Consider the following 106,452-nt stretch of genomic DNA (forward strand, 5'->3'; position numbering starts at 1 on the left):
CAGGGATCCGCCCAGATAGGTGGGGTCAGGGGCGGGGTGAGTTGTGAGAGGTGGCCCAGAGAAATGGCGGCAACCACCACCACAGCCGGTCCTGCTTCCACAGATCTCTCCCCTTTGCTGGAACTAGTTGGGCTGTGAATTTGTGTCTGCGGTCCACAGTTCTCAAAACAGCAAATTTTCTGTTGTTTTGATCTGACACTGCTACTGTTTCGCTTCTAGCACCGGGCAGGTGGGGGCAGGGCGAGCTCTGGGAGGGGAGGAAGTGGGCGGCTTGTCTCAGTGCCTAAGGCTTCATTCTCTGCTCGGCAGTGAGGGCTTAAACCACCGTTTTCAGCCTTTTTCCCTCAGTCTTTTCTCCGAGGTCTCTGCCGTGAGCGTTGGGTTCAGCCATGTTATATGCTGTCCCCTCAGCCCTGTGGAGCCCTGGCGGAGCCCTAGCAGTCCGAGTTCTTCCCTCTCCCGCAGCTGCGGTAGCTCCGGGAAGCAGCGAGCTCGGCGCACTGAGCTAGGTCTGCGTTCTGCGCCCGCGCGGCTCCATCTCTGCACTTCTCCCTTTCCTCCTCCCTCCACTCGCGTGAATCTCCCACCTGTAGGTGATTTCAGTCGGTAGTGGGCCTCTTCGTCTTGCCTGTCTGCTGTGCAGGGAGTCCTTTGTGGAGTTTTTGTTGTTCGATTCTTTGTAAATTCCAGGGGAGCTTTATAGAGGCTCACCTCACGCCGCCATTTTTCCGGAAGTCTCGACATATGGTTTCTTAATTTGACCCCTTTGGCAATCTGATGGTGGATTCTCGCTCTGGAAAAATGCACATCTCTATTTTGCATAAAGTTCTGAGGGTCCACAGAGCATTTAGAGCCATCATAACTATCTCCCAGGTTATGGACACTACATTCAATTATTTAGCGTGTACTCTGATCTAGTTGGTAAGGAAAAAAGGGTGAAAATGTAGAGTTCTACCCTTGAGAGGACGAAACAACTTAGTAAGACTACAGAGCACTAAACAGCCAGTTACGGCACAGGTTGTAATTGATGCGTGTTTAGAGAAGGGTAATAGAGTACTGTGGTAATGCAGAATTGAAGAACTTAATCCATATTGGGAATTACAGAGATTCTTGGAAGAAGTGACATCTGCACTGAGAGTTCTCACAAGCAGGAGAAAGCAAGGTCGCGTAGAAGGATGGGGAAAAACATTTGACACGGAGGGAAAGTACGCCCAGAAGGGAAAGAGCTTGGTGAGTTCACAGAACACAAAAGTGTTCAGAGCAGCTCCGCTAATCGTCTGTCTGTCTGGTGGCTCTCCGCTCCATTCCTGCTGTGCTTCAGAGACTGAGTCAGTGAATCACACGTTCTAGTGCCCTCTGCCAACTGGCTTCTGGAGACATTCTGCCAGTGGAAAGCATCTGTGGACGACTGGAGGCAGGAGGGAGGGAGAAGCATGTGCCCCTGCCATTGGTAGCATCTCCAGTATTGGCAGCAAGAGCAGCCTGGACTCTGGCACAGTGGTGGCAGTGGTCACCTCAGCATGTCACTGGCTCTGGCAGTGGCATTAATGGCGGTGGGTCGGCCTGAGCAGCACAGCAGTCATGAGCGTTATGTGGCACCATTTCCCCTCGTGCTCCAGCCTAGAGTTTCATGCAGTCCCTGACCTCTGTGTAACCTATCTTTTTTGCCCCTCCAGCCCTTTCAAGTTTTGAAACCAATTCCCTGTATTGTCTCTGTTTATACCTAGAGTGGTTTCTGTGTTTGTGACTGGACACTGACTAATACAGCAGTGAATCAGAAAATGTGAAGGGTGCAGCAGGGTTGTGGTGAGAGACTTGGTTAACCAGGTAGTTAAAGGTCAGGTTTTCAAGCTCATCGTAGGAAATGATCAGGTGTTTCGACTTTATTCTAAGAGCAGTGGAGACCCAGGAAAGATTTTGAAGGAATGGTCAACTTGGTCACTTTTGATTTTTATGAAGATCACTTGGGTTATAATATAGAGAACAGGTTGGAGACACAAACTGAAGGCCAGGTGTCCAATTAGGAAGCTTCTGCAATTATCTAGGAGAGAATTTTATGATGGTCTATACTAGGGTAGTGGCAGTGAAGTTGAAGAGAAGAGATTGGAAGGATTTTTATGGGGTAAATGGCCAGAATGTAATGGGATATTATGGCAGCTTAAAGATGGCGAAAGCTGCATTGACTTTCTTCTGGTTGAATGTGGGATCTGCAGCTCCTCCTTTTAAATGTGGGTGTGCTCTGTATCTGCTTTGACAAACAGAATATGACAGGAGGGACATTGTGCCACTTTCTGGGCCCTAAGAGACCAGCAGCTTCCATTTTTCTTGGAATTTGTACTCTTGGAATACGACTACCAGACTTTGAGAAGTGCAAGCCAAATGGAGGTCACACATACATACCTGCTCTGATTGACAGCCTGTGGGGGCAGAGCCCCAGAAAGTAGTTTCCAGGCTCTCGGCCTCACGTGGAGGAGTGCTGGCTCGGGTAGTAGATGGCCGTCAGCTGTGGCTGATTGGCCGTCAGCTGTAGCCAGTTAGCCAATTAGCCGCTAATATAACTGCCGCGGCTACGGAGGAGAGGGAGGAGGGAGAGAGAGAAAGAATGGGGGCTAGCAAGAAGATGGTGGCTGGGCTGGCAAGTGTGGATGGCGGTTTGCGGACAGTGTGGATCCAGCCTCCAGTGAGAGTATAGTGCCGCCAGAGAGAATATAGTGGTATGACTCCCCTACCTATGGCTCCGTGGGTGTTCCTTTTTGGCCTCACCATATCCTGCGTTCTTGTATGGGGAGCGGGAGCAGAGACCCCGCAGGCCTCCCTGCACGACAAATGGCGCAGCGAGCAGGGTCTCCCGCATGACAAATGGCGCAGCGAGCAGGGTATGGTGCCGGCCAAAGCTCTCCAAAGGACGGTGGAGCAGTTTGTGTGTATGAACACTCAGTCTCTGGAAGACCAGGAGGAGCAGCTGCCGGAGAGCTGGACCCCCGTGGAGGGGTGGGAGGATGTGGACGGTTCTCCCACCAGCACAGGAAAAGCCATGCAGCTGCTGGAGAGATGGAGCCCCGTGGAGAGGTGGAAAGATGTGGACGGTTCCCCAACCAGCACAGGCCGAAGAAAGCAAAGGTCGTTGCGGCCCTATGGGCTGGGAAGTTCCTGCTCAGGCAGCCCGGATGCAGGACTTATAGTCCCAGGAGGTAACGCTTGCTGAGTCCTCCGTGGGAGATAAGGGTGAGGTCAAGGTCGTCCCTCACCCCCAGGACAGCCCTGGCGAATGACTATGGACTATGGGGAATTGCCTTCCATCCCTAATTTAATGGACAGCTTGACTGTTTGGGAACTTACCACCTTGTAGTGGAACTGGGGGATATTTGCTTTTGTGTCTTGACTGGCCGCCATTGAGAATATGTAAGCACCTTGATTGTGAGTCGCTATTGTTCCAGCAGGGTACCCCGAGAGGCCCAGGAAGTGTGGCTGTGCCCACAGAGAGTGGCAGTGCCCTGAGAGCCCTAGCTGTGTCCAGGAAGTGTGGCTGTGCCCACAGAGAGTGGCAGTGCCCTGAGAAATCCTAGCTGTGCCCGGGGAAACTAGTGGTACCCTAAGAAGTCCAGGAAGTCTGGCCGTGCCCAGAAGCACTGGTGGTGCCCTGAGAAACCCTGGCTGTGTCCGGGAAGACAGGTGGTACCCTAAGAAGTCCAGGAAGTCTGGCTGTGCCCAGAAGCACTGGTGGTGCCCTGAGAAACCCTGGCTGTGCCCAGAGAGCCTGGCTGTGTCCAGGATATTGCATTCACCCCCAGGCTCCTCGCATAGGGCCCCTCGCGGAAGACGCTTGTCGCGTAGATTGTGAGGCGAGAGCCTGTAGGGGTGGAGTGTGGGGGCGGAGCCCCAGAAAGTAGTTTCCAGGCTCTCGGCCTCACGTGGAGGAGTGCTGGCTCGGGTAGTGGATGGCCGTCAGCTGTGGCTGGTTGGCCGTCAGCTGTAGCCAGTTAGCCAATTAGCCGCTAATATAACTGCTGCGGCTACGGAGGAGAGGGAGGAGGGAGAGAGAGAAAGAATGGGGGCTAGCAAGAAGATGGCGGCTGGGCTGGCAAGTGTGGATGGCGGTTTGCGGACAGTGTGGATCCAGCCTCCAGTGAGAGTATAGTGCCGCCAGAGAGAATATAGTGGTATGACTCCCCTACCTATGGCTCCGTGGGTGTTCCTTTTTGGCCTCACCATATCCTGCGTTCTTGTATGGGGAGCGGGAGCAGAGACCCCGCAGGCCGCCCCGCACCACAAATGGCGCAGCGAGCAGGGTCTCCCGCACGACACAGCCCCAGCTAATCTCCCAGCTGAAAGCCAGCATCAACTGTCAGCCATGTGAGTACGCCATCTTGGATGTCCCCTCTAGTAGAGCCTTCAGGTGACCCCACCCCAGCCACTGACTCCAACTGCGTCATTAACCCAAGCAAGTCCCACTCATCCCAGCCCATTCAGAGAACCATAAGAGATAATAATGCATCTTTGTTTTAAGCCACTAATTTTTTTTTTTTTAAGCCACAAAGATTTAGGGTGGTTTGTTGCACAGCAAAAGAAAGCATAGACATGGAAGGAGAAAAAGAAGGCAGAATCCAGGATGATCTGTGAAATGCTGGTTTGGGTCCAGGGTGGAGCCAGTAGCTGCTGAGTTGGGGATGAGGAGCAGAAAAACTGGTCGTGGGGGTGGGGTGGGTAGATAAATGATCTGTCATGAACTAGGAAATATGTATTTTTGGGACTTCATTAAAATTTGTTTCTAGATGTCCTATTATGTTTTATCTTTAGCATTAGCTATCCAAGTTTTTAACAGATTTATATTTTATAAATCCCTATTGTTCAGACCCTCTATAATATTAATCTTAGTATCTTCTGCTATAAGAACAGCTGCCATTCTCAAAAGTATCAGGAGGAACTGGTATCTATTTCATCACATTTAGTCCTTGTTGATCAAGGCATCAATTTCTAGGTCTCTCATTCATTCATCAGATATTTATTTACTCATCATTTGCCTGGTACTCAGCATTGTTCTGGGTGTTAGGGGCACAATTGTGCACAAGATACATAATATCCCTGCCTCTGTGGAATTTCCATTCTGATTGGCAGCGGACCAAAACCAAGTAAAGAAAATAATTACCAATATGATAAAAAGTAATGAAAGAAATAAGCAGACGCTGAAAGAGAATAAAAGTTGAGGGGAACCTACTTTTGACAAGATGGTCAGGGATTTTTTTAAGCTGAAACTTAAGGAAGTGGTAAGAACTAACCGTGAGAAGAGGTGCAGGACGGGAAGTGAGGGTCAGTAGCCATGGGACCAACATGAGTGCAAAGGCCCTTGAATGGTTAAAATCTTGACCAGATTGTAGGAACTGAAAGACTACTGTGTTTGGAGTGTAGTGAGCAAGACTAACAAGATAAAGTTGGCGAGAGATACAGAGGCTAGATTAAATAGTACCTTTTAGGCTATATTAAAGGATTTGCATCTTATTCTAAATGCAAAAGAATGAAGTATGAACACAATGAGATTCACATTTTCAGAAGACAATGGTTAGAACAGACAGGGACAAGTGAGCAATTGTTTCAGTGGTTCAGGACAGAGAGATGGTCTGAACTAAGGTTCTTTTTCCTGGACTCAGCGTAAAGTGTAGGTGGAAGCTTAGTAGAAATGAATCAACAAGCAATTATCCCCAAGTGCCCAAGGAGAAATAAGACTCCCACTGGACTCTTGCTTTGTATAACGATTTTAAATATGTTCAAGATTGATGATGTGTTCCACTCCTCCACCAGCTGCCTCCTTCCCCCACACCCGAGGTTTCACTCTGTCAGACACTGTCATCTGTGGCTTTTGATACACTGAACCAGTTTGTGGCTTTCAAACCACTTCACCCTAAACAGTATTTGTTGTCTACCGAGCTCCTTGGCAACTGGAACAGGAGGGATGGACGATGTAAGAGCAGGCGCAGAATTTGGGGTGGACTCCATCTGTTGAAGAGTTCTGCCCAGTCGTTTGTTTTGTTTTGTTTTTGGTCCTTCTACAGGGCCTTAGGATTTGTACTGCCAACAAAAGTAAACTTCCGTATATAAGGAATCAGACTGAGGAGTGTTATTAGCTTTAAATTCAGTTCCCAAATCCAATGCCTTTAACTTTCTCAGTAACTCCATCTGAACGTTGATGAAATATCCTTCACTTAAAACATAGTAACATAAGTCAGCTGATATGCTTAAAAGTCTCTTCAACATTCAGAGGCTGATGGCAATATGTGAAAAAGGCTTTTGCTATGGCTAGTTTTTTTAAAAAAAATGGGTCGATTTTTCACGTCAGTTCAAAAATATAGGTAAGTCGGCAAAAGCAGCCGCAGAGGGATCCCATGTCTCTCCTGCCTTGTGTGAGAACACGGTGAGAAGGCAGCGTAAACCAGGAAGAAGACCTTCACCAGACACACGTTGACCTTGTACTTCCTAGCCCCTAGAACTGTAAAAAAGACATTTCTGTTGTTTATAAGTATATACCGGGGATGTCAAAAAAAAAAAAGTGTACATATTTTAAGAAAGTAAAAAGCTGTGTTAAAAGTTTAATACTCAATATATACCGATAACATAAGATGAATACAAGTCATGTGTATACATGTTTTTGGCACCCCTGGTATATTCCTGATTACTTGGAGAGCAACAGCAGGCCCTTAAGCCATCATGTTTCACCAACAGTAAAGTCAGTTATACCCGCTGTTACATAATCTGTTCAGTAGTCTAGCAAACTTTGCACTTGATTTTTGTCTACTTACGAAAATTTATTTGGTCACTAACTATCCAAATGCAATTAAGGTTATATGTAAATATAAACTGCTTCCCCCCAAAGGTCCCTTGTCCAATATAACATACCTTCTTAAACTCTCTTAATGGGGTGAAGAAACATTGTAAAGAAGTTATTCTTTCCTGAATCTGGATGATTTAGATAGGAAGTAAGTTCTGTCTACCAAGGTTCGCTGTCAATAGCTCTTATCCAGCTCTATTGGAGAGTAAATCTTGAAGGAAATACCAGCTCTTTTGCTGCCGAGTGTGCAGGCCTATCTCAGACGGAAGGAAGCACTGGTGTCAACGCCTTTAGGAAAATCACTTGTCTAGGCCTCCGTAGGTCTATTCTCTTTGGTTGAGAACACAAGCCTCTGCTCACACCGGTCTCCTCACCCAAAGCTGGAGAGTCCAGTGAGAATCCCAATAGAAAGGTGTGTGTTGGGGGTGGGAGGGATAAAGGTAGGAGACAGAAGGCAAACGGAATCCTTCTTCGCTCGCGGCCTAAACCTATTCATGTACTGGTTAGCTTCTATTTTCATAACTGGTTTAAGTTGTAGCTGTCAGTAGGCACAAACCCAATTCCTAATCAATTCTGGCCTACCCCTTATTTACGCTAAGGGTTTTTTAAAAGGTTGGGTTTTTTTCTTCCAAATTTCCTAAGGCTGCACATGGGACAACGCACTGAGCAAGAATGACAAAGGTGGGAAACAAAAACAGGTGATTTCTGAACTCCTTAAAACTGTGTCGGGTCCTTTTTCCTTTACAAAAGAAAGGGAGGCTAGAAAGAAAAACAGGACAAGTTGCAAATGACAAGACGTGGCGCCGCCGCCGCCGCCGCCGCCGCCGCGGGGTTCAGGCCACATTACGTAACCTCCCGGGTGGGCGGGCCGGACCAGGCGGCCGCCGCGTTCCTCGGGCCTGCACCCGCCCAGACCCTGCGCGGCCGGTTCCGGCCCACGTGGCCAGCGCAGGCTCAAAGTCCAACAGCACCTCGGGGCCTCGGCTGCCACGCGGCGGCTGGAGTAACGAACTGGGCCCCCAGTCTCCCGCCGAGGGAACACTCCCTCCCCAGCCCTCAAGGGCCGGAGTGTGGCCCCTTCCGCCCCCAACTACGGCTGCCGCCGGCCGGGCGGGAACCGGAAACCCCGAGAGGGTCGTCCCGCCCTCTTCTCGCGGGAACTGGGAGAGGAAGAAGGTTGGGCGACAACGGAGATGTATAGCCAATGAAAGTGCGGAAGGGCGTGATGGACGGCCCCCCAGCACCTCCTCTTAGCCCTGCCCCAGCTGTGGATCCCCGGGTCGCCACCCGCCCTCCCTCCCCTCCCTGCTCCGCTCGTCTCTTCCCGTCTGAGGTGGCGGTTGGCCTCGCTCCTGTCCAGCTCCGTTTTACGTCTCCTCTTGACTTCCCCTTCCCCTGGGGCTCCGAGACTGGCCTGAGCGCCCCCCTGGCGTTGTCAGGGTGACCATATAACCCCCCTGGCCCCTAGAATCCTGCGCTTTCTCCTTTCTCTGGGCTTCCGTCCTCGCTGGCCCCGCCATGAATGAGGAATACGACGTGATCGTGCTGGGCACCGGCCTGACGGTGAGTGCTGAGTTCCGCGCGGCCGCGGAGGACCTAGGGGGCGCGTGCAGGCCCGGCGCGCGGGAGGCAGGGGCTGGGGGCGGCCCGCACGCCCCTTCCTCGGTCCGCGCCAGACCCCGGCCTGCGCCTCAGCGGGTCTCCTCGTGGAAAGTATTTTGTCGTCTTTTCGGCTGCTTTTGGAGGGGAGTCGGGAAAGGGCGTTGGGCTGGGTGCGAGGGGCTCTTTCCGAGGCGTCTGGGCCTGCGGCCGCACGGGGCCAGGTGGGTCGTGATTGGGTGGGTCGTCTCTAACCGTGAAAGGCAAGACCAGGAAATGCAAAACCCAGTCAAGTCGGTGACTTACTGGACAGTAGCGACGAAATAAAAGTAGGTGGAAAATGAGTTTCCCTGTGCTACAGAAAAGACCGGAAAAGCCCAGACTAGGGGTTGCTGCTCCCCACCTCCCTTACGGGTTGGAGGCCTCTCCCGAGTGGAAACGGAAAAGCACCAGGCAGAGTGGGGGAGGGCGGAAGCCGCTCTCAGTTGCATTTCATTTCCTACTTAGTCTGCAGCCACAGCTACTAGCCTTTGGCTGCCAAAGCTAGGGAAAAGGATTGTGACAAGTCATTGGATAATCACTGTTTTGTAATTGTTAAAGTTCAGTTAACTTAGATTTTTGGAGAACATTAGTTTTCTTATCCCCCTCTCCCACCCCTAATAAGCATTATCCATTCTTTTAACCACCCTTCCGCCCCACTTATTGAGCATCGGTAGGGTTGGAAATGACTTCTCAAAACTTGTCTGTCAAATGTTTTCTCACCTGACCTTTGCCATCTTTTCCTTTTGTTTGGTCTGTTCCCCGCCTCCATTGTCTCTTCTCAATGCTTTCCCCTAAGAAATGATTGGTGATGGATTGCTAGGGAGGCCAAGTTCGCTACCGTTTTGCTCTTTTCAGGATGTTAAAAGATAAATCAGTAACAGCATAAAGAATACAGTTGTAACGTGGATGCCAGGTGTTACTAACACCATGGTAAATTTATTTCCTGTCTGCTTAGAGACCTTTAGATAATAGTATTCTGCAAATAATGAAGGCAAGTGAGTTGTATCTTGTACTTCTCTATGTTGTTAAGAAAATGAAGACTATTCGTCTTCCAGAAGACTTCCATTCGAAGAGAGGGCCATTTTCATTATCAATTTTTTTTGGGGGGAAAATTTCTTTTGGACTTTGGGCTACTTCATCTTAATCAAATGAACACTGATCTGTCTTGTGTATCCTGTATAATCTGACCTCACATTCAAACCATCACTTCAAATTTATTAAAATGCATTGTTATCTCTCGGGCCCGAATTAATATTTTTTCCAGTTAACACCCCAAATTAACAATTTTAGATTGCTCCAGACAAGAGAAAACCTTCGCACTTTCATTTGGCTAATTTTTTAAGAAGAGGTTGTTAGGAACTAGAATGGCACTTTTCTTGCCTGTCCTTTTTCTATTTATAGTGATTTTTGGTGATGGTTGGAGAATACTTATTTCTGAATGCTTGATTAGGTTTGGCCAGTCCAGAAATAGACTCGTGCCTGGCTAGAAAATAGTACCAAATAGATGAGATTTCTTATCTAGAAAGTTGTTTAGTCATTTTGAATGTGAGGTATTCGATTGAATTTCATTTTTGGTGGTGAGTTGGAAGACTGTTGGATGTCTAAATGAATAGGCCTACCCACTGCACGGTTATTTCTTCAATTTTTAAAGGGCCTAATTGGGATTTTGAACTGAGCTTAGTAGTTTGTGACGGATTTTGCCCAATGGCAGCATATTGAAAGAGCCAGTTCTGTTTTTCCATGGTTATTGCTGGTTTTTCAAATTTGCTCTTGATTAAGGTCAGTTGAACGTGAGCATGAGTGCAGATTCATCAGCTTCATCGTCATGTGAATTCAGAAGCATCACTTTGTATTAAACATTCAGTCTTATTGTATAACAACCAAGTTAAGATAATGCACTTTATTTCATTGGATTAATTGTGACCTGTTTGATGAATGGTAGATGCATATTTAACTAGAAATCAGACCAATTTCTCCTGTCATTTTATAGCTATAGCTTTCATCCCTGTGAACCTTCCTGTATTGTTTTATGAGATGTTGAGAATTATATCAATTCAGAGCAATCACATTATTACCGTCATTGCTAGAAGTAGTGGTGACGGGATGATTTTGATAATAAGTCTTTTACCCTCGTTTTTGCTGATACTAGGACTTTGATTACTTTACGTTAAATGGATAGACCACTCAAGTTAAAAACTCTCAAATTAGAAATAACTTTGAGTGTTTACAGTGAGCATGCCATTTAACTTTCTTGATTTTTGGTTTATAAGTATTTAGTGCCTGAGATTTAAGAACCTAAAAACAGACATACCGGTGGTGCCAAAAAAATGTAGACAAGTGAACACTTTGGTCAACGTTGCTCAAGCAGTAGTTCGCCGTAATCAGAAGTGTCTGGACGCTGATGGTAACCACTTTGAGCACCTCTCGTAATTGCAGAAGTCAAATGTGACTTGTATTCATCTTTTGTTATCGGTATATATTGAGTATTACAATTTTAATACAGTGTTTTTCTTTCTTAAAATGTGTATATATTTTTTTGGTACCCTTTGCATGCTCTCAGTTACCAGTGCCAAATGTTATATGACCCCAGTGTGTCAAGTACTTTTAATGCAGTTAACTTGTTACTTTTAATATAAAGTACTGTCATTGTTTTGTATTGGTTGTTACCTTTAAAATAAGGTCATATTAATCCACAAATATCAATAGTTAACTCTAATAAAGAAGGCATACAATGATTTGCTATGAATTTGAGCAAGATTTTTATTCTGTATAGGAGAAATGGAATATTTTGTATAGTAATTGAATTTTCTAAGGAATTGATGGTTATCCCTTTAAAGAACCACAAGTTTTAGATAAAAGCCTTTGCAGAGGATAACACAGCTTCTTTAACAAAGTAAGGAACATAATTTACTTGATAACTAAGATTTCACATTGTGAGGATTAATTACTGTGATGCTAGAACGTAGCGAAGCCACTGAGACTGAGTGAGGAACGGGCCCTCCTGACTGAGGTGTCTCAGGCCTCCTGGCTTTGTGAATTCTTCCATTTACTTTTCATTTTTCCCTTTGCTTACTTGGCGGCAAGGCTGGTGACTTTTACTTTTCTTTGATTTCACTTGTGTAGACATCCTCTGACCACGTAATTTGCTACTTCTGATTAATGGGTGTTTAGTTTTGTCACTTGAAAGATATATCAGAATATTCATGTACACTAGCTCTATGCTCTTTCACGCTTAAGTTGCTCTCTAAGTAGGAAGGGAGATGGCCGTTAACTTCCAGGTTTCGAGGATACTATTTATTAGGTTGGTACAAAAGTAATTGCGGTTTTTGCAATTTTTTTCAACCTTTTAAACTGCCATTACTTTTGCACCAGCCAAATAACACTATTCAGGCTACATCTGTATGTAAGAGAAATTTGCCTAATGTATTGTCCAAATAACTTACTCTTTGATTATTGCAGTTCTAGTGTGAAATGTATGGTGCTGGAAGGAAGTGAACTTCAGTCTCACTGATACGGTCCTTCCCCCATTCTACGTGTCTACACATACTGGAGCTTTGCTGCAGCTGAACTTTAAACTGTTTTATCTGGTTAGTTTTTTTTTTAATGTAGGAAAACATGAAGTGCCAGATTGGGGGGGTAGATGCCATTATCATAAAGAAGGTGGAGTCTCGATGGTTTTATAGTTTTAGTTATTTTAGATGTCACTCTGTGTGTTCTTATTCTTCTAAGGTCAGTTGTGTAGGACTCTGAAAGGAATATGGAGTACGCTCATCTGTTAGATTTGAAACTGATATGTTTCTTAATATTTGTATGCAAATTTCCTGCTAAAAATTACCCGTATTCTTCACATATGATGAATGGATCAGATTTTCTAGTGCAAAAAAAAGGGAAATTAATTCAGAGTATTTTTTCTGACTTTAATATGCTTTGCTTGTAATTCTATATTCACCAGATAGGTAGTAGTAGTAGATTTTAATTTTGAGTTGTTAATTTTGGAAGATATTAAAATTTTAGGATCATTAATACACCCATACACAGGTATGATTAATACATTTTATCGGTGAGTACTTTTTGTCAGTGACACTTCATGTCATGTTTTAAAGCCAAATCAAAAGTATTATGTTTAGGCTACTATGTGTTTTATTCTTTTGGCAATGTATAAGTAGTCTTTCATAGGTAGGTTTAGAAGAATTAGTGGGCCTGTGGATTTTTAATGAGCTTTCGTCATTTTTGCTCCAAGTGATGCTTTTAAAGGTAGTTAGTGTCAGCTCCTTGGACTCAGCTGAATCGTGAAATGATTGGGCTCTTTGTTAGACTTTAGCCTTCGTCGCACTTATTTGCAGGGGAGTGTGAAAAGTTGTATGTAGAAGCTATGCCACACGCAAAGTTGTTTCCTGTGATTTTGCTTCCAAAAGGTGAACCTTGAAGTCTCCTTTTGTCAGCTGGAAATGTGTCTGTTTGGTCTTCCTCTGTCTATGTCATAACCTATTTTTGAGATAGTAAATGTTATTCTACTTTCATACAATGAACCATATGTTAGTGCTCCTTTAGATTTTTTTTTTTTTTTTTGGATCAAGTGAATTGCTTTTGATGGTATTAGGATTGGTTTTTGTAGTTACAAAATACCGTCAGATGTTTATTAAGACATTGTTAAGAAAGTGAGAGAAGGCAAGCCACAGAATGGAAAAATACACACACACACACACACACACACACACACGCGCGTAACCAATAAAGGACGTTTACGTATCCAGAACATATAGAGAATTTTTAGATAGCAGTCAGAAAAGGACGGAAAGCCCATCTTAAAAATGGGCAAATAATTTGAATAGGCACTTGTCAGAAGAAGATACTGTAATTATCAGTAAACTACAAACAAGTGCTCCACCTCAGTAGTCAGGAAATGCAAATTAAACCACATCCTAATTAGGATGGCTAAAATTAAAAGGATTTGAAACAGCAGGAACTTTCATACACTGCTGACAAAAGTGTAAGTTGGGGGGCAGCTGGATGGCTGTCATTCAGGGTGTCATGCTGGGTCTCAGCTCCCGCTCCCCACATAAGAACACAGGATATGGTGAGGCCAAAAAGGAACACCCATGGAGCCATAGCTAAGGTAGTCATACCACTATAGTTTCACTGGCGGCTGGGTTGGAGACACAGGAAGCAGGAGCCACACGATCTGCAATCCGTCGTCCACTTGTCTCTGCCAACCAACCCACCCCTTGCTATAGCTGCAGTCCGCGCTTGCTAGTTCAGCCACGGCAGTTATATCAGTGGCCAGTGGCTAACTGGTTACAGCTGACGGCCAACTAGTTACAGCTGACGTCCATCTACTACCTGAGCCAGCACCTTTCCACGTGAGGCCGAGAGCCTGGAAACTGCTCTCTGGGACTCTGTCCCCACAGTGGCTCAGTTGGTTAGAGCGCTGTGCCCTCCACAACTAGATTGAAGATGACAACTTGAGCTGAGCTGCTGCTGAGCTGCTGAGGGGCGGCCGGATGGCTCAGTTGGTTAGAGCGTATGCCCTTATCAACAAGGTTGCTGGTTCAATTCCCGCATGGGATGGTGGGCTGCGCCCCCTGCAAGTAAAGATTGAAAACGGCGACTGGACTTGGAGCTGAGCTGCACCCCACAACTAAGATTGAAGGACAACAACTTGACTTGGAGCTGATGGGCCCTGGGAAAAACACACTGTTCCCCAATAAAGTCCTGGAAATAACACGGTGTTCCCTTTCCCCAATAAAGAATCTTAAAAAAAATAATAAAAGTGTAAGTTGGTACCGCCATTTTGGAAAGCTGTTTGACAGTATGGATTGCAGTTGAACATATTTGTACTCGCCTTGATAAATATCTGACAAATGAGGACAAAAAAGACGTGCTGAGCATGTTTATAGAGCATTATTTGTAATAGTCAAAAACGTGAAACAGCGCAGATGTCCATCAGCAGTGGAATGGGTAGCTGGGGTGTGTCTGTGTGGTATATTCATTCAACAGGATCTCTACAGCTTTGTTAGGCAGTGTTTATGGATCAACTGCTTCTGCAACACATGAGAACTTACTAGAAATGCAGATGGTTAGGCTTCACCCAAGATATACTGAACCAACATCTGCATTTTTGCGTGATCCCAGGTGATTCTTACGTTTAATAAGAGTTGGGGAGCGCTGCTTTCGCACTGCAGTGGTTTTTAAAATTGGTCCTGGACCAGCAGCGTTAGCATCACCTAGGAACTGGCGAGAAATGCAAATTCGCAGGCCCCATGCCCAGAACTGCAGACTCGGAAGCTCTGGGGTGGGAACGGACCATCTGTTTTAACAGCCCTCATCTGTTTTAACAGCCCTCCGGGTGATTAGATGCAAACTGAAGTTTTGAGAAGCTGCTTAGCATTTAGAGTTCTAGCAAGTTCACAGATGATACCTACTTGGAAAGCATACTTTGAAGTCCACTGCTTGCAGGGTCAGGCAAAGGTCCTTCTGTAAAGGTTCAGAGAGGAAATATTCTAGGTTTTGTGGACCATATGGTCTCAACTACAGTCGTAACTACGGTCTGACTGTGGTACAGTGAAAACAGCCACAAACAGTGTATAAACGAACGAGCATGGGTGTTTACCAGTGAAACCTAATTTACAGAAAGAACCTGTAGGCCGGACTTGGCTCCTGGACTGACCTACCTCTGTTCCGTAGTAGTGATTAATGATAAGGAAATTTCAACTACATGCAAACCATGGATCAATCTTGTAAATATGTTGAATAAAAGGTGTACATAAAAACTGTACATCGCGTGATTCCATGGATTCTGAGTTCAAACACAGGCAGAACAAACCTTTGCTCTTATGAGAGTGGCTGGGGTGGGGGGTTAGTTATGACAGGAATAGGGCACAAGGCCTGTAGAGCGCTCGTAATATTGTGTTTCTTGGTGTAAATAAGAAGTGATGCTCCCTCTTGGACGAAAATTTGAAGAACCTGATAGTAATTTAAAACATTTAAGAATACTAAAATGAATAGATACATTGTGGAGGAAAATTAAAAGTGGGTTTTTTTTTGTTTTTTTTTTAACTGGGGAATATTTGGGAACAGTGTGTTTGTTTCTCCAGGGCTCATCGGCTCCAACTCGTCGTCCTTCAGTCTAGTTGTGGAGGGCGCAGCTCAGTTCCAAGTCCAGTCTCCGTTTTCAATCTTTATTTACAGGGGGCACAGCCCACCATCCCATGCGGGAACAGGCAACCTTGTTGCTGAGAGCTCGTGCTCTAACCAACTGAGCCATCCAGCCGCCCCTAAAATAAAGTTTTCAAAGTCAGATTTCTATGGGGGATATCAGATTGTTCTCTGCTACCAGGGGTCTTTTGGATAAATTTGAGAAATAGTAAGGATTTATAAAGACATGGAATTTTCTTTTTCCTTTTAAAAAATAGTCTGATCTCCAAAACCCCCTGGTATAATGGTTTTGAGTGAATATGTATCCCACCTCTGGTTCTTCTCATTAATCGTATTCTTTCTTGAAAATTTCCCCCCATCTTGATTTGATGTGTCTTAGTTATCCATGTTTTGTTTACCTTTTTCTTGAGAGGTCATTTATAATCCTCTTGATTGTCAATGTATTAGCGGTTATTCTGGATGCTTCCTGTAGGGCTCTAGTTCTCAAACGCTGGTCTCAGCATCTGTTGCATTCGTAAAAATTGAGGACCTTAAAGAGCTTTTGTATATAAGGGTTACATCTATCAATATTTATCGTATTAGAAATCAACATTGAGAATTTTAAAATTTTATTAATTGACTTAAAGATGATGATAAAACCATTAAATGTTACCGTATATAACATTTTATGAAGTACACTTCCCCAAACAAAATACATTTGTGAGAAGTGTATCATTGTTTTACATTTTCTGCACATCTCTTTAATGTCTGGCTTAACATATAGCTGGACTCGCATACCTGTGTTGGTGTTCAGTCTGTGATACATTGTCTTAGCTGAAGTATCTGAAGAACATCGGGTCTCATATAGATGTGTATGTGGAAAAGGGAGCAGTGTTTAAGTAGCCTCTCAGATCCTTGAGGATATTCTGTGATTTATACCAAAACACAAGTGGCAGCTTTTTTTTAAGGTAAATTGCAACAAGAAGTCTGAAACCACTTCAGTGAATGCTTCCTATTTTATTCCATGAAAATCCCTTAATCTAGCTTGCAGTTTGAATTCCTCTTTTATCCCCCAGCATGGTTTTGTAACATCATTCATTGGTCATTTGGGAAATACTGGTTTACTGAGTAATGCAGATCTTCCGAATTGTTGACACGTTTCATTGTACAATATCAGAAACTCCTATTTGTTAATGTCATCGCGCTGTTGTCTTAAAAGCCCTCTAAGTGTTGGAGATCTGATGTGGACTGGTGGTGGATACAAGTGTTTCAAAATTCAAATTTTCACTCCAAATTTTGACTTTTTCTTTTTTTGGCAAAAAATAATTTATATCCTTAATGTTCATTTTTGAGAAAATGTCTGCCAGATGCCTAAATATCAGTAATCATAGTTCGTTCGTTAGTTGTTCTTTCAAATAAAAATGTTGGTTCATGAAAAGAGTAGCTGTTTCAGCTTCTAAATGTCACACAAAAGGTTTCCTTAAGCCAGAATGCCTTTAAGTGTACATTCAACAGTGGTAATTTTTAATGCTTCATCAGGGACATTCTTGTCAAACTGGCCTTGTTTTTGAAACTGCGAGTACCTGGGGGCGCAGAATATAATGACTGGGGCACTTTAGAGCTACTGCCATGGTTCATTTTATCCACATTGATCTAGCACCTTCAGTGCTAATGTCAATATAGTAAAAAATAGTGAGTCACGTCTTCGTGTTATTATGAAAATAGTTTTACCCTTGGGACCAGGACCCACAGGAGTCCACAGACTGCACACCGAACCCCGCTTCAGGGCGTTGTCTTTAAAGTACAGCGTATATCGCACATACAGGGGTGTCAGTTGCTAAAAGAATGTTTCATGACAGGCTTTTAAAAAAAATAGAAGTATCTGTTTGAAACATGCTGTAGCACTTTCCTTCTTATGCTTTCCCTATAGGAATGTATCCTGTCTGGTATAATGTCAGTGAATGGAAAGAAAGTTCTTCACATGGATAGAAACCCCTATTATGGAGGAGAAAGTGCATCTATAACACCTCTGGAAGATGTAAGTATTGAAATAAATTAATGTCTTTTATACTTTGAGTCTTTTACTTGTGAATCTCTACTCCTTATAGGTGGTTTTAATTTGTTGTTCAACAGATTATCTGTAGCACCATAATTTTTCAGGAGCTCCTAGTTTGAGGCTTGTAGAAATTGATATCGTGCCCTTTGTTGCCATCTAGAGCAGTTATCTCACAGTCAATAGAGGGATAGACTTTTGGTGAAGACCTACTGTGTGCCAGGCACAATGCCGGTGTTTTCCATGTGGTCTTACTTATTCTCCCAGTCACTCAGGGATACTTTTATCCCCATTGTTCAGATGTCAGAATAGTCTGTGTGGTTAAAATCACAAGTGGGCTGTCCTCCTAGGTTCTGTGACTCCAGAGCCAAGCTCCTTTCACTGTACTGCCCTGTTTCCTGCTTTTTAGAACATGGGCACACGAAGCGTTTCCAAAGTGTGTTTTGCTAAATACATTTATATTTCACTGTATGAGCTTTGTTCATCTCCCACGTGTATGGATATGAGTTATCAATTCCTTTTTAAATAATGACTGATAAAATAAACTTAATATTTATATCAAAAAGTGTTTCTCTATAGTCAGACATACTGAAAAGTTGAAAGAATAATACTGGTGGATTGAAAACCTTCCGTCTGGATTTGGCAGTTAACACTTTGCTGTATTTGCTTCATGTCTATGTTTTCGTGTTACTAGTTTTGAACCATTCAAAGGAACAGACATCATGAACTTGACCTAAACATTTCAGAATTCATCTGCTAAAAATACCATTCTCCTACAGAATCATAATACTGTTAATCACATTTAAGAAAATTAATAATATCCAGACCATATTTGAATTTCCCAGTGATCCAACCAAGAATCTTAGATTGCTGTGTAGTAGTTTTTGGTGTTTTTTTAACCAGTTTAAACATTACTTTTAGTTGTTTCTCCTTATTCTCTTCACCTACTGAAGTCTCCCCGCTTTTTATTTTTTCCTTTTGAAAAGTCCAGGCTAGTTTACAAGAAAGTATAGTTAGGTGCTTCATATTGCATCCCATGGGCAGGCACATAACGCCTGGCCGCCCCACTGTCCACAGTGCTGAGCTGAGTGTGACCCTGGGTAAGCTGAGGACCGCAGCACTGCAGTGTACGTCATCTGGAAGGACGTGTTGGTACCATTCTTTCCACACCTAGTATCTTTATTAGCTAATCTTTAATAAAATGAGCAAGCTGTGTGTGTGTGTGTACGTGTACATACTCAAGGACTTGGGGGATTTTCTGTTTAATTCTGTTTCACCTTAGCACTATGTCAATTTGAATATTCTCACATTTTAAACTGCAAGCTTTTCATCTAAAGCTTCGACTCATCTCATATAAATTAGAATTTAACTGGAACTAATTTTAATTGTCTTTTCTGGTTTGAACAATCCAAAATATATTTTGAACTCCTTACCTAAACACAGAAGCAAAAATTAAGTCTTTTGATAGCTTTTGATCTAGGAGATAATGAGTTTAAATGGTTTCTACAAGTAATAAGGAATGGGTCTGCGGAACTGTGTCATTGACAAATTGTTTTGTATTCTTTTCTGCTAGGAAAAAACAAACACCACCTCTGCAATACTTATTTTAGCATTCAGTAGTTTAGTAATATATTTAATTTACATATGTATTGGAACTTCCCCCCAAATTTTATCTGATTAAAAATGAAATGTCATTGTTATATTTTACCTCATGTAGTGTGTTATTATACAAAAACCATGTCATCGAAAAACAGTTGCGAAGCATAATGAAGATTAAATTTTGTTACATTGTGAGTATTTTTTGTTTTGGTTTTAGTTATATAAAAGATTTAAACTGCCAGGAGCACCACCAGCATCAATGGGGAGAGGAAGAGACTGGAATGTTGACTTAATTCCCAAGTTCCTTATGGCTAATGGTAAAGAATTCTAACTTAAATTTGTCACAGTACATTGAATCTGATATAAAAATAGAAACTAACTCTTGACAGAAGGTATTACTTCAGGTATGTGGAAATGGATTTTGTTGAATGGCTACAGTATGATGAGTAATATGGTCTATTAGAGGGGTCTAGAGGCAAGAAGAATGGAGGGAAATGGAGGGTCGTGATTGGTTCTAGAGAATGAAAATTATGATATGATGTGGCACAGTGCATACCAATTTGTAAGCATTTATTACAGACTTTCCTCTTGATGCTTTGGTGACAATCTTAGAAAATTAGGCCTTCAGATATAATGTCTTTTTTAGTTTGTAGGCTTTCAAAATTATTTTTTCATATTTTTGCTCATTTTTAATTGGAGGAGCTAAGTATCTTTAAATTGCTGTGATATTCGTATCTTTTTCTGATATGACATTGCAAAACTAAATTGTTGGTATAAATCTATTAATGTCTCCTGAAATAAAGTATATGTCACCCTTCTCCTTTTTTGAGTTTATAGTTTGTTTTAATGGAAATATCTAAAGTTAACTATCATTTCTCTTTAGGTAAGTTATAAACAAAATTTTTTATTATGTAAATAATAAAATTATTAAAATTAGAAAACATAGATAAGCAGAAAGGAAATACAATTTACATAATCAGAATTTACCATCTAGAATTATGGTTAATGTTTTGATGTATAACCTGTCCAGCTAGCTATCTATATATTTAAAAAAAAATTTCTCCCCAATTAACATATTTTTCAACCTATCTACTGTGAATGTTTGAGAGAGAGAGAGTGTGTGTGTTTGTGGGATAAACCTCATTGTATACTCCGTAGAGCATATTATGGAGGATAAAGACAATGCTTTCTTACGGCTTTCCCTTTATATTGCTAATCAGCAGTAGACTGAGACCACCCCTCCCCCAGTCAGTAGCTTTACCAAGACCGCATAGCTTTACCGAGACCGCATTTTAGTTTTGTCGTTTTGTCATACCAGAAGGCAAAATGATGGATTTTTAAAATATAGCTATTAGCAGATGAAATGGTTTTTTGGTGTTTACCGGCTTTCATGTTTTTCAGTGAATTGTCCAGGCTTGTGCTTTGCACATTTTTCTGTTGAGGTTTTGTGTTTTTCTGTATTGACGTGAAAGAGCTCTTTGTAAATGCTGTTAAATATACCCTTTTAAAATACGTTGAAAATATCTCTGCAGTTTGTGATTGGCCTTACATATTACTGTTTTATTTTTGTGTGTGTGTACAAAAGCTTTTAATTTTCTTGTAGTCATCATAGAGATTGATCTTCCCTTTTTTTTACTGCTTTTGATTTGGAAGGGCATATTTAAATTTTTTCTCTCTACCTCACGGTTATAAAAATACTAATGTTTGCTTCTAATGGTTTATAGTTTCATTTTTTCACCGTATAAATAAATTCACTTATTTTATCATATAAATTGTTTTATTATCCTGTTTGAGAAGTAGAGATTGCAGTTTATTTTTTCAAAATGGCTAATCAGTTGTCTCTTAAAACCATTTCTTTTCCACTTTGATTTGAACTTTTATAATATATTAAAATCTTACACAGCGGTCTCTATTGTTGCCCACTAACTTGTGGACTGATTAATTGTACAATGTACTTTAACATCTGGCTGCATAAAACTTTTCTCAAAAAAAAACCACAGACTTTCAAGTGAGCTTTAAAATAATTTGACTTCTCAAAGAAGTTGGCTGTTTTTCATATGCCAAAATATCTTTGGTTTATAGGTAGGTAATATTTTTAATTGTATGCCTTGCTTTTTCTTTATCTGAAATTAGTGTTTATTTTAATTAATATAAATTGACTTAAAAACTGAAAAGCACAAATACCTGAAAAATTTTGCCTATGAGTTGCCTCTCTTTAAAATATAATAGAAACTTTAAAGAAACCCATACTCATTTGCAAAAGTACTGTAATTCTAAACTTCATACCTGTAATAATTTTGTAGCTTTTACAAAAGCAAGTTGGTGAAGTTATTAACCTTGAAGTTGTAACATTAAAAAAATACTTCTAAGTATGCTAAGCAATAGGTATGCATTCATTGTCCCATTTAAAATATGGCTTTGGAGACCTTTTTTTTTTTTTTTTTTTAAGGAGTTATTGGACAATGCTAAGAAAAAATTGGGAAGCCATTAGTATTAGTAGGTGTACTTTTATTTCTGCTAGTTTTTTGAGGGTAGTAAGATATAAGTTACAGTTTGAATTGTGTGGCTTTTATAGGTCAGCTGGTTAAGATGCTGCTTTACACAGAGGTCACTCGTTACCTGGATTTCAAAGTGACTGAAGGGAGCTTTGTCTATAAGGGAGGAAAAATCTACAAGGTTCCTTCCACTGAAGCAGAAGCCCTGGCATCTAGTAAGTAATTTTATTTTTCTCCGAATGTTAAGATTTTATCATGGAAATGAATCTTAGAGATTAATTTTAATGCCCTCTGCATCGTCCATCCATCCACTCATCCAGTCAACAAATAGTTACTGAATGTCGGTCACGTGCCAGACACCATTCTGGGCAGTTGAGAGTACACCAGTGAACAGAATGTTAAAAAATCTACCCTTTTGAAGCTGAAAGAGTGTAAATGACCCTCCCTATATCATGTAGGTTGCTGGTAAGTCCATGCTGATCTGGTTCCAGTAATGCTCTTTTTACAACAATTCATAGGAGCCATTGTTTTGTTTGTTTCCTGTGTGCTAGGCTCTGTGCTAAACACTTCACAGAGCCATAATAATGCTGTGGAGAAATATGAAAGAAGGAGGGAGTGTTGGCGGATAACAGTTTTAAATAGGGTGATCAGGGAAGGCACCGTCATATAGAAGTAGCTGTTATGAAAATTGTACAGCAGGAAATAGCATTTGAACTTTCAAGTCCGACTTTCAGAATGGGCGCTGCATCTCTAACCTGCAATTGCAGTGGTGTCTGGTTCTGAAGCCAGAACAGCTCGTGAAGGCGACCACTAGTCGGCGCCATGCCTGGCGACATAAAGGGGGCAGGGAAGCAGCTGGAGCATCTCCTCTGCTGGGAAACAGGAGTCACCAGCAGGGCTGAGTGTCGCTGGGCAGGAGGAGGAGGGCAGGGAGGGAAATTAAGGAAGAAGGAAGAGGGGGTTTAGGAAAACACTAGATTTTTATTATGATTTTTAAAAAGTTATGCAATAACTCCACAATAAACTGTTATGGGAGCTTTAGGTTCTAGCAGGTGCCGTCCACCGGTGTGATCCCGGGTTATCAGTGCATTGCAGTGGCAACTCATGTTCCTTTCTGACTGTCTTCCTCCTCCACTGACAGCTAAACGTGTGTCTTAACTACCGTGCTGATGTGGTAATAGAATCTGTCTTTTTAGCCTTATGCCTAATTAACTGTGTGCATTCTGTCCATTTTTTTTAAAGCTGGGTTGTAAGCTTGAATTTAAAAAAATGCAGTCAGCTGTCAGTAACTGCCTTGTGATTTGAATTTTCAGTTTTGTTGGTTTCAGTTACAGTCTTGGGAGAAATAATGTTGAAAATATCAACACGTTGACCTGTCAACAGATATTAAAGAAACACTTGAGAGTGTGCTATTTTTAAAGCTATAGTTGCTTTTGAAGTGGCTATATAGGTTAAGAAATGGGAAAGAGTTAGTTAAACCAGGAAATTTTCTTTTGCTTTGGCCTTGTCTTTCTACTAGCTCTATACTAGTAGTAGAAATACTGACCAGTAGGAAGAACAGGGTTTATTATGTGGTAGTTTATAGCTGCTTGTCTCCTCACCTGTTTTTTTAGTGTAAAGAGTAGTGAACCGACTATATGGGACTTCATTAAATGAGTGGCTAGCAGCATAATCAACACGTGCATTTCTGTGAGTCCGTCTGTGCTTGGTAGCTCAGCCTCTTTCCCATCAAATGCCAGAGGGTACCTCAGCATACAGGAGAAGAAAAGGCAGCTGGCCCAAGATAGATCAGAGTTGTTAAAAAAACGTTCAGATGAGTGCCATCCAGCTCATCTACCTTGTGCCAAAAAGTGACACAATTAGACATACTACACTTAATTAAGTACTGGTGATAATTGTAATTGTACTATGAAATTGAAGACCTGACTGATCTGTTGCAGTTGTGTCAGTTTATTTTAAAATGTTGTCCAAACCACCATATCTTAAATTGGACTTTGAATTAGAACCTCAGCTGATCATACAGCATCTTTAAACTTGCCTCTCACACTTTCTTTTCCTCAGTGTCTGTTACACATGCTTTTTGAATTCTTTTTTAGGCTTAATGGGGCTGTTTGAAAAACGTCGCTTCCGAAAATTCCTAGTATATGTTGCCAACTTCGATGAAAAAGATACTAGAACTTTTGAGGGCGTTGATCCTAAGAAGACGACAATGCGCGAGGTGTATAAGAAGTTTGACTTGGGCCAAGACGTTATAGATTTCACTGGGCATGCCCTGGCGCTTTACAGAACTGATGAGTAAGTTGGCGGGTTTTTAGATTTACACATTTGTTCGAACACCAACTGAATTTCCCAGTTCTCCAATGTGGAAATTCTAACAAAACAAATACATAGTCATGTTACACAATGAAAAAAGAGGTTCTAGTTGCAAATTAATGTTAGAGCCTTTTAAGTAAAATACAAAGGTATTGAATTACACAAATAGAAAAATATTTTAAATTGAACACAAGCATGAAAACCAAAGCCCTTTTCTGATACTCATTTCCTCTTCGTCAGCTATTTAGATCAACCATGTTGTGAAACCATTAATAGGATTAAACTCTACAGTGAGTCTTTGGCAAGATACGGCAAAAGCCCGTACCTGTACCCACTGTATGGCCTTGGGGAGCTGCCACAAGGATTTGCAAGGTAAGAGAAGAGCCCACGTTTAAGCTGGTGCTAAAACCCCACTGATCCTGCACCTCATCTTCTAAGGAAGTGTAGGGAATGCGGTTGTGCAGTATGTGCTCATCTATGTCTCGCCTTTGCTTAACGGTATTTTTGAGATTCGTCCAAGTTGATGCAGGTGCTGGTAGTTGGTTCTTAAATTACTGAGTAGTGTTCCTTTTGTGAACTTCATGAATGTGCCACATTGTTCTCTGGATGGACATCCGGGTGGTTTTCAGTTCTGTGCTGTTGGGAACGAAGCTACTGTGAGCTCGGGTACACGTCTGTGGACATGGCTGTCACTCGGGGTAAATGCGCAGGAGTGGGATTGCCGGCTGCCTGCAGGCGGGCGCGGAGCAGTGTGAGAGCTGTCACTGTTCCTGTCCTCGTCAGCATTTTGCATTGTCAGTCTTTGCGATTTAACCACCCAAGTAGGTGTGACATGCTGTCTCGTTACGGTTTTGATTTGCATTTCTTGAGGACTAATATTGATCGCCTTTTCATGAGCTTGTTGGCCGTCTGTATAATGTCGTGGTGTGTGACTGTTCGTGTCTTCTGCACATTTTTAAAGATTGGGTTGTCTTTGTTAGTAGGAGAACATGATGTACCCTGGCAGCAAGCCTTTGGTCAGATATGTGCATTATAAATGTTTACTTCCAGCCTATGGCAGAAGTGTTACATGTTCATAATATATCAAGATTTTTTTTGGTACGTTTAGTGCTTTTGGGGTCCCATCTAACAAAGCTTTGCCTACCTCAAGAGCACAAAGATACTCTCCTATGTCTTTTTCTAGAAGCTTTATAGTCTCAGCTTTGTGTTTAAACTTGTGATTCATCTTGAAATAATTATGTGGGGTGAGGTAGGGCTCCAAGTTAATTTTTTCCATACCGGTATTTAGTTGTTCTAGCACCATTTGTTGAAAATACTTTCCCAGTTGTCTGGGTGCATTTGCAGAAAATGGGTCTGTTTTGTTCCAGTGATTTATTTATTTTTCCTATGCCATCACCACATTGTCCTGAATATTAGTTTTATAGTAAGTCTGGAAATCAGGTAATGTCAGTCCTCCACTCCGTTCTTTTTCAAAATTGTTTTGGCTATTCTAGGTTGCATTTCCACATACATTTTAGAACACGTTATCAGTTCTAGAAAATGTGCTTGCTGGAATTTTCATTGGGATTGAGTTAAATCTATAGATCAGTTTAGGGGAGAGTTACCTTAATATTGTTTTCCAATCCATGAATGTGCCCTGTTTCTCCATGTGTTTAAGTTTTCTTTGTCTCAGCCATGTGTTGTAGGCTTTCGTTGGAGGGATCTAGCACTTTTTGTTCAAATTTATTTGTAAGTATTGTGTTATTTTGATGCTGCTGCTAGTGAAAGTGTGTTTTAAAGTTGTGTGCGACTAATACACATACTTACGTATGTGACTTGTGTCCTGTGACCTTGTGCTCAGTACTAGTTGTACTTGTTTTATAGATTTCTTAGAATTTTCCTTGTACGTGGTTATCTCATCTGTGAAGAGACATTAGCTTCTTCTCAAAACCTTTGTGTTTCCGGCCCCGACCCCTTGCTGTTGTGCATTGGCCAGGGCTTCCAGAAGAATGAATGGCAGTGGGGAGAACGGACATCCTTGCTTTGTTTTCAGTTTAAGGGGAATGTTTTCAATATTCTTTTTTTTTTTATAGATGGTTTTGTCAGAAATTCCTTTTTATTCATAGCTTGCTGAGACTTTTTTGTTCTGAAGGGGTGTCGACACCCAACGATGCAGATTTTCATTACACTATTATAATGATCAATTACATAGATTGGTTTTTGGATATTAAACTAACTTTGCATTCCTGCGGCAGACATCACTTACTCATGATGTATTTTCCTTTTAATTTTAAAAAATTTAATTTGCATCTGTGTGGGTAAGCTGTCACTAATTGTGTGGGGTTCCCCATTCTGCCTCTGGTTGCTTAAAGATTTTGGGTTTTGGCAGTCTCACTAGGATTTGCCTAGGTGTGGTTTTCCTTGGGATTTGCTGAACTGCTTGGATATGTAATTTCATTTTTTATATCAAGTTGGGAATTTTAAAATCACTATCCTCTTCTCGTATTCTGTCCCATATTCTCTTCGCTTCTAGGACACTAATTACTTGTATGTTAGATGCTTGCTATTATTCCACAGGTCACTGAGGCTCTGCTTATTCTTCACCTTTTTTTCTCCTCTCTCCTTCATATTGGATAATGCCTCTTGATTTGTCTTCAAGTTCACTGACTGTTGTTTCTGTTATTTCCAGTAGGCTGGTAACCTCATTCAGTAAGTTTTAATTATTTTTTTAATATTGTACTTTGGAGATCTAGAATTTCTATTTTTAAATAGTTGTAAATTTTTCTTGTGAGATTCTGTATAATCCAGTTAGACTCTCCTGAATTATTTATAACAACATTCTTGAACATACATCCTTGAAGGAGAATGTTTGTCTTTGACCACATTTATAATATAACTGCCTTTTACCCCCTGCATTTTTAACATCAGTAATATGGGAATCTCTTTTATATTGATTGCTTATCTTTTTTACCTTGGATCACATTTTCTTCTTTTTTTACATGTCTAGTAATTTTTGATTGTATACTGAATATATTGATTGGTTCATTGTAGAGATGCTAGATTTCTTTCTCTGAAGAGTATTGATTTTTGTTTGAGTAAGCAGGTAAATTATTGGCCATTCACTTTGAAGTTTTGGAGGCTTGATTTTACACTTTTTTAGGGGGTCTTTTGTCTTTGGCTGAATTCTTAGTCCTGGTACAGTAAGGTGTGGTCCTCCTAGGGTTTCAGTGGAAACCCCAAGGTGTGTACCAAGCTCCTCTATTAGGACAGTTTCAAACTTCAAACCTGCAGCTGTAATCTCTGTTCGAGTCTTTTTGCCTTTCAGCTGTTGTTTTTTGATGGCTTCCTTGGAGTTTCCTTCATGTACAAGCACTTCTGGAATTAAGGATTTGGAGAGGTTGGAGGCCCCCCCCATTTGTAGGATTCCTCTCCCCCTCCCCCCAATTTTCATCTCCTTTGACAGTCCCAGATTCTGTCCTGTGGCACCTTAAGTCAGTAAGACCGCAGGCTTTTTGCTTGTGTCCTAGCCCCACGTTCTGTCAGGGGAGGATCCACTCGTGTAAACCATATAGAGCTCTCATCTAGTTGCTTCCTCGCTTTCTTCCTTCTCCACTTTCTGCCTGTTTTTCATCACTCTCAGTGCCTCCTGGTAGTTTTTTGGTTGTTTTGTTTATAAGCAGGAGGATTAGACCTATATAAGTTCGTGTAATTTATTCAATACTGGTATTGACTAATACCTTTACTGGTCAGTGTTTTCTTTGGACTTGATATTCCTAACTCAGTACGAGACATCACATCATGGCTTGTTTTATAATTGATGCTTTGATGACTTAAACTAAGGCCTTCTAGAAGGAAATTGAGCAAATACATATTGCCTATAACTCATTAAGATCTAAGAAAGAAGACTTGAGTATTTGAAACAATTATAATTATCAGTTGTAATTTTAAACATTTTCTAGGCTAAGTGCTATTTATGGAGGTACCTACATGCTGAATAAACCAATTGAAGAAATCATTGTGCAAAATGGAAAAGTGATTGGTGTTAAATCTGAAGGAGAGGTAAGTAGCTTTTACAATTCAAAAACTGTTCTTCTGAAGAAAATTTTATTATCTATTAAGTACTTAATTTGCTATGGACACTGATGCTAGGTTTCAGACGGGTATGATTTCTTTGATTAGTTGGTATTCATAATGACTAAAGACTAGTTACAGAGGCTGTGCTTTAAGAAAACAGAGCAATACTTTGTTGTTTTATTGAGTTATGGGTGAGTTCTACGGTAAGTATCCTGTATAGTGTGGGTTGGTGCGTGTCAGTTTGTTTTTAAAATTTAGCTTTGTTTGTACCACTTCTAATTTATTGGTGGAAATTGGGCTTGGCCAAGACCATTTTGTTATTTAACACGTTGCGTACGGATCATGAGAATCTTCACGAGGGATTTAAACCCCGCCGTACGCAATGTGTTAACTTGTTATGTAATTGTTAAATATTAATGACATTAGTGATTATTAACATTTGTTACCTAACATGGGGTTTAGCTGTGGAGCTGGCTAGGTAAAGTGTTGAGCAGTGTTTCTCAAATCTGAATTGAACATAAAGCATTGTTCATCTTATTAAAGGGTCTATTCCGATCAGTAGGTGGATCGTGGGCTCTCAGGTGATACCAGGCTGTTGGTCTCCAAACCAGATCATTCCTCTTTCATGAAATATCAGCTCTTATAATTAGTTCAACCTGCTCAAAAAAGGAACTCAAAAACTAAATTTAAAGAAATATTTTGGTTTTCCTGATGGTATTCCGTGGGTTAAGACCACATGAGCAACACTCACAGGTTGGCCGTCTGAACCAATAAAGTTGTATAGACCTTTGAACTACCTTGTGCTTTCAGCATAATATGTGTTTAGGAAGTAAGGATCCACCTTAGAGTCCTTTTGATTGCAGTTTCTTTGCTTTACATAGCTGCTTCCTCTTAGGAAATTTTCAGGCTTTGATATAAAGGGGAAGAAGACTACAATATGTAATTTATCTTGCTACTTAAGATGCGAACGATTTTGGTCAGTTTCTAATACTATTACCATTTTATAGAACATTTTACCGTTTACTGGGTTTGTTCACACATAATGACAGCCCTTAAACGTAGTTTCGTTTAATCCTTTGAGGTTGGGTAGAGCCAGGATCTGCCCAATTGTAAAACTGATACTTCTGATCACTATGCAACGGTTTTCCTAATATTTGAATAGGATTTAGAACTGATGTGTTCCACTGTTCCAGGAAAATTTATAGGGATTGTTGGTGAAGGTAGTTTTAATAGTTATCTGTAGTTCGATAATTATCTACAGGTAACTTGATGAAGATAACATTCTATTCAAGAGAAAACGGCATCATTATAGTGTCTAAAGTCATCGTGGACAGTGAATATTAGTCTTTAAATGTTTTGTTACAGATCGCTCGCTGTAAGCAGCTCATCTGTGACCCCAGCTACGTGAAGGATCGGGTAGAAAAAGTGGGTCAAGTGATCCGAGTTATCTGTATCCTCAGCCACCCCATCAAGAACACCAGTGACGCCAACTCCTGCCAGATCATCATCCCACAGAACCAGGTCAACCGGAAGTCAGGTGGGCTTTGAGGATCAGCGGATGTGTGTAGAATTTTGTTAGAAATAATTTGCTTCGTGTTTCATTCCAAATTCCTACTTTTATCTGCACTACTATAGTGAAGAGGCTTAAGTTGATACACAGGAAACAAAACGTAATGGATCCCTTTCAGCTCAGAGATCCTAAATCCTCGCAGGAAGTAGATTAACTAACCTGGGTGTTGTGCCCCAGGCTGTCGCCACTGCCTGGGACTCAGGTTCCTCATCTGTAGAATTCAGAGGCTGAACTAAGGTGAGCAGTCCAGTCTCTCCCGTTCGAACATTACGTGCCTGTGGAGGGTTAACGCTCACTAGGGACCTGACTCCACTATTTCGAGTTGATGACAGTGCTACTTTTATATCATTATTTGTCATCGTAATACTTACATGTGGTTTTAGCAGTGTGCTGTGGAATAAAACTTAAATTCCTCTGATTAAGATCAGGATTTAGCTCCAAAATCATAATTGCTCATCTTTGCTTTAACCAGTTGTTTTCATCCACTGGCATTTTCTATCTTCCTTTCAGTTAGAAGCCCTAAGCCTTTTATCAGAAATTCAATTTAACAGGGATTATCGGCTTTTAAATGAACAGTTAAGAGCTATTGGTATGTAGTTTTCTTTCCATATAGGGAACCAAATCACAGAAGATTATTACTAGAACAAAGGGACTTGGACTAAAGTAATCTTCCAGGGTTCCCAAGCAGAACCCTGGGTCTGTGAAAGTATGGAAAGAGGAAAAGGGAACTCAATAATTATTTTATATATTGGAAATTACGGAGTTAGTGTACACAGACTAATTGAACCTGTGGAATTGTGAGTTTATTATGGCAACTCAAGAATAGCTTATGTGATTTGTAATTATATTACTTAAATAAATGAGAAATCAATACAGAAGGTCCCCAGCTTATGATGGTTTATGATTTTTAAACTTTAAGATGGTGCAAAAGTGATAAGCATACAGCCATGTCACTTTCAGTGCAGCACGGAATAAATGACGAGACACTCAACACTTTATTATAAAATAGGCTGTGCTAGATGATTTTGCCTAACTGGATGGAGGCTAATGTCCGTGTTCTGAGCAAGTCTGGCAGGTCACTGCCAATCAATTCTTGATCTCCAGTCGGCTGAAAGGGGCTGAGGAGTTGCGTATTCTGTGTATGGCCCTGTTTGCTACCATAGACATAGAACTAACTTAGAAGGTATTGTCTATTCCAAGTAATTTTAACTACCTCAATGAAACGTGGGTGAGTCCTGAGTGCACACACACCCAAGTGTACAGACGTCAGCAGCGACGTGGCATTATTGTCCCCAGATATCTACGTCTGCATGATCTCCTTCGCACACAACGTGGCAGCACAAGGCAAGTACATCGCCATAGTCAGCACAACTGTGGAGACCAAGGAGCCCGAGAAGGAGATCGGACCGGCTTTGGAGCTCTTGGAACCAATCGAACAGAAGTAAGTGACATGCCGTGTACACCAGCTGAAATCCAAGAGTGATTTTGGCTTCCTGGACAGGCTAACCCCATGAGGACAATGAAAGCAGCCATCCTCTCCACCAGCCTCATCCTTTGGGCTTTGAGTTTCAGGCAGAGCAGTGAATTGGGTGTGGGGTCAGCTTACCTGTTCACTGAATTCTTTTTCTCCTCCAGATTCGTTAGCATCAGTGACCTGCTTGTACCAAAAGATTTGGGAACAGAGAGCCAGGTGAGTGTGGCAGTCTGAAAAGGGTATTATCGGCCTTTACTGTGAGACTTCCCTAAATAGTCTCAAGTCTTTTCTAATTTTTATTTCCAGATCTTTATTTCCCGTACATATGATGCTACAACTCACTTTGAGACAACCTGTGATGACATTAAAGACATCTATAAGAGGATGACAGGATCAGAGTTTGATTTTGAGGAAATGAAGCGCAAGAAAAATGACATCTACGGGGAAGACTAACAGCAGTACAAGTTATCACCTAATTAGGACAAACATAAAATTTGGCAGATGATTCATGTTGTATGAAATCAGTATTGTAAGGCCTGCTTTTGTGATCAAAGCTGATTGCAAAGACTGCACCGTAAATATTCCTCCCCTTTCTAATATCGTGTATTAACTTGTTTTCGTGGAGTGGCTGTTCAGAATTGGTAGGTGACCACACTCTGTAGGAGAAGTTTGAAAAAATGTGATACCGGCACAGAGAACTTGATACAGCATTTGTATCTTTTAATCCATGTAGCCTTTGCATTCACATGCTTCTGCTGCCCCAGAGCTGAATCAGTACAGTTTGCGTGCCATCTTTCCTGAACGTTAAAATTGGGAATTGAATATTCCATAATTTGGGACAGCATCCCTAAGTTTTCCTTACAGCTTTCCATTTTGTGTCCTGTCAGGTATCACGACAGAGCCCATGCAGCACAGCCACAAGTTTGGTTTATGTGGGCCTAAAATTCTAACCCAACTCCAGACTTTGAGAGTCATTTTGGAGAAAGCCTGTGTGCAGTGTTTTAACCTAATAAAATTGGTGAGAGCAAAGGGAATGAAAGCTATCCTAAAGCAGGTAAATGTAGAAGCTTCTTTTGTCCCGGGTGTGGCTTCTTCCACGGACCAAGCTGCAATGCGGTATTGATGTGACAGAGCCTCTACTTCAGTTTCTGTGTCCAAATGGCTCCAATGATGTCTGTACTGCAAAATAAAGCCAAACTCTGGAAACCAGTTCCCTCTCGCTTGGTCTGTTTGTGTCCTGATGTGCAGGAGCTGTGACTGTTGTGCTGGCCATGACAGCTGTTTATTTCCTTCAGTAGAGCTGACATTGATGCTAGGAGACGCCGGAGAAGAGGAGTGCAGTGGCTGCCGCATGTGGACTCCAATGTGGACGGAGAGTCCCTGCCATCGGGCGTCACTGTGAGTAGACCCCCCCCGAATGACTCTTGACACACATACCCATGAGACTCATAGATATTCTTCGTGGTTTAGAACAAGTATTTTCCATACAAACGCAAGTTACTGCCTTTGCTAATTTTGCTTCTAGCAGCAGTGAAAAGAGCCTAAGTGTACTGTTGGGTGGAATAGGTGTTTTCATACTTCCACGTCGTTTAAGTTGTAGTTAGAAATTAAGTGGTACCCTCTTTCCCCCGTGACAGTTACAAGCCTCACTGCACATGCTGTCTTTTACCTCAGGAATGAGGACATCGTGAGTGTATTCTTTTAGGGTAAAACGTCTGAAGGACGTGTGACTGAGGTAGATGGCACTGGGGTAATAATCACTTAGATTGTTACTCAGATCGTCTGAGTAATCACTTTAACTCCGCCTCTCAATCTCACACTACTGGTTGTGGGCCAGATAATTCTTTGTTGTGGGGACTATCCCATGCATTGTAGGACGTTTAACAGCATCTCAGGCCTCTAGCCACTAGATGCCAGTAGCACTTTCTTTCCTAGCCTGAGAACTGAAAACGTCTCCATCTCGCAGAGCACAAAATCACCCCAGGTGAGAAGCGCTGCTTTATCTACATGACAAGGTTATCTCAAATTCCAGCAAGCCTTTCCTTCACTGTACTTTAAATTGTGAACTATTAATGCGGGCAGATGCACAAGCTAGTTAGTAATAGTACAAAAAATACAAGGCCTTTTGTATAGTCCTCATTCAACTACTTACATGCAAGGCCACAATTTGTGGAAGAGCTCAGTCTAGATTAGACGCATTATTCCGTGGTTTAAGTGTTAAAATAGTTAATAATGTTTCCTCGAAAATAAGACCTAGCTGGACAGTCAGCTCTAATGCGTCTTTTGGAGCAAAAATTAGTAAGACCCGATATTATATATTAATATTTATACCCGGTCTTATAGTAAAATAAGACCAGGTCTTATGTTAATTTTTGCTCCAAAAGACACATTAAAGCTAATTGTCTGGCTAGGTCTTATTTTTTTGGAAACACGGTAGAAAAGGTGATACGGAAACAAAGATGGCCTTGTGGGTTGGTGTTGGAAGGCTGAGGGGAGATGAATACTTGAAAGATGAGTATGTTGGGCACACAGCGCCTAGCAGGTGGCAGCAGGTGCTCGATGAATGTCACTTTCCTTTTCCTTAGTAATTTCAGATCAATGCAGTACCAAATATGATTATGGTCCTCTTATTAGATTCTTATTCCTGGGGTAAATATAAAATGGGTTTCTGAGCAAAAGCCAGTGTCATATAGTTTAACACTCTATTAGTCCTCCTCCTGAGAAAATAAAATAACATACAAAGCAAATGAATGGCTTTCAAATGAAGTTTCCAGAGGGCCAGGTGAAAAGTACTGTGATGTCCTCTTTCTGTAGCTTGCTGCTTCGTGTACAACTTTGGAAGGGAAAAACTGGGCAATCTGTGGGGAGTAGACTGACAGGTCAAGGCCAGAGTGAGGTAAGCAGCAGGATAAGTGGCCTAAAAACTGCTAAAGACATTGTGTACAACTCCTAATTTCTACTATAAAGTAATTTCAGAAACAGTGGATTTTTAGTTCTTTTTATTTATAAACGAAACATTATAAAAACTTTTGTTCCAAATAGATACTATGTAACAACTTACAAATGTCTTTGAGTTTTCAAGATTACTATAGAAATTGTTTCTAATACAATTTCATAAATAAGCATTTCTGCCTCAGTTGACTTTGTAGTGCACTACTTGCAAACAGTTTATCAATTTGTACCATTTAGGGAAAAAGTTTCACTTTATGTAGTGTTGCACGAATAAACAGCAAATAAGATTACGTTTTTTATAAAGGTGGTAAAACCTTTAAAAACACTCTAACACGCATTTCCTATGCCTTAAGTTCAGTTAATACCTTTGAAGGTACTCTGTTTAAAATGAAAATAATTTAAAACAAAGTAATATTTAACACTGCAACCCAAAGCTAATGGACAACTAATGTCACTGAACGAAGTCAGGCATTTTAGCAAAATATAAAAAAAATGAAAGAAGGAACACTTTTCCCCAAGTTGTAGAACACTGATTTTTCAAATGAGAAGACTTATATATGTATCAAAGTTTTTCAAAGAAAAGGGAAAATATTAATTTGTTGGCATCATCAGTGTCTACGCAAGTTGCAGTTAGAGTCACGTCAAACACAAAATTGGTAATTCCATTTTTAAAACAAAATAACCAAGAACTATTTTATAAATAGGGTGAACGGGGAAAACTTGTATGCGTGGTAAGGTTACATTCTGTCTTGGAGAGCAGAATGAAATGCAGGTGAAAATGCACATATTTAGATAAAACGCGTAATTGAAAGTAGGCTGGTTGTTTCACTAGTGAAACTTCACAGCATCCACCCCTAAATAGATTATCTTCAACATACAGCGTGATATAGAAGGTAAAGAACAGTTTTTGAACTGGGTCCCTCATAGACAAGAATTTCAATATCTTCTTTAATTCCAGCTGACATGGGAGGTACAGAAAGTTCTTACCAATAGCTACTCCTAAATGGAGCCGCTACTTTTTGAATATTTCCAATAAAGTTATTTACATCTGTAACAAGGATGCCACTATTTTCAAAGACTTCTCTGGAGAGAGTAGGCTTTTCTGTAAAAAGAAAAACAACTTTTTGGTGAAAAATTCATTAATGTCATTTAAAAGTATATAGTTGACATACAACATTATATTAGCTTCAGGTGTACAGCGTAGTTAATTCAACATATTAATGTACATTTTTTTAAAAGCAGAACCTCTGAAACTCCCTAATACACGTGGGCAGAAAAAGGTTTGAAGCTTTGGGAGCAGCACCCTCTCTAGGGAGTGGGAGGGATGCTGAAAACCACTGCGGTATGACAACTATAGTCATAATAATTTTAAAGGTTTGGTAAAATTAAGTACTTGTAGGCGACGATGAAGGGCTGTTAACTGGACAAAACCCATTCCCCCCTCGGCCAGCCACATGTGCACTTAGGAAACACCAGGCTAACGGCTAGTGTGCCTGCTGCCACACACATCTCAGGTACCAGTGACCCTATTGCAAGGACATTTCTAGAGCTGACCTGTATTTGGCGTTAACTGATGAAAATGAGGCAAAACCAAGGCTGTGACTTACCTGTTAGGAAGACAGCAAACCTGGCGTGGATATGCTGAATTTGCAGGTTTAGCAGACATTTGAAATGTTCTGCTTTTGTTGATGAGCGAGAGTCACACTGGTGATAATAAAGCAGTTCAATGATGTTGGCACTCTGATATGACTTCAATATTAAGTTCTTCTTATGTGCAATTGAATCCACTCTGGCAAATATGTTACAAACATTAGATTCAGTGAAAGTTTTTAAGTTTAGTTTTTTTACTGTATCTTAATTTTCAGTTTTATGCCTAGCTCTTTTCTTCCCTTCGCTATACTTACACTCCTAGTTTAACCACTTCTGTTATTGTTCCCTTTGCTCTTTTTCACAACACACTTGTCTTCCTAGACGCCACTGTCCTGTCACAGCCCTCAAAACATCACAGGTGTACTTTATAAAAATAGGGATTTAAAAGAAAAAATACGGTCCTCATTCTAAGCAAGAGGGACATTCATCTACTACCATATCCAACAATGTCGCTGGGCAAGCCCTTCATGAATTTCCAGTGACCCCTTTGCTGCATTCTTTATTACACAGCAATGGTTCCAAATCTTTCAAGTCTCTGCAAAAACCTCTCTTTCTGTTACTTCTCATTAAAATTATGGAGCAGCTGGTTTTTCCTTAATGCTCACCTTCCTTGAAATCTTGTTACTACCTATCTGTTTTTCATCCTGTTTTAGAGGAAAATGCTTACCTTGTAACCGTCTCTACCTTTGCTCTGGATTCCACCCCTCCAGTCCTGTCCGTCACTCACAGGCCTCTGCCTGCTTGCTGGATAAAACCCCAATCCTCCACAGCCACCACTAGACAGGCACGACCCACACGCCGTGTGAGTCTCCTTCCAGGCTTTATCTTTTGTATCATACCAGTTTATGGCTGGCGTCACACCATACATAGTTGTTTTTTTAGGACACCAACTTTCCTATGTTCCTTATTACTGTAAATAGAAATTCTTATGTGCTTCTACTTCCTGTGTCACGTTATTTGCATATATTAAAAAAACTACGTATCTACTTAGTCCTTATGTCTATTAAAGTTACCTAGAGATGGAGTTGAGGCTGGTTTTGTAGTTACCGAAAACCACCCATACACAAATTTGTAGAAACTGGTTTTTAAAAGCTAGGGTTTTTTGGGAGTTTATCAGAAAGGCTATGAGTTTCCTCATGGACTGTCATTATGCCAGACTGGTGTGACTTGAAGAGCATATTACAGTGTGACAGTGATGTATTTGTCTACCCACAGTCCTTTGAGTGCTGAACTAATTCATCGTCACTAATTTCACGGGTGTGCTGAGGCATCTCGGGGCTTTCATTTGCTTCTCTCATTCCTGAGTGGAACCTTCCTCTCAGGTGCAGGCTAACTACTTGTCAACTCATGCTCACAGCCTTGGACCCTGTCAGCTACTGGCTGTCCTCCTGGCTTCGTGCCTCTCCTGAGTACAAGACGTTCCTGAACTTCTAAGCCATCTTTCCTTTCAGGAGCTCACATACTTCCTGTTTTTACACCTAGGTTTATTTCCTCTGGAGAACGCAGTATGGTGAATCACAATAGCTGTCATTTTAGAGATGAGCGTTGTGGGGTGCAAGGCTAGCTTCACGGCTCACTGACTGTGTTTGCCCTGGGTCAGGCCTGTCGTCCTCTTGTGCTTCTGTTTCCACATTATTAGAGGCTGTTTCCCTTCTCTCCCCCACATGCATTTAGAATGCCATGAGTGGTATAAAGCACCCCACCAGTGCCTGAAACAGTCATTTAATAAATGGCTTGTCAAATCTATCCTTTCTGAGTCCGTCTCTGAGCTCCAGACTGTTTCCACTCTTCCCCGAACCTGGAGGTACATCTTTAATATGCAAGAGCCACCCCGGGCCCTTCAGCCAAGGAATCAAAATACTCTCCTAGGATCCCTACATCTGATTTCTTTACTTGTGTTGGTCTAGGTAAAAGTATGTGCCTCAAACTCTTGATTATGATTACAGCACACAGCTTGCTCCATTAAAAGCCATGCTATAGAAACAAAATCCAAACAGCAGTCAGCAGGCCTAAGTAAGAGCCGTGTTCAGTGACGTAGGTGGTTCCCACTGGAGCACAGGCTGGAAGACCGTCCAGAGCACACACAGTTTCAGGGTGCATCACATGGTACCCCCAGCCCATCAAAGGGGAAGGGAAGAACCCCCACACAAAGGGCTTACCTTACATCTTCTTTTAGCTTTTTACTTTCCTTATAGTGAAGCAACCACTTCCACTGTCCATTTCCATTTAGTTTCTCCAGGATTTTGACAATTTCCTTCAGTTGAACTACAGAATAAATAGAATACGATCTGTTTTAAGGTTTTTTGCTTCTCAAAGCCCAGAAATTACTACTAGTAAAAACTAAGACCTCGTGTTTGAGTGTGTACCATCATTGCCACATGCGTGGCTGTGCAGTATCACAACATTGCACTCCAAACGTGTGACCCCTACTCAGGGCTGCCAGTGACATGGCAGCAGCAGAGAGCTGTAGAGGACGGCCCTGCGGCTCCTGGCAATTAGACCTGTGAACGTAGCCCAGAAATCACACAGGAGGTCCCGTTGTAACTGAAATCTAGGTTTCTACCCTGTTTCCCCGAAAATAAAACCTAGCCAGACAATCAGCTCTAATGAGTCTTTTGGAGCAAAAATTAATGTAAGACTCTGTATTATATTTATATCAAAGACCCGGTCTTATATTAATTTTTGCTCCAAAAGATACATTAGAGCTGATTGTCCGGCTAGATCTTATTTTCGGGGAAACACAGTAAACACAGAATCTGCAAACATTTTTTCAAACTCCAAGTTCCAAGAATTGTGCTTGTTAAGGTATATCCACCTCCTCCCGACCCAGAAGTGGTACCTGAGCTAGGGCAGGTATTGGTCATCCAGTGTCTGCCCTGTGCTGACTTTTGGAGAGGAGTGAACTACAGTTGACTTTTGAACAACATGGGCGCCAACTGCCCATCAGCCAGACATCACGTGACTTAAGTAGGGCCCCCGCATACACAGATGTCCGACCTGCAGTTGACCCTTGAACAGCATGGGTTTGAACTGCTCAGATCAAGCAGAAGTGGATACAGAATTCAGACCCGTGTTCTTCAGGGGTCAACTGTATACAAGGGTTCAAGTAGGTAACTAAGAAGACGTTTAGCAGTCATTGTAGATTTCCATGGCATCAATAAGATGGCAGATGGTGGCAACAGACATGGAGCAGAGAGGACTGATTCTAAACAAAATTAACGTGGCTGACTTCAATTTGGCAAGTTGACAGGGTCAAATACGACTAAAATCTCAAATCTGTGTGAGTGTGTAGCCACTCCTGAGAGAAGGGACTTGGGAGCAGGGTTGGTGGTGAAGACAGAATGAGAAGTTAAGAGCAGCGCACCAGGAATGAAACTGTAGAAATAGGGCAGCGTGGGGCAAAAAATAAGCCCTCAAGAGGTAGTAATGGGGCCGGCCTGGTGGCTCAGGCGGTTAGAGCTCCTTGCTCCTAACTCCGAAGGCTGCTGGTTCGATTCCCACATGGGCCAGTGGGCTCTCAACCACAAGGTTGCCGGTTCAACTCCTCGAGTCCCGCAAGGAATGGTGGGCAGCGCCCCCTGCAACTAAGAGTGAACACGGCATCTTGAGCTGAGCTCCCAGATGGCTCGGTTGGAGTGCATCCTCTCAAACACAAGGTTGCCGGTTCAACTCCCGCAAGGGATGGTGGGCTGTGCCCCCTGCAACTAGAAACAGCAACTGGACCTGGAGCTGAGCTGCACCCTCCACAATTAAGACCGAAAGGACAACAACTTTAAGCTGAACGGCACCCTCCACAACTAAGATTGAAAGGACAACAACTTGGAAAAAAATGCCTGGAAGTACACACTGTTCCCCAATAAAGTCCTGTTCCCCCTCCCCAATTAAAAAAATCTTAAAAAGAAAGAAAGAGGTAGCAATGGACATGTTTGGGGTGAGGAGAAATTGATTGGACTAGATTTCAAAGAAGGGAAATTAAATGACAACCTAACGTCAGCGTTTCTAATATTCTGTCATCTGACACCACAAAGCCTCCGGTCCGAAACAGCTCTTGGTAGGTGTAATTGAGGACATCCTCAGGGCTGTCCACTCCGGCGAAGAGGACACTGGGAAAATGCTTCAGCTTCAGCAAAGAAGGAATCTGAAACATAAAAGGATCCCCAATGAAGATAGGTTCACTGGGTCGCCTTTGTCACTTTTATCTGAGAGTTTCAAGATTCAGGAACAGCTGAAAAGCCCTTTAACCTGATGACTGTGGGTGATTCTGCCACACATGAGGAATAGTTCATCACCAATGCTACTAATTCACAAAAACTATTAATTACAAAGGTCTCTACAATTCCTAAGGTTGGAGGTAATGAGGGAACAGTGTCCCTGAGGTTTGGGGGTACCTACCTGTTGTCAGGCAGGTAACAAGCTCACACCATCATCCCATGTGGGTGCTGTGAGTAGGGATGGGTTACTACCTCCTGCCAACAGGACTGTACACCCAGTCTATCTCCCTAAGTTCCATCTCTTGGCAGAAACAATTACCGTGTTTCCCCGAAAATAAGACTGGGTCTTATATTAATTTTTGCTCCAAAAGACGCATTAGGGCTTATGTTTAGGGGATGTCATCCTGAAAAATCATGCTAGGGCTTCTTTCCTGGTTAGGTCTTATTTTCGGGGAAACACGGTACTTCAACTAATAGGTAAATATTCACAAGTCTTCTAAAGTAAGATTAAACTCTCTGGAACATTTTGTCCTATAAATACCTTGGTAACATTACAGTATTCCTATTGCATATCATCTCAACCCCAGTATCTTTGCAGTTAGATTCAATGGTAACGTGTTTTCATTTCTTCCCTAAATAAAAAAGGCAGTGACAAGGCTGATAATCAGAGTAACATAAAATGCCTGGAATACATTTCTTTGTAAGAAAGATTTTCCAAACCTACTTGATGTAAATATGAGGAGATATCTTCATTTTTGATGATGATCATTAACGTGTCGTTCTCTCTGTGAAAAGCCTGGCAGAAATGCTGAGGTTCGATTTCTGTATGGCCGCCTTTCCTCAGAATAGTCTGAAAGATTTGCAGATAGCCATTACCAAAACAGATGCTTGCACAGACCAGTTTACTAAGCATCAAAAAACACATCCGATGTACTAAATTATATCCTAATAAGACAACACAAATGGCTGTTGATCTTATTACTAAGTGAGCTTTCTCCTGTAAACAAGTGACTCCTCTGTATCACTACCAATTGGTTTAGAAGTATATTTTAAAAGCAAAAAAAAACATTTTATAATAAATGTTTCATGTCCACAAAGTATCAAAGGCTGATTCTATTTAAACATCAGACTAATATATAGGTCCCACCCTCTCAAGGGAATTACCCTGGGGATGCAGAGATGAACTCTTAAAAATGCCAGTTTCTAGAACTCTCCCCATAACAGCTGTGCATTACTGTATCAGTAATGGGGCCTGGTTTTGGGGAGAGCCAACAGTCCATTGGGCATGGGGGTTTGAGCACGATGGGAGATGTCTGTGAACTGCATGTTTACTAGGCAGCCTGAGAGGGAGGTTAAGTTCATGTAATGAGACATTCCCCAGCCCTGTCCTCCTTTGATGTTGACATTGTTTCTGTCTGAAGGGTTCTGGAGGTTTCCATTGCACACTTTGATAGTTATACCAAAAACACTATTACCATCACTTATTTCCGTTATGAAAATAAAAGTGTTACTTAACTTAGGTCAGTCTCCCCTGGATCTAAAAATAACTCAAAGTTTGACTATTTCCATTCACTCAAAATGTATGGCAATGTATTTTCAGAGACATTCTTACAAGCAAGATTGCTTTTAATAGAGCCCACTGAAATATCTAAAATGTAAATCTTTAGCCCTCATTATTTTACTAATAAGCTATTTGAAAGAATACATTTTGTTATGTGCAATATTTTCATCAAATCCTGTGGTGTTCTGGGCTTTTTGTCATGCACTCTGAATTTTGACAATAATAAAGGGGCTCGCAGATCTTCATCTTACATATGGGGGGGGGCTGCCATCCCACTAACAAATGCTTCAGGACTCTCTAGAGACTGAAGAATTACAGGGATACTTTCGGAGCTTTTAAAAACATTTTGCCTTGACAGTACTTTATTCCCATTTATTTTATGTGTCCACTTTCTCACTTGAAGATTAGTTTCACCTTTGCACAAAATTGGTTATTTTCTGTTGTAAATAGTGGCTGTGTGATATTATCGTGAAACAGTCCACCCACTACTAGAAAAGCTGGGTATCGTAGAAGTACTCCTACTGTAAATGAACGTAACACAGCTATGAGCTCTCTCCTATATGAAAACCAGTATCATCTGTGCTTACTGTGGCTTTTGAGAAGATTTGGAAGCAAAAAGAAATCCAGGATGCTGCTCAATGGCCAAACGGCCACGGCCACGATGCTGACTCAGCTGATCCTTGACTATTCTGGCACACATCAGGGTACAGTGTATGTAATTAGCCAAACAAAATTACCCAAGGTGAAAAGGAAATCTCCAGGTTACTTTTGTAGGCCAAGCACCTTCAAAACTGAAGGCCATTTAATGCTTTTTCAACTACACTGCTTACCAAAATGGCATGGAAACTGGAACAAAAGCAATGGGGGGAGGGGTATGGGGACACTGATCTAGCAACCATTTATGAAGAATCTTGGAGAACAAGATGATCCCGATAGGAAAAAAAAAATCTTAAAAACCACACTCCATGAATTTGGAAAAAGCTTTAAATATTTTAAAATCATCTTTAAGTGATTCAACATAGGAGCCACCAGCCTTCTTCAAGAAGAATGAGTGACTAGTAACAATGGATCGCTTCAAGTTGAAGCCTGTTAGCTGTCATTTTCCCGATCATTCTCCACACTATCTGAAGAGATCCCTAAAATGCAAATGTGATACTATTCATCTGTGAGGAATTACTTTTCAGCGTCTCTCTGGTGACTCAGGAGAGTCTAAGTGCCACAGCATGATGTCTATAAGGCCCTTCCCCCCCAACACAGCCCTTTCTTCCATCTCCTGACCTGTATTTTGATGGTACACTGTGCTTGCTGCGGGCATACTGCCCAGCCCTCCTCACTGCGCCCGTGCACCCACCTGGCCTTTTGGAAACCCTCTCGGGCCCCTTTTCTGCTTTTCTGGCTACAGCACCGCCACTGACTGGAACTGGCCCGTGCGGGCAGCGTCTGCTGCATCCACTGCACCCCCCACACCGAGACCCTCATGTTGTCACCAGCAGCATCAAAGACGTCACCCAACATCTTCGGATTCTGTTACTTAGTAATTCAACATTTACAGATTTATCATGCAACGTATTTACCACGTGACCTACCGGGCTTTCACACAGGACTTACCTGAAGTGCTGACAAGTGAACTCGGAAACAAATCTAGGAGCGTTTAGAACCAGGACATTAGCGGTATGGCTGTCCACACCCGAGAGGTCAGCCTCACCACTTACGAAACACATCCCTGACACCTGCTGCCCTCCAAACATGGTACAAGCCCTGCATCATCACACTCACCATCGTTTAACTTTACATTTTCTTGTAAAGTTATCAGTGGGTTTCATTTCCCCTCCCTTGCACACGCTAGGGCTCTAAAGCAGACAGAAGAACTGCCGTCATTGGAACTGGCTCCTGCGGTGAGGATGGAGGGCCCCACTTTGGGCCGGTGCTCGGAGCAGGTGAAGGGGGGGGGGGCGGGCTGCAGGCCAGGAGTGCAATCACACAGAGGTAGGGGTGAGCTGGCCGTGACGGCTGGAGAAGGAAACTGCAACCCTGGCAAAGGCAAGGACAAACCTCGCAGGGCTGGACTAGAATTGGAACTGGGGAGTAACATGCACCTACTTTGCTTTTTAAATGTAAATACAGATACAGATGTTTGTACATTTAACACATATGTATTTCTTGGCTGTTTGCTAGGAAGACATAGATGCAATGACCCCCAGTGGCAATGAGTTCACCCACTGCCCAATCTTGATCCCAAATGCTATTCTTTACTAAAAAGAATCACAGCTCCTTGGAGAAATGGCTGACATCAGGGCTGCAGCAGGAAATACACAAGTAAGCTTGTGATGTCACATCACACCCCAAAGGAAGAAAGTGTTTAAAGAATTATGGGGACTTGTCAAAAGGACACAGAAGACAGCTTGAAGGGACTCCCAGTAGCTGCGTCTGAGACAATTTGAGCATTAACATAAATGACGAAGGACCAGATGGTAACTGAGTAAAACAATATGGAACCCGGATCCACACTGATATAAATAAGCAAATAAATGAACAAATGGAAGCTCTAAAAAATTAATATAAATAAGACCCGGTCTTATATAATACAAGACCTGATCTTATATTCATTTTTGCTCCAAAAGACGCCTTAGAGCTGATGGTCCGGCTAGGTCTTATTTTCGGGGAAACACGGTATGCACGTATGTATTACAGGATGGCGGCACACCTTGTCTGCAACATATTTTCAAATGGTTCAGAAAAGGGGTATCTGGGTGAAGGGTTCCATTTCTGTAACATTTATGTGAATTTGAAATTGTATTTTAAGAATTAAAGGAGAGAATGCCACCTTTTCCAAAAACAGAAGAGAAATCCTGAGGATAAAATGAAACTAATGGTGAATCAAGACCCACTTAGAATGTTACCGTGATCACACATTTAAAATTAGGTCCCTATCAACTATCCACACTAATGAAGGAACACAGGTAATAATTTTTAAAAATCTGAATTTTACTTTTGGAGCATGTTTGTATTTACATTTGAGTATCTCTATACTGGTAACTTTTTGTGAAAATGAGTCACTGCATTAACTCTGGGCCATTGTACAAATATGGAACCAAATGACAGCTCCTTATGGTGTAACATTTACTATGCAGACTAAGACTGAGCTGTGCAACCCAAACACTGCTTCATACATTTCTTTCTGAAGCCAAGAATGCTAAATTACTTTTAAAATAAGCTTAAAATTAGATGGCAATCAAAATAATATAAACTGTAAGACCTGGCAGCTCACCTTTGTTCTCACAAAGAAAGACTTGTCTTCTGTCTCAACGAGGTAGAACAGGAAGGTACTTTTGCAAGCCTCTTTCACAACACTTTTCAGTTTGACGTGCAAGCTGGCACACAAGTCTGTAATCATGTCTTCATAGGAGGCTGACCTTCTTGGGGAAGATGAATACATTTCTTGAGATGCGGCTTCTCCAGAAGCAACATCTGACCCCTTATCTTGGAAAAGAACTTGGTTGCTATTCATCACAACCTTGTTGAATTCGGAATATTCATTGAGAATAAGTGAAATATCACTCCGGGATTCTTTCAAAGTGCTATTATATTTCAGTTTGTTGAGATGGAATGCAGTCTGATTTCTTTCAGAATTTGTAAGATGATTTCTACTGTGATCACATCTTTCCTTCCAAAAGGAAGAGCTGTCCAGATTGCTGGGTGTGTGGCTTGTCAGATGCTGACTCTGCTGTCTGGCGTCTGAGAACATGACTGTGACCACAAGAGGACTTCTGCTCCGGGATGCAGTGTGTAGAACCGGGGACTCGGCTGTTTTTGTCAAAGGGAGAGGCGACTCCTTCAGAAAGACGTTGGTGGAAGAGGCAGAATGCTGAGAAGCCCCCTTCTTTATAATTTGTTTCAGTTTATGATCAAAACGCAGATATTCCAGATCTAAAGTGTTCTGGGTAAGGTTGTCTGCCACCTGCCAAGTGTCTGTCCAGGAGCTGACCAAGCCACATTTTGCAGTGAAACCTGGGTGCTTCCTGAGGCTGTGCGAAGCTTGATTGGTCTGTTTGAGCTCTTTAGTTACAGTAAAGTTAGCGTAAGTCCAGGGGAGACCATGGTAGTCTCTGATCTGGATGTAACGTGGCAAACACTTACCTTCTTTCTGTAACCCACCAGACCAGTTTCTGGGAGGTGTGTTGGTCTCCAACCCTGGAACTCGGTTAGAGTAGCTCCAATCTTCATTATCACTATTGTTTAGCCTCAAGAAAGAGTCATAATCATCTTGTGTAGCACCTTCCTTTTTCTTGGTGTGACTACATTGCAAAGTGCAGGAACCCTCCCTGTCTAATTTGAGATTTCTACAATCACCAAGATAGTCTTGATCGGAGTCTCCGGAAAGCGGTTCGTACCGGATGTCAGAATTCACACTGATAGCCATGTCCCCACCCAGGGGTTCAGAGTCCTTCTCGGCCCTGAGACCCTGGCCTGTGCTCTTCTTTCCCATCTGCTCTTCAGAGACTCCGTACACAAGAGGGGCGCGAGGTTTGGCAACCAAAAAAGCAGAAGGGTCTGTATTGGTATTTTCGTTAGTGACTTTGGTGTTCTGGTAAGAATCAGCATGGAAATACATGGGGGAAAGCCCACCGTTCAACAGATCTTTTGTGTCACATGCCAACATATCTTGCAGCCTGTGGATGGATTTTTGTTTGCCTCGTGGAGAAGATGTACTGTTCCACTGAGAGCCGAAACCTCCTAGGTCTATGGTTTTTTCATGTAATCCAGCTTCAGTTTCACTATTAAGCAAACTGGCCATTCTGACTACTGATATTTCCTGTGTTTGAAACTGTCTCTCTGTGTTTATGGGTCTTGTACAATGGGTCACGGTACCATTACCCGAGGAAAACACAAGTTTGGGGACCTCTGAGGACGTGCGCGCCTCTGTAACACCAGCTCCATCAACCGAGTCAGAGCTCAAGGACTGAGCTTGCAGGTAACTGCCTTCATTTGTTTTCACCTCACTGCTAGAGAGACTTTTCTTAATGCTTTTAGGGCTAGTCTGCTTTAATGACATGTTCACTATACTACTTGGAGCAGTTGTGGAAACCAATGGGTCAGCCGAAGACTTATTTTCCATAATCTTTCTAGGACTAAATGGAGGCTCACTGGTCTCCAAGGCAAGATGTTTTAAGTCCAAATTTCTGTTCTCTATACTAATGGGCTGCAATGGATTTCCTGATATTACCCGTTTTTCTACAGAAGTCTTGAAGTCAGCTCCAAAACTGGCAGTTACAGCAGGATGGTTTAACTCTGTGTCACAGCATGGCACCTTTTCTGAGAAAGATACACTCTCATCATTCTCACTTGGGACAGTTTCCTCACTTACTTTACCTGGAAGGGTTAAATGTCTATCTTTTCTTCCTGGATAATTACTTAATACTAGAGGCATTTCAGCAGAAAGCGGCATTTGCTGAATCCGAGTTAAGGTATCGTGTCTCACTGGGTGGGTAGGGCCAACAAAAGAATTTTCTTTTTCTGTTATGGCCAAATCTACCGACTCAATCTGGGAGAATTTCTTACTTTCCTCACATTGTGAATCAGGAAGTTTTAAACTACATGGAGATACAGACTGACACGACTGTGTTTCTTCAACTGGTACTTGAGGGTCAGGACTAGAAGCTGGTGACACTTCTTCAATTAAAGAACCAAAGGGAAAGTCTGAGGTAACATTAACTTCTGAAATCTCAAGGGCACAAGTTTCTTTAGGAAGTATTAAAGTAACCATTTGTAAGTTATCACCTTGTCTCTCCTTATTATCTAATGGTTTTTCGGACACCATGGGAAGTACTGATGTATATTTAGCAGAATTCACTTCTCTGTTTTCTATCAAAGTCACCTCTTCTGGCTCAATTATGTCTTCATCCATATCCTGGAGTGTGAAATTTGGTAATGGGGCCTCCTGATGTTGCCCTATTTCACCAGCGGGCATTTCTTCTCTGGGACTTGTAGGCGGTGATATTGTGAGAGTTAGGTCAATGTCAGAATCGTCCTCTAACTCGAGGCTGATCTCCTCTCCATTTATAGATCGGCTGGTCGGTTTGGTAAATGCTGAATTAAATGATTCAAAGTTCCTACTGATACTCTTTAGACTGCTCTTGTCACTCTTTAATTCTAAAGAGTGATCTGATGTATTACTTCTTGATGGAATACAGTTAAGTGAGTCATTTTGTTCCAAGGTGGCAGAGGCTGACAATGGCACTTCTTCAGCCTGAGATGGCTCCATAATCTCTTCCGAAGGAATGCTAAACAGACTCTTAGGCTGCAGAAAAAATTCTTGAGGGAGTTTCATTTCTTCTCTGGGTAATGAATAATTAGAACTTCTAACTAATGGTAATGCCTCCTTTGCCACTGAATTCTCAGATGGTGACGACAAGCCTGGATTAGGAATCTCTTTCTGTAACAAACACATTTCTTTAGCGAGTGTCTCCCCACTTACTGAGGAGGCACTGAGGTACTTAGTGCTTTTTTGTCCTGATATTGCTAGAGATGAAATGTCCTTAAGACTTTGTGTTTGTGCCTTTTCAAATGTGGATACAGGATGTCTAAGACTTGTACCAGCTGATACCTGTTTAATCAACTCCACATTAAAGGTTGTAGGTTTATCAGCTCTGTTTACAACTTCTGTCTGTATTGGTACACAGGCATTTTTTTCAAAAGTGAGAGTAACTGGTTCCAGATTAATCATTACATACCCCATATCATCCTTCCTTTCCAATGAAGGCTGACATCCTTTGTTTATGGGGCTGTTATGCTGGCTAAGGCCCTGTAAACCACTTGTTTTTGCTTGCACTGTTGCATGCAAAATATCAACTTTGCTTTCAAGGGTGCTATACAAAGACTTCTGACAAATCCCCGACTGATTGCTGACCCCATCACAGGTTGTGGTGAATGTGGTCTGCGTGACAGTATCATCGTAAGAAGTCACTCTTGTGCTATCAAGCGGCTCAAAGGTTTTCCCCTCACCAGGAACAGAAGGTCCATTAGTTTGGGTACTTCCAATACTAGACAGCACAAGATTAGAAGTCTCTAGTTTATCTGATGATTGTTGTTCTTTTCCCTCCATTATCTGAAACGACAAAAGTTAAAAAATAAAGGAGATTATTTTTTTAAACATTTATGTATGTGAAGAACAAACTAGCCAAGGATTAATTTTAGTTTGTCTCTTCCTTTGAATCTTCTAATCCATAAGACTATTATAGGGTAGAGAAAAAGTAAATCTCTCTCTTGTTAGGCTTAAAATACCCAATAGGAGTGTGTTTTCTTTAAACACACAGATGAGCGCTCCCAAACTTTCTAATTGCACAGCCTATTTTTTGAATGGACTTTTGGGAAGAGAAGTGGCTAGACAACTGACAATTTAACGACTTGAAAATGCAACCTGTCTGCTAAGTAGTATCACTTAATTCAGAAATACAGCTCTAGAGAAAAGTACTCAATTTTGTTTTAAGTAAGACTGGAAAATGATTTTTAAAGCAAAGAACAACTTATTTTAAACACCAGCTTTCAATTAGACTATAAATACATTGTCATCTGGAACTTTCCCATAAGGAAAAAGATTAATTACTCTCTTGTACTCAGACTACAATGATTAGCAGTTTTTCCATGGTAACAATTTCCATTCTGATAAATGAACATCCCATATGCCTTAGCTATCGTCTTTGCTTATAAATGGAGATAATTTCTCTCATTGTTATGCCTCCTTGTCAACGGAGCACAACAAAACATAGTGCAGTTTGCAGGAATAAACTAAACCAAAAGAAATGACGGTGAATGTGGATTTAGGTCAAACATTAGCAGAAATACCTCTGATAATTTTGATATCCTCATATAAACAGGTTATTTTGGTATTTTTTAAAAGGCTGAAGCATGGTCTTGTTTGGAATATATTAAAATGGACTGATCATACAATTGACTATACACCTGTAATTTTTGGAACACTGCGGTCACAGATTTCCTGCCATGTCTTGAGACAATCATGTGGGAAGTCAGGACCTGTGTATCAAATCTCGTTAAAAACATTTCTGTCTTAACCAAAGGAAGACAGGGAGCCAAGTAATTGGCAGGGTGGAGCTGAGACCCAGAGTTTTAAGAGGACATGACTGGCTAGGCACAAAGCACAGAAAAGTCTTGATGCTAAGAGTCTTCTGAGAACTTTCCCGTGACCCGCCCAGCACATTGTGGCTGTGAATGCTTGACCACAGTCCCGAATCTCACCAGGCCTGTGGTCTTAGTGAAATGCAAATTGTGGTTATCTTGGTTTGTTTTTGTTTTTTTTCCTACAGGTGAAGTGTAATGTTTCTAAAAGAATGCTAAATTAAACACACGACTAAAGGAACATGCTATTGAGTTCTAATGCCCACTGTGTTGGAATTCTCTTCACATCCTACTCTGCCCACTTGTAGAATAAGGGAGTGGTTTGGCATGTGAGTGTGTGCTGTAAGGTATAGGCACAGTATCCAAGAAGATGGAAAATTTTTTAAATATGTGCTATAGAAATTTTTAGGAATCATTCATTTTAATACTCTATCTTCCTACTTCCTACTACTCTATTTCGTGTTTGCAAAAGATCATTCCTAAAACTAGTACTGATGGTAATTATATATTACCACAATAAAAAATACTTTATAAGAAACCAGTAGTAATCAAAAGTGGCCTGACTAAATTATAAATATTTTCTTATTCTAAGGTAGTAATTCTTAACGAGATTTTATGTATCTCTGAGAATCAAATGAAATTTATGAACCCCAATGGGAGAAAAACCACATACATACATAAATACATACAGTATTATGTATGTATAACTGTATGTATGTGTGTGTATGTATGTATACACATATACACATACATGCACACACAATATGGCACTGAGAAGCATCTAGATAGATTTGAATCCTGGCTTGACAAGTAACCATGTGACCCCAGGCAATTTTCGTACTTCTCTATCCCTTAGCTTTCCCCTCTATAAAATGGGGAATGGTCTTCACCGCATCGGGTGGAGAGAGAATTAACTGAGTTAATGTGAGGGAAGGCTCAGACCATACCTGGCCCACAGTACTTCCATCAGTCTCCATTATGATGATGAAGCAGAACATCTGGAGACATTCAAAGACCCCCTGAGGCTCACCCCTGGACTGCAAATCCCCAAGTAACCCCAGGTTTAGAAACAGTGTCTACTCAATGTGAAGATAGGCATTGTAAGTACCCAAACCCATGCAAAATTATTCTGGAATAAATCTGGGCTGAAAGTTTGAAAAGGCAGGTATTTTGTCAATCCATTTACTTAGAATCTTGCTACAACTTTTTTATTTGCTCCAATTAAAATTTGACTATCTGGCCTGCCTGAACATCATTTGAGAACAACGAAATGAAACAAAATGTATTTTCAGTATTTACAAATAGTTATCTACAGACCTGTAACCGGTCTGCCATTTCATTTACTGTTCCAGTATGTTTTCAAAAATAATTTTAATATATTCAGTTTTAATTTCCTTTGAGGTTTATCAAAGATTTCTAATATTTACTGCCACATCTGATCCTTAACCTCTATTCTAGGTAAGACATGATAGGTATTATTCGCTTCTTTGAAAAGAAAAATAAGCTCAGAGAGAACAGATATTATACAACAAATAAATGACACAATCATGGTTTGCTCCCATGACCTCTATGATTTTTTTCTAGTTTCTTCAATCACACAATCTAGAGCAACACTTGTGAAGACTAAGTTTTTAGCATATATAATAATCCTTTACAAAGCTAGACAATCCACTTTCCTAAAAGAAACCAATGCCTTGTTTTGAATGTGATTTTACATACAAAGAAAAAAAAAAGACAATGTCTTCAAAAATAATATCACAATTTACAGTATTCAGCTTTACTTACCTCATTATTATAAGAGTAGATGAAATTCTGGCTTTCTGGGGTAGCTGGATGACCCTCTCTTGCAAAAATTTCTTTCTGTTCATTCTGTACCCAGAGTTCCAAACCTCTTGCAGGTTGTGGTTTAATGAAAGGAAGCAAGGAGTGAGTGTCAGGGAAGGACACTTCAGCACTAGGACCTCTGGGAGCTTCCTTCGTTTCCAGCAAAGGGCCTACAGTACACCTTTCCACGCTGGGAGACTCCTCAATTTCACTGACTTCAAAAGATCCTATCCTGCTATTTATAGACACGTATTTGGCAGGGTTGCTGTGTTCTACTACTTTCCGGGATGATCGGATGACTTTGCTTTGATTACTGTAAAACAGGGCTACCCACATATGAAGTAAAAGCTTCACTTCTTCCAAGTTATCAGGTAAATCAGTGTTCCAGGGCCTGAGGTTTTAAAGAACACACAAAATCAATGAAAATGGTTATTTTAATTATCTTATCATAAGCAAGTGCCTTCATTATTAAACTTAGTTTTTGTGTTAATTTTTATTTTTAAAAAAAATCACACAAGCATAAAACAATGAATAAGATAAAAATGAAGTTGATTTAACAAATAATTACACTGTATCTAATCTACGCATTTTACAGAGACAGAGAAAGAAACTGAAACTGGTAGAACCATGATTGGAATGTAGGGCTCCTAACTCCTAGTCTGGGATTTTTCTTTGGTAACATGCAAACTTTCCTGGACACAATATACCTAGTACAAATCTTCAGCCAACTGCACAAATCTTCATCTCCTTGTTTCTGCTAAGTCTGGCTGACTCATTTCTATTTTTTTTCATCTTTTCTATTTTTGTGTCTCTCTTCTAATAGGTGGAAAAGTCTGAAGGTTAACATATCTCTGTGGGCAATTCAGCAGAACTGTATTATTTTCAGATTACAGTTCTTGAAAATCTCCTGAAACCAAAAGGGGAGGTACAAAACATTTCTGGCCATCTGTCAAGCAAAAGGATAGCAGAGAGCTGGAGTGGGATGAGTTAGAGGGGCTACAGAGCTAGCCTTCAGTTAAATAGGATTAAGGCTATGGAAATGACCCTCACGAGTAGATGGGAATGCACGTATATGCTCTTACGAGTGTGAGCTCATAACTGGAGCAGGGAAAGAAGCCTGACACAATTCAGTCCCTCACATGTGCAATATTCCACTAACAGGTAGCTCAGTGTCATTTCATATACCTAATGCTTCCGGCTAACAGTAAGGGTTACCATTTATTGGTACGCACCCCTGTGCAAAACCCTTATGTACGTAACAACCTTAACATGTAGCTAGTACTAAACCCACATTTTAAAGTGTGCAGTGCTCCACTGGCATCAGCTGGAAATGTAGACTTTCAGGCCCAATCCCAAACAGACTGAGTCCAAATCTGCAGTCAGTGAGGTCTCTGGATGAGTAGTGTACACAATAAAGATGGAGGAGCGCTGTCCTGAAGCACAGGGACTGGGACCACAGAAGCCAGTTAAGTGGGAGAACCCAGATCAAAAGCACACTCCAAAACCCACGCTTTCTGCCGCTCTGCTGGGTAAGGAGGACTTCCACAAACTAGAAGTAATTCTTTAGATGTTTCTTCTGGAATTCAGTCTGGAAAGCATTATTTCTGTCTCTCACTATTTTACATAATGATTTCATTTAAATATTATAATTCAGAGGCTGGAAAGGCTTATTAGAAAGGAACATCTCAAAATGGAAAGCCATTCAGGAAGCGAAAATTGTCTTGCAAAAGTTCTCCATGTGATCAGTGCTCGACAGTGGGGAAACCAGCCTCACAGTCTTCACTGTCAGTAAACACAACTGAATTATTAGCCAGTCACTGGATTTACAAATACTGCTCTCTCCTCCCCCAAAGTTTGGCACAAGCCTCCCTGTTCACTACACTTATCTCACTAGGAAATTTACCTCTGTTTGCGTCAAGTGCCACTCCTACTCACCCGTGTAATGCTCTTAGGACAGTTTTCTCCAGTGGGTTGTTGGTGTATTTGCTGTCTAAGCTGAATACATAGTTTGTCTCACACTTGAAAGTGACCTTAAAAGAGCCGTCACAGCTGAACACGGTATGAGAACAGTAAGCGTCTCTCAGGCTGGAGGACAGCAACCTGCTCTTACGCCTGAGTAGAGGGACCTCAGAAAGCTTCTGCAAAGGGGAGGTGTTCTGCTGATGCCGAAATGGCATTACTTTTCCCACTGGGGTTCCTGCTTCTGGGCCTTTTGTGCCGTTCTTGGCAAAGGCAGGGCCTGGTACCCCTCTCTGCTGTAGAAGCTTCTTTGAATGTTCTGCAAGGAGCAGGGCATACGAATGCTCCACAGCAACAAAAGAGCTCTGGCTGGCACTGCTGGTCTCTAGTGTTTCCTCAGGAAGCGCCGCCTGGGCTTGTATAGGGGCCTCGCTACCAGTAGCCGAGCTCTCCTCCTCTTGGCTGACAGCGGAGTTTGATGTTGGATTACTCTTCTCAGAGGAGGGTTCGGGTAACAGTTCACTTTTTTGACTTTTAACTCCTCTATGATATTCATGGTCAGATGCACTGCTCAGAGAATGTTCTTGAGAAAGTAAAACATCGTTTTGTGGCAGTTCAGAGGAGTGGGGAAGGTTTCTGGGCTCAGGTGACGGTGCGGTAGAGGAAGCAGCACTTAATGCTAGGTCAGCTAACAGATTCAAGGCCTGGGAGTCACAGTCGGCAATGGAGTTCTCAGCTGGGTCTTTCTGAGCCACTGTGATATTTTCCGGTTGAACTGTATTTATATTAAGAACATCTTCTTGCCCATCTGATGCAATTTCTGATTGAAGCTGTGAAGTGGTTTCTTCTTGGGCTTCCATATAAAAGAAAAAAAGACACAGCATTTGATTTCCATGTAATTAATTATTTTCCATATTACAATGGTGTAGTGAAAATCAATGGTTAAGTCAATACGTTCAAGAAAAGCCTCTTGATATATTGCATAGACTGCACATCAAAATTTTCCTATCAGACTGAAGTCTCTTCCAACTCTCAGATCTATTATAATGTATTCACTGGAGGAAAAGTCCTAAGGAATATGTATATTAAGTTAATAAGAAATCACCCTTCAAAAATGCATGTACTGAAATACACACAAGACATCCTGCTCAGTTAAAGGAATATACAAAGAGCAGAAAATAAAAACAAAACAAAAAAAGAAAATAAGAGCCCTGCCCTCATAAAGCTTACAATCTAGGGCAAATACAAGAATTTCTGTTCGAACTGTATATTACAGTATGTTAACATACTTTCTTAGAAATCATGTCCCTTAAGTGATTAGAGAAATAATCTAAGTTCAAAATAGAGATGATTTTGACAATATTGTTGTTTAATTATGACATGTAATGATACGAATAAAAAATGAGATAGTAATACAAGTATTCAGAATAACTGAGTTCATCACCGTTTAAAACTTTCATTTCTGCACTGAAAATATTTCCTCTACTCTATCTGCAAGATAGCAAATCTTCTTGTCTACTGATATAATTCTCCTCTCTGCAGATAATCCAGTCTATCCATTTGTCTTTAATCAGAAAAATGGCATTCTCAAGTGGTTTACTTGCATTCTCAGGACATAAATTCTTTAAAGTGGTTATGCTGAAGGACAAAGTTCACCGTACTAGGCAACCATTCCCTATAGCAAGTGGCTGGTGGACAGAAAAGCCTACTGTGCTCCCCTTTGTAATTAATAGTAGCAGGTCTGGACTAAATTATCATACTGCCTGTAAAAGCCAATGACTGATCCATTTAGAGAAGAAGAAAACTTTGGCCTATGAGTTCATCAAACAGAATGAGAAAGGTGTGTGCATATGGTGGGGCAAGTAAAATTAATCAGCCACTGTCCAGTTTTTATTTAAAACAGCAAAACCCAAGGAGGCTAGGTGAAAGGCAGTGACCCAAACTGACCCAAAGCAGAGCCATCATGGGTGTATTGGAAACATGAAATTCATTTTATGATCTGATATATTTATTGACACTACTTTCATTCTACCTCTGTTAAGATTATGGCTCTTACACAATATCAACTATGAATACAGTTAATACAAATAATACTGTATTGAAATCAAGAAAATGGGTTCAGTTTTAATGTGTAGTCTCAGATAAATCATTTAATTACTACCTTGTTAGAGGTTCTCAATCAATTAAAAATACAATACCAATAATCTGTGTCTTTTAAGAAATACAGGTAAGATAATGACAAATTATAAAAAAAAAAAATAAGGTGTTCCATAAATAAAAACTATATTGAGAACTATAAAAAGGACAGAAAACCATTAATTTCAGTTTTAACAAAATGAGCCTTCTTAAACTCTAATATTTCAAGTATAAGAAATGAAACAGGTTAATAATATAGATGATTAAGAAATGAAAGAAAAATTAAGAGATTAAATAATCTCTTTAAAAGGTGGTAATCTAAAATTTTAACTTGGAATACAGCTGCTCTATATAGACAGACATTTGCAATACAAATCAGCCTACTTTTGAATACACATTTTGAAAAGTCTTCATTTTCTGGGCTCATTTTTCTGCCAATACCCAACTGCACAACTCCTTCCCATTAATGAGTCTACATCTGAGAGCCAACTGAATACAAAGAATTCAAATGACACGGCTAAGAATACAGGCATTCTATGCTCATAACGCTTATAAACTAATTGGAAAAGACAGGACCAAGACACATCAAATGATTGGAAAATAGTATGACTTTAATTCTAGAATGTTCTAAAAAACCCAAGAGGAAATGAGAGAAAAGAGAGCAGTGAAGATCAGAGCAGAAGGAAATGACTCACTGTGGAGGTGCCTTAGCTGAGCAGGACCTGGACGTACAGGGTAGGGCACAGGACTAAAACGAGGTGTGATGCAAGTGGGGCAGCACTGCACACCTGGAAGGGAAGGGCCCCGTTAGGCAAGAGCAGGAGAGAAATATGGACACGTGAGGTGAGACCACATTATGAACTGCCTTGAGAGACAAGCAGAAGAGTTTACATTTGATGTGGATGCCAAAACTGCGACACTGGGTTTTAGAATGACACGATGAGCTTTTGAAATTTTTTCAGTCATAAAACAATATTAAAGAAAATCAGAAAAAAAAACAAGTTCACCCCAACAAAACCATAGTTTCTTTCTCTGAATTTCCACTAAATGTAAGATTTAAAAAAAAAAATCTGAAAATAGATGAGGGAGCTTAGACAGAAAACAGAGAGAAATATAAAGGTATCAGGAAATGAAGCTTTTGTTAAAACACTAAAAAAACATACATACAACACATTAGGACTCAATACCAGAGATAAAGTAAAATGCATAGATTTTGCAGACTGAAAGAATTACACTATACACAGAAAGAGGAAATTTAAGAAGGGAGATGGACCTGGGAGAAAAGTTAAGTGTGTGTTCTGGAAAGTTTCGGAAGTAAAGTCTGCAGTGACGATGGACTGCAAGCAAAGAGGACGTGTCTAGCAGTTGGAAATGTAGAACTAGTCAGTTGTTTGTTCTCATAACTAGACTTCATTACTTAAGCAAAATTAGGAAAGTAAAACTGCTTTTAAAGTTAATTGAATGCCTTTTGAAACCAAATATAGGATTCTGAATTACTATTTTGAACAATCCCTTTACAGTTGCCTCTGGATAAATAAACTTAATCTTACATTTTATAACTGATCATGGTTCTGAAAACTACTGCCAGATAATGCTACTTGCTTGTGCATTTAGACATAAAACAGGCCATTTATAACTTTTGCAGACAGTTCATGCTCAGGTTTTATACAAACTAAAAAGCAGGTCTATTTTGTGATATCTGAATCTGTATCTGTACTTTCCTAATTTATTTACAGTCGGAAACCAAGTTACTTTGTCCTGTTAGTGTCTAAACTAAAGAATATAGCAAGAATTGTTGATAGATTTTAACTATTCTTGTTATTTCCACACACTATCTTGCAATCTTTATTTTCTGGATTGTGGTGTTAAAATTTACAGGAAGAGTATTTCTTACCAGATTGTGGCTGCTTTCTGATTCTGGGATGCTTATTGCCTTTCACTACATGTACCCTCGGTTTTTGTGGTGACTTCTTCACAGACGGCTTAGCCCTTGGAACAGTTTTGACGGGAGATCTCTTTTGTTTCCTTGCCCTTTTAGCACTTGTGGCAACTGGAACATCTTTAGAAATAGGAGCTTCTTGGTTTTTCCTATCCAATTTGGTTGTCTGTACAAATTGAGCGGTCAGCACTTCAGCACCTTATGTAGAAAAGACACCGTTTTTTAAGGGCTATGGGGCTCAGATATTTATCAGCATAGCTTTTCATCAATTTTTTTTGTAGGGGGTAACTTTAGTAATAAAGAATAAAATGTAAAATTTGGGGTATTTCATTAAAAGATTTTTTTTTTTTTTTTTTACAAAGCAAGAGTTAAAAGTTCTCACATAAATATAAAAATACGAACTTGCTAAGTGTTGGTCTACATCCTACCAGGTGAAGGAGAAAAATATCAGAGTAAAAACTTTATAAAAACAAGGCATGACTTAATTTTTTTAAAGTCTCCATAATCTTCCCTGACTGATGTGGCAGACCGGGCTGAATATGCCAGTTCCCAGCACTGGGAGACGGATAATTCAATGTACACAAAGGCAGTAGAGTCCCTGTAGGCTGGTGTGGTTAAGCTGTAATCACACGGCGGAGAAGAGATTATCTATTCACAGAGCCATCTTATGATATTTCACTGTACTACACCAAACATCAAAGTCTTTGTATCATCCAAAGAATCATCTTTTAAGATAAGAAAGAAAAAGGTACACTGGACAAAGTCTTTACCTGATTTAATTTCCTACCAATCTATAATTGCTGATCTACAAAATGCTCAGCTTTGCTTCTCACAAGAAAGGAAGGAAACAGCAAAAGATGGAGGTACATGAGGAAAACAAAAGTAGTGACTGACTACCTGCTTATGTAACACAACAGAAAGTGTTTCAATGTTTTGAGAGTTTAGAAAAATATTAATAAAATACTAATACTAATAAGTATTAAAAATACTTAAAAACCTTTTTCCCCATTGATTTTATAGAATTTCAGCTGTTCCCACCAAAAACTTTAGCCCCAAAAGTATTATAGAATAATCACATGAATGTTGGCAAATATTTTTAAATTATATTATACAGAAAACTATTTCTAATTGAGAACAGGAAACATGATACTGAACAGTTTAAGAAATTTTGATGACTGTTAGTGAAATGTAGAAAAGAGACCAATTTCATTTCATTCTTTTGGGGATTAGAGAAAGAAGTGGTTTAAGAAGAGTTTTAGAATCTCTTAATGCACATTTCCCTGGGTCTAATTATTTTCCTCCTTCCTAAACTATTACAGGTAATAAAGCAGCATACTGATTTCTTCAAGGAATAAGACTTCTCATTCCAGTCGTTAACATTTTCTAAAATTTTTAGCATGAAGAAAGGAAATAAGCAAATTAAGACTATAAATCAAGCAGGAAAACAGTTAAGAGACTAAATTGAGAAAAGAAAATAAGATGAGATGACCAAAACCTAGGGGAAGTCTTTAGCATCTGTACATGCAGGAAGGGAAGATCTCTCACAACCCAGGTCGTGGAAGGAAATACAGAACCACGAGACAACAGGTAGTCCAGCAAGGACTCTCCTGCTATCTCTATCACGCAGTGCCATGTTTCTCAAGCTGCATGCCATAATCCACTGTGACTGTAAAATAAACTTAATGGATCGCAACCAGAATTCTTTCTTAAAAGAATGAAACAGAATAGAATAGAAAATATCAGATTGTATTACACACAGGGTAAATGTTTCTAGAAATTTTTGTTTTAGTCATGTATGAATTTGTGTGTACTAGACTATAATATAAACATTTCTTATAGTGGATGAAATTAAAATATTTGAGAAACAGTGACAACATATATGTTGAATCACATATAATTTATTCAGTATCTTAAAGTAAATTGGTTCATACAGAGCAGAAACTCAATCTGGTTGGCCTGAAATTTATTTGTAAGTAGCTGTATAGTTTGATTCACTGCCTTCTATTGCCATTCTTTCTACCACGCTCCTAAACACACACACACACACACACACACCATTTCTCAAACTGTTTAACAGGCCAGGAATAACTATTTGTTGAACCACAGGATAAAACCTTAATCATCTAGAATCAAAGTACGATAGACAGGATTGGCAAACTTTTTTGGTGAAGGGCCAGACAATACATATATTCGGTGTTGAAGGTTTATGTTCCCTATCACAAGCACTCATCTCTGCCTGCAGAGTGTGAAGTACCCAGAGACAACAGGTAAGTGCTTCACGGGCCCTGTGGGCACAGTTTGCTGACCCCTGCTCTAAGGGGTCATATAGTATATAGTTCCCTACTTTTCAACAAAACACACTACTCATAATCTGAGATGATTCTAAGCCAAAATCGCGTTGTTTGTTGTTCTGTGCATTTGACTACACGCTAAATGACTCTAGACTCTGATTCTCCTTCAATTTTCAGGGGCAACAAAACCACGTGGAAGTGTTTCAATATGTATGTCCCCAGGCCACTGGACGTTCTGTTTTAATAGGTCTATAGCAGAATTCAGGTGACCATTTTTAAAACTCTGACACACATAAATGATTAGAAATTCCGTCGCAGATTGTTTTAGTTTAGGAGGCGCCAGGCATTTCCCCGCTCTGTATACATGTTCATGCTAGCAGGTTATCAGTTTTTGCTGCTGTTGGTATGCCTGATTTTAGAAGATCCTCTTCCTCCAGTCTTATTTGTCTGAGTATAGCTCAGAAACTGGATAACCATCTTTCTAGTACGGTACATAAATAACTGACAGTTTGAGCAACTATAAAGTGAAATACAAGCCTTTGGTGGGTGGGCTTTTGCGATATCTTACCGTTTTTCCTGTTTCTTGATTTTAATCTGTTATCAACGTCAGTACTTCTCAAACTTACGCACACAGACAAATCACCTGGAGAGAAATGTTAACAAACATCTAACTGATACTGCCAAGCTGCCATACACAATAATCAGACAGGAACAGTGTTAGAATAGTTATCACTAACTCCTCATTTAATAATTTACATGAATCATGCTTACCTCTTTTTCTTTTTTGTGGAAATTGTCCTTTAACTAATTTGAGCGTGGCCTGAGAGGCTGACCCCTTGTCTGCTCCAGCAGGAGTTCTTTTGGGGAAGGGATGGCACAAGTTCACCCTTTTACTCGGCACCACAGGCGGCATACTCGCCTTTCTCTTCGGTTGAACTCTCACATTTGATACTGGATTTAATGGAAGCACAGTTCTCTTCCTTGCTTTAAACATTTCTTCAGAATTCTTTTCTGTTTCAGTTTCTTTTCTTACTTCTGTCTCTGAGTCAAGAAATTCAGGATCTGGAGTCATAACTAAGGAAAATCCAGCATCACAAATTCCATCTGAAATACAAGGAGACTGTGGACGCTCTGCCAATAAATCTAATGCAGTACATACTTCCAAAATGTACCCATTAGGGTCTGAAAAATAAGACTTCAACTGAGTTAAAGATTGTACAGGGCACTTTTCAGCTGGAGGAACCAAGTCAAAATCACTGGACAGTTTGCCGAAGAATGCAGTCTCTTTCATTCCACCCCGAGAAGCAGCAGTCAATGAAGGACTTCTATCTACCTTGCACAATTCTTGGAAACTACGCTTTACTAACGTGTTTGGACAGATCCCTTCTTCAGTAAATGATTTCTTTGCTTCTAGCAGGGCACAATTAAGGGCAGGTAAAATAGGTATCACCTTCAATGAGATGTCATCTTCAACAGTCAAGTCTTTCAGCCCTAAAATATATATACATATGTTAAAAATCTGAAATTTTTGGGTCTTGTTCTATTTTACAAAAACATGTAGAAAAAAATGCTTTAGATTACAAAATTATTGGATGGTTAATTATGATACAGTATTCAAAATGAAAATCTAAATGGAAATTAACAGAAGACTTATAGGTACATTTAATGAATATATATATAAAATCCAATCACACATTGGGGGGGGGGCGGAGGAGAGAGAGAAGTGAAAAAGAATCATTCAAATGCAATCACTAGGTAGAACAAAGAAGGCAGACCTGCCTCCAGTTCCATCTCATCTGACCAGGAGCTCAGCATGAGCTCAGTGCACCATCAGAGCAATAGCACTGGCTTTTAGAGTTGGCAGATTTGCTTTTCTACTTTTTGCTTTTAAAATGTCTTATTTTATTTCTACCTTATATAAGTTACTTCAAATTCTTTTAAGAAGTTACAGTGCAAACCAACTGAACTGAAAAAATAAAACCCCTACATAACCAACAATAATTACCAACAAACCTCATGGTAATTATTGGTGATAATTTCATCACATTCTCTATCAAATGAAATTTTAAAAAAATATTAAGTAACTAGACTTCTGGTCAAGATGGCAGAGTAGGTAAACGCTGGTGCTTTCATCCTCCCATGACCATATATCAATAGTACAACTAAACTACAGAACCATCATAGAGAATCACCTGTAGTCTAGCTGAACAAAAGTCCAACAGCTAAGGACATACAGAAGAAGCCACCTCAAGACTGGGAGGAGGAGTGGAAATATGAAAAAGGCTGGCAGTTAAAAAGTGGGAGGAATATCTCAGCTGCAGAGGGTGCGCCCAGAGGAGCAACAGGCTCCCCAGTCCAGGGTTTCAGTGCTGGGAAAAGGAGTCCCCACAACTTCTAGCTGTGAAAACCAGCACAGATTGTGGCTGAGTGAGACGAGGGCAGCTAGAATCCCAGGTATTACTAATAAAGGGCCAGTGCACAACCTTACTCACTGATGGACACTTGCTCTGAGCTCCACAGCTGGGGCAGAAGTTTGAAAGGCACCAGAGACATACAGGGAGGAACGGAATTGTCTGGCTTCCAGGTATGGGCTGGAGGGGCTGCTTCTACCAGAGAGAAGTGCTGGCAGAAGCCACTGTTCCTTTGCTGAGCCCTCCCTCTGCTGCTGTGCAGACACAGGCGGCTGCCACATGTGAGTTTCCATCTACATGGCTAACAGTTAGCCCCACCCTGGTGATTCCCCAAAACTCCACCCAACTTGCAGGTCCACCCAAGCCCCTTCCAGTGGCTTTTCCATACAAATGGCCTGTCTTGGCTTATGCTGCAGACTTTCCCAAAAATCTCTCAAAGGTTCACAAACTCCAAACAAGCAGCACTGGGCCTCAGTATGCCCTGTACCTTTTGCTAAGCAGCCCCAAGCCTGGCATTGGCAGCATATGGCCTTGGTTCAAGGCTTGGCCTCTCCCAGGCAGGGCACAGGCTGCAGATGAACTTGGCCTGTGGTGACACCCCCCCTAGGATGACACACCCAAAGGGAAGACTGGGCAGGCACCAGAGCCCAGCTCCTCCACTGTAGTCATGGCCACTCCTCACAACCAATCAGCCTGAGGGTCAATCCGTCCCACTGACATGCAAACAGCAATCGAAGCTCAATTACAACAGAAGGGCACACACAACCCACACAAGGGACATATCTGGAGCACCCAGCTCAGGTGACCAGGGGGACTGCACCACTGGGCCCTACAGGACACCTATTACATAAGGACACTCTACTAAGACTGGGAGACACAGCAGCTCTACTTAATACATACAAACAAACACAGGGACGCAGCCAAAACGGGGAGACAAAGAAACATGTTCTAAATGAAAGAACAGAACAAAGTTCCAGAAAAAGAACTAAACAAAATGGAAATAAGCAATATACCAGATGAAGAGTCCAAAACAATGGTTATAAGGCTGCTAAATGATTTCGGTCAGAATTTCAACAGAGATAGGAAATATAAACATGAAGATAGAAAAACATAAAAAAGAACCAGTCAGAAATAAAGAATACAATAACAGAAATAAAGACTATATTAGAGGAAATCAACAGATTAGATGAAGCAGAGCATAGAACCAATAATTTGGAAGACAAGGTAGCAGAAAACACCCAATCAGAACAGCAAAAAAAAAAAAAAAACACAACAAAACAAAAATCCACAAAATGAGGATAGTTTATGGGGCCTCTGGGACAACATCAAGTGTACCAATAACTGTGTCATATGGATACCAGGAGAAGAGAGCAACAAATTGAAAACCTATTTGAAGAAATAATGACTGAAAACTTCCCTAACCTGGCAAAGGAAATAGGCATACAAGTCCAGGAAGTGCATAGAGTCCCAAACACGATGAACCCAAAGAGGCCCACACCAAGACACATCATAATTAAAATGCCAGATGTTAAAGACAGAGAGAGAATCTTAAAAGCAGCAAGAGAAAAGCAGTTAGTTACCTACACGGGAGCTCCCATAAGACTGTCAGTTAATTTCTCAACAGAAACTTTGCAGGCCAAAAGGGATTGGCACAAAATATTCAAAGTAATGGAAAGCAAGGACCTCCAAGGACAACCAAGATTACTCTACCAAACAGAGCTATCTTTTAGAATCCAAAGACAGACAAAGAGCTCCCCAGACAAGAAAAAGCTAAAGGAGTTCATCACCACCAAACCATATTACAAGAAATGTTAAAGGGACTTCTTTAAGAAGAAAAGATAAAACATATGAATGAAATGGCAATAACTACATATCTATCAACAATTACTTTAAATGTAAATGGATTAAGTGTTCTAATCAAAAGACATAGGAAGGCTGAATGGATAAGTAAACAAGACCCTTACTTATGCTGCCTAGAAGAGATTCACTTCAGATCGAAAGACACACACAGATTTAAAGTAAAGGGATGGAAAAAGTTATTTCATGAAAATGGAAACTGAAAAAAAAGAAAAAACCTGGGGTAGCAATACTTGTACCAGACAAAATAGACTTTAAAACAAAGGCTATAACAATTGACAAAGGAGGACCTAATAATCCTACTTCTGGGTATTTATCCAAAGAAACCCAAAACACTACTTCAAAGGGACATGTACATCCATATGTTCACTGCAGCATTATTTAGAATAGCCAAGATACAGAGGCAACCTGAGTGTCCATCAATGGATGAATGGATAAAGAATATATATATAATGGAATATTACTCAGCCATAAAAAAGCATGAAATCTTGCCATCTGCAACAACATGGATGGGCCTAGAGGGTATTATGCTGAGTGGAGTACATCAGACAAAGATAAGTGCCATACGATTTCACTTATATGTGGAATCTAAAGAACAAAATAAATGAACATACAAAACAGAAACAAACTCATAGATACAGAGAACATTTTAAGGGTTGCCAGATGGGAAGAGGGTAGAGGAGATGAGTGAAAAAGGGAAAAGGATTAAGAAGTACAATGGCAGTTACAAAATAGTCATGAGGATGTACTGTATAGCACAAAGAATATAGTCAATAATATTGTAATGACTATGTATGGTGTCAGATGGGTACTAGCTTTATCAGAGTGATCACCTCGTAAATTGTTGTACACTTGAAACTAATACAATATTATATGTCAATTGTAATTGAAAAATAAAAAACTAATTAAGTAACTAAACTGACTAGTCTGTTTCACTTCCTCTCCCTAGCTCACTCTTTGACTAAAATATTAATTTTTCAGTAAATCAGTAACCTAAAGGAAAACAGGAAGAGAGGAGTAAACATCACTGAGAAATGGGTAATACAATTCTAGAAAATTTAAGTGTTATCAGAAATAAAAAGCCACAGATAATAAAGACCTCTGGTGCCTATTAATCTGAAATATAAATTACACCATTTTTTAAAAAGTAAAAGTAACTGCAGAATTAAGAAAACACTAAGTCAGTCCTAGCTAAATACATTTGCACTCAACCAGGTATTAGGAAATAGAACTACAAATATGAATAAATAGAAACATGTGGCTAGACATTAAAAATTCCTTTCTTTGTAGTTTATCACTTAAAAAGTAAGAAGTGAAGAAAAATAAAATATAAAAAGGTTCTTATGTACTAACAGTTCACACTAAAGTAGTATTTTTCCACACAACTTCATTATTTCAAGAATTTGTAAAGGCAGAACCAAGAATGATTTGTAATAGACTATTACAAAATCTATGTAAAAGAACTTTCTAAGTCTGCTAAGCAAAGTATCACTCAATTTAAAACAAACAACCATGGCTGTGAACCTCTGACCGACCACAAATAAAACATGTGTTATGAACCAGAGGAGGATATGAACACTGTAACACAACACTTCAATGTTTAGAAATTCTGTGCTGTTCAATATGAATGGTACGGGCACCAATGTTTTTTATGTGAGTGGTAGTTTGCCTTTAAAAATAAGCACGAAGCCAAAGCTCCTACAGAAGAGGGAGGCGGTATGGGATTGGAGTTGGAAACTAGCTCGAGAGTCAGTTTGACCTTGGATAAATTTGTCTCAGTTTTCTCATTTTTGAAATGGTCATAACAAGAGTACTTATTTTAAGGACTGCTCTATCAATTACTGTATACCTAGTACAATACCACACATAGTGAATGCTTGAAAAAGACAGTTTAAAAAAATAAAAATTATGTTGTTATAATTGGTAATGCTTTTCTTAGTCTGAAGAAGTGATGCCCAAGAAACTGCAGTTCTCTGCTTTGAGTAACTAAATACAATGTTAAGAAATCAATTTTAAAAACATTTTTGTATTGGTTGTAGCTTTATAAATGCTGTGTACATTAAACACAGAGTATGCTTATAAAAAAATGAGGAAAATTTGAAATGATTTGAAATTTGAAAAAGAAATGATTCTTTATTTATTCAGCAAACATTTATTATTTTTTATGTTCTTAGCATTGTGAGGCAGTGGGGATACAGTAGAATAAAGAGAAAAGGCAGGCATTAAATAATACACAAATAAATATTTAAATTCTATTGATGATAAGCTTAAGGGTCCTCCCCGAGGTCAGTGTGGTTATGGGCATCAATAAAGTGATACTAAAACTACACCTGACAGATATGAATGACTAGAGACTAGGTGAATGCTGCTTTGATTTTAGTCATTATCCCCCCCAACCCAAGACTTTGTTTTCTAACTGCCCTCTAAAATTTTAATACCACAGATATACTGTATTATCTATTTATCTACTGTACAAGTCTTTTTTTTTTTGTCCCAAGAGCCAATTCTTGGTCCTACGGGGGTAAACACCATGCGAAAAGGGGGAATGAGACAAGTAGTCCAGACAGAGAACTGCATCTGTGAAGGCCTTGAGTCCTACCAACTTAGTAGACACGATAAAAGTATCTCTTAGCTAGGGTGGGGAATTGTTTTGAGGTGAATTTTTACTTATTTTTAAAATTTTCGTTTAATTATAGTTGACATACAATATCATATTAGTTTCAGGTGTACAACATATGATTCAACATTTATGTACCTTAAAAAGTGATCACCATAATTAGTTCAGTAACCATCTGTCACTGTATATAGTTATTACAGTATTATTCTCCTAACTATTGTTGTTCAATTAACAAATAAATTCAGCGTTGGACATGCTGAATTTGAGGAACACTGAGACATCTTAAGTAATAGAGTCAGCAGATAGGTGGTTATCTGGCTGTGAGGCTCAGTGGAAAGCATCAGCCTGCAAAGGGAGAAAGGATTAACCAAGGAGGTTGAAGGAAGAGTTATTTAAAAGAAGAATATAGTTACTAGGATTGAGAGGTTAAGTAAGCTGAGGATGGAAAAATATGTGACAGATTTAGTGAACTGGAGCCCTTACCTCTTGATAGGGATGAACGGACTAAATGTAACCCATGTAGACCCATTTGCTCATCTCCAAAATCTACACAGAATGAGAATCAGAAAAAAAGTTAGGTTGTTGGTCTGATAAAACAAAAGTAAACATACTAAAAACAGTTTTTCAAAAAGGTTGTTCTTACTTGTTTCTGATATTAAGGCTGATGATGTAAGTAAAAGGAAAACGCCCCGATCTTCTAAGCATTTGATGAATGCCTTAAACATTAAAAAAAAAAAGGTTGAATTATTCTCTCCTCCCTCTACCACACTACTATTCACTGAATGTTGAGCTCATGAAAAGTAAAAAAATAAATAAAAATCTTGAAACGTTAGTGTTTATAAGAATCAGGAGAATTTTGCTTCCAGTATCAGAAATTGCAAGCTCCTTAGTTAGCCCTCAAATAATCTTGGCCCTGTTAGGGCTACACATAACTAGACCATTAAGGGTTAGTTTCAGGATAATGTTCAACTACATAATCAATCCATCAGAAAAGACTTTTTTCATTTTTTCATTGAGATGCTTTACATTTCATCCTGCTCCCTAAGTAGTCAATCTGCTACCATTTAGCCACTACAAATTCAGGTGAATGAGACCTATGATTAGCTCATGTTTACACACAACACATCACAGAACACTGGAACTGGAAAGACAGGAAGATTGTATCCAATAAAAGAATGCTTTCTATAGTATATCCTAAGAGATGGAAAATAATAGAAAAGAACATAATTAGGTCCCGTGACAATAAGAACTGCCTATGAAAATAAATTCTTCCTTTCTTTTTCCTCCACCAGTCTTCAGTGGAATCTTGAACTCAAGAAACAAAAATCTTGAAACTCTAATATTTACAGTAAATTGGGAATTTTGTCCCCAGGTGAGGTGAAGTTACCTAAAAGCTACTATTCTGTATCATAAAGATAACAGTTCTTCTTTTCCATTATTCACTATTTCTAAAGTTTATATACCAATAACAAAGATAAAACTCAATGTTCACACAGTAATTTTTCAGGTAAAAAAACTAAATATACCATTTTATAAAGTGATAAAACGTTCTATTTCAAACACTGATAAGTCATAAGCCTGAAAATATGGTAAATTGATAAAATTAATAATTCAAATATAAAAAAAGAGTTCTTTTCTAATTATTATATGAGAACTAAGTTAGGACACTGACACTTCATTCATAGGCATCGCACTACCGTGAGTGTCCACATGCTTCTATCATCACCCCGGTGCACGAGAGTTTACATCTGTGTCCAGTCTTGTAAGTTCCTTGATGGCAGGGACTATTTTCTATTTTTGTTTCTGGCAAATGGTAAGCACTGAAGAATGAATTACTGAATAACACACCAACGGTTATATATACCCACAGTTTTGGTATCTATTAAATTGCAAACAGGTATAATTCTTGTTTCATTTTCTATTGATGTAAAAAATGAAAGTGACACCATTCGCCTTTACATTGTTCTGCATTTTAATTTTGTAAAATAGATGAAAAGTAAAATCTATCTACATAAAACCATACATTTCAATCTTCTAAAAAATGTGCCAATTAAACAAATATGAGCTCCTGGATGGCTCAGTTGGTTGGAGCGCATCCTCTCAACCACAAGGTTGCCAGTTCGACACCCACAAGGGATGGTGGGCTGTGCCCCCTGCAACTAGAAACGGCAACTGGACCTGGAGCTGACCTGCGCCCTCCACAACTAAGACTGAAAGGACAACAACTTGACTTGGAAAAAAGTCCTGAAAGTACACACTGTTCCTCAATAAAGTCCTGTTCCCCTTCCCCAATAAAATCTTAAAAAAAAAAAAGCCAAGTCCTGCACCAAGTCTCCACTATTTTCAATACTAAAAGCACTCACTAACGCATTTTCTGAAAATATCTTTGGACTTTCTTCCTTTTAATTTCCAAATATAAAATGGACTATGCTACTTAAGACAAACAGCGTACACTACTATAGTAGATATTAAATAGTTATCCACTCAGCATCCAATGCCACTATGCCACCTCCTTACTTGGAGAACCACTGCAGATTGGGTGGGATTGACCTCATACCCACTTCTGGAAGGTGGGCTCTGAATGGCCTGAGCTCATTAGCGCAGTCCATTCCCTTTCAGTCACTGGCTGAGAGATGTGCAGATGACATAAACTGGTCTAATGAAACTGAAGTGATGATTTGGAGGAGGGGTTCTCTCTCTCTCTCTCAGTCTGTCTCTTAGGAAGCAAGTAACCCTGACTAGTAGTCTCAGGACAAAACTATCACACAGAGGGTGAAGCTGAAAAGAGAGAGTATCCTGAGCAAACAGTCCCTGAACTTGCTTTATCACCTAGACTGAAAAGTAAGCCTATTAAATCCTTTTACTGTTTAAGCCAGTTTGGATTTGTTACATGCAACATAAGGTACGTTAACTGACACCATCCCTGAGAGCTTACTCACAGCTTACATACATGTTCTATCTTAATTTACTGATTTCTCACTATCCACCAGGGGGACAGTCCATCGTATCAGTGAAGGGCTCACACTTGTGTGGTCACTGTCCCATACTCACACCATCTCCTTTCGGGTGTTTAGGAATCACTCACTGCAGTCAGCATCTACTCCTACCCTCACACTGCGGAACCCTGGTTCACATAACCGAGAGAAGTCTTTGGATTGCTACCGATTTCTCAGGAGAGTCTTACTTTCTATATGGAAGCAGTAGAACCAGCAATTTCTTTTTCCTTATAAACCTACAGATTGACGCACGTCACTTTTAAAGAAATATCTCACAAGTGGTCCTTTGATTACTGCAAAAACACTAGAGATCCACTCAATTCTTCTGTCATAAAACAAAACAGGAAAAAGGACTTGAGAAAAACTGTTCCCTTATTTTTAAAATCAGGGGTATAAACTGACTAATGAAGCACAAATGTAAACTAAGATACACAGGGGATGAAAATGTTAGTCAATAAATATTATATCAATAATATGTCAATAAATATTAAATCATGAAAATCCTTTCAGCAAGTGAAAACAATTCAATCTAGGCACAGCAACTAATAACAAGATATCAAACTCTCAACTTAAGAAAAAAGAATTATATTTTAAATGGATAATTCTTACCAATTGCTTGTTTTTAATGAATTCTGTTAGTTTATCTATTTTTCCCCCTTGTTTGTTTGACAGTTCCACTTCATACATACTGAAGCACATATCTTGATAATAGACTGCAACGAAAATCAGAAAAGCAGAACATTTTTTATTTTAAAATGCTATTATGCTTTTTTATAACCAATTTATTCATTTTGTATGCTAAAAAAATGAAAGAAGAACTAGGATACGATTCAAAAAATTATTCTTCAATGTTCTTGGTTATAAAACGCCTTAATAAAAAGCTGCTGTATGAAGTATTTGAAAATAATGCTTCCATTTATACTGACACTACTATAGGATTAACAGGACAAATAAATACTACATAAATAATATAAACATTTATGTTCCATGAATTAATCTAAATGACTAAGAAATTTCTTTCTCATGCTTTCTGCTTTTCCCCCCTTCATTTACAAGTACATAACTAAACTTTGGGTGATGAGCACACACTGCAGTATAAGATGATGTGTTATAGAACTGTACACTTGAAACCAATATAATCTTCTTAACCAATGCCCCTGAAGTAAATTTAATAATAATTTAAAAAATAGTACATAAAAACAACCACAAAAACCACAAAAACTGTTCTCCTTGAAAGGAATGCTTATGAGTCTTCAACTATTTGTAAGCGTATCTGCTTGCTTAAATCCCTTAGTACTCTATATAAAGCTCGTCTTTGCCATCTTAGATGAAATTACCTTTCACAGTTTCTAGCTGGCCTCCAAAGAACTGAAACACATAGCAACTCTACAGCTTTCACTAAAGACCCTATTAAGAAACACTTAAGGCAAAAGGAGGGAGAGGAGAAAGAAGTGAGGGGAGAGGAGAAGGGAAAGGGAGTGTGTAAGAGGGGAAAATAACTGGAACAAAGCTCAGGACATACTGTGTATCACTACAATTGAACAGACCTTTTTGCTCCAAGTAATTCTGTTTTCTAAAGGCAGCTTCTGGTAGGCTTTTTTTCAAAGATGACACTTTCATTACATACTTAAAATCTAGTTCACGTGGCCTACAAAACAACAATGTCATGTGATGTAATAAACATTGAAACTATCTGCAGCTTCACAATATTTGGTTTTCTAATATAAATTCAAACAGAAATACTGTAACCACAAAAAAGTCCTTAAATTGATAAATTCTAGGTCAAATAATATGTATATTTACGTATATATGTATAGTATTGATTTTCAAATATATGGCGCTAGATGTGTGAAATAATAACTATGCATACTGTAATGAGAATTTTCTAAAAATTATGCTATGAAAGAGTTGCAAACTTTTGACAATATTGCACTGCCTACCATGCAATGCCACAGAATGAACCACATCCAGACTTGTGCACCATTTCACCTGAATACTTTTCCGTTCTTTAAAACTCATTTTGAAATGCTTGTAGACTTACAGATACCCTCTTTTCCCCTAAATACTTCCCTGTGTATGTGTCCTCAAAAAAGGACACTTTTTTAACAACCACAAAACAATTAGCAAAATCAAGAAATTAACAATGGTGTGTAGCACAATTATTTAACCTACAGATGTTACTCAAATTTTGCCAACAGTCTCACGAGGATCCTTTATAACAAAAGAACATTTTTTTTGCAGTCCAGGGTCTTATCCAGGATGACACACTACATTTAGTTACGTCAGTTTAGTCTCCTCCAATCCGGAACAGTCTCTTAGTCTTTTATCTTTAATGACCTTGATATTTTTTAATATAGACCATTTATTTTACAGAATGTCCCTCAATCTGGGTATGTCTGTTTCCTCCTGATTAGAGTGGCAGGAACACCACAGAAATTATATGTTATTCACATGCTTCCTGATATGATGCACAGAGATGTTTATTCCATTTCTGATGACAGTAACTGCTTAGTTAAGATGGTATCTGCAGTTATTTTTCCCATTGTAAAGCCTGTATTTTTTCCCTTTGTGATTAAAAGTTAAGTTCTGGGGACTACTGTGAGACACATAAATATCACCCAAAGTTTCACCTACTATTTTAAGCATCCACTGACTACTGTGGTGTTGCCACTGGTTATTTTCTAAATTCATCATTCTGTCTACACTTATTAGTTGCCCTCTGTAGTGAGAAAGAACTTTCCTTCTCTTTCATTTATTTATTCACAGAATTCTTACTTTATTCTATGGGTTATAACATCCCTCCCTCTTAAAAAATGACAGGAGAAAGAAAATGAATTATGATAGCACACCAGTTTTCACCTTATATTTCAGTTAAACTATGTCGATTTTTCAATAGGTTGGGGTGCAAACTAAGAATAAACAAAAAGATTTCATAAGATGCCCTTCACTGTTCCCCAGAAGAAAATATTGTAATTCATTATAATGTAAATGTAGTAGCTACTCTATTTAATACTACTCTAATTTTCACATGAAAATTAGAAAATCCAATTAACGCAAATCTTAATAAAGACTCAACAATATAATATAGTGGCCATAATCTGCTGTATCTGCTATCTAGGCAAATCCAATTTGTTTCTTGGAGAAAGTCAAACTTCTAGTATCAAATCAATTTAATTTAGCTTGAGGTCATTTTCCCATGAATAGCTTAAGATACTTAAATTCAAAAAGTGAGTTGTCAAATATTATAAAACTAACTTATTTCAAAGTCAAGGTCAGAATTTGCATATGAATTTAGGTCTGCTATATCATGGTACTATGCTCTATACATCTGTCCAAACATACTCTAATCGAATCAAAGTATAATTGCTACATTTCACACCAGTGCCACCAAGCAAGAACTCAAAATTAGAATTTAGAAAATTACACAAACATTATAAAGGACACAAATTCAATACTTACAGTTGTGTTGGAACCACTGTACTGTAAGAGGACCAAAGAGTTATATCACACAGCAGACAGCCTTGAATAATTAATTTCCCTTTCCATGGGGAGATGAGAACTTTAAGAAATGAGGATAAGAAAGAAACTGATTATTTTATTTATGAACAAAACATTTACTTAAAAAAAAACAAACCTTAAAGAACCAATTAAATAATTTCTTACCATTTTCACTGAGTTCAAGTCTAGGAGGGAAAAAAAAAGCATTTTTATAAGAGCAAAGGAAACAAATCCAGTAAAACAGAGTATGCACATAATTACTTACATGCTGTTTTGAGCTGGGGCTGCCATCTTTTTAGGTTCCCTGTACTGAAAAGCTACAATTACGTAAGGATGGACCTGTCTAGGTCGCTCAGTGACAGTGCTGCCTGAAAGTTCATAGAGGTAATACTGAAAGAAGAAAAAGAAGTCTAATTAGGACAGCCCTATAGAATTCCATATGCACCAAGTTGATCTCAACCAACCCAGGCCTGAAACTTAACACATTAGATGCAGAAATGTACCTTGGAAATGATTAATCCCAGTGACTATACCTGACTCAGTTCAAAGGCGCGAAAATGACTTGTCTTGTGAGAAACCTTGTTAGTATTTGCAGCCACGTGGCAATCATAGCCAGAAGATGGGCTAGTATAGTTAGTTGTGTAATTCTCAGACACAAACTTGATTTTTCCCTAGAATGAAAACATTAAAACTAATCAGATGTCTTTAACTAGCAATAATCTTACTCTAGGATTCATTTACAAGTTGCCTTATAAAGATGGGGATATGTTTCAACTAACAGTTAACTTTGTTAAGAATTAGAACTATGATTCTTAAGAAATTATCTTTAAGGCCAGTACTAGTTTTAATTACCCATCAATCTCTTATTTAAAAATCTGCTATATTTGGGCATTTTTCTGAGGCAAATGTCCATTTCTTTTACCACAATATCAATGAAGTACATGAAATCACTCCAAATGTAAGAGAAGCATTTCTTTAAAATAAAAATTATATAGCTCACCAAACAGATTGCCTATTCAATGATTATAACAAACAAAATTTAAAATTTCAAAAGATGAGTTTCCAAACTGAATTATTAAATTATCAGTTGTAAATTACAGACCAAGATGTCTCTATTATGCCAGGACCCAGTAAATCAGCAAGGAGCAAATATGCACTAAAGTGATTAACAGACCACTGGCCCCGATTATTGAACAGTCAACAGCATTTCTCATTATAGAGTTCTCTTCATCAAGGATTACATGTCTTCCATAAAAAGAAGAAGGGGAAAAAAAAGCAGTCAAGTTTATCGCATTATGAAGTATCACACAATGATTTTAAAAGTTGTTTTGAATAATGTAATGACATATGTGGGAAAAACAGAAATATACAAAACATATACAAAAATGAAGAGTGAGATTATAGGCAACTTCTATTTTTATCTTTACAAGAAGAATTTTAATTACTTTTATTGAAAAAGGTTTTTTGTTTTGTTTTGTTTTTTTGCTGTTAAGGTCCTGCCTCTTCATTTATAGGACCAACAAGGGCAATTCTTTATTCCAAGAAGCCAAAGAATATAAATAGTACCTCGCAGTGAGCAATCACAACCTGTATTTTCTCCCCATCAAACATCTTATGCTGGGCTGGCTGGCCTTTGAGCAGTAAAGTCAGGAAAACTGAGAGCATACAGGCAAGATGTAAACGGCAATATCCACCATACAGGGTGGGATACAGGGGCAAGAAACCAAGGGTGAGGAACCTGACATAAACAAAAGCCAAACGCTTGTTATCTGAGCTGACAGGTACACTTCCTGCAGCACAACTACAGTACTTATCCCGGAGCAGGGAGAGGGAAGATAAGGGAAGAAAGGCAGTGACAGTGCCAGAGCAACGCTACTTCCCCTCCAGTTTTTGGAATATGAAGACAAATGTGGAATATGAAGAGTTCGCATTCTTATCAGTATTGTTAGATTTATAACCAAAGAACTTAAGATAGTAGTAAGAAAGCAAAAACAACAAAACCAAACCACAGAATTTGTCCTCAAAAAGCCCACCAATCTCTAAAATCAGAGTTTCCCTACTTAATTTGAGTGAAAGTTCTAACTGAATGATTTACTTATATTGAACTATTTAAGGGCATTTAAGAATTTCTGAGGTCATCAACCACAGCTGCTACAGGAAGCTGTGAACAAGGTATGGATGTTTTAGGGATAAAGAAAATAAAGATTTTTTATTTTGACAATTCAAACCAGACAATGAATGCTGTTTTCTAAATTCTTCTCTTATTAACTATAATCACTGTTTTACAGGCAGCTACTTGTTTTGTTATTTAATGTCTAAAAAGTGGCACTGGGGGACAGAGTTTATGAAAGGAAGACTTTTAATTGAATACCTTTTGTATTATTTTGAAGTTTTTTGTTTAACATATTCACAGATTATCTATTAAAAAGACAAAAAGTTTTGCTTTGAAGGAAAGCAAAAACAGCAGTTACTTTTTCTGAATCTGGATGGCTGTCTTTGGTGAGGACTATGTTTAGTAAATGATCTGCAAAGAACATTATCACAGACTGATAACTTTTTCTTTTTTTTTTTTTAAATGACATAGAAGCACATTTGGGCGTTACCTTAATTAGATTAAAAATTACAATATAGCCAGACTTCCCATGATACCACGGTCTTGTATGAAGACAGTCTGAATATCTGGAAATGTACACACCTATAAAAGTATAAAATATAGATTAATTGCCACTTTTAAAAGATTGTTTACATATACAGAATTCCCATGTAGCGCCACACAAATGATAAATATAAATCAATGTTAAAAACTGTTTTGAAATCCTTACTTTTTAAAAACTATTTGAGTTATTCTTAAGGTATCAAAACATTAGAGCTAAGAAGACAACATATCTGTTAACTAATTTTCTAATTGGGTACAATAATGGGAAAGGGATAAATAAGTGTATCACATTCTTGTAAAACTCTTAAGTTTGCTTTTTCTCTAGTCAATCAATCATTCAATGAAAAGATCTATGGGAATCTGATTCTAAAGTTATTTTTTACAAAAAACCTCACTAAGTATAGCAGCCCCCCCTTATCCACAGAGGATATGTTGCAAGACCCCCCAGTAGATACCTAAAACCACAGATAGTGCTGAACTCTATATATATGTACTATGTTTTTTCCTATGACAAAGTTTAATTTATAAATTAGGCATAGTAAGACATTAACAATAATACAAAAATAGAACTATAACAATATACTGTAATAGAAGTTATATGAATGTGTTCTCTCTCTCCTCTCTCAAAATATGTTATTGTACAGGCACCTTGTTTTATTGCTCCTAGCTTTATTGTGCTTCACAGATAACTGCATTTTTTTACGAATTGAAAATTTGTGGCAACCCTGCACTGAATGAAGTCTATCAGCACCATTTTCCCAACAACATTTGCTGACTTTGTCTGCATCACATTTTGGTAATTCTCAAAATATTTCAAACTTTTTCATTTTCATTATGTTATGTTTATCTGTGATCAGTGATCTTGGATGTTACCATTATAATTGTTTTGGGGTACCACAAACCACTGCTATATAAGACAGTGAACTTAACCGATAAATGTTGTGTGTGTTCTGACTTCTCCACCGACCAGCCATTCCTGCCTCTCTCCCTCTCCTTGGGTGTCCCTATTCCTTCAGACATAATATTGAAATCATGCCAATTAATAACGCTACAGTGACCTCAAGTTCTCAAGTGAAAGAAAGAGTTGCACGTCTCTCACATTAAATCAAAAGCAAGAAATGACTAGGCTTAGTGTGAAAGAAATGTCGAAGGCTGAGATAGGTCGAAAGCTAGGCCTCTTGCACCAAACAATTAGCCAGGTTGTGAGTGCAAAGGAAAAGTTCTTGAAGGAAATTGAAAACGCTACTCCAGTGAACACATGAAAGATAAAGTAAAACCACCTCATTGCTGATATGGAGAAAGTTTTAGTGGCCTGGATAGAAGATCAAACCAGCCACAGCATTTCCTTAACAAAAGCCAAATCCAGAGCCAGGCCCTAACGCTCTTCAATTCTTGGAAGGCTGAGGAGGTAAAAAGTCTGAAGCTGGCAGAAACTAGTTCATGAGGTTTAAGGAAAAACCACAACATAAAAGTGTGACGTGAGCAGCAAGTGCAGAGGGAGCAGCAGCCACCAACCCAGAACTAGCTAAGATAATTTATGAAGGTGGCTACACACTAAACAGGTTTTCAATGTAGACAAAACAGGCTTATATTGGAAGAAGGTGCCATCCAGAGACTTTCATAGTTAGAGAGGAAAACTCAATGCCTGGCTTCAAAGTTTCAAAAGAAAGGCTGACTTTCTTGTTAGGGGTTAAAGCAGCTGCTCGCTTTAAGTTGAAGCCAATGCTTCACTTATACTGAAAATCATAGGCTGTGAAAAGAACGCTGCTCAGTCTGCTCTGCCTGTGCTCTGCAAACGGGACAAAGCCTGGATGACAGCACGTCTGTTTACAACATAAGTGTGTACTGAATACTTTAAGCCCACTATGGAGACCTACTGCTCAGAAAAAAAGATTTCTTTCAAAATACTACTGCTCGTTGACAATGCACCTGGTCACTCGAGCGCTCTGATGGAGATGGATGAGATGAATGTCGTTTTCATGCCGACAAATGTAACATCCATTCTGCAGCCCATGGATCGAGGAGTAATTTTGACTTTCAAGTCTTCTTATTTAAGAAATACATTTCATAAAGCTATAGATGCTATAGACAGTGATTTCTCTGATGGATCTGGGCAAAGTGAATTGAAAACCTTCTGGAAAGGATTCACCATTCTAGATGCCATTAAGAACATTCGTGATTCATGGGAAGAGGTCAAAACATCAACATTAACAGGATTTTGGAAGAAGTTGATTGCAGTCCTCGTGGAAGACCTCAGTGCAGGAAGTCGCTGTAGATGTGGTGGAAACAGCAAGAGAACTAGAAGTGGAGCCTGAAGATATGACTGAACTACTGAAATCTCACGATAAATCTTTAACAGATGAGCAGTTGCTAAAGTGTTTTTTCTTGAGATGGAATCCACTCCTGGTGAAAATGCTGTGAAGACTGTTGAAATGACAACAAAGGATTTAGACTATTACATAAACTCAGTTGAGAAAGCAGCGGCAGGGTTTAAGAGTACTGATGTCCATTTTGAAAGTTTTACTGTGGATAAAAGGCTATCCAACAGCATTGCACGTTACAGAGAAATCGTTTACGAAAGGAAGAGTCAGTCAATGCGGCAAACTTCATTTTTGTCTTAGTTTCAGAAAACCCTCCAACAGCAAAAAGATTATGACTTGCTGAAGGCTCAGATGATGGTCAGCATTTTTTACCAATAAAGTATTTTTTAATTAAAGTGTGTATATTGTTTTTTTAGACATAATGCTATTGCACATTTAATAGACTACGTACAATATAGTATAAACATAACTTTCATATGCACTGGGAAACCAAAAAATTTGAGACTCACTTTACTGAGATATTTGCTTCATTATGGTGGTCTGGAACCGAACTCGCAGTATCTCCGAGATATGTCTGTACTGTACTCACCCTTCTTCTTGTGACGTGTTGGTGGAACCATACCATAAACAAGATGGCTGTTGCCCACACTGATTGTTGCTAGAACACCGGCAGGTAATTTTTGCTTTTGAAAGCGCGTGGTTCTTTGCTCTGTATGCTAGCTACACCTGGCTTCATCTCTTCGGCCCTGCAGTGTTACCACATACGTAGTACCAGAGTTAGTCTGTCCTTCCAAGTTTTATGTCCTGGTGCTTCCTCTGCGTTTTTATAAATGTAGGTTTTATTGGGCATCTTCTTCCAGAAGAGCCCAGTTTCAACACAACTGAAGACTTGTTTGGATGGTATCCTTTCTCCTTAACTTCTTCAACTCTGATGGAAATGTGGCAGCAGCTTCTTCATAGGCAGATGTAGCCTCTCCAGCAATTTTTACATTTTTCAGTCCAAACCTATTCCTGAACCTGTAACCACCCCTTACTTGCAGTAAATGGCTTGGTGTCACTCATTTCAGGGGGTCCCTGGACGAAGTCTTTACATAGGCTCAGTGCCTTCTGGCTCAACACATTGCCATCAATTGGAGTATGTTTTCTGTTCACGTCTTCCACTCACAAATGTAATTAATGCCTTTTCCATCTTAACTAAACACTTAACTACGCACTGTGGCTGTAACTTTTGCAGTTTGAGGTATGACAGCAAAACTAGCACACATTTCTTTTTTCTTCTGCACAATTTCACGGAGAGATTTCTTATCACAGATCTTAGCAACTTCAGCACACAATTTTTTTTCTTATTAAGTTGAGAACGTCCAACTTTTCACTTGAAGGAAGTACTTGACAGCTTCTCTTCGGCATATCTGAATTGCCAGCATCACTGCTCTTGCACTTTGGGGCCATTATTAAGTCAAATCAGGGCGACTTGACCACCAGCACTGCGATACCAGGACAGTCAATCTGATAACTTAGAGGGTTGCAAAATGAAAAACGGGAGGGCAGCCTCTATAGTGCGGATAACGCTGAACAAAGTGATAACTCACGTCCTGGGTGGGACAGCTAGAGATTTCATCATGCTGCTCAGCATGGCATGCAATTTAAAACTTACGAATTGCTTATTTCTAGAATTTTCCATTTAGTATTTTTGGACTTCAGTTGACCACAGGTAACTGAAACTGCAGACAGTGAAACCATGAGATAAAGGGCGGGGAATACTCTTATTTAATACTATGTGCTGAGGTTTACTAAATGGCAGGTTTGTGCTAGGCAGCTTTGACATAAAAGGAAATAAAACAAGGTCCCAGTCTTCAAGCAGCTTATTCTGCTAAACTGTAAATTCCAGTAAGACAGGGGTTATATTAGTTTTGTTCACCACTGTAGCCACATCATAGCCCAACATATAGTAGGTACTTAAATATTTATCAGATATGTTATACCTGAGGACACTCAGATATGGAAATAATTAAATTTGTCTGGGAAAGGAGTCCTTTAGACAGAGAGAGGAACAAAATTCTAAGTAGAGAATAGAGTGAACAAAAGTATGGAAGCATAAAAGAAGACACATTATTTAGAACAGCAGGCCAGTGTTGGAACAAGGGAGAAAGTAGTAAAAGTTGAGGCTGAAAAGAAAGCTTGGAACTCAACAGTAAAGACCGTTGCAGAGCTTGCTAATCAATCAGACTTTACTCTATAGGGAGCAGAGACTCCTCAAATCTGAGTCTATAGAGGGGAGAGACTAGAAGCAAGAACAACTAGAAAGCTACTGTAGGAGTTGAGACAGGAGAGGAGGACCCCCACACGGCAGCAAGAGTGAGAATAAGGAGGACAAGACAGATTTCAGGGATATTCCTGAATGAAAGTATCTCTTTCTTTTGAAATATAAGACAATAGTGAGAACACTTTGGTATAGTGGAACGAGCAATAAACTGAGGGTCAGAAGCTTGGGTTCCAGTTCCCAGTTTTCCGCTTACTAATAACAACCATGTGACTGAGGAGTATGTCACTTACGGGGGAGGGTGCGCTTGGGTCACAGATACATAAACCACAGGGTTCTCAGGAAGATTTAAAAAGAGCAATACACTTTTAAAACTAAAACACTACATTAACATAAAACATTACCATTATACACAGAACTACCCATTTCTATTTGAGCCAAAAACTGCAAAATATACACCGGCAATAGTGCTATTTTTTTCTCATCCCCAGTGTGTGTGTCTTTGTTAGGAACAATGCAGCTTCCACTCCACCATGCTACTGAAGCAAGCCTCTCAAACATCAACAAAATCATGGGATTGCAGAAAAAAATGGCCTTCTATTTTAAGAGATGTAAGCTGAGGTGTTTAGTTGTAATTTACTTTCCAATTCTTCAGCAAAAAAAAAGAAGAGAAGAAAAAATTAAACAAATGAAGGGAATGATGTAAAATATTATGCTAAACATAGGTGATGATGGGTATATTATATCATGCTCTCTACTTTTTCTGTTAGCATTTTTCATAATGAATAGAAAAGTGGGGGGGGTGAAGAAGAATCGGCAAAAAGAAAAAAAGATTTTATGTAAAATGTTACTGGGTTATGAATTTATCCTTTTTTATGTCTTTTAGAAGAGCTGAAAGTTAAGTTTTAAAATTTTTGTTTTACAGAGTTATCCAGCAATTCCATTCCTAGGTATATACCCAAGAGAAATGAAAACACACATCTGTACAAAACTTGTACACGAATGTACATAGCAGCTAATAGCAGCTATTTTTAATACCATATTTCCCTGAAAATAAGACCTAGTTGGACAATCAACTCTAATGCGTCTTCTGGAGCAAAAATTAATATAAGACCCAGTCTTACGTTACTATAAGACTGGGTCTTATATGACATAATATAAGACTGGGTCGTATATAACATAAGACTGGGTCTTACAGTAATTTTTGCTCCAAAAGACGCATTAGAGCTGATTGTCCAGCTACGTCTTAATTTGGGGGAAACACAATAAGAGCCAAAAAGTGGAAACAACCAAATGTTCATCAACTGCTGGATGGATGAAGAAAACATGGTATAACCATACAATGGAATATGATTCAACCAAAATGGGAATGAAGTACTGGTACATGCTACAGCATGGGTTAACCTTAAAAACACTAAATAAAAGACAATAGTCACAAAAATCATATATGACTCCATTTATACGTACTGTCTGGAAAAGACAAATCCAGAGGCAAAAAGTAGATTAGTGGTTACCTAGGCTGGAGGTAGTGTGGAATGGGAGTTACTGTTAATAGGTACAGGATTTCTTTTTACGGTGATGAAAATGGTCTAAAATTCATTGTGATGATGGTTCACAACTCTGTGAATATACTAAAAATCAGTGAATTTTACCCATTTAGGGTAAAACTGGTAGGTGAATTTCATATCAATAAAGCTATTTTAAAAAAAGTCAGCAGGAATCTAGCCATGAAGTTCAATAATCTTTCGGTCTTGCTTTCCAAACTCTGCAGCAGCTGATACAGCTAAACCCCTCCTTAGATCACTGATTTCTGTAAAAATCTACTTCCTGATTCTTCATCCATCTGACTGCTTCTGACTCCTCTTCCTTCTATACCCTCCCCATCCCACCTCTTGGTCGCACAAGGATCCAAAAGTTCTATTCTTTGCCATCCTTTCCTTCTCTACTGTCCCATGTAGAGAAGGGCTTCAACTAAGACCAACCCCCACCACCATGACCCCCAACCTCCATTCCCAATCCCTTTCCTAATTATTTCTACCACCAGCAGGATATCTTCCAGAAACACAAAAATCCCATTATTTCTCAAATTTAATTCATGAAAGTAGTAGTGTTCACTTACTGAGAGTTTACTAGATTGCACTGTGCTCAACACTTTAGAGTCTCATGCATGCATCCTCACAACAAATCTAGAAGATAGTTTTATCTACTTTACAGCTGAGAAAACTAAAGCTTAAAGAAATTTAGGGTTAACCGATTTTCTTACCACAAGATTAGCTTTCTCTTTTAACTTATCAGCTTCCCTACCAATCTCCGCTCCTTCTGTGTCTCTTTTCTATTAGTAATATCACTGTAGTGTAAGTTTAAACCCTTATCTTTGATTACTTCCTTTCTCTTACTCCTCACATTCCATAGTTGCCAAGTTTGCTTAGTTCTATCTATTCTCTATTCCTACTGCCATTATGAAAGCATAGAAGAGGAATTCACCAGCCCTGGGTGACTATCATAATTTACTGGCACTGAAAGATATTTCAGTATCTGTTCTAGTCCAAACAACCTGTAAAACAAAGTTCTGATCATATCACTCCTATTACACTCAAAGCTCATTTATAAAGTTTTGATTCTAAAGATTATTATTTGTTTATCATTAATGAAACTGGTTTTTAATATGGAATAAACTAAACCCTACTTCATCTTGTAAAAGAAGAGATTCTTTTTTCTTACAGACTTACCTTTTGCTGGGTCACCCAGAGTGGTAATAGCACTGCTGCCAATACAGAGTCCACGCTGACATGCCAACTTTGCCTTTAAACAAAAGACAGTACCTTGCTTATTACATCAGTCTTGGGAGAGTTAATGAAGTATCACTATACTCTATAAACTTTCAAATAAGTTAAGAATCCATATAATATATGTATTCATGGCACAAAGCAAGCTTATGTGAAACAATTGGTTAATAGTTGCAAGTTTTTCATGAAATGTTACCATTTCTGTTAACAGAAACGTCAACAGCAAAACCAAATTAAACAAGATCACAGATAAGTCCTCTCTTAAAGATTAATTTTCCAATTATAGCTTTGGAGTCACTAAATTTGAAAATGTCTTACCCCAAATGTCTTCTGTAGTATGAATCCATAACATATCTTACTTGGAAGTAGATGATTAAGGAAATATATAAACTTCCAGTATTACTATATATCTTTTACCCTGTTTCCCCAAAAATAAGACCTAGTCGGACAATCAGCTCTAATGTGTCTTTTGGAGCAAAAATTAATATAAGACCCAGTCTTATATTGTATTACATAAGACCCAGTCTTATATTGTATTATATAAGACCGGGTCTTGTTTTACTATATATTTTACTCTTATTTTACTATAAGACCGGGTCTTATATAATACAATATAGGACTGGGTCTTACATTAATTTTTGCTCCAGAAGACACACTAGAGTTGACTGACTGGCTAGGTCTTATTTTCGGGAAAATATGGTAATATTAATCATTTTAAAAATAAGCCTACTCTTGTTCTTTAAAAATCATTAACCAAACCAAGACATTACCTTTGAATCATGTTAAAATTGCATCTAGATGCCATACACATCTTTGGAGACATAGCCTGCACAGTTTCCTTCTCCCACAAGTTAGGTACAAGCAAAAATATAGATGCTCAATCTTCAAAGACAGGCATGAAACAATTCCAAGTAACCAGAATGCTGGAAGTGTTCATCTTATCCCAAAACCATGGAATTTAAACTTGAAAAAACTCCACAAGGGACAGACAGTATCTATGTAAATAATGATACAGAATGGACAAATATCCATTCACTCCATCAAAAGGCATTACTGGTATTTAAGAATCTAAATCTCACTATGAGCTTACAAATGCACTTAAGGTAAAAATAAAAAGGACCTATAAAAAGTTGCAGAAATCAAATCTCTTTCATAACTAGCTTTCACTGTCATTTGCATTGCCACCAAACTAAGTAACAAAAAACACTGATGAACAGTAATCTTACAATTCTTACCTGACTGAAATACTAATATTTAAGTTTAATGGTATCATTAGTTTTGTACATTAATATCACAAAATTAATTTTCTACAACCTAATTCCCTTACCTGCTTTTCAGTTTCAAACAGAAGAAACCCGTAAGTTTCTTGAAGTTCTTCCTGAGTATAGTTACTTGCTTTCTTTTCTTGGTAAAAAGTTTTATACTGTGTAAAGAGAGAATACCCAAATGCTATAAACATGTTATTTCTGCCCTGCAAATTAACTTTTTAAAATGCATCATCTGAATTCCTCCTGCTAAAAGACTAACAAAAGTTATCATTTTTCTATTCCCTAGAATATATTATTATTACCCTCCAAGTGACTATTTCCAAGGATCTTTTATCTGAAAAGTGATAGCTTAAAAGAACTAGGCTTTTTTACCCAAAATGATGGGTCTACTTCTTTAAAGCTAAAATAAAACTAACACACAGAAACACAGTGTGCACCAACCACCTCACCTCATTTAAGAAAATGTCATTTTTCACCAAAGTCACTTGACTGTACTGAAAACCATGCTCAGATGCAGAGTCCAAGTAAGAAGTATGGAGAATTGAAACTGCCCTCTGGAAGAGAGCGTCTGAATTCAAGGACACTGTTTCAAAAACTGTAAAACACAAACAAAAATAATCAACTGTTTAAGATAACTGAAGGATGGAGGTTTTTGGCACACTAAATATCTCTGAACACCTCTTCTACTTCCTTCCTATGTAAGACTTTCACAAAGAGTTTTGGCGGTCATATCTATATTATCTTAACTTAAAAGAGCTCTCATGTAAAGAAAATAATCTAAATGGATTACAACTGAGGGTGAATTATTTTTAATACAAGAGTAAAATATACCCTGCCAGATCCCTTATGCCTTATAGTTTAAAGCTGTTATAATTGCAGTTGGTAAAAGAAGATCTAACTGTATTGTCAAGTTAACAGTTAGCAATCACTTAGACCAATGTTTCTCATCTTTATGATTTCTTAAACCTATGCCATATTTTAATAAACTTTCCCTTCTCATCTTTTCACCAAATCCCCAAGTAAGTCTATTACATTCCTTTTAAGAAGCCTACTATTACACAGTCAGCAAACATATTAGAAATCATTGGATCTTTGGGGTCTCCTCACCAGCTTAGATGTGTCTACTGAACTTTACTTCTTATGGGTTGTATTATAAAATCATGTTTTTCATTTTACAAAAACAAAACTTTATTATTTTTTGAAAGTGCTTTTTTCAAACCATACCCATGTGCTTGCTATCCCACAGATTCTGATATGTACGTCCCATGAGAGGCGTATTTCGTAATTGAGTATTGCTTACTCGATCCAGTAATTCTCTTGATTGAGCCTTGGTGCCTTTTTTTTTTTTTTAAATTGGGGAAGTGGAACAGGACTTTATTGGGGAACAGTGTGTACTTCCAGGCCTTTTTTCCAAGTCAAGTTGTTGTCCTTTCAATCAAGTTGTTGTCCTTTCAATCTTAGTTGTGGAGGGCGCAGCTCAGCTCCAGGTCCAGTTGCCATTTCTAGTTGCAGGTGGCATAGCCTACCATCCCTTGCGGGAGTCAAACTGGCAACCTTGTGGTTAGAGGATGCGCTCCAACCAACTGAGCCATCGGGGAGCTCAGCAGCAGCTCAGCTCAAGGGGCCGTGTTCAATCTTAGTTGCAGGGGGCGGAGCCCATCATCCCTTGCAGGACTCGAGGAATCGAGCTGGCAACCTTGTGGTTGAGAGCACATGCTCCAACCAACTGAGCCATCCAGGAGGCAGCTCAGCTCAAGGTGCCGTGTTCAATCTTAGTTGCAGGGGGTGCTGCCCACCATCCCTTGCGGGAGTTGAGGAATCGAACTGGCAACCTTGTGGTTGAGAGCCCACTGGCCCATGTGGGAATCGAACTGGCAGCCTTTGGAGTTAGGAGCATGGAGCTCTAACCGCCTGAGCCACCTGGCTGGCCCGAGCCTTGGTGCCTTTTGATTTTACAAGTCTCCACTTTGGCAAGAACTGAGCCTAATGAATTCTCGTAACACTTAACCATTTGATTTGTTTGATTTGTTAACCATTCAATTTGTATCCTCTTTACTTTCTTTAACAAGGTATGTGTGGGGAGTACAGACTGTTATTAATAGTTTATAAATAATAAAGAGAATAATTTCTACAGCACTGGAAGTTTTAGTCATAGAGTATAAGTAAGTACATTAATACAGCTTCCTATTCTTACCAGAACTCTGCAAATTACATTAAGGTTCAAAAGTTACAGGAAAAATAGCATTTTAATTAAAATTAACTTATGAACAACAGGTAAGAAAAAAAGAAGCTATACTATCACAGAAATGAAAACAAACATTTCAGTAAAATTAATTTGGACTAAACCATCCTAACACTTCAATTATATGAAGGTAGTTTAAAAATGCAAAGCTCCTAGAACCAATGATGAAAGATTATAAATAAGAAGGAAGGAAAGAGGATGAAATATTTAAGAATATTCTGAAGTTGGTACATCTGATCCATATCAACTGTTGTACTTTTTCTCCATTTCACTTTCTCCTTCAGTATTAGTATACCAATGCTGTACAAAATAAGGATATTCTAAAGACATTAAAATAGCAAAACACTCGTGATAATAACTAAAATTATGGCTTTTCTTTAGCTGCATTACTCAAAACAAACTCGGAAGCCTATGCACTTGCAAATTTATCTTACAAATAATCTACACTGCTAGCTCAACTACAAATCAGGATTCTTTCAAAAATTATAATTCTGGAAACCTTGTATTTAATGTTTTTAAAAAGACAATATAATAAAAAAATCTAAGTGTACTCTGAGGCTCAATATTTAAGAAGAAATATATTGCTTACAGTGAAATATAAATGGTGTCACAGCTTTAGAAATGAACTGTCTCTATCAACTTCCCCAAAATCTGCAAGATGTTAATAGGTAGGCACAGATTTTAAGTTTCAGAAGTACTAAATACTACATATATCCCGATATTTGAGTGTCAATGAACAATATAGTGAAAACTGTAAAAAAACAGTGCAACTGAAAAAAAAAATCCTATCTCACACAGTGTTTCCCAAATACATGTGGTCAGAGAATACTTAATTTACACCAGTGTGTAGAGTACTGTTCCTAATAAAGCTATTAATAAATGATTTAAAATAAACAAGGAGAAACAGTAGGAAATAAATTACTTTGTACTTACATATTTTTATTTCTAAAATTATGTATTTATGGTTAAAAATCCTTCCCCTTTAGGTCAGCATTCTCCAAATAACAATATATTTATAAAAGTAATCATTTTACAGTTAGAAGGAAAAACACGTCAAAAGCCAAGTTGTAGAAAATCACCGCAAATCCTGACTCTTTCATGACTTCATAATAGATGAATATTACATCAATTATACTCTCAAGAAAGCACAAGTTTCCTGCTCTATAAATAAGTAGATGAGAATTTTATTGAGAAATTATTTGACATTGTCTCTTCTTACACAATATACTTTCATTTACGAGTCTAACTACTAGACAAAACAATATGAGCACCAAATAAGTGAATGACCTCATTTTTGCTCAGCAATGCATGTGTTTTATTTATACATTCAAGGTTATGAGAAAATTAGGAGAATGAAGAGGGGACCATTCCACAAAGAAACCTAAAACAACATCTAAGAAAGTAACTTGAAAAGTACCTGACTCTAAAGTGGAAAGAGTGTTCCTTAGGGTTTACGTGATCAATTGAGAGCACACAGAGAAAAGTTAAGTTCAATCACAATAGCTCTACAGAAATTGAGTTAGTATGCTTTCCTGTAGCACCTGGCTTTGGGCACATTTCTCTATTTGTGAATTAAATCTGAAAAGTCAAGTCAAGCTTGACACAGGTTGGATTCTGCTCAAAGTACCCTGCACTAACTCCCCTTCTTCAAAATCCATCACAGAGACAGTGAGTTTCTGGTTTTGGACACTTCTGTTTTAAATTTCTTTTTTTTCTTTCTCCTCCCCCCCTACCCCCCCGCCACTGTTTCTCAGTAGGACACAGCTCCCTGGCCCATGCTGGTATTAACTATAGAAGGCACAGCTCACTGGCCCATGTGGGAATTGAACCGGAGACCCCGGCATTAGGAGCTCGGCGCTCCAACCAACTGAGCCACTGGGCTGGCCCTGTTTTAAATTTCTAATAAAAGGGATCAGAAAATAGTAAATCAACTTCTGATGCTATGCCACAGGTATTTCTTTTCATTCTATAAGCATCTGATCTGTAAGCAAATAATGACAACGACGTAGATGTCACAAAATTCTGACAAAAATTGGCCACTTCTACATCTTCCCAGAACTTCATGACCACATCTCCTGTGTGTGCACTAAGCAGTAGCACTCACCAAAGATAGAAACACTCAGAACCCAACAACACCTGCCATTAAAGGCCCTTATTAGGGTTCCCTAGAGACAGACTGCAAGCTACAGCTATCATACGATCTATGTCATAGTCCTATCTGTGACATCATACCTCACTCATCTAGTCTAAGTAGGCCACGTGATAGCTGTTGAAGGAACAGCCCATCCCTTAATCATCTAATCCTAAAATGTATTACCATTACTTTTAAGATATTAAAACATTGCCAGTTTAAGATAAATACAACTTTTTTAGAGCACAATTTGGCAGGACCTAACAAAAACTGAAATGTGCATACTGAATAACCATTCCATTTCTGGGAATCTGTTCCTCAGAAATACTAGCGTAAGTGCACAGGATATATGTACAAGGGTGTTCTGTGCACCAGAATCTATAATAGCAAAAAACACTGGCGATAACCTACATTGTCATCAACAGGGAAATGCATTGGAACTACTAAAGTAAATCTGTACATACTAACATATAAAAATATCTATTATATTCTATGAAGCAAATTAACACACATTATATAATGTCATTTTGGTTAAAAAAAATACATTAAAAATTATGTGTTTGAAAATGTAGATAAAAATCTAGAAAGATGGGAAACCAAATTGTTAACAGTGTTTAAACCAATGGTGTGGGTAAGAGAGGAACTCACACGTTTTACTTTATATATATTACTACATTTTAGGTTTTTCCTACATAAGCATGTATTACTTCTATCTAAAATATCTCAATTCAGATTCAAGTAAAATGAACCATAATTTCAAAGAAATACAAATAGAGGAATGTGACAATTTTCCTTAAACAAGTATCTTTTCTGATGTAATTTGAAAACTTAATCACCTACCAACTAATGATTATAAGAAATTTAGCTAATGGAAAAGCTTTTTAAAGTCCTTTCATTTTATTGATTAAAATTTTTTAAATTAGCTTTTCGGCTGGAACCACCATCTTACATTAATTGTTCAAAATGACCAACACACAGGGAAAGAGGAGAGGCCCCCGCTGTATGTTCTCTAGGCCTTTTAGAAAACATGGAGTTGTTCCTTTGGCTGCATACACGCAACTCGACAAGAAAGGTGATATTGTAGACATCAAGGGAATGGGCACTGCTCGAAAAGATGCCCCCAAATGTTCCCGTGGCAAAACTGGAAGTGTCTATGTTACCCAGCACGTGGCCGGCACTATTTTACACAAACAAGTTAAGGGCAAGATTCTTGCCAAGAGAATTAATGTACGTACTGAGCATATTAAGCACTTTAAGAGCCGAGACAGCTTCCTGAAACGGGTGACAGAAAACATCAGAAAAAGAAGGAAGCCAAAGACAAAGGTACCTGCCTTCAACTGAAACGCCAGCCTGCCTCGCGCAGAGCAGCCCCTTTGTGAGAACCAACAGAAAGGAGCCTGAGCTGCTGGAACCCGTTCCCTATGAATTCACGGCATGACAGGTACAAAAAATAAAAGGCATGTACTGTTAAAAAACTTTTTTAAAAAAATTATACTGGTCTACTTTGGATTCACTGGTAATAACTTATAGCATTTAGCTTAATACCCACTCTTTTCTGATATGAACCCTGTCTCGGTCTTCTCTAAGAGAGAATGTAGCTGGGAGGGTGGTCTTAATTCACTTTTACCAAGTATACCCCCAGAATTCTTGACATAGTCCTGTTCTCTGTTAATGTCATAAATGCTAAAATGAAAAAAGAAAAAATTAAACCATAAAGTGAATAGCTCTTGTTATGGTATATCTACTATATAAACAAATGTTCACTGAGCATCTAATCTGCATTAGGTATAATTCTGTAATGTTTACCTCCTTTAACAACTGCAGGGCTAAGGGCTAAATTTGCTCTATAAGCAGTAACACACAGAATAAAATGCTTTTCCTCCAATATTCTTTAAGCTCTAAGGAAAATTTTGTTCACAGAAATAAATTATGCTAATAGGAATCACTTTTGCCTCACTGCAAGAAAAAAAAAAATCTTTCAAAAATGAAGAGTAGAGATTATAGAAACATCCATGTTCTACTGGTTAGAAATAACAAAATCAGATAGAACACAAATAAAATCTCTCCCCACACCCAAATTAGTTGTATATGATTCATCCATTCATTAAACAAAACTATTAGTGGCAATTATTATCTATCCGGGACTGCGCTATACCCTGGATTTATTAGACAAATACGAATCTCTACAATGAAAGCTGGAAAAGGAACACAAGCCTGTCAAGAAACCAGTACTGTAAATGTGTAGGGGAACCTAGAAATAACTAGTGCATAATGCTACAACCAATTTCACCGAGACAGGGATATGTCAAGAAAGGTTTCATAGAGGCATTGATACTTGAAAATGTGAGTAGTGTTCAAACTGATAAACCAAAAAAGGGCACTATTGTGTGTTTTCTAGGCAATGAAAGTAGTAGGAGCAAATGCAGAGGCTTCAAGACACACATAAAGAACTGCAATTTGTTTATATTTAAGGGATTCAATATGCTATAAAAAATGGCACGTGTAGTTTTATAGTACAGCTTTTTTTCAAAAAGGATTTGAGGCAGAATTATGCAGATATATTCAAGATTCTTTAGAAAAATTAGCAAGATTGATGATATTCATTCAGTGAGCGAGTAGGTTATTTATGTGAAGAGGGGAGAACTGGGAATCAGGAGACCAGGATCCCAGCGCAGGCCCATCACTAACTTGTTCTGAGACCTTAGTGTGACGATGACACTGACTTGACTGCCTTCCCAATTCTCAGGCCCTTAGTTCTTCCCTTCGCCCAGTTTTGTTTAGGTATTGGGTGATCCCAGGCTTCAGGAGAGGCTTGGGAGCAGGGTGGTGGTGGGGGTGTGTGTGTCTTAGTTACTCTAAACTCACATGGTAGTTTTACTCTTTGGTTAGTGACTGTTTTAGGAATAAACATGTGACTCAATTCTGGCCAATGTGATGTGAATGGACTCTACAAAGAGAATTCTGGAAAAGGTTTCTTACAAAAGACCAGGAGGAAAAGATGTACTCTTCCTGCCTCCATCTTTTTCTAGCTTTAGGGCCTGTGTGTTTGTGGCCTGGACCTCCCTGCAACCAAGATGAGACTCATCAGCCAACGCACTAAGGAAGGACCCAAACAGAAAGAACCCAGATCCTTGATGACGTCCTTGAACTGGTGAATGAACTAACCTGGAGCTGTCCTGCTTCGGGGTCTTTTAATATGTGAATAAATGTCCCTTGCTGTTTAAGTCACTTTTATTGGCAGCTGACAGCACATTAACTATGGACTTTGTTAAGTTATTCTAAGGCCTCAGTTAGTTGTAATTATCTCTCTAGGGCTCCTTTCAGTTCTAACACCGAGACGCTACAAACTGCCTTACTGAAGGCCTGTCACATATGAGGAGGCAACGTGCATTGCACTAGATAATTTATCAAATTCCTTTTTTATGTGTTGCCATACAGAAACATGTATTACCCTAGTATTTATCAGAAGTTAATATAACTTCTGTGAAAACTTGAAACTTAAAAATATAAGGTATTTAAAGCCTCTGACTGCTTGATTCCCATGTACTCAATAAAGCTTATCTCCCTCCCAGGCACAAAGGCAAAATACCCTTGACTCAGATCACTATTCATGTAACGTTCATCATTAGTTATATATAGTCTGATTTTCACACCCCTCCCCCACTTCACGTCTAAATTTTCCCCATATTTAAAGCCTAGCCCAAGATCTAGTTTCTCCGATGTCTTAAGATTTTTCCAGCTCACATTAATCATTCCTCACAGCGTTCCACAGATATTTACCACAGCCCTGTTATATGTATAGCTCTAAATGGAGATGGAGATTATAGGAGAAAACTAGAAGAGCCGCTGCCTATCAAAAGGGTAGTCTTTAACATTTAGGTCATAATTTCAGAATATGTGTCACACTGTTATGTTCAGGAGAATCTCTTCAGACTGAAGGAAGGGAGTAGAACAAGTGATTAAGGGCATGAACTCTGGAATCAAAAGCTTGGCAAGGCTAGATTTTGAAGCCAAGTCTTTCTCGTTTTGTGACTTTGATAAAGCTTTTTAAACTTTCTTCCCCTTCTTTTTAAAAATAAATGTCAACAAAGCATATACACTAAATAAAAAGCCAAATACCACTAGGCTTATCAGTCACAGCCACCACCTTCCCAGGGAGCCCCTATTTTCATTCCTCTTAAGCAACCACTTTCAACTTTAGCTGTATCTTCTGGTATAACACTATGCTTCTAAATAAAATACCTGTATAAACTTTAGATATTCCTTTAATGAAAAAATACCTACATACACACACACACACACACACACACACACACACACACTTCTTCCTGTCCTCTCAGTTGTATCACTATTTTTGTTCTATTAGTATTTGATGTTTCACTAAATTGAATGCACTAATCGTGCCTGAGCCAGAATTTTTTTCTTACACCATGTTTTATTTTTCGGAATTTCAAATTGCCTCTGCTTAATTTTCAGTTACCAATCATTATTTTGGCCTAAAAATGTACTTAGAGAACTCAAAATATCCTCTGAATAGACAGCTGCATCAAGCGTTTTGGAGACCTCCTTCGCGAAGCCGTGTCGCCCAGCTTCAGTCTGGACTTGTGCTCTAACACTACTTGCCTAGCTTGTGACCTTGCTGGGAGATGATGAGACACAACACTGATCTATAGATGTTCAATACAATCCGTGTGTGCAGAAACTGATAACACGATTCTAAAACTTGTATGGGAATTCAAAGGATTTAGAACAGCCAAAACAATTCTGGAAAAGAAGAACAAAGTTGAAGGATTCAAAATCTGATTTCCGAATTGCTACGTATTAAAATAGTCAAAACTGTGGTGTTGATGTAAACATGTACAGATCAACAGAACAGCACAGAGTTCAGATACTTGATTTTCAGCAACACTGCCAATATAATTCAATAGGGAAAAACATATTTTTACAACAAATTGTGCTATAACAACCAAAATAGAAAAAAATCCATAAACCTCAACCCTACTTCAAACCATAAGATTCAACTTGAAATGAATCACAGACCTAAACACAAAAGCTATAATTATAAAGTTAATAGAAAAAGATCACAGGAAAAAAATCTTGACTGTGGGGCATGTAAAGATTTTTGAGGGCATAAAAATCAGTTACCATAAAAGAAAAACTGATACATTAAACTTCACAAAAATTACACCTTCTGATCTTCAAAAGACATCATTAAAAGCTGAATATATTTCAGAAGAACTTCTGTCCAGAACATACAAAGAAGTCTTAGACACACTTCACAGAAGACATACTAATGATAAATACAAGGGGAAATGGTCAACATTACTATTAGTTATCAGGGAAGTGCTGATTAAAACCACAATAAAATTCTAGTCACCCACTAGAATGGCTAAAATTAAAAAGAAAATGCTAAGTATTGACAAAGATTAGGAACAACTGAAACTCTAATACATTCCTGGTAGAAATATAAAACTATATAGCCAATTGGGAAAGTAGTTTTGCTTTAGACATCCTTATAAAGTAATTGACCTTTGTTCTGGTTCCTCATGAAACTCGGTTTACTGATTTGTTTTAGCATGAAACAATCAGTCTGCAATGAAATGGTTGCCGTGAACTCATTACTATATTTATTACAAGGATATTGCTAAGTAGTTTTAGCCCTCTTACAGGAAAATCCTAAGAATAAATTTCTCTCAGGGACAATTACATTTTAAGACCTGCTTCAGATCCTTTTGATTATTACAGATGACAAAAGGGAAAGTGACACCTATCCATGCCATATCGAAGTTTTCTTTTCTTCTCTTCTTTTTTTTTTTTTTTAATTGAGACCACCCCTAGATATCCCATCCCAAATGCTCTGGGCAAAGAAAAGGCCTGTTCATTAAAGGTGGTGCACAGAGAGGTACAGGATAACCATAGTGTGAAGCAGGTGCTTGAACTGGTCAAACCACGCCTCAAGAATTGGTGTCTCAAATTGTCTTTCTCTTAATGAGGGAGCAGGTGTACCCAAAGGTTCTAAAAGGGTCTATTTCACCATGTCAAGGAGGGTAGTGAGTCTTTACACAGAATATTAGCTAGGGATTTAGTCCTCCAATTAAGTGTTATCAAAATATTATTAAGAGAAAACAGGAATTATGCCCCAGACACATTTCTTCTAACAAAAGTAATAATTTTAACAGAAGCCAAATTTAAAACCAAAAACAAAACGCCAATTGAGTTAATCAATAAAAGTAAAAGCTGATTGATTCTTTTGGAATAAAAGTGGTAATCTTTCAGCAAATATAATCAAGAGAAAGAAAAAATTTAATATCGGGAACAAAAAGGACATAATGACAAATATAGAGAAAAGATTTGTACAATTATAAATTACTATACATAATTTATACGAGTAAACTTGAAAACTGTAAGAATTTATCAACATTGGTCAAAATGGAAGAAACTTCTGAATAAACCAATTATGATGAAAAGCTGAAAAGAGTAGTCATAGTTCTACCCCCTCTCGCAAAAGACAAGTCCCAGAGTTTTATTATCAAGTTTCACCTTTCACTTATCAGATGATCAAAAATCCACAACTTTGGCAATGCATTCTGTTGGGGAAGCCATGGGAAACAAAGTGAAAAGCAAAAGACCAGGAGAAAAATATATACTACGTAGTTTATCAAAGATTTTTTTATACATTAAGATAGACATTATCAATAGAATATAAAAATGGAAATTCACAGTTCAGGAATTATGAATAGCCACTAAACACACTTCAAAACATCTCCAATTTATAGATTTTAGAAGCCAAATAATCCCAAGAAACAAAGATGCATTACAGTGCAACAGCAGAAAGCTGAAAACAAAGAAAAATATCAAAGCAGCCAGAGAAAAAAGTATTGAGACTGACAGCTGACTTCTCAATAGCAATCACGGAAACCAAAAGATAGAGGAATAAGATCTTCCATGTACTAAAAACAACTGCCAAACTAAACTGCTCTATTCAGCAAAAACATCCTTCAAAAGTGACAGTGAAACAAAGACATTTTCAGGTAAACAAAAATTGAAAGAGTTCATCCTCAAAAGACCTTCAATAAAAGCCATTCCAAAGGACATATTTTAAATAGAAGGAAAATGGCCCCAGATGGATGGTCTAAAAGATAAAAGAAGCAACGAATAACAAAGTAGTAAAAATGTGGAAAATATACATAAGCACTGACTGTAAAACATAACAATAATTCTAAACAGGTATGCTTCTTTCTGGTAAGAATATTTTTATGATATTTTTATGAGAGTTATAAAATTTATATGATAGTTAACATACAAGTGATGAAGAGGCTGAATGAAGTTAAACTTCTAAGGTTCTGGTATTGTCTAATAGGAAAGTAAAGATACTGGTTATTTTTAGATTATGAAGAGTCAAAGACACATGCTATTTCTAGGCTAACTATAAAGAGAAAAAAACCACAGAATTTCCAAACTATTATGTGAGAAAACTGGAATGATAAAAGATATTAAGTCAATATTTAAAAAATAAAAAAAAGGAGAGAAAAACAAATATAGAACAGCCAGGACAAATAGAAAGAACAAAGTAAGAGCAATTGTAAATATAAAAATGTAAATATCCCAGCTAAAAAAGTTTTAAAATTGCATTAAAAAATTCCAACAGGTGCTCTTTAAGAGACATCTCAAACACACAAGTGCATATGAATCTACAGCGATCTCAAAAGTTTTTTTAATTTATTAAATTAACACAAAAAGAAATATACAATAGAAATACCACAAAATTTTAAAAATCACTGAAAAGACAATTCTAACTGATAAACTAGAGGCAAGATGAATTAACAGAAAGAGAGGAAATGGACAGACACATTCAATATCAGAAATGAAAAAAAGGAGACATAATTACATATGCTTCAGACATTAACGATAGTAAGAGGGCACTCTTAACTCTAGGGGGTGGCAGTTAGCTCAGTTGGTTAGAGTGTGGTGCTAATAACACTAAGGTTGCCAGTTCGATCCCCACATGGGCCACTGTGAGCTGGGCCCTCCTTGAAAAAAAACAACTCTGTGCCCAAAAAATGTTAAAAATTTAGACAAAATGGACAGAGTCCTAGAAAAATCTAACTCACCACAACTGACAAAATTACCAAAAAAAATCTGGATAATACTGTAACCACTAAAGAAATTTTATCACTAGTCAAAAATCTGCCAGTAGCAAAACTTCAGACCCAAGTGGATTCAATGGTAAATTCTACCACAATTAGTTATCCACATGAGAATAAAGTTAAATTATATCTGTACTCCAAATTACACACAAATAATTCCAAGTATACAGACATGAAATGGAAACCTTTAAAATTAAGGATTTCTGCTCATCAAAAACACCACAAAGAGACAGAAAAGGTATTTGCAACCCATTTCTAAATACACAGCTGAGGACAGATTTTCTTCATATACTTCAACCAAAACAGTATATTGCAACAGATTGAATGCAGAAGCAAACATGAGACTCCATAGTCATTAAAGATCTTTGCAAAAGTGTAAAACAAAGCTACTCTTGTCACTAATTTTTTGTTTTGTTTTGGAAAATAGTAATGTTTCATTAAAAATGTTATTTACGTTAAAGTTTAATAGGTTTCTTATTATTACTAGAGGTAGCAATAAATATACCAATAGATGTCACATCTATTATATTTAAAATTAGCTAGTTTTAATATCTAATATAATCCAAATAAACAAAAGATCTTAGGAGGTCCTTAGTTTTTAAAAGTGTTAAGGAGTCCTGAAATCAAAAAGTTTCTGAATTGCTGAACTATAGGCATATGCTTCAACATGGATGAATCTCAGGAACATAATATTTAACAAAAGTAATTCACAAACTATACAGAATGATCCTATTTAAATAAAGTTCCAAAACAGGTGGAATTATATGTTGGTTAAGGGTACACAAATAATTGATAAAATTATAAAGAAAGGCAAGAGAATAACACAAAATTCAGGATATCCATGGTGATGGGGCAGGGAACATTTTGCTTCTGGGGAGCAGTAAAGGCTTCCACAGTACTTGCGATGTTGTATTAAGCTGGGTAGAAATATATTTTTTTGTTGTTTTACAGTACATATAAATGATATATTTCACAACAAAAATTTTAATAGAAGAAACAAGAAGACATACCTATTCTCCTAGAAGGAAAAACTCAAAAGAATGTCTCTCTTCTCAAATTAATCTATAAATTCAATGCAATCACAAACAATATCCCAACAAGATTTTCTACAGAACTTGAAAGGATGGTTCTAAATTTCATCTGGAAGAAAAACGCAAAAAGAGAGCCCAAAGCTTTTTTCAAAAGAAAGTACAAAAATATATAATAAAGCTACAATCATCAAAACAGTCTGGCAATAGCTAAGTGGGTCAAAGAATAGTTCAGAACCCCCAAAAATAAACGAGCAAAGGATGACCAGGCCAAAAATGTTTAACTTTCTTATTACCCAAGGAAGATAAAAATTAAAATGAGATGTTATTTTCAATTATCAGAAGATTGGTAAAATATTAAAGAAATAATGTTACCATCCAATGTTGGCCAGCAAGAAGATAAAAACACCTTTTGAGTGAAGATAAAAGGGTACAATGATTTCAGGACAATTTAACAGCATTAGTAACCAGCATTCCAATAGAGAATCAATTCTACAGAAATACTATCAATAGGAAATCAATTCTACAGAAATACTGTCATGAGCACATGAAGCATTGTTTATAATACCAAAAAACATAATCACTGCAGCATCATTAGTTATAAGGGAAAACTTGAAAATAACTTATCCCTTCAGAGAGGGATGAAAAACTCACATTTGATAAATAGATGCCATATCTATTTAATTATACTAAATAGATACCACACTGCATTTAATTAACAAATGATTATGTCTCAGGCAAGTTTTTAGGCACTGAGAATTTTAATTCATTTAAGCAACTACGTTGTTATTACAGGAGATGCTCATGATACAGCTCCTTTTTAAAGAGAACTGGTAACGTTTGAGAAATGTCCTGAAAACACAAAATTTCAAACACTGTTCTTTGTCTTTCTTAAAATAATTGTATACAAACAATGTCACTTTTTTTCATCTCTAGTTTGGGTTAGTTATTTACTGATGTACTGAACATATTATACAGTGCTATCCAGTTCTAAAAGGTAATTTTTCAACAGAAGAGTATTCTTATACTATTAAGGAGTATCTGCTTGGTATAAACTTCCTGACTAGGCTTACTACCAATCTGGATCCTGTAATATTAAATATCATATACACACCCCCTTTCCCTTCTAATGTTTTTTCAGGGGAACACAGGGGCCTTTAGATCACTAATGTTAGTACAGTAACACCATACACAACACTTAAGTTTAGAATATATTTTCTTAAACCTTATTCTAATTTTACCTTACAGGGAGAATAAAGAAGGTTAAATTTTTGGATTGCAAATAGACAAATGGTAATTAAATGAAACTTGAGGATTTTCAAAGTATCTTCCTCAAATTTTGAGGTTAATCTTCCACATTCTCCCACAAAATGCAGCTTGGTACCTCTTTCAGACAAACTGCTGGATTGCATGGACCAACCTATTATGACATTCCTTATGTGCTACTTCAGTTTTTTTGCTAAATAACTCTCCCTATGGAGAGATCTCTTCCTTTTATACCTACTTTTAAAAAGAAAGGGGGATGCACTGTCATGACGTCTCTACAGAAAGAAACCTGAGGTGCAAAGTTCATAAAGAACCCTTAGAAAATTATTTAACAGCCAGTCCATACCAAACGAGCAAAGGTTCAACTACATATTTATTATAATATCCAGAAGGATGAAGACTCCTCTGAAAAGCAACTCAAAGGAAATGCTTACACCGTTCTAGACGCTGGCTCAAAAACGGAAAAACTGAATTTTGAAGCCCTATACGAACTTGTAAAATGCTGACTTCCTGGAACAAATTAAGATCGATATTGAGAATGGCCACAGGTGGTAAAAGGTGTAGTAAAATCCAAAGAGCGGCAAAGCAAAAACGATTCTGAAAACGACCGGCCCCTCCCACCCCAGGCACCCCAGAGCAGGGAAAACAGGCAAGAACACGTTAGTCATTCATCATTCAAGAAAAGCACGCAAAAGCTTTTATAATTTTTAAAATTTAAACTACAACAGCGAAGCCCCCAATAGGAACCACAAACGCCCAAGCAGCTCACGCCAAGCATTTAGCCTCGGAGGACGGGGTCTCCTCCTCCCTTCCAGGTGTCTACAAAGGTCCACAAACCAAGGAGCCCACACCGAGGAAATTTTACCTGTCTTTTGTGCTGTCGCCGCCGCCGAGAATTTGGGATTATTCAATTTCTTCCTCATGGTTTTATACGTTGTCCACTCCTCCACACATGCGCTTCCTTTTTTGTCCGTCCCTCGCGGCCAAATGTGAGATGTTTTTGGACCTTGTTAATGAGCTGCCTTCTCTGCCTCCTTCCCGGCTAGGGAGCCCTCGAGCCGCCTTTTTTCAGGACTCTCCTCCCGGATTTCCTATGGGCGCTCTCGGCGCCCGCTTTGCACAGGTTCGTCAGAGGCGCGCAGGACCCTCCACGTCGCAGCCCGTCGTTCCTCTCCGCCCAGGAGCGTGAGGGGGCCGGCCCGGGCCTTGCGCGGCGGCCCTGAGGCGCAGGCGGGAGGGACACGGGCCCGGTGTCCACGCTCGAAGCCCGCAGGGCCCACCGCGCTAGTCAGCCACCCGTCGTCCCTCCCCCACAGAGTCATAGAAAGGAACCCACGCCGAGAAGCCCCGCGGCCCGAGGGAACATGTCGACTTTCTCAGTGACGCCACTGGCAACCGGAAGTAAAACCCCAAGGCCTCGGGAAAGGGGGGAAGAGAAAGTGAAAACTGAACTGTGGCGCACCCCCAAAAAGCAGAAGCCAATCACGCAGGACAAGTCGACGCGCAGGCGCCAACTGCGGCAGGCGTCCACGCGGCGCTGCCTTCTTATCTCTGCGCAGACGCGAGTCCGCAACGCGCCCTGGGATTGGACGACGGAACTGGCGTGCACAGCGTCGGAGCGGGGCCCGGCGTCTCGCGGGGCTGGCACGTCGCCGAACGTGGAAAAAGCGAATGGAAAAAACGCGGAATACCTCTGTGACGAGCCTACGTGTGCTGTGGGGGTTCGCTTGCTCTACCATCGGGCGGCTTTGCGTCTCTCGCCGAAACTGCCGTGATGACGCTTGTTTTGTTTTGCCCAAAAGAAGCATTTATGAAATTTCGTCTTTGTTGTAATTTCATAAATGTTAAATCCATGTAACATTTGTTTACGTGGTAGTTCCCTAGGAAAACATCTTTAGAACTTTATTATCTATGCATAGAGAGCTAAGGGACCACAAATATTATTAATTCTACCAATGAGATATATTAACGTGCTATAGACACCATGAGCCAGGCACTGTAACACATGATGGGAACAGGAAAATTTACTCTTTCAATATCAACCTTGTTTACCGTGGCTAGATGCGGAATTAGGCACTAAGATTACAGTCGTGAAGAAACTAGAAAAGGATCCTGCACATAATGAAGTTTATTCTACAGGTGGATGACAGTTGCAAGTCACCACCACCACCACCACAACAAAAACAAAATTTCATTTAACAATGCTGCTATGAAAACAAATTGGAAATGCTGGATGATGGGGTTGGAGTTTGGAGGCCCATGGCGGAACAGGCAGAGCTACAAGGTCTCACTGAAAAAGGAACATTTCAGCTCAAACCTCAATGATAAAAGCATACCAAACCAGTTTTTAAAAGACGGAAGACGAGCTTTTCAAGCAGAAAACAAAACAAGGTTGACTGTAGAAGCAGAGAATGAAACAACAGATGTTTTGGAAATACACAAAACCAGAGTGTACAAGTCTCTCATTTATCACAGAGCAAATACTTATGAAACCACTACCCTGGTCAAGAAATAGAACATGGCCCAAACCCCAGAAGCTCCCTTTTGTGCCACCTCCCAATCCATACCCACCCCCCTTTCCTTATCATCAAACCTAACCACTAATCTAATTTCCATGGTCATCTCTTCCTTACATTTCTTTATAGGTTTGCTGCCTAAATATACATCCCTAAACTTTACCATTTAGTTTTGCTTGTGGTTTGAACTTTATATAAATTGAATGATTTTTGTGCCTGGTTTCTTTGGAGTAACTTGGTGAGTAACGTGTTTTTCTGTGCACTTACTCTTTCATTTTCACTGCTGTGCAGGTATCGCTTTCAGAAAATTTGCGTTTTGACATCTTACTTTTACAAAAGCTCTACCTTAGTACCTGTTTTCACTACAAAAAAAAAGCCATTACTATACAAATGTAGCAAAGTAACATCACATGATGTTTTGGAAAGTGGGGGATCTTCTTCACTTTTCACCATTTTGATTTCATAAGGAATGTTCTACTTTCGGATAGCAGGGGATATCTGTAGAGTAGATATGGATGTAGCATATTTTTTTTATCCATTGTACTGTTGATAGTCGTTTGGATTGTTTCCAGTTCTTGGCTATTATGAACAATGCTGCTTGAACATTCTTATTGTTTCTTTGTTCACATGTGCATTATTTCTGTTGGGTGTGCACCATTCTGGATATGATTTGGATTTTTGTTTCAGTAAATATTTATTCTCTTTTCCCTCCCACTGTTGGCCAGTTTACTTCTCTAGTCCATTGTTACTGGCTGATAGAAAATTAGCAGACATGATATGAACAGGACTCTTAAGTGTGTTTGTACAATTTGATTTGGCTCTTGAGCTCAGATGATGCACATGAGAAGATCGTGTCTCATGTAGCCATTGCCCCTTCAGCCTGGGCCCTCAGACCAAACATATGTTGAGCAGATGTGAATCCACCTGCAGCCCAAATCCAGTTTAGATTTGCAGAACCTTAGACATCTGGAAGATTGGTGAGAATGAGAATTAATGCTGTTGTCATAAGCTACTGAGTTTGGGGTGATTTATTATGCAGCATTATTGTGGCAATAAAAGAGGTCTATGTTCAACTTTAATAGATAATGCCAAACTTTTTGCAAATTGGTTTTACCAAGTTACATTTCACAAGCAATGTATGAGAATTCTAGTTACGCTACATTTACTGCCAACACTCTCCTTTTCTTAATATTTTTACTGGGAAAGAGTGTGTTTTTCCAGGACCCATCAGCTCCAAGTCAAGTTGTTGTTTTCAATTTAGTGCAGGGCGCAGCTCATTGACCCACGTGGAAGTTGAACCGGCGACCTTGGTGTTATGAGTAGTGCACTCTAACCAACTGAGCCAACTGGCCACCCGATTGCCAACACTTCTCAATTTTAGCTACTCTGGAGGGTGTGTTATGGTTTGAATTTGCATTGCCTCCAACTTTGTTCTTTTTCAAATATGTTTTGGCCATGTTTTTATGAATTTCTGTATAAATTTTAGAATAAGCTTATTTTCTACCTAAAAAAACAAACAAAAAAAACAGATGTTATGATTTTTGTTCAATATATAGATCAATTTGAGGAGAAATGACATCGTCATATTCCATTTTCAAATTCATTAACATGATATATTTATTTAGGTCTTTTTAAAATTTCTCTGAGCAATATTTATAGTTTTCAGTGTACAGGTCTAGTACACATTTTGTTATATTTATCTCTTTATGTTTTTGATGGTACTTAAAAGTTCTACTTTACAATGGTTTGTTGCTAATATATAGAAATAAAATTGATTTTTCTATATTAACCTTCTACCCAAAACTTGCTGAACTCACTTACTAGATCGAATAACTCTGTGTGTGTGTGTGTGTGTGTGTGTGTATTCTTTAAGATTTTTCTAAGACAAAAGTGTTGACTGCAAATAAAAATACTTTTTTACACCTGAAACCTATGTAACTTTACAAACAATTGTCAGCCCAATAAACTTTAATAAAAAATAAATAAATAAAATTCAATTAAAAAATACTTTTTTCCCCAATCTGTATTTTTTCCTGTTTGCATTTTTTAAAGCCTCTAATTCAGTGATTAATATAACAGGTGAGAGCAAACATTTTTATCTTATCACTGATCTTAGGAGAAAAGCATTTAGTTTTTCACCATTAAGTATAATGTTAGCTTTGGCGTTCTGCATCCTTTTTTAGGTTGAGAAGCTTCCCTTTTATTTCTAGTTTTTGAGAGCTTTTATCATAAATAGGTGTTAAATTTTATCTGCATCTATTGAGAGGATTATATAGTTTTTCTTGTTTAGTCTACAAATATGGTGAATTATATTAAGTGATTTTCAAATGTTAAGCCAATCATGAGTTCCTGGGATAAGACCAATTTAATTAGGATGCATTAACATTCTTTCTTTCTTTGAAAGGTGAAACTGTTACTTGTTTATTTAAGGAGGAGGTAACGGTTCTTGTTGACAATCTTTTGTAGTATTATAGTTTTTTGGAAAGGAAAAGGATTTGCAGAATTTTTTAAATCCTTTTTTTATATTATTGGACATGAAGCACTGATATTTTGTTAAGGATCTTGGCATTTATGTTCATGAGGAATATTGGTCTATAGTTTACTTCTGTTGTAATGTCTTATTTTGGATATCAGGGTAACTCTAGCCTCACAGATGAGTTGGTAAGTATTCCCTCCTCTTTTAATTTTCAAAATACTTTGATTAAAATTGGTAAATATTTCTTCCAAAATTGCCGAATAGAATTAAGCAGTGAAATCATCAGGGCTGGCATTTTCTTTATAGGAGTGTTTTTAAGTACATATTTTATTTCTTTAATAGATACAGAGTTATTAAGAATATCTATTTAAAAGGAAGAGAGTTCTACCAATACTAATATCATATCAGGGTGACTGTGGGCATACCCAAAGCTGTACCTCCCTGAAGAGAAACAACAGAAGCTCAAAACTGTGTGTACGGGGAAATATATATCATAAAATAATCCAGCAAGTCACTAAATAAAGAAGCAAATAACAGTAATACACCTCTAAGTGGGGAGGGGAGGTAAGTACACAGAGTTGGGGCAATTTACTATCTAAAATGTCCAGCTTCCAACCAAAGATTATGAAGCTTGCAAAGAAACAGGAGAGTATGACCCACACACTGAGAAAAAAAAAAGCAAACAACAGAAACTCCTGTGAGAGTGACTAATGTTGGATTTAACAGAGAAAAACTTCAAAGTGGCCATTATAAATATGTTCAACAAACTAAAGGAAAGTGTGATAAAAGAATTAAAGGAAGGTATGACAACGTCACATCAAATGGAAAATATCAATAAAGAGAAGGTATAAAAAAGATCTAAATGTAAAGTATGAAGTTGAAAAACACAATAGCTGAAAAAACACTAGAGGGGTTCAACAATAGATTTTATATTGAAGAAGGAAAAATTAACAAACTTGAAGATAGATGAATAGGGATTATGCAAGCCGAAGAACAGAGGAGGGAAAAGGAGTGAAGAAAGATGATCAGAGCCTTGGAGAAATGTGGGATAATACTGAGTACACAAACCTATGTGTAGTGGGAGTAAAAATAAATAGAAATAAAGGAGAAAAAAATATTCAAAGAAATAATGGCTGAACCCCTTTCCCCAAATTTGCCAAAAAACAATAATATACACATCCAGGAAGCTCAATAAACTCCAAGTGAGATAAATTCAAAGAGATTCACAGACACATGTTGTCTGAAAGTCAAAGGCAAGGGCAAATACTAAAAGTCAAAGACAAGGACAAAACCTTGAAAGTAGCAACAGAAAAATGACATTACTTATAAGAGAATCCCAATAATATCAGAAAAATGACTTCACTTACAAGAGAATCCAAATAATATTAAGAGCTGACCTCTCAGCAGAAACAAGAATCTAGAAAGCAGTGGGATGACATATTTAAAGTGCTCAAAGGAAAAAATCCTGTCAACCAAGGATCCTATATCCAGCAAATCTATCTTCAAAAAATGAAAATGAATAAGAGACTGTCCCAGGTAAACAAAAACTGAAAGAATTTATTACTCTCAGATCTGCCTTACAATAAATACTAAAGAAATTCTTCATGTTGAAACCAAGTGACCAAGATGGTAATCTGAATTCACATGAAAAACCAAAGGACACTGGTAAAGTTAACTATGTAATGATAAAAAACAGTATAAGTACATTTTCTCCCTTCTTATAACATAAAAAAAATTGTATGAAATAATATGTATATAATATAATATTGGGCTTAAAACATATGTATAATTTGCTAATAAAAGCACAAAGGAGAAAGGCTATATTTGGCTAAGGACAGGCTAACTAGTGGTAAAGTAATTATAACAATATGTTGTTATATTGGGTTTGTAACATTTAATAAATATAATATGTATAACAATACCACAAAAGGAAAGAAAAAGGAGAGGAGCTATAAAGATGTAGCATTTCTTCATATCACTGGAATAAACTGGTATAAATCTGAAGCTGATTCTGACAAGTTATCATGTACAAGTTCTGCTAATTAAGTTCGCAAACTCATCCTAGAAAAAGTGCTACATACCTCATTGCTGAATATCACTATGATCACCTTCAAAGTACTCCCCTTGGGAAGTTATGAACCGACATCAGTGCCTAGCCCACCCATCAA

General features: G+C 38.8%; 2 protein-coding genes across 14 annotated transcripts; one reads left to right on the forward strand and one right to left on the reverse strand.

Moving 5' to 3' along the window:
- The first annotated feature begins 7,761 nt into the window (after positions 1-7,761).
- Positions 7,762-32,361, forward strand: GDI2 (GDP dissociation inhibitor 2). The gene is made up of 11 exons (XM_019738246.2): positions 7,762-8,383; positions 17,526-17,633; positions 19,465-19,564; positions 21,823-21,957; positions 23,839-24,037; positions 24,296-24,427; positions 27,994-28,093; positions 29,474-29,645; positions 30,975-31,119; positions 31,314-31,368; positions 31,459-32,361. The coding sequence occupies exons 1-11, from the start codon at positions 8,339-8,341 to the stop codon at positions 31,603-31,605; spliced, it is 1,338 nt and encodes a 445-aa protein (XP_019593805.1). The 5' UTR covers positions 7,762-8,338; the 3' UTR covers positions 31,606-32,361.
- Positions 32,362-34,134: 1,773 nt separating this feature from the next.
- On the reverse strand, positions 34,135-100,689 carry TASOR2 (transcription activation suppressor family member 2). Of its 13 annotated transcripts, XM_074325034.1 has the most exons (26): positions 100,158-100,689; positions 98,009-98,138; positions 84,928-85,073; positions 84,538-84,633; positions 83,154-83,226; positions 75,791-75,882; positions 73,721-73,858; positions 73,453-73,577; positions 73,353-73,372; positions 73,149-73,248; positions 71,237-71,337; positions 70,299-70,402; positions 67,337-67,409; positions 67,177-67,239; positions 60,580-61,299; positions 60,377-60,451; positions 57,473-57,715; positions 56,274-56,366; positions 53,419-54,295; positions 51,445-51,874; positions 44,795-48,631; positions 40,690-40,815; positions 39,739-39,892; positions 37,914-38,019; positions 35,712-35,893; positions 34,135-35,206 (listed from the first exon to the last, which is right to left on the reverse strand). In XM_074325034.1, the coding sequence occupies exons 8-26, from the start codon at positions 73,476-73,478 to the stop codon at positions 35,088-35,090; spliced, it is 7,449 nt and encodes a 2,482-aa protein (XP_074181135.1). In that variant the 5' UTR covers positions 73,479-73,577; positions 73,721-73,858; positions 75,791-75,882; positions 83,154-83,226; positions 84,538-84,633; positions 84,928-85,073; positions 98,009-98,138; positions 100,158-100,689; the 3' UTR covers positions 34,135-35,087. The 13 variants fall into 13 exon arrangements, with proteins under 13 accessions (XP_074181135.1, XP_074181132.1, XP_074181136.1 ...); XM_074325031.1 differs by lacking the exon at positions 75,791-75,882; XM_074325035.1 differs by lacking the exon at positions 73,721-73,858.
- Between the last annotated feature and the right edge of the window lie 5,763 nt (positions 100,690-106,452).

The sequence above is a fragment of the Rhinolophus sinicus genome, linkage group LG02 (genome assembly GCF_036562045.2).
Source record: "Rhinolophus sinicus isolate RSC01 linkage group LG02, ASM3656204v1, whole genome shotgun sequence".
NCBI classification, from domain to species: Eukaryota; Metazoa; Chordata; class Mammalia; order Chiroptera; family Rhinolophidae; genus Rhinolophus; species Rhinolophus sinicus.

Coding starts and splice junctions, on each gene's coding strand:
- GDI2 (XM_019738246.2), top strand. CDS start 8,339: ATGAATGAGGAATACGACGTGATCGTGCTGGGCACCGGCCTGACG. Junction 19,565..21,822: donor CAAGTTCCTTATGGCTAATG/GTAAAGAATTCT, acceptor TGGCTTTTATAG/GTCAGCTGGTTAAGATGCTG. Junction 31,120..31,313: donor TTGGAACCAATCGAACAGAA/GTAAGTGACATG, acceptor TTTCTCCTCCAG/ATTCGTTAGCATCAGTGACC.
- TASOR2 (XM_074325027.1), bottom strand. CDS start 100,215: ATGAGGAAGAAATTGAATAATCCCAAATTCTCGGCGGCGGCGACAGCA. Junction 40,816..44,794: donor CTTTCTTTGTGAGAACAAAG/GTGAGCTGCCAG, acceptor CAAATCTTTCAG/ACTATTCTGAGGAAAGGCGG. Junction 35,207..35,711: donor GTTTGCTGTCTTCCTAACAG/GTAAGTCACAGC, acceptor TTCTTTTTACAG/AAAAGCCTACTCTCTCCAGA.